At 38.6% G+C, this 112500-nt stretch overlaps 4 protein-coding genes and 1 long non-coding RNA gene across 8 annotated transcripts in view; 1 reads left to right on the top strand and 4 right to left on the bottom strand.

Annotated features, from left to right (window-relative positions):
• Nucleotides 1-21966, top strand: part of LOC132154526 (NACHT, LRR and PYD domains-containing protein 1 homolog) — a 59158-nt gene extending 37192 nt beyond the window's left edge. The window contains exons 1-26 of one of the 4 annotated variants that reach the window (XM_059563111.1): nucleotides 9032-9114; nucleotides 9456-9599; nucleotides 9741-9761; nucleotides 10144-11836; nucleotides 12068-12151; nucleotides 12426-12593; nucleotides 13272-13355; nucleotides 13511-13678; nucleotides 13753-13914; nucleotides 14221-14301; nucleotides 14380-14454; nucleotides 14589-14741; nucleotides 14961-15119; nucleotides 15324-15392; nucleotides 17858-18043; nucleotides 18191-18349; nucleotides 18478-18549; nucleotides 18873-18956; nucleotides 19035-19121; nucleotides 19331-19480; nucleotides 19568-19726; nucleotides 19864-19944; nucleotides 20050-20199; nucleotides 20328-20486; nucleotides 20571-20669; nucleotides 20770-21966. In XM_059563111.1, coding sequence (XP_059419094.1) covers nucleotides 9096-9114; nucleotides 9456-9599; nucleotides 9741-9761; nucleotides 10144-11836; nucleotides 12068-12151; nucleotides 12426-12593; nucleotides 13272-13355; nucleotides 13511-13678; nucleotides 13753-13914; nucleotides 14221-14301; nucleotides 14380-14454; nucleotides 14589-14741; nucleotides 14961-15119; nucleotides 15324-15392; nucleotides 17858-18043; nucleotides 18191-18349; nucleotides 18478-18549; nucleotides 18873-18956; nucleotides 19035-19121; nucleotides 19331-19480; nucleotides 19568-19726; nucleotides 19864-19944; nucleotides 20050-20199; nucleotides 20328-20486; nucleotides 20571-20669; nucleotides 20770-20968 — 4665 coding nt within the window. In that variant the 5' untranslated portion in view covers nucleotides 9032-9095 and the 3' untranslated portion in view covers nucleotides 20969-21966. Of the gene's footprint in view, nucleotides 1-9031; nucleotides 9115-9455; nucleotides 9600-9740; nucleotides 9762-10143; nucleotides 11837-12067; nucleotides 12152-12425; nucleotides 12594-13271; nucleotides 13356-13510; nucleotides 13679-13752; nucleotides 13915-14220; nucleotides 14302-14379; nucleotides 14455-14588; nucleotides 14742-14960; nucleotides 15120-15323; nucleotides 15393-17857; nucleotides 18044-18190; nucleotides 18350-18477; nucleotides 18550-18872; nucleotides 18957-19034; nucleotides 19122-19330; nucleotides 19481-19567; nucleotides 19727-19863; nucleotides 19945-20049; nucleotides 20200-20327; nucleotides 20487-20570; nucleotides 20670-20769 lie in introns of those variants that run through there. The other 3 variants (XM_059563110.1, XR_009437167.1, XM_059563112.1) reach the window with 3 other exon arrangements.
• Nucleotides 21967-25204: 3238 nt separating this feature from the next.
• LOC132154550 (CD48 antigen-like) lies at nucleotides 25205-31023 on the bottom strand. Its single transcript, XM_059563162.1, has 7 exons — nucleotides 30947-31023; nucleotides 30075-30383; nucleotides 28016-28276; nucleotides 27689-27796; nucleotides 27036-27076; nucleotides 25727-25864; nucleotides 25205-25462 (listed from the first exon to the last, which is right to left on the bottom strand). The coding sequence occupies exons 1-7, from the start codon at nucleotides 30990-30992 to the stop codon at nucleotides 25313-25315; spliced, it is 1053 nt and encodes a 350-aa protein (XP_059419145.1). The 5' UTR covers nucleotides 30993-31023; the 3' UTR covers nucleotides 25205-25312.
• A 6412-nt stretch (nucleotides 31024-37435) lies between these two features.
• Nucleotides 37436-73454, bottom strand: LOC132154558 (CD48 antigen-like). The gene is made up of 5 exons (XM_059563172.1): nucleotides 73313-73454; nucleotides 70563-70871; nucleotides 44729-44992; nucleotides 44464-44586; nucleotides 37436-37564 (listed from the first exon to the last, which is right to left on the bottom strand). The coding sequence occupies exons 1-4, from the start codon at nucleotides 73365-73367 to the stop codon at nucleotides 44492-44494; spliced, it is 723 nt and encodes a 240-aa protein (XP_059419155.1). The 5' UTR covers nucleotides 73368-73454; the 3' UTR covers nucleotides 37436-37564; nucleotides 44464-44491.
• An 18956-nt stretch (nucleotides 73455-92410) lies between these two features.
• Nucleotides 92411-96841, bottom strand: LOC132155372 (uncharacterized). Its single transcript, XM_059564243.1, has 7 exons — nucleotides 96450-96841; nucleotides 94263-94562; nucleotides 93534-93800; nucleotides 93272-93397; nucleotides 93147-93187; nucleotides 92810-92932; nucleotides 92411-92431 (listed from the first exon to the last, which is right to left on the bottom strand). Exons 1-7 carry the CDS (start codon nucleotides 96544-96546, stop codon nucleotides 92411-92413), a joined length of 975 nt encoding a protein of 324 aa, XP_059420226.1. The 5' UTR covers nucleotides 96547-96841.
• A 3397-nt stretch (nucleotides 96842-100238) lies between these two features.
• LOC132154569 (uncharacterized) lies at nucleotides 100239-109550 on the bottom strand. The gene is made up of 3 exons (XR_009437169.1): nucleotides 109441-109550; nucleotides 104790-105089; nucleotides 100239-101884 (listed from the first exon to the last, which is right to left on the bottom strand). It is a non-coding gene; the product is annotated as an uncharacterized LOC132154569 (long non-coding RNA).
• Between the last annotated feature and the right edge of the window lie 2950 nt (nucleotides 109551-112500).

The raw sequence follows: 112500 nt of genomic DNA on the forward strand, positions 1-112500 counted from the left end.
AAGTCATATATTGCATTTTTGGGGCTTAATATTCACAGACACTAGTCGATGTCATGTTTTGATTCAAGTGTACTGACCTACTTTTGATTTAGTCATCCAAAATGTGGCATATTCGTCCGCGTTAGGCATTTCGTTTTTATGACTGGATTCTACGAACCAGACCGTATTTCCGCATCCCGGAAATGATTAGGGCGGTATGTCTCAGAATAGTCAGTGCAATTGGGAAAGAAATGAGTTAAATCTGTATGTGGATGTGTGTAAATATTCAAATGTAATCCCCTTTGTAATCGTTAAAAATTTCATAAGTAACTGTAATTTAATTACTCATTTTTTCTTAGTAACTGTAACTAATTACAGTTACAATAATTTTGTAATTAAATTACGTAACGCCGTTACATGTAACTAGTTACTCCCCAACACTGCTCAGACTGGCGTCTACGTCTAAAATAAACGGTCGGGAGAAATCTGCGTAGGCAAGCACCGGGGCCTTAACAAACATTGCCTTGAGCTCAAAGCTATTTTGACACTGAGCTGTCCAAGCGTCAGCAAAACTCTGCTCTGCTCGCTTCTTGGGCCTAGCACTTCCACACTCCGCCACCACCCTATGCAGAGGGGCCGCCAACTTGGCAAACCCCTCCACAAAGCGACGGTAATAACTAGCGAATCCCAAGAAGGAGCGGAGCTCGGAAACACTGTTTGGCCTCGGCCACCGAGCCACCGCCTCAACCTTTCTTGGGTCAGTTGAAACGCCGTCCGCTGATATTACGTGACCAAGATAGACTACCTCTGGACGAAAGAATGAACACTTCTCTAACCTTGCTTTAAGGCCCTCACGCTTCAGCCTACTCAGGACGACCTCCAGGCGCTCCAGGTGCTGTGCCACAGAAGATGAAAATATTACGATGTCATCTAGGTACAATAATAGTGACTGGCACTGTTGGTCACCGAACAACCGTTGCATGAGGCGTTGGAATGTACCGGGGGCATTGCACAGCCCAAACGGCATCCGGTTCCACTCAAACAGCCCGAATGGTGTACAAAACGCAGTCTTAGATTTATCCCTTTCACTAACAGGAACCTGATTGTACCCGCTGGCTAAATCCATAGTGGAAAACCAGCGGGCACCTGTTAGAGCATCCAAGGACTCCTCGATTCTCGGAAGGGGGAAAGCATCCTTCCTAGTCTTGGAGTTCAGTTGGCGGTAGTCCACACACATGCGCAGACTACCGTCCTTTTTAACCAAGACTATCGGGGAAGCATACGGACTGCAACTTTCCCTTATAACCCGTGACTCCAACAGTGTATCAATGTGGGCCTTCACTACCTCATACTCTGAGGGTGGTATCCGGCGATAACGCTGCCGAACAGGGATGTCATCCAGCAAAGGGATGTCGTGTGACAGTAAACTGGTACACCCCAAATCTCCCTCATGAGCAGAGAACACACCCTGATACTCCAGTAATAAGGCCCTAACCTGGTCCTGATCTTGCAATGACAAAACAGATAGGTCAATAGACCTAATCTGTTCCTCCATAGTGGAAGCAACCTGAGCACTATGGGAGCCAACAGCAGCAATGACAGAGCTAACCTCAGTAACCCCCTTGGGCAAACTCACCACATAAACCCTTGTGAGAGAGCCCAAGAGGGTTCGAGGATATAACACTACGTCCGTAGTCCCCACATTTACAACTGGTACGGAGACAGTTCCGCGACTCACCCGCACCAACGATGTTGATGCTAACAATCCAGCTGGTAGGCCCGACTCTGCAGGCTCAAATAACACAGTCTCCTTCGTGAATTTCTCAGAACAAGTTGCCAGTACTAGTTTTAACGTACCACCTGGAATACGCCATGCTCGACGGCCTTGCATTCTGACCTGACCTACCCGATCGACATCCAAACGGGCACCCACCTCATGACAGTGTTGAAATGCCTGTGTTACAAAATTGGGGGCCTGCAGTAAGGATGGTAATTCAAATAGAGCAGGACCATGTTGCCCAAAAAGCTCCTGGTAACAACGACTGAGAATATTCATTCCCACAATACCTGGTACTTTAGAACACAAGCCGCCAGGGGGATCCCTGACCACAAGCACCCCACAATTTGACACTAACCTGCCACAGAGTTCTACATCCAATTCTACGTACCCAATATAAGGGATGTCCAAACCGTTGGCCGCCCGCAACTGCAACCATTGGCACGAACGAAGGCGATCTTGACCCCATGGCTCGAAATGTTGTACGAAGCAACTCTCAGTAATGGTGGACACCATAGAGCCAGTGTCTAACAGACAAGGCACCTGAACCCCCCCAATAAGAACAACCAAATGCGGGCATGACGACATCAAATGAGGCACCGGACTGTTATTCTGACAAACGTCTAAGCCATTCTTTTCCCCAACCGAGCTGAGGCTCTGCAGCCCGGTGGGAATTAGTTTTCCGACGGCCGCTGAAGATGAGGCTGCCCACTCCCCCCTGCACGAGGAGCCGTAAAGGGAGACTTAGAACGAGAAGGGATACGTTCCCCATCACACTCCCTAGCAAAATGACCCGGCTGCTGACATCTTCTACAGATTACCGGATTAGTATTAGAAAATTTATTCCGTGGATACGAGGAATAACCCACCGGGTGAGGAGATTGACTCCGAGCAGCAGGGGCAGGGCCCTGTAATAATGCCAAACCCTTAGTGAGCTGATCCAGCTGTACCTGTTGGGATTTTAACATTTCCCTCAACTCACTTAATTCAGAGTTTGGCATCAAACTGGTAGTAGTCGACGATGATCCCCCTTGTACCCCATATTGAATCAAAGGGACTAGTGGAACGGACTGACTTCGCCCACGTGCACCACCCGGCATCCCCTCCCGCTCCCATCTTATTGCTTCTCTACGAACCTCCAGCAAACTAGAAGTAGGTTGGCGGCGTACTAGCTGTTTAAGTTCACGACGCAGAGAACTATCCACTACATGTTCCACAAATTGGTCGCGTAACAGATTCTCAGAATTTGACATTACGTATGGGGACTGTTGCTTAACGCCCTCAAGGAGGCTCATTAGAGCGAGGGAAAACTCCAACAAAGTCTCCCCTTCCCGCTGCTTTCGTGAGAAAAAGGCCTCCTGTAATGCCACATATGATTGAGAGCAACCAAATACCTCTCGCAATGCGGAGAGAATTTTGTCTGGGTCCCCTTTTTCAACCGCGGAACGGTGCCGGATCTCCTCCCGTGCCTCCCCCTCCAAATGGTCAAACAAAAAAAATGCCCTATCAGTCACAGAGAGGTGACGCAACTGCATGCACGCTTGTACTTCCTCAATCCACTCCTCAATGCTGATGCCCGTATGGCCATTAAACTTTGGGCACCTTCGATCTCGAGGCACAAAAACAAATCTTTCCGGCTGGGTGGCACCCGTACCCAAGGGTACGGGTGCCCCCACAGGCATTACTGGAGCACTAAATGCTGCACTGGGACCCGGAAATTCAACAGTACGTTCTTGATGGAGCTTTTCATTATCAGTTTTTAGCTGCGCCACCAACTCTCTTAACTGTTGCAACTCTTCCTCCATAATAATGCACTCACCAATCGTAGAGGGAAGCCAACTGACAGGGGAGGTCCAGTTCACACCAACTACGCCGCTGTTTTGCCTCAAAAACAAACAAACAAAAAAAAAAAAAACACAAGATACAAACACACAAGTATGCAAAAGTATATATATTTCTTTTTTTTTTTTTTTAAATATACATAGTCACGTCCTCACCCAACACACCCAAAAAAAAAAAGTAACCCTGCCGACTACGCCAATTTGTAACGTGGCGGTACAAAAGCAAAGGAGGTCGTAAGGGTGTTTTCCCACACTCTTAACACAAAATATGCATATGTATGACAATGTATGGTCGACTACGCCACCCCAGACCACTGGGGAAATAACAGCCCTAAGGGCACACAGGTTCGTCTTGAATGAGTGGGTGAGGAGACATGAATAATATAGAAAAGTTTATTATGTTTGTCAATATTGACCAATAAATAGCTAAAAACTTCCAAGTGAAAACTCTACATTGGCCATATAATAAACAGGAAGGCACACCATCAATCTGCATCTACACACACACACACAATAAATCAATTCCCATTAAAGAAAACCAAATGGCCAACAGGAGCGGTAGCTGGGGGTCCGGGTCGGCTGCCAAATTGTAGAACGAACCCCCCCCCCACAATAGTCCACTACAAATACCCAAATGCACACGTGAAAGTTAGATGGCAGCAGGCACACAGCACTATAACGTGAACACACCACACAAATGGCAGCCTCGCCTTCACCCCCCAGAGACCCAGCTCCTATAACAGAAAAAAAAAAAGAAGAAAACACAAACTGATAACTACAATCTGACAGAAACTCAAAGAAATAAATAAAACTAAAATAACAAACGTTTATAAAGTACAATACCCCCAAATAAGTAAAACAAAAAAAACAATGTCACAAAATAAATCAAATAATTCAAGAAATTAAACCACTTAGCACAAACAAAATAGCACAATGTAACAAAAACAGGTTAACAGTTTGAAATAAACCAAGTTCACTCCGGTTTACAGTGCTCAGAGATGAGGCACGGACTGAACGTAAACCAAGGAAAACCAAATAATCAAACAACCACACGGTAGACACGAGATGCTGATTCCAAGTTAGACCAAGGGAATTCCATATGCGGCGGCCCGGGGAGACGTTCAGCCTGCCCTCGAAACCATGCACTACACCCCGATAGCAACGTGAATCAACCGCTGGGTTGCTATCGTGATAAAGGTCGAGGCAAAACAGCGACGCAGTCGCGATCACGGTTCAGTGTTGATGCTCACTTCCCACTAATTAGCCCAAAAAGACTCAGTTATGCAGGAGAGCCCTGCAGAGCATAAGGAAACTATATTAGAACAGGAAAAGAAAACATTACAAATACGCAAACTATAATCCTACATACCACGGGATGATCCTGCACGCAAACCGCTTCGTAGTTGCACACCATATTCAATATAACGGCTCAGTCAGACCATATGAGTGACGTGCTATCAATGCCACTGAGGACAAAACCAATCATAAATAGCCGAGTCGCAGTCAATTACTTGTTATAAACAAAACTATACATACCGGTGAAGAGTGGGCAGCCAGCACAAAGCAGCGGGAAGGAAAAAAAAAGAGCAGCTTACAATCCAAGCCTGACAACAAGAAAAATTCTCATCAACCACCTGCACAGAACGAGACGCACGAGTTCACCCCAAACAACTCACATACCTGTGGCGACCATGGATGACGTCACGAGGGAAATACAAGGACGCATGCCAAGTGGCCATAACATGTCCTTTATATATCTCAAACCAAATAAGGAGGAGGGGTTACTAAACTAAGCACAGGTGGATGACATTCCCTACAGTGGATTCAACCACCCTGCTACAATTACAACAGATAATAATGATGTCTTTTATATAGTATTTTGAGTGATGACTGATGAGCAACGTGCTGCTGCTTGATTAAATGAATAAATAAAAAACAAAGACAAAAAAAGCATCTTTACAGATGAAACTGACCTGAAACCGTGAACAGTAGTTCAGCTTCTCGGCTCCAGCTGTACGCTTCCACAGTGCACTCTTTTCTCTCTCTCGCATTGATTACTCTGAGTCTGATCCAAACCGTTTGGCGGAAGCGCGGAGAGCGCGCGAGTCACGAGATTTAATTATCAAATGGCGGATTCGCAAATGATCGCTTTATTACATTCGGCAGGCAATTATACAATAATGATATTAAAATAGCGGGCCAAATCGGCTGCCAGGCCACTGGGAATCGTCCCGGTTCTCCCGGTGTCCAGTCCGCGCCTGATTTCCACAGACACACAGAACGTGCAGGAGTCATATGTTGCATTTTTGGGGCTTAATATTCACAGACACTAGTCCATGTCATGTTTTGATTAAAGTGTACTGACCTACTTTTAATTTAGTCATCCAAAATGTGGTATATTCCGTCCGCGTTAGGCATTCCGTTTTTATGACTGGGTTTATGACTGTGTTTCCGCATCCCGGAAATTATTAGGGCGGTATGTCTCAGAATAGTCAGTGCAATTTGGGAAATAAATCAGTTAAATCTGTATGTGGATGTGTGTAAATATTCAAATGTAATCCCCTTTGTAATCGTTAAAAATTTCATAAGTAACTGTAATTTAATTACTAATTTTTTCTTAGTAACTGTAACTAATTACAGTTACATTAATTTTGTAATTAGATTACGTAACGCCGTTACATGTAACTAGTTACTCCCCAACACTGCGCCTTTCCGATGGACAGATTGCACACGATATTCAGAGTCGGTCTCGTCAGGGACATTCCCCAAAGCGCTTCGACGCAACGTCTCGTTCCTTCAAGGAACTAGGGTTACATACGTAACCTTGAGGCGTTTGTTTGTATTTCGAACAGCATGGAATAGTGGGCGAGAGAAAGAAAATATATTAATTTAAATGTACAGTATAGTGCCTTGGTTTTGTGTACAGTTTCTATACCAAACACACTGGTCTGCATTTCAGAGACTTTCTTTGTGATAAACAAAATAGTGAATAAAGAAAGCATATTAAAAGTCTATCTTTTTTTGTCTAATTTTATGTTTAACTTTTTACTGATTCTTGGGACAAAAGAAGCTGCAGAAACTGAAAATATATTGGTCAACAAAGATATTTAAAACAATACTGTCATGTCAGATATTCATTATACTGGAAATTAGAAATATATTCTATTAAGAAAGAATTGAGAGCATATGATTGTTTCAAACTGATTGAGAGACAAAAATATATATTCTATTTAATCATACACAGTAGCTATTTTGTATTTCTTGCATTATGTCTTCAGCTGGCTCCTGGTGTCTTTACACAGACTGTTTAACTTGGTTCAGAGGTGATAGAAATGCATTTACACACCAATTACTAGTATACTTTGATACTAGGGTCTGAGCTGGGTCAGAGCAGGCATAAGTTAGGTTTTTATGCAGGATTGCGAGTTTACTATGAATTTTGAGAAGACCGTCTTAAAGACCACTTTGCTGTTTGTGAAAAATGCTGTTTGTTTGTTTGTGTGTCTGAGTGAACGCTTTCAGTTTCGGTATAGACTACAGTTCGTGACAGAAGCCCAGAATGATGATGTCAAGGCGGGTCACACTTTAAATGAAAAGTAAAAGTATTTTCCTCCTGGGCATCATCATTTAAGGACAAATGCTCAGGGACTACACAGCGAAGCTACATCTGTTAAGGTAAGACTTTCTTGACTTTACAACTATTAATAATACAAATAATTTCCCAGTAGCCTAATATATATTTTATTAAACATGTCCATCGACAAAGAGACGCGAAAAAGTTCTTCATAACGTTTAACAGTGCACAAAAAACGAATTATAACATTTAGCCTTTATTTTACAATTTGCTCAACACAGATAAAAAGCGAAACTAAACTAAAAAGCACCAAGATAAAAAAAAAAAAAAAACATTCAACCAGCTCGTATTTTCAATTCATGTTTCAAGTAACGTTTGTTGTCAACATAACTATAAAATCATTTTACATAATCCAGCGTTCTTGTACTGTATGTATTCCTTGATTTGACTAGTTCTTCACTCGTAAATATAACCTACTATTGTAAAATCATAACAGGATCGCAGTCAGTCTTTCAGACTCTATGTGCCATTGTTTACTGTATAACAATGCTAGCTGCTGCTATATTTAGTACGCTTTTACGTGACAGCTCTGGTAACTATGGTTACCATTCTATTTTTTTTGTCAAGGAGGTAAGTATGAACAAATGATTGTGATTGTTTCCGAACTCATTGCTATAAAAAGAACTCATTTGGTAGTAAATGGCATTTCCAAGCTAATTTATGCTACCCAGGGGCGTAGATTACGCGGGGGACGTGTCCCCCTCCCACTTTTAATATCACGGAAATTCGTCCCCCGCACCTTTTCGGTCAAGTGTGTTCGCAAAGAGGTTTTCAAGAGCTGGTGTGAATAAATATAGATGCAAACTCAAAGAGACAGGATAGTCTGCGCATGACATGATATTTTATTCGAACCCAGAAGGCGAAATGAACATCATGGAGCGCTAAACTCTCCTGCAGTGTGTGTGTGTGTGTGTGTGCGCGCGCGCGTGTGTTTCATTCATACTCGAAGCCGGAGGGCGCTATCTCGCGCAGAAATTCATACCAGGAAACTCCTATGGACAAAAGCGTCCAGCTATCACTTCACTTTATGAAAACAGTTGTTTTCACAGAAAAACAGACACTTTTGGAAACATTAAACATACGATTGCGACAATATGTTTTTTCAAGTCATCTCCAGCAGGTGATAAATAAAGTATATGAACAATGAAGTGCTATTACAGTATAGAAACTATTCTGCCTTATTATGTGATTAAAAAAGTGTTTGTAGTATATAAACAAATCATTAATATTTTTCATTGTCCAGCAGTTATAGATTTCTAAGCCAATTCAAAGCTTGAAATTATAAAAATATTAATTAATAAATTATAAATTGCCTATACACTAGGCCACCAGTCAGAAGTCTTTGAACAGTAAGCTTGTTAATGTTTTTTAAAGAAGTCTCTTCTGTTCACCAAGACTGCATTTATTTGATCCAAAGTACAGCAAAACAATACAATTTTGAAATATTTTTACTAGCCTATTTAAAATAACTGATTTCTATTTGATTATATTTCAAAATGTAATTTATTGAGATTTCAAAAAAAAAAAATTATGATATTGTTGAAAAAGGTGGAGTAGATTTTTTTCAGGTTTCTTTGATGAATAGAAAGTTCAGAAGAACAGCATTTATATGAAATATAAATCTTTTGTAAAATGACGTCTTTTGATCGATTTAAAGAATCCTTGGTAAATAAAAGTATTAATTCCCATAAAAGATGGCTACGCCCCTGATGCTACCGATAAATACTGCTAAATTATAGAACGCAAAACATAAAATAATTCTTGCCTTTCCCATAATTGACACTTACATGACATCTTGCCAATTTTCTTCAGGTTGAGCTGGTCATTTCAGATTGCAGGAGTGCACAGATACTGAAGACCGCAGATGGATGTCTCTAATAATGGTAACTTACAGTAACACATGAAACAGGCCAGTCAGATGTGTTGGTTTTAATAAAGACTCTTGAGCAGTGAACAAAAAAGTGCGTTACTGCGAGCCCTTTAGTAAAAGAACCAGAATACAAAAACATGTGCTTAGGGCTCCACCTAGTGGTAGTCTTAAAGAACTTAAAAGAAGACTTCACATGAGAGCTTAACTTAACTTAAACATCTTAAGCTAAAACATAATTATTCTGTTAATAGTGCATTATTATTATTATTTTTTTAAGAAGATAAGGGCTGATTTGCAGGTAAAATATGGCTAAAAATTACCTTAGCCATCTGTCTTTTCTTTCCTTTTCCACAGAAGACAAAAGAGGAACTGTGGAGCCTCATGATGCTGTTTCTAAAATCAGTATCACTGCCCAGAATGGAAGCATTATTTCGGCACCTGTGATACAGAACTCAACAGTCACTGGAAATATTAACATTGCTCATAATTACTTCACAGGTGTGTGTGTGTGTGTGTGTGTAAGCATCTCTCTCTGTTGGGGGACGTAGCACAGCAAAACACAACTCTAATACAACTCATATATTTTTATACTTTTTAAAATATTTAGTTTTAACTTAAAGTTTATTGTTTCTGTTTTAGGACCTGAATCTGAAGTCACAGGTTTGTAAAAATCTACTTGAATTTACACTAGCATATGAAATTATTTGAGATTATGTGAAGTAGATAAAATTCACATTAGTACATCTGATAATGGTTTTGCAATGTTACTCCCATCGTTGTTAATTCCACATAAATCTGAAACAGAAACATTGAATTTGCAATAAAAAGAAAGTACAAAATGTTACTAGAAATAAACATGAAAAGAAATGGAACGTTACACTTTTTGTGATTTAGATTATTTTAGAACTCAAGTGTTGTTTTTCATACTGTAGGGCCTGGAAATCAAATCATAAATGTGTATATATATTTGTTTATACTGCTGGGTGAAATAACTGTGATCTAAAATTTGTAATAAGACAGCTGTGTAAAATTTTTTTAACAGATACAAGCACATTGATTACAGAATACAAGAAGTCTGTGCTGTCCGACTATGTCTACATTACAGAATACACCTCCCATGCCAGTGAACATGTGCTGCTTAATGACCGCTACACTGACCCGCTGATTATTCAGAAACACAGAGGAAAGAAAGAGCGAGAGAATGAGATGTGCTCCAGAGGGGAAAGATTCTTCAGCACCAGAGAAACAAACCAAAGAAACCAAAACATCAGACTTGATCAGCTTTTCAGCCCAGTGAATGGCTCCAAAATAGTGACTAGAAAAGCTGTAATTCTCCAAGGTGATTCTGGAAGTGGGAAATCAATCACTGCACAAAAGATCATTCTGGATTGGGCCTCTGGAGAGCTCTACGCTGGACTCTTTGATGTAGTGTTTCATCTGAGATGCAAAGAGCTCAACGGGCTCTCTGGTGAGGTGAGCCTGCTGGATCTTCTGGACTGTAGTTTAGCTCCAAAAGAGATTGCTCAAATCTTAAAAGACATACCACAGAGGATCTTGTTCATCATTGATGGTTTTGATGAACTCATGCTTTCAGGAAACAAAGAGTTACTGCCTCCAAAACCAGATATCAAATCCCATTCACAGGCCATTGTTTGCTCTCTTCTGAAAGGACGTATGATGAGAGAGTCCTTCCTGTTGGTTACTACGAGATCCACCTCTGTAGACAAACTGGAGATTGTTCTGAAAAAGCCACAGTGCTTTGTGGAAATCATGGGATTTTCAGAAAAAGGAGTGAGTGAATACTTCCGAAAGTTCTTTGAGGATGAAGAGTTTTCAAGTCAAGTGTATGAGCAGGTGAAGATACACGAGATGCTCTACACCGCTTGCTTCGTCCCTGTCATCTGCTGGATCGTCTGCACAATATTCAAGAGAAAAGGGAAGGATGGTGTTGCAACTAGCGAGTTGACGACAACCACGTCCATATTTGTTGATTTTGTGCTTACACTCTTGAAACATCACAGCAGTTTGAATCCGCATGACGAGCTCAACCTCCTCAAGAACCTGGGTCAGCTTGCAGAGAGTGGAACGCCAAAACGCCAAGTCCTTTTTTCCAGAAACAATCTTCCAAAGGCAATCTCAGATTTACCAAACATTCCCTTCCTGTGCAAATTTCACCAGCAAGAGAGAATTTATATAAAGGAGATGTTTGGGTTCTTGCACCTCAGCTTTCAGGAGTTCTTCACCGCTCTCTTCTACATGTTAACAGACAAGGCAGAGGTGAAAATAAAAGTCAGGGAGCTACTGGAATTAGCAGGCAATGGGAGGCACAATAAGCAACTCTTACCTGTAATCCGGTTCCTTTTTGGTCTCTCGAACAAGAAAGTGAGCCGTTTAATCCCAGGAGAACATACAAAGTCGACATCTACCGTTATTCGCACAGAGCTGGAGATATGGATCAGCAAAGTTATAGAGAAGAACATCATGGATACATATTACATGAGTGATTTCATTCTTCATTGTCTGTATGAGCTGCATGATAGGAACATACTGAAGAACGTCATGAAGCTGTGGGAACGCTCAGGCATTAACATCCACTGGTCTTTGAAGGGGGTCGACTCTCATGTCGTGATGTACTGTCTCCAGTATTCTTCACGCATTATAACTATGGAAGTCAAAAGCAATGCGAAAGATCTAAAGATGCTTCACCCTGTGCTTTGTAGGTGTACAAATTTATGGTAAGTGTGCTTCAATTACATGCTCTTACAAGCAGGGCTCTGGTGATACCATTCAAATCCAATGGGATTTATTTAGTGTTTCAAAGAGCGCTATCACAGTAGTGTCAAAAAAATGTTGTTACCATTATATCATCTTATATGCCATGTATACTCATTATTGTTCTCTTTATTATAGTATAAGAGGTTTTGTTTGCAACATGAAAACTGATTTTGTCATTTATTTATTTGTAGGTTGGATTTTGATTCAATATCTGACGCTGATGTTAACCTCCTGACATCAGCCCTGGGGAGAAGAAAGAACGTGGGCTATTTGACGTAATGTTCTCTTGATTTCTATGCATTTTCTATGCTTTATATACAGTATGTAAATGCAACAATGCCAAAGTTCTCTAAAAATTAGTTTAGACACTAAATGACCTTATCAAACCATAATCTGGTAACTAATTTAACTGCTGCAGTGTTGTTATAGATATTATGTTCTTTATATTTATGCATCCACCATAAATCCATGTTTTGACAATATGGTGAATCGACCTATGTTCTTGTGCTACATCATGATTAGTGAAGCAGTGTTGTGAATGCATTGCAGTATGGAGGATGGAGCCCTGTCAGATGAAAGTGTGCAGAAGATCCTGAAAACCCTCAGTGGACAAACATCAGTGGGTAACATTCAGCTGGTGATGAGGAACATCAGCAACACCAGTGTCGATTTAACCATGGACTTTCTTGTAAAAGAGATGACGGAAAGAAAGTTCAGGTAAACCAGACACAATGACAAACACAAACAGGCACCTGACAACACATGAACATTCAACATTTAAATGCATGTTAATATAGGCAAATTTGTACATGAATATTGGGAACATACTGTATGCGTATGTTTACATAAAGGAAAGCTTTATTTATGTAGCACCTTTTAAAAAAGAGTTTACAGAGTGCTTTACAGAAGAGATATGAATGTTGCATTCACAGAAAAAAAAACATACACATTATATTAAAGAGATAAAACAAAATCCAACAACGTAAATCATTGTCAGAAGGGGGGAGAATGTCACGCACATGCTATGCTATTAAACATGATTCGAAGTTCTTGAACTGATCACTGGTTTTTAGTGATAGAGAGTCGAGATCTGGAGCAATAGATGTTCTCTGGGTGTCATTACTGATGACAAATACCTTTATCTCACTTTGAAAATGTATTTTAAATGCTGTAATTGATCACATTAAACAACCTTTGGCATGTTTTTGTATAAATATTCCATATAGCCTCTCAATTAATGTGAGGTGATTAAACTACATGCGTTGTAATTATTAAAGTGTATATTAATGCTTTAACAGTCTTAGATGGACAGGCATGCATACATACATACATACATACAATCTTTTTCTGTATGTAGGTTTTTTAGATTAAACTTGGTTTCGTTTGATTTCTCAGTGTATGTATTGCCAGTCAAGCAGAAAACATGGACAAGAGTCTTTGCTCAGAGTTCACTATTGCAAGAAAAAACGATTCCTTCAAGTAAGTGAACTCTTATTTCATATTCATTCATGAGTTCATTCTCAGTTAATACTTCTTGAATTTATTCACAAAAAAATGCAACATTGTGTAACTTAAGCTCTTGAAGATACATTTGTTCATATAAAATAATTAATAACTGCTTTTCCTCATTTCAGGTTCACTGTTGGGCACTCAAACGGGCATCAGGGTGAAATCTCAGGAGAACCTGGTCTTTGTTTTTATCAGGGTTTTTCAAAAATATCCTTTGGTCTTTGTCCTTTCTCTGCAATACCCATGACTGACTTACTCAAGACATCTCAAAACCTCAGGAGCTTCTCAGACATGTAGGTCAATTCTGCTAATTTCCCCATATTGTTTTATTATTATTATTTGCTAACATTTGTGCATTTGTTCCCAGGAAAAACACTGAGTTTGATGTGAATGTGGATGCACTGCTGTCTTTCCTAAGTCATGTTCCTGGTTTAACTGAGGTGGACATACAAGCTGAATACCTTACAGATATTTGGACTTCTAAGATTCTGTCCTACCTTCAAGTCAATCCAAAGATTTCTCACGTAAAGTAAGAGAAAACAATGTTTGCATATTAAGATTTAATCTCTCAATAAATTACACTTATGCATTTGGCAGATGCTTTTATCCAAAGAGACTTAGAGTGCATTCAGCTATACATTTGTGTGTATGTGTGTTCCCTGGGAACTGAACCCACAACATTTTGCGCTGCTTAAGCAATGCTCTACCACTGAGCCACAGGAACTTAAATGTACAGCTGATTTACATTTTAATTTCTTTGGCTGTAAATTTACTATTTAAATTAAGTTCACTAATTCAGACTAATTTGTTTTGTAACACATTTTTGACCTTTTAGGTTTCATTTGAGCAATCTCATGATTAGTGATGAGGAAAGGGTTTGTTCAACATTTTCGGTCTCTAGAAAGCCATTTGAAGAGTAAGTCATTGTGTCTTTTTTCTTTGACTTAATTTGACGGTGGTTGTGTTAACTTACTGTTGGTAAAATCTATTGCAGGTTCAAGATGCACGACAGTGAAGAGAAAAATCCATCATTGATTCTTGCAATGGACAGATGGGCTTATGATATAGCGTTAGAACTCATGCATAAAATATCCTATGTTCTTTTACTTATTTATTTTAAATTCAAGACAAAGAAATGTAAATTCATAACCATTTTAAATCCTAATGTGTGTAGATTTACTGTATGAATATGAATGTTTCCAGATCTGGTAGCAGTGGAGAGTTGGTACATCCACATCGACTGGACAAACCGGCACTGGTGAAGCTCATTCTCAGTTTCCCTCCTCTTAAAGGATCGAGTGCCAGTTGGGAGGTTCTTTTCAAAAGGCTTTACCAACTCATTCAGTTGACAGAACAGTGAGTTTGATGAATTAAACTGACTTCAGTTATAGTATTGTTTCAAAGTTAAAACTTGAAAATTCTGAATTTCCTTTATAACATTAAGTCATAATTTCCAATATGAGCATCGATATTAGTTTACTTCAAACAGGGTGATGAATACAAGAATGCATGATTTGGTCCAGTGGCCAGGGGAGAATCGAATAATTCTTCTAATACAAGGATTCTTTTCGCTAGATGCCCAGAGTTGGATGAGCATATGGATTCTCTGCTGCTATTCCTTCACTCTGTTCCTGGTCTGAAGGAAGTAAAAGTTTGGCTAAACAACCTGATTGAGAGCTGGGCGGCTGGTCTGTTCACCCTCTTCCTGTCTTGTTCTAGCTTACTTCACTTGCAGTAAGAATAACCTGATGTGTACAAAATGTTCAAAGATGTACAATGATGCAAATACAATTTTATATTAATATGGTGGACATTCAGTACCATGGTATATATCATGGTATCATGTTACCATCTGATGCCATGGTACTGCCGCAATGCATTTGTATGGAAATTGATGTATATGCTTTCTGTACTAAAAACTAAATTCTCTTTTGGTAGATTGAATACCAGTATGTCTATTGTTAGTGATGTGGAGAGTCTGGGTATAATGAGAGATGATGGAGTGAGGTAAGATAGTACCGCCGGTCCCCATACACAGTTTGCATAGGGCACATAAACGTATATAATAAAAAAAAAGCATTTTATGATGAACACAGTTTGCACCATCGCGGGGATGCGCCCGCTCCCGATCTCGCTATCACCTCCTGTTTGCGGCTTAATACAAATTATCAGCATAATTAATAGACAACTAGGCTATATCTGGGAAAAGACATCAGCGCTGTCCGGTGTTCTGTCGATTTGTACTACCCTGTCAGATTTTGCTATTTCACAGGTAAAGCACTGCGGTCACGCTATCTGCGCTTCAAGGTTATTGCGCGTCTACTCGGCGGTGCGTGGTAGATTACGGTGCGAGCTGTACAAGACGCTACAGTCTTCTTATTTAGTAAATCCTCATTCGGTTGTCATTTATTTATATTCGTTTTCATATTTATATTCACGGCCTTCTATTTATGTTTTCACCATTTATTTTACTATAATTATGCTTTTTTATTTACGTATTTTTGGGTTCAAATTATACTTTTTCCTTTTTTATGAGGAGTGCTGCTAAATTAATGCATAATTTTGATAATGTTTTGTACAACTGTCTTTCTACTTACAGTTAACATTATTCTATATAAATTGGATCCATGGATTTTTTATTTTTTTAAATCACATTTTAAGTGTTATAAGTACATTTTATCATTCAGTCTGTACCTGCTACTGTACGGTGTATCCTGTTTATGCAGAGAAAATCAACATAAAGTGAGGGGGAAAAAATATTAAAAACGATTAAAACAAACAGTTTTCATGTCATTTCACTGTTATATTATTAAATAATTGCATGCCAAAATAAAGAAAATCTTACAAAATTATTGTCTGAAATCTCCACTAATTTCTTGTTCTACATGTCCATACTTACCACTGTAGTGATTTTCATATTATTTTTCTATCATTCTTTAATAATTGCATGCCGAAATCATGAAAAATAGTACAATTTTCACTCTATAGTCAAATTTTGAAAATTAATAAAAAATTGTTTTCTGTAAACTCCACCAAACTCTTGTTCTACATCTCCCAAGGCACCGCTGTGGTGATTGTCATCTTAATTTAGTGTAAAATAGTTTAATAATTGCTTACCAAATAATTACCAATGCTGTCTTCTTCCTTACTGTAAATACATTAAAAATTCCATAAAAAGTTCAAATCAAATTGTTTTCTGCAACTCCACCAGACTCTTGTTCTACATCTCCCCAGGTATCACTGTGGTGATTGTCATCTTACTTTACTGAATAATTTTTTAATAATTGCGTACCAACATCCTGACCGATGCTATTGACCTCACTATATCCCCATAGAGACAAACCTGTAGACTTTTATTTACTTTTGGCTGGCTTTGGGATAACCATGAGGTGTGGATATTGACTGTGTATTTGACATTACGTTTGGCTTAGTGAATGTTTTGGTAATTCTCATCCTGCCTTGTGTGTGCGGTTTCTCTGTCTTTGACCCACAACATGAACATTTCATGACTTACAGGTGAATTTTTACTAATATTAATATGTTAATTTGAATAAACATTTATTTAGCCTATTCTGATTTAATATTTTATCTGGTCTTCCAGATACAACTTTCAGTGTTGTACTATAAAAATGTCCATATAACTGTACATTTACATTATCACTAATCTTATGTTATTGTCATTATCCTCATCACGGTCACAAAGGTAGTACTGTTAGTATAGTGGTTGTAGTAGTAATTTGTATATTGTGGCACATATCTTCAGTATTCCATCCAAAATGTTCTATGGCATCATTCTCATTTTCATGATGATGAATAAGTACAGTTACATGGACATTTTATAGTACAACACTGAAAGTTGTATCTGGAAGACCAGATAAAATATTAAACTGGAATAGGCTATAAATGTTTATTCAAATTAACATATAAATATTAGTAAACATTCACACACTCACACATTCATATACGATGCAGGAAGAGAGAAAGTAAGAAAAGAATTAGTATAAGAGAATGAAAATGTGAAATCCCAAGTTTATAGGAATATGTGAAACTGCATAAACATGATCAACCATCAATCACTTAATTAACCCTTGCATTGAGTTCCTCAATGAGGTTAAAAGTATATTAAATGCACCAGTTCAGCTAGAATCTGGAGGTACTTGCATTGCCTGTTTTTTAGGGGTTCCCTTCATTCCCTTCATAATGTTGAAGGCTGTCCTGTTAAAGAGTTGGTTACTTGCTTCAGACTGGCTGGTGCTAGAAACTGATTTACGAACGTCCCGCTGTCTTTGGGCCTTTCTGTGGAATTCAGCTTTTCGTGTTTCAATCATGGCCTTGATCGAATGTTTGATTCGCTGATACCCTACTATCACTAGCTTTCTGACAAGTCTGGAAATTTTGAGAAAATACAATTTCTTAAACTCTTCTTGTACTTTTAATATTTTTAGTAGCGGTTGTACTCTGTTGTTTTGCAGGCTCTCTGTTGGCTGTAATCATCTGAAATATATAGATGACTTCTCTGATATCAACTTGTTTAAACCTCCAGTCCACAAAGTGCTTCCCTGCATAAGCATCACTTTGACAGATGAGTCTGAGAATGCAAATGCTGACTGGAGGAGATTCTTTCAGGCCTACAACCAGCTGAAAGACTTGACTGAGTTGTAAGTCAATAATTCGGTTTCACCGAAGAGAGTGTTTTTATATCTGATTGTTAAATGGTGAGAATGACAGATAAATAGGCAATGTTTTAGTTCAAAATTATTTTAAAAATCTGTGTTTCTGTTTTTTTTTTTTTTTTTTTTTTACAGTTCTTTAGAATATGATGAGAGTGTAAGTGAGCTGATTTCTGTCCTGCAGTCGGTCTCTGGTCTGAAGGAATTGGATCTTTTCTTCAGATTCATGACTGTGGATGGAGCATCCAGAGTCCTGGACCTCATTCAGACAAACACCAGTCTGACTACATTAAAGTGAGAATTCACTTTACTTTTTTTTACACAGTACACATAACTGGGTGTTTGCAGCCTCTCAGTGACTTATATGCACAATTAACCCTTTGTGAATTTAATTTCATGACGGCAAAATCTCATATTATTAGTTTTGTGACAGTCAAGCGGCCTGAGATAAGTAAGGCTAACATCAAGAAGGACTTCAGGAATGAATTCTTCAGGTAAGGCAGTAGTGATACCTGTATTCTAGATGAGCTGTATCCACGAAGACTAACTAAAGCTTTATTAAAGAACACATTTAAATTAGAGCATAGAGAGAGAAAGTAAAAGAGAGAGAGAGAGAGCTGAAGAACTAACTCAATCCCATTACTCATCATCCACCTTCCTTTAGTGATGCTATTAAGCAATACAATTATTAGTGTGTAACAAAATACACCATAATATAACTTTTAATTAATAACAGGTCATTAACAAACATGTCTAATGGATTTTTAGTTTTCGAGTATGAACATACACACATTTACAAAAAAAAATGTAAACACAGGGCTCAGTCTACAGGAGAGATATCAGATGACAGTGATGAAGATTGCATGTCCCCTCCTCTCAGTGACTGCAGCGATGAAATCAAGTGAGAATCATCAACTGTTCAAATCATTACTTTCCCTTACAACAATGAGAAACTTATTAGAGGCGATGTGTTTTTCAGCCAGAGTGATTCTTATGAACTGGACGGCGTGGAGCGTGTTGTCTGCTCAGATCTCAGGATGTGGAGGAGATTATCAGGGCAATGCAGGTAACAAAAACTGTTCAGCAGAATGTTATTTTGTGAGATGAGTCTATTTAGAACAAATAAGATCAGTTAGGAGTGGTCCAGAAGGCAGTAAATTGCTAACAGTAATCAAAAAACAGTTGTGTAGCAAATAGGAACATTTTATTTAACTGTTTTATGAATTTTTGTGTACTGTATTTGTTAGGCCAGCTCAATTTCTGTTTGTATTTCAGGATGTCTTTGAAATGCACCAGCTCCAGTCCCAGGACAAAGTCGCTGTTCTCAGAGATAGAGCTCATCCTGTCTGAAAACTCAGAAAAAACTAGCAGTGACTGGAAAAACTTTTTAAAAGCATATATCCAATGCAAAGGGATCTCTATAATGTAAAATAATCATTCGATATTTTGGTATTTACCATGAAACTGAATGTTAAATAATAATTTTGTTAATCATTTTCCATGCAATAACAGAAGTCCTACATTTGAGGAGAGTGTGGATGCTCTACTGTTGTCCCTGCACTCGGTGTCTGCTCTGAACGAGGTGCGACTGACCACCGACAGACTGACCGAGAACTTGGCTGTGAAGATCTTCTCCATGTGTCACACAGCTCCCAGTCTCCATAACATCTGGTATATATTCATTATATTTTAACATAACATCATCCTCATCATTTTATTCACTTATACTGGAAGATCAACTTAAAGCAGGTAATCATCATATAGCAAAGTACATTTAAGTGTACATGTTTTAAATATCAGCCTGTCAGTTTGCAGGTGGAGTACAGTAATACACACAGTGAGCTCAGTGTGTGTTCCTCTCTCAACATCACCAGAAACACAGACTCCACGTAAGTTTATCCCTGACGGTACTCGTTGTAAAGAAATGACAAAGATTTCTAATATAACTATAGAAAAATTAACTTGGGACTTATCTCGTTGTCTTTTATTTCAAGCTTGACAGTTGACATTCAGTTGGCCAGTGATAGCATGATTGAAACATCTCCATCATTCATTTCATTCATATCACCGTGTTCAGAGATTTCTAAACTGGACGGACAGGAACTCTTTGAAACTCTTGACATCCTTAAAGGTTTAGAAGATGGGTAAGGATTCTGTCAATTCATTATTTACATGAAAATTAATTGTTTGATTCTAGTTAAACACTTTTTCTTTATTTGAAAATATGCACTGTATATATTCATCAAGTTTAATTAATATTCCCATAATCTAGCTGTGAAGAGCATGAAGAGCTTGTGGGCGATTTGATGTCTACTTTGCTCTCCGTTTCTGGTCTGCAGAAGGTCAGACTCAAGATCAGCAGTCTAACGGAGAACTGGATGAAGAAGTGTCTGTTCTTAACTGAAGTCTGTCCCAGTCTTCAGGAGATCAGGTTTGTCCTTGAATGCACTTTTTTTTTGTTATTTAGAATTTCATTAAAAATGGAAAAAATGGTATTGAAATGTTCATGTTTCAGATTTGACTGCATAGAAAGTGGTGGCTTGTTGTTGGAGGAGGTAGAGAGGATTCTGCAGAGCTCTCAGATGGATACAGATTGCAGGATAATTATCACAGGGTCTGTCCTATAATACTACTTAACCATTTATTATTTCGAGTTTTATTATCCCCTATTGCTCCGTTAATGGTTTAATAATTGATGTTCAATCTCTTTGAAGGATGAAGCGCAGTAAAGCCATGAATGGGTGCACAGCAGTCATGATGGACACATCCAGATCATCATCAGCTTGTGATCAGAAAGTGAAAGTCAGCTTTTTCAAGGACTCTCTCACAAGACGGTTCACAATAGACAAGATTGAGACAGAAGACACTAATGACGACGACCCTGAGGATGAAGACATTATCTTTTATTATTGATGAATGGCAGAAAATGAATCCAATATTAAGATTGTTTAGTAAAAATACATAGTTCCATATATTTCTATTCATCTTAATATTTTGAGTGACATTTTTATTGTCAAAAAATCTTTAGCTTTACTAAATGTTATAAGATGAAATTAATGAGGGATGTCATGATATAAATGCTGAATACAGTGTGATCACAGGAGCAGCTACATGTGCCCTTGGCTCTTTAACGGTTCCTTTGACAACTTGTTGATTTTGAAACAATAAGATTTATGTTAAAGTAATGACATTTATTAGCCTACTTATTAGGCATTTATTAGGCTATAAAATAAGAAATTAAACTTAGAGGCATATTCAGCTGTAAATTAAACAAATATTATACCAAGAATAACACATTTGAAAGGTTAACCTTAGTGCTATAAATCTATTAAAAAAATAACTAATCAATCACACATTTTTATACAATTGTGATTAATTTCATATTAATATATTTATGTTATCATAATTTCACATTGAACCTCCAAATTAATGAGCAAATAACAAAGAAGATATATTTTAAATTCAGTTTAATGTTATGTTTTTTCCAAGTAGCCTAATGTTAATGAAGGCAAGTATCAGAATACCAGTAATGTTACTGATGTCTCTTACATTCATTTTCTCTCAATTTTAGCCAATAATTATAGCCTTTCAACATTACAGTATAACTGAAAGCCATTATTTTTTAACACTTAATAGGCTCTGAAAAATGACAACTCTAACTTTAAGTGAACTTAAAACAGTCTTCACATAGACTATTTTTTTATGTATAAACTATAAAATGAATATAAATTCATCTTTATTCAAACTACAAAAGTTAATTAGCGACTAGAGCAGTGGACTGATTTCTCTTTTTTTGTTGTTCTTTGATTTACATCAATGACAGACTTTATCAGGTTTCACTTTAAAACCAGCGCTATCTCTTTAAAACCTGATGCACAATCATTTTGGACTCGTTTAAGACTGTGTTTAAGAGGTAATACAGGTCAGGTCACATTTTAATAATTGTGTGCGTTTGTGCCTGCTGAAGCAGCTCAGTGTATGTTGAAAATCGAACGTGCAGCCTTTCAAACTCCATTTGACAATAAACTTTGGAAAATTAGATTTTTAATTTTGTGAACTTAAATTAAAATTGTGAAAGCTCACACTTGTCTCACTTGATTGTTTTCGGTTTACAATTCTAATGTTAATGTAGTGTAACTGTGATATATGCATGTAATGTAATTTGAATGTGCATTAAATGAAATGTAGTTGTTTTATTTCTTTTTTCTGTGTTCAACCCCAACATTTTTCTTTATTTTATTTTTTTTCTTGTGTCTCAGGTCAGAACACAGCTCATTCCCTTTGAAATACTGGGAAAAATCTATATAATACAGTACATCTTTAAACACTAATAATTTACCATCATTGAGAAAATTGAATACAACCAGCAAATACAAATCAAAAAGTGGCACACTGGTAGTCTGCTTTTTATTTTGATAGCACTTTATAGCCTATAGATAAACTCACAATAACAAATATAACTGATAAGCCTTTATGGATCCAGTGAAAATTAAAATATTATGCACTGATATAGTGCACAGTGAAAATATAGTAAAAGTTATATGTTATATTAAAAAGTATATTTAGTACAACTTGAAGTAAAATGAATAATATGAAAAGGGAGTACAACTGTACATACGTGATATAATAGATTTATAATAGCACAAATTATAAGTATAATATGAATAATGCCATAATAAATAACTGAACAACAATAGATTAATAATTACAAGAAGAATATGTAATATCAAGGGTGGAGTAATACAGAATAGACAAAAATGAAGAATAAATTAATAGTAAATTATAGAGTAAAATAAATAATTGTGAAATGTGATTTAAAATACTATTTGTGTAATAATTATTCAACAAATTAAAGACACAACTATATATACAAGCTCGAGGAGGCTGAGCCAGTGAATTACACACGTCATAACCAAACGTTAGGTGATTGGCTTACAGGTACACCAATGATTTTAAAGATTCAGACAAACGCCCCGCCACGAGAAAGTAAACGCTTGTCAGTTATGCCCTTCCAGACTCTGTCTACAAAGCAAAGCGAAGAAGCAGAGTTTGGTATTACCAGGCTAGTGTTTGTGCATTAAACACAATGTTATTCACTAAATAGTATTAATAAACTAATCTTAGGCAAGACACAAGGGTTTCATTTGAATGAATTATAAAGTAAAAAAAAAAACTGTATAAAAGTAGGCTAGTTGATTATTTTAACTTGAACATTAGGAAATGCATGCTAAATGATGAGCTTTAATAATACTCAACTAACTGGAGCGGGAAACTAACTCATAATCGTAAGATCAAGCTGTGTTGGTTTTAGCTCTTCGTGAATCGTGATACTGAAACAGTCACATGGTTTTCTGGCAATGAGACTTCATGTTTCATAGATCATGTGTCACTGACTAAAGTGGGGAAACACATTGACTCAAGCATTGTGTTAAACATAACGGACTTCTTTTCAAGTGTTGGGTAATATGTACGTGGTATTATAGCATCACATTGTTTGTTGTTTTGTTTGTTGTTTGTGGCTAACTGATTTGTATAAAACAGAGGTGCCCACTTTTTAATATGATGGGCCAAAAGTAAATATTGTGTTATATAAATAAATATATACCACTATATACCACACACAAAAAAGACAAAAAGGAAGGAAAAGCTATTTCTTGTGTTTTCCTTTGTGGATGAAACCTGTCCCATTTGTTCTTTTTGGTTTTCTTTACTGAGAATCAGTTTAAAGGAGAGCTGCACCTCTTACGTTTCATCTTTGGGATGTGTCTCTGTGAAGTAAAATTTATTTATATCTGAAATATAAATTTTATTTTCTTCACTGTACTAAAGAGTGATCATAGACTGTTTCTGAGTGCTTCAGTTTGCTGCAATGTGATTGAGATGAGCTGAGTGATAACAGGAAATCTATTTGTGTATGTGTGCAAGACAGTTGTGATACAAAAATGTTATTTTAGTTTCTTAGATATCCTGGCTACTTAGAAAAAAACTTAGAAACTCATCTGGAGGACATAGTTGAACACCTCAAGTGGACATATATGTTGAATATGCATTCTGAGTGGATGAGATCAAAGCATCTGCATTTGATGAAGGTATAAATGTTAAGTTGGGGTTTTTCCTTTCTGGTCTCACTCTGCAGTCAACTTGGATGACTGTACGACTGTCACCTTTTCTTGCAAGAAAATAAATATTCAAAAGACTTTTGCCTCATACCTTTATTAAAATGGAAAATTGCCAACTCAGTCTTCTAAATGAAGCTGTTCATTCTGATGATACACTGACTTCTAAAAAGGTGTATAGCTTCTGTTTTCTTTCCAGACATATAGCAGAAGCTTCACCACAACTTCTCTTTACATCTCTCCTCCTCTTATAGTAAAAGCCAACATAAGACAGGCTACATTAATGCTAAATTACATCTAGCTGCACAACTGAGTAAATAATAATAATAATACATTTACGCTAAAAAAGAAAATAACTTAAGAAAAAGAAACAAAACAAAAAGAAACAACAGCAATCACAGACCTATTCAATAAATAAATGATTGAATACAAAAAGCTAAGGCATGAGAAACATCACAACATAAGTCATGTCATTAATTTGTTTTTCACATTCTTTGTTTTTTTTCAAATATAAGAGCATTAAAACATCCTACAAGTTTCTTGTCTTTCTCTACAAAAAGTCCTCCTCATAATTAAAGAAAAAGCACACTGAATTAAAATCTGTAAGAATGGAAGTCAATAAAACACAAAGTATTGTGACGAGACAATAATGGCCGACACACCAGACACGAGCGTCACATCAAAAGCAAATAGAACCCACTGGATACAGTACATAGATGCATGCACTTGAGTCAGATTATTTTTTTTACTTTCTTTTGTGCAAAGTGGCTTTGTACAGTACATTTTTGATTACCTTCTCATATCTTTCTGTAAACTAAACTGTTTTTCAGGGATGGGGCGAATGGGCAAATGAACCCCCTGCCACCCTTCAAAATAACTCTTATAGACTAACACATACTTTCCAGGAAGTGGTTTTCAGGTGTTGCCTGCAAAGGCGGTGAAATCTCCAACGGAATCTACATAAAACACATGAGATATTGCCACATATACAACAATTTTACAATAAAAAAATACATTCACTGCTGCTTTAAAAAAAGACAACAGCACATTGCATATCGCAAATATTCATATTCTTAGAATAACACTATCTTCCTGAACGTCCTGTATTGCTAAAGGGTTCAGCTTCATTAAAAGTGCACTTTTATTCTGATTGTGGATGTGCAGATTCATATTTGGCTGATGTTTTATTAACCACACCATAAATAGTATGATCAGTTTTGAGGGGGTTTGGTTGCTGCTGAATAGTACAGTAGATAGTCATTGGCTTGCTCTTGCCTGAGAGTGATCCACTCTGAAATAAAGAAAAACTAGATCAACTGCAGTTCATGTAAAACTTTTTCCCCAACAAATCATTTAAACAACTGGTTGCAATCTGGCAGATTGTTTCCTAAAGATTAAGTCACAAATATAAGAACTTTATCATTTGAATGTTGTTCACTTAAGCTTGTCTTCACCTTCATTCCAAATGAAGACATTTAATCCAAATTAACCATCAGTTAATTTTGAAGGAATTGTAACTGAGTGAGATTAGACTAGAGTGATGTTTAATCTTCACCTGACTCATAGGGTCATCGTTGGGTGTGGTGTGGTTGGTAACATCAGTCTGTCCTGAATCTCCAGCGGTATCATACACTGTCTGAGGATACTCTGATTTCTCCAACATCTCCAGTGACTTTTGTGTCTTGATGTTATCCTGCGGAAACAATCCAATCAAGATGTCAGACTGCTGGTTTGGCTGAAATGAGTGGTGAGTACTCATACTCATACAGTTACCATTAGCGGCATCAAACAACGACACTGAGGCTAAGTAGCAATTGGTCTTCATTTTCATCAAATAAAAGACTGATCATTTTTAGCTTGCTTTCGATTTACTTGATAAGGTATTGAACACATACAGCATTCAAACAAATGCGATAAAGAAAGTTGGCTTCTGCTACTTCTTTCCTTACCAAATAATCTGCCATAGGAAATGATCAAATAGATGGAAGTGGACACCAGGGGACAAGTGACAGTAAATAACCAAGAAGAAATAACAATGAATTAATAAATGAAAGCAGACACTAATAGTTAACACTCTCAGTCTCTACACTTTCAGAAAAAAGGTACATAGCAGTCACTGAGGAGGTACCCTTTCAAAACGTACACCTTTGTACCTTATTTACCCCTAAAGGATGCATATAGAACCACACCGTGCTGGTTTCATCTGGCCAGAGGAGAACTGGCCCCTGACTGAGCCTGTTTTCTCTTAAGGGTTTTCTCTATATCTGTCACCAATGGAGTTTTGGTTCCTTGCCACTGCCATCTTTGGCTAACTTACACTGTAAAAAAAAATCCGTAAAATATACGGTAAAAAACGGCAGCTGTGGTTGCCAGACTTATACCGTAAAAAATACAGTAACCATTTTAGGTTTGACGGTTTTACCTTAAATTTACAGTTTAATACAGTAACCTAACTGATATAATATTAATATACTAGCTTATTGAAGTACTGAAATCTGTTTTGTACCTTTGTAATACACTGGTAACAACCAAAAGCAGGTGGTGATGAGAGAGTTGCATGATGAAACAAAGCCGATCAAAAGCAGCTTTTAAATAATAAGAAACAGAGATGGTGCACAGTGTCATTCACTCAAGAACTAAACACCATTATGGTGAGACTCATTAAACTGAAATATGCAATGAACATTAGTTTAACAACATTATATGTAACATACAACCCTAATAAATATAACAGATAAGAAAAAACTAAGTAGAATAATTATTTCAAAGAAAAAACATCAAATTCAAACAATTGAAGAATTTATGGGAACGTCAGTTTACGTTTTTTTTTCATTGAAAATTAAAAATAGTAGTATAACACTTACGTTAACTTCTGCATAGATTGTTTGTTCATTCGTCTGGGTGCCTATGATGTTTATAACAGAAAGTTTTCAAGACAACAATTTTCAGTTTATAGGCATAGAACAGATATAACCTTTTGGCTCTGTAACGCTTTTAAAAAATGGATCAGCATCTGTAGCAATAATTGGTTAACACCACTGATCTATAATATAGAACATATTTTGTCATATGTAGATCACTGGTTCACACACTTCTATGGAAGCTTTGCAAACAAGTGTGTCATAAGGTTTAAAAAACAGAAGTGTCAAGGTTGTGGGTATTTCAAATGAAATATGAAATGTGTTGTGGTATGTTAGACTTCACTGTTTTAAACAGCATTGTGTTAACTCTTTAATTACTGTGCTTGTAGTTTTTATAATATAATGTTATTTGGGATATTACATGGAATATTTGTATTTCTAAAAATTAATTATGCCATGCCAAACTACAGGACCATTTAACATTAAATAGTGACAGCAAATGTGTAAATTCAATGGTGAAAAACTGAAACAATCAAACAAACAAAAAACATGTTTACAAAAACACCTTGATTACATTTAAAGCACTAGCAATCATTATGAAAGAGTGCTATAAGTGTTACTGAAATAAGATAATCACAGTATTAGATGCTCTGTACCTTTTGTCCTCTTGTAAATACGGAAGCCAATCACTGCCACCACTGCTGATGCCGATGCCAATGCGATTGGACAAATAACAATGACCCAAAGGGGAAACACAGGTGCCGCTTCATGTTGTCCAGTTTATAGACATGAAAGAGAAGAACAAACATCTCCACTTTCCACAGACTGAGGTTTACATTGAGAGGAATTTCAGTCCAGTGTTTGGCATTTAAAAAGAAGAGTTGAACATCATACAGTATAAAGATTAAGTCACATTCTCTCATTGATTTTCTGTTTCTTAATCTATGAGTGTATTTACAGGTCAGAGTGGATACAGTATGTACCTTTTTTAACAGTGCAGATTTCATTAACCGTTTTTGTGTCAGTCTTCCAGCTCACTGGGTTGCTGTAGTTACACGTGATGGAGTCACCAGTGCAGCTCAGTCTTAGGGTGTAGTTACCAGAGGATGTCACTTCCTCTGGAGAACAGCTGCCACCATTATAGATGGAGCTGATGGTAATGTTACTTCCTTTGCATGTAAAGTAACAGTTGTGAGTACTGGATGAGTTTGAGTTTACAGTCAGGACTGGAGCTTCCACTGCATCTAACACACACACACACACACACACACACACACACACACACACACACACACACACACACACACACACACACACACATTAAAACATTTAAGGCCACATTCACAACTTCAGACATTCTAGAATTTGCCAGTAAAAATTCAGTAAACCAGGACCAAACATACTGTACACTGTAAAAAAAAGTTAAAAAAAAAAAACTATGCAGTGGTATGTTTAAATAGTTTGTAGAAGCCTTCAATACTGTTGGAAAAATATATTTTCTTATATTTGGGGAGTGGGGGGTCTAGACATAGTCTCAGAAAAATATTTGCAGGAGTCTCATTTTTCATGATATCTCATTCAGAATTGAAATAGAAACTCATGAGACATGTGGCTTTCAACCCATTACTTTTCTAGATTGCTCCAGGACTCATTTCATGTATTTTTATATCAAATAAAAAATATTTAAGTGTGGAAAAAAAAACTTCAAGGCACTTCAGTGTCTATAACTTTTAATATTTTTTTTAGCATTATCAAATCTGGTTGATAAAAATTAAAGCCCAAAGTGTCTTCTTTCCAAAGACACCAAAATTATGTTTATAACACACTGAAGTAGGAAACTGTTACAATTATAAGTTAGGTAGGGCACTTTCACCTGTGATATTTTTTATTTTATTTTGTTATATATCAAAATATGTGCTGCAGGTTTTGAAGTCATTATAAAAAAATAATTTTACAAAAAGTATGTAACAAATCCTTAGGTAACAACATGTTGTGCTTTTTATATTCAGGGGTGCACATAAGTGGTACACTCTGGAATGCCAAACCTGACAAAATTAAATATACTATGAAATGTAAAATGCTAAATGAAAAAAAAAAAAAAAAAAAAAAAAAAAAAAAAATATATATATATATATATATATATATATATATATATACAAAGAAAAAAAATAAATACAAGTAATTTATTTGTACATTTATTTCCTTATTAATGTAGAATTTTATTTCTTTCACATTTATTTATTTGTTTCTTTTATTTATACTGTATAGCTAATATTATATTTTATTTATAATTTATATATCTGCCTAATCTACATGTATTTGTTTCCACATTTATGCATTTATTTGTATATATATATATATATCTTTATTTTTATGTTTCTTTATTTCTACATTTCTTTGTCCATGGTGTAATGAGGAGGGTGTGTTTAACCTCAGAAATAGTAATTGAGTCAGAGTATGGCAAGTTGTAAGCTTTTTAAATATAACTTTTTCAAGAGTTGCAACTGTCCCAACGCTGACAGCCATGATAAAATTTGGTATATTATCCTGACACAGTACCTTTGACACATGCTAGCTATTAGAAGCTAAAGAAAACACACACACACACACACACACACACAGACAGATTAAAATGTTTTTACTATGCTCCACGCAAAAAAAAAAAAAAAAAAAAAAACCCTTAGTATGACAACAAAATCTGATCATATTACTATTATTATTTTGTGGAAGGAATGGTTACTACATGTGGTTAATTTCTTCCTGGAAGGTTGAGGGGCTAAGTAAGCATGTGCAGTATTAATATTATAACTGTAGCTCTTTCCTGATTAAACAAATAAGCCATGTTGCAACTGTCCCCACTCTCCTCTACCAAACCAAATCTCCAGGTGCTCTCATGAGAACCAGACCTAAAAACTTGTGCACCCATTTGTATTGTTTTCAAATAAAGTTTTTCAGACATAAGATACAGATTTCAAATATAAACTGAATATAATTGACATTATAAGCAGTTACATCACATACTAAGCAGTACACATCACTCACCTATAACAGATACTCTGTATGTAACAATATTGTTGTCTGATTCTCCACTTGTTTTTGCTGTGTATAGTCCACTGTCTGTCTTCTGCATGTTCTTCATTGTCAGAGAGAAGGTTTTAGCATTGAAATCCACTCTGTCCTTGTAGGAGGAGTGAAGTCTAACTTCTTTAGTTTTATTAAAATATTTAACTATATTAATGCTTTTTTCATTTTTCCATGATAAATCATCAAACTCTGGTAGTTCTTGTGTCTGCATTTCCAGTTGAACAGAATCTCCCGTATGAACAAACATAGAGATCTCAGCACTGAACCCTGATGACAGAGAAAGTAAGCCTTTTATTAAAATACAACACAAACAGTAATTATACAGTTTTCATAAGCTAAATAGTTTCACTTAATTTTTATTTAGTTAATGGATTTTGTAGCATAAAAACAAGATTTTGTATCTCCAAGTAAAGAACACAACCAACATCAAGACCAAAAAAGTCAAAATTCTCAATCAATGGTAACACTAACCACAATAATAATGGTGACTTCAGATTACACAAATACAAGGGTTAATGTGATTTCCATCATTGTAGAATTAAACAATTCAGTGAGATCTGGTGATTGTATTTATGAACGTGTACGCATGGTAACAAATCAGTTAAATCTCGTAAAATCCTGGCAACATTTCAGTTTTTGAAGTGAAGCAAAAACAATTCCAAAAAAGGCTTGATTATTATGACATAAAAAGACTTGTAACGCAACATTAGGAATAAAAACTTAAATTTCAGAGAGAATTTTAAAACTCCCCTTCAGTTTCGTGATTTGTCACCAGAGGACATCATTAATCAAAGACTTATTTAGAATAGTTAAATGATTGGATTTTGTACCTGACATAAGAAGAACACAGGACAGGAGCAGCCTAAACGCCATCATAGTGAACAAAAATGTTCGCTTCTCTGTGGGTTTTTCAGTGAAGGAAGTTTAACATGTGAGAAGTAGTGACTTAGCACAGCTAGTTAGACAGGAATTTCCGCTTCACCAGGCCAGTGACTAATCATGAGCATAAGAGGCTGTAGGACAGGCATAAATATACCTGAATTTTGGCTAAAACTTTTCTTTTGAGCTCATGTGAAAGCCTAAAGAATCACAGAGTCAAACCAAATCTATAGCTTTTACTTGTCTTATTTTAAAATTGATTATCTAATTATTATTATATTTATTCTTGTTTTTCTTTAGTCTTTTTTTGGTTAAGCACCAATTTACCAAGACAAATTCCTCGTACATGTATACATACAGTACTTATAAACTAATAAATGTGATTCTGATTCTGATGAAATTACTGTAACACTGTACTAGATAAATGAACATGTTTTTTTGTTCCACAGGGTCTATACGTAGTGTTCCACTTCACTGTTCACCCCGTCTCACTTCTTTAACACCTGCCCACATCCTGCTTGTCACAGTCGATCATGTCTCAAAACACCCTCCACTGGTTAAGGACCCCAAATGCTCACAGAGTGTACACAGCTTCAAAATCATTCAATTATATATATTTTTTTCAAGTTTATTTGTTTAGTGCTTTTTACAATACAAATCATTGCAAAGCAACTTTATAGAAAATTAAGTTTCTACAATATTTAGCAGTAGATTATCAGTGGTCTATTGAAATCTAAAATCAGAAATCTATTGAAGACATAGTCAAACATACGATGAACATTATTAACAGCAATTATTATATGATGCAATCACACTTATAGCAAACGTTGGTAGTTCTGTATGTTGTTTCAGGGTTAGCATCATCTGGGGTCCTCTGAGGGTCAGCATCATCTCTTCTCAGGTTTTCTGGATACATACTGGAGCTTGTGTAAATCCTACTTACCAAGGGATTGAAACAGACAAACAAATAGAGACATAATTAGCATAGCTGCTGTTCCAACCAAGTAAAATTAATTAGTTTAACCCAAGCTAAAGAAAAATAAAGCACAGTTGATCTGATATTTCTGCAGCCCAAAATTTTGAGATGCATTATTTGAATGCTTGGGGAAACAGATGTGTTGTTAATCTAGATTTAAACAGAGAGATTGTCTCTGAACCCTGAATTTTATCAGGAAGGCTATTCCAGAGTTTAGGAACCAAATGCGAAAAAGCTCTATCTCCTTTAGTGAACTTTGCTATCTTAGGTCCAGCGTTTTGTGACCTTGTGATGGATTGTAGTGTGGTGGAAGACTAGTTAGGTATGCAGGAGCTAAACCATTTAGGGCCTTAGGTAAGTAATAATATTTTGTAACGGATACGGACATTAATAGGTAGCCAGTGCAGAGACAAAAAAGACAAGTTGCTGTCTAATATAACACCCAGATTTTTGACTGAAGAGGAAGTAACAGTACATCCATCTAATTGTAAATTGTAATCCAAGAGATTCTGTGTACTGTTTCTTGGTCCAGTATGTAATATCTCTGTTTTATCCGAATTTAATAGGAGAAAATTATTGGTCATCCAATCTTTTACATTTTTAACACACACCGTTATTTTAGATAATTTTGAGGTTTTATCTGGTATGGTTGAAATATACAGTTGAGTATCATCATCATAAGAGTGGAAACTAATCCCGTATTTTCCAATAATATTACCAAGGGGCAACATGTATACTGAAAATAACAGAGGACCTAGGACAGATCCTTGTGGCACTCCATATTTTACTGGTGATAAATGAGATGACTCTCCATTTAAATAGACAAAGTTGTAGCGCTCGGACAAGTAGGATCTAAACCAGCTTAAAGCCTGTCCTGTCCATGAATACACGTATTGTTTTGTAATCGATATAAAACTAGCAATGAGATGCAGCCTTGATCTGACCCAAGAAGCACGTCATTTGAAATTTTAACAAGTGCATTTTCTGTGCTATGGTGGGGCCTGAAATTCTCCATACAGATTTTTATTTATTTTATTTTATTTATTTATTTTGCAGGAAGGAGCACAATTGAGCAGACACAACTTTTTCTAAAATTGTAAACATAATTGGAAGATTTGAAATGGGCAATAATTTTGTGTAAAGTTGTGGTTTCTTAATAAGAGGCTTAAATCATAACCTATTCAGCAGAGTTTATGAATATGCTTATAATGAAACACTAGATTACAGTGAGCAGCTTCAGTGTTCATTCACAATGATATCAGACCTAAATATTTTCACATTATTCATAAGCTGCAGTTAATTTTTATAGCTATAGATTCTCTGACTCATGACTGGTTCAAGATTTGTCTTCTATGAAGTTAAACCTTGTTTGAGCATTAAGTCATGGTTTCCAGTGGCAAAAATCACATGTAAAATGAATCTGAGAAGATTTTAATTTAATTGAACAGTTTTATTAATAAAGACAGCAGATGAAACCCACATATGACACAGAAAAAGCCAAAAACATATATACAAACACACATTTAAAATAAATAAAAATGAAAATGAAAAAAAAAATGTTACTTTAAGTTAAGTATACCAGAAAGTACAACTACTCCTTTTCACGACATGAACAGTTCATTTCGAAGAACCAAGAAAACATTTTCAGCTTTTCAGTCCATTATTAATGTGCGAGGCTTCCGGTGTCATTGGCTGCCAGTTATATATACCTATATTTAAACTCTACAGCTCATGAAGCTGTTTGATATTGCAAACTGGTATTTTGTCCTCATGTTATTGTAATATACTATAACAAACACATTGGATTGTATTGCTAAAAGTTAACAGTTTACTACACTTGAGCCGGAAGTCTTGCACATTCAAAGAAAGTTAAATTGCACAATAAGGTGGATTACATAGGCTACTTCAAAGCATTCACCAAAGCCATATTTAAGCAAATATGTAAAAAACAACAACAACAAAAAAAATTATGAATAACTGAAATATTATATAAACCTTTCACGATAAAATTATATTAAAAAATCAACTATATTTAGTTTATGTTTATAACTGTCAAAGAATCAAGTTCCAGAGCATATATATATATATATATATATATATATATATATATATTTCTGCTATTTGGCTATTAAAGTGACTCATCAATCAAACTCTTGCTCCACTATCATTTCATCAGCTATAACTTGAAAATGTTTCAAGGAGACCATGTGCTGTGGACTCGATAATATCTTGACCCTGTTGAAAAACAACAACAACAACAAAAACCCAGCATATTCTGGTTATGTATGTTTTGAAGCATGGCTGCTGGTTTAAGCTGGTTTAAGATGGTCATTTCCTGGTCCTGAGCAGGAGCTAGTTGCTTTGGACCAGCTCATAACTAGCTAAAGACCAGCTTAAACCAGCTCAAACCAGCAGCCATGCTTTAAAACATATCTAACCAGCATATGCAAAAAAAATTTTCAACAGGGTCGAACCATTATTGAGTCAACAGCACATGGTCTCTTTGAAACATTTCCAATTTAAAGCTGATGAAATGATAGTGAAGAGTTTGATTGATGAGTACCAGTTAAAAAATATTCATGAGTTTGGGATGGGAGTTTACTGTACTTGAAATATGGATGTGCAGTCTAATACTGTTGTTTTGTCTCAGTGTTTTAAACTTTTGTGTAATTTGTTCATTACTTGTTAACATATTTAATTTCCACTGTTGTTAAAGCTTAGCAGGTCTTGAAAAAACAGGTTCATTCAGTGCCCGTGAGCTTCACTATAGGGCACTCCCATCCAGACTCTTGGCAATTCACCCTGGACTCCATTTCCATTTCTTGAACAATAACTGAAAATAGTTTAGGTTACCTACTGCAAATTACTGTACATTAAAAAACATTAATTAAAGCCATATTTACATGGGCGTCAGTTTGGTTTGAAATGTGGTGGGGACAGAGACGCATTCAGAAGTGCATTTTCAGAAGTGCTGGGTACAATGATGCATTTTCTTTTTCTCTTTCGCGCAGGTCATGTTTTGAAAGACGTCCTGTATCTTATTAATGTAAATAAATAAAAATGTATACAAAAATGTGATGTCCGACTCGTTTTATGAAGAAGAAGCCGTACAAAGCATTAGACATATGATATATGACCCACTAATCTGCTTCATATCATCATATAAGTACCATGTTGACAATATGACATGGCCATGACGTGGTTTAATGTACCTAAACAATGATTACCAAATTTCTCTTTCATGTTGCTTTGTTATAACCACTGAAAACGGGGAAAAAAATCTAACCCAAAATCGGGCCTCGCTCTACATTATCCCGCTTATTACATGGCTACCCACCAATAAATCAATAATTTGACACAAAATATTGATTTAAAACAATAGTTTATTGATTTAAACACGATTGTATTGCTTCCGCTAAAGAAAATAGTTCCGTCTCTACGATTAGAATCCTGCCGCGTCCAAAGCAACGCTCTGTTTTTCATGGCAACGGTGTTATTATCAAGAAATAACAGACTTCATTCTACAGTGGAATTCAACCAAGCCATGTAATAATTTGATTTAATTCCCAGTACAATTTACCATATCTACACACAACACAACTTAAGCACTACAAATTTTATCAAGATTGAAAAAGCAAAAATACGTGTAGCACAGATGAACACTATTGACTATCACACCATGATCTGACTGCTCTCAATTCACAACAACATGCATCCATCCAATCTACATAAGGCATTTTGACTAAAACTTGATCCATTGCTCATCATCATCATCATCATCATCACAACTATTCCAGAATTCAGCAATAGATTCAAGCAATAATTAAACAAGATACTGACTACTCAACAATCATCTCCCCCAATACTTGCTGTATGAACGCAAACCGTAACTAGCTAATTAAGTTGGTGGCTAAGAAAGTCTAACGTAACATTAATTGCAAGAGAAGAATTAAAACAGCCAATCCCTTGTGTGCAAATGCACAAGACCTAGCCATAATACCAGCAAATCTTAATAAACATAAGTTATCGCGTCTTACCTTTGTGTCAATGGTCTGCAGACCCATGCTGTGTGTACAAAAACGTCCATTTGTTCTACATGTTATCACTTTGATATGTTATAGTCCATGGCACTAGGATGCAACCTTGTGATATTGTATGAAGGCTAAATGACTTGCTCGTCTATGATACATTCGCCAGAAATTCTGGCCAATCCCAGCAAAGACTAGGTAGCCTCGTTCCCGCTCGTTCACTGTCCATTCCAAACTGTCAACTCATTTGAAAAACATTCTTTAAAAAAAAGAAGCGCGATAGTCATATAGAGAAAATAATAACAGCATTATGTCAAAAAGAAGTGGACAGGACATCAGAGCTTTTTTTAAAGCCAAGCAGACATGCACAGTAAGTGCCGGTATCTTATCGGCTAAATGAATAACCCATTCTGTCACTCTTTTTGACAAACAATGTTATTAGCTAGCTAGCTAGCTAGCAGTTACGCACGTCAGCTGAGCTGCACCTGCCTCAGTGACACGATGACTCCCCCTCCCCCAACCTAGAACGTATCCCAATGTTACAGTTGTTGCAGTTTTAATGAACAGAAAAGCGTGTAGCCAGCGCAGCAGCAGAACGGCTAAATTGAACTCGAGGTTTTCAAAAAAAAAAAAAAAAGTGGTGGGTACAAAATGACTCATGACGAAATCTGGGGGGGACCCGTCATCGACGCCTATGCATATTTAAGCAGATAGACTACTGCTGTTTATTTAAAAATTCTGTTAATAACAACCAAGTTTTATGTTGATAAGGTGTCAAACAAACAAATCATAAATTCACTTGCCTATCACAAGTGAATTTATTTCACAATATTTCTTCTATTCAGCTATTAAAATGACTTATCAACCAAACTTTTGCTTCAGTCCTAATACTATCATTTCACACTCATCGATTATTGCTGCAATTAGGGAATAATCTAAATATAATAATCCTTCCGAATAGTTAATTCCAATAATATAAAAGCTCCCACACAGTCATGTTCATCAGGAAAATAACAATTTGGGTCCCTTCTCAATAACCTTCACCGCAGAATGCTGAGCATATTAAGCCAGAGTTTGTTTAAAAGGTTGTCTCAGGAAATATCTCTAAGAATCAACAAAAGTACAGTTTAAGATATAAAGTAATAAATAAAAAGATACATATGGTAAGAAATAAGATACAATGTCTATCAAAATGCACGAAAAACAGTTTTAACTGTAGGTTAAGTAATAAGTAGTTTTTGCATTTGTGCTTCATTAGATGTTCTGGCTTCCTACTAGTTGAATTGAAATAATAAATATAACATGAGATCATGGGAAGTGAGGTAAATATATCCACCAGCTATTGATAGTAAGAGTGGGATGTCATTTTGAGATCAAGCCTTGTGACAGCTTCCTCATGACAATTAGCGACAGTTTCATTTTAAGTCATCAGTGGGTGGTTTGCACACCTCTGAATAAATTGTACAGTCTATTTCAGAGGTGATTTTGTTATTTGGTTGTTTTCCTGTGCTGTTGGTTGTGTTGAGTAGATTATCTCCAGTTTCCTTTTGTGTCTGGGCTTGAACCTAATGAATATACAAATAGTATATTGAAAATGCATTCTTGAACAATTAAACTAAACAAGTACTAAACTAAACAATTTAATCAAACATTCATGTTTTTACGACAGTATATACAACAAGCATTTTATAAAATCATAGCATGTTCATTTTTTTTATTAATTAATAATAATTATTATTATTTTTTATTGTCGCCCAGTCTGGAAAATCATATATACAATATGGCCATCACTATTGAGGTTCTGCATTTCTTGAGTCTGAAATTTTAAAAAACAGTATAGTGTTTTATCAAGGAGTAATATTTAGTGTGTACATACACTTTTTAAAAACAAAGGCCTCATGAACAAGCTGTGCATGGTGCATTATTAAACATCTGCTGAATTAATCTACAATGAATTTTTCCTAAAGTAAATTTTATTAACTACTGTGTTTTTATAATTTGAAATACTACATTGTGCTACTTTTTGTAAAAAAAAAATAATAATAATATATATCATATATTGTCACATTAGTGCAAAACAGTAATTTGAAGCTTACCTCAGATAATTCTACCTCGACCTTGTCATCCATTGTATAAAGTACCAGCAAAGAACAAATATGCTTCTGTCCTCTCTGTAGTTGTGTGCAAAACATTGACATTTAAACCTGAACCAGTTGTGTTGTGTTGAGGTGAATATGGAAACAAAAAATTAAGCTCTATACTGGAAAAACTAGAATGTTTTGTAGTTAAAGATGTATAGTTGTTAGTTGTTGAATGATGAATAGTTGCTGTATGTCTTACTTTGTCTTATTCTAAAAGCAAAAAAATAAATAAATAAATAAAAAATAAGTTGTTCTTTAAGATCTTTACTAGTTGGTTACGAGATGTTTAACTGATCTGATCAGAGGATATTCGACAAGATCTCTGGTGGGAGAACACCATATTCTTTTAAAGTGTTAATTGGGGCTGAATGACTAATTGAAATCTAATTAAAATCGCGATTTGACTTGATACAATTATTTAATAGCAAAGGCTGTGAATTAAAAAAATATTTGCACAGCATCAGTAGTAAATTCTGCTCGATCTCTGCAAGCGCTGTGAGTTTGAGTCGCTTATATTGTGCATCTGAAAAAGCAATACACTTGCATAACATCTTCTCAAACTTAATGAGAAACATTTATAAAATAATTTAGTCCAACAAAAGAGAACATTTATTAACATGATTTTATTCCACAACATCAGTAGTAGAGTGTTTCCAATAACTTAATTTTCGATCAGTTGCGGCTTTTATCACAGAATGGGGCAGAAAATAAATTACATATTGTAATAAAGACTATGTTGTTTAGCAATGGATTATACATTTACTTTATTCTAATGAAAATAATCAAGGCATTTCGAAGAACACAGATAAACCATGTATTGTGACAGTAGTGTTTTTCTTCATGTTCAATCAGTTGAAGCGTTTTTATGGCTGTGATTGAAATGGCACACTAGCTAAGGATTCATTGAGGTGGAGCCCAAACTACATTCAAGTGATGGCCAAGTGATGTGAAAGACAAAATTGAAAACAATTAATTGTGACTGTAAAGTTTTCAATTTGGGAAAGACATTTAGTTCCCAATTTAAGTGAACGTTAGTTCCCAGGACATCTACAAGTTGGATTAAAATGCTGATAAAAACAAGAAAAGATGTGACATAAAAACACATGATAGTATGACTGAAATGTTAGTACTAAAAAACATGAATTTTTTTTGTGTACCTCCTGATAAAAAATTACTGAAGAGAAAGAAATTACTGTCAATGATTTTTATCATAATACCATATGATGTACGGTTGTAGGTTGCCTGCATATTAACAATTAACCCTAAAGTATTTTGTAAAACAATAGTTCCTTTTCAGGAACTCGAGCTGCGTCGAAACGCTTTTGGGGAACGTCCCTGACGAGACCGACTCTGAATATCGTGTGCAATCAGTCCATCGGAAAGGCGTGACGTCACGGGCGGGGTGACGTAGCGACCAGGAAGCTATAAAAGCACGTGCCGTGCAGCTGGCTTCAGCTTCGAATCTGTCAGCAAGCGCTCTGTGTGTGCATGTCAAAAGTCTGTCCTGTTGGTCCTATTTATTGTTGTCTGTCCCTTAGCCATTAAAAGATCGCTAAAACAGCTCAATTGCCAAAGCAAAAGACCTAACATATGAAGGGCGATTCCAAGCCACGTTATAGATTGTGTGTTCCTCCCTGCCCTCGCTACATTACGAGTGGGGATACACAGTTTGTGCGTGGCTTGCCTGGGATCGAAGCACGCTGAGTCGGCTCTCGAGGGGGCCGACTGCCCGCATTGTGAACGAATGCCAATGCGGACGCTTCTATCCCGCAGGGCTCTCTTCGAGAAGTGAGCCTTCGCAAGCGTTCCTCGCGATGCCGGTTCCGCTTTCGCCGAGGCGAAGCCGCGCCGGCATTCATTGGGTTCGCAGATCGATCTGCTGGAAGGTATGGAGACGGGCACATCCTTATCTCCTACCGTACCCACCAGATCTGCCTGATTCCGAGGTTTGGAAGCCCGAGCTTCGGCTCTTCCCCCCGAGCGTCGGGCTTGACGCTCTGCCTTTCTTTCTCCGAGGAGATTGATACGGAGGGCGTCGGCGAGCTTGTAGTTGCACAAACAAAGTTGCATAAGCACAGTATAAAACAAACAGTGTCATTATACGGGCAGCGTTAGTGAGCAGCTATTTAATCTCTGAGGGGATTAATATTGTTTGTGTGACTAAGCTATTCGCGCGCTGTCGAGGCAACGCGTGTATTACATCATTTTCAGTTTTGATGTGAATTTTTCCATACCCGACCGCGTGTCTGGTTATTTTAACTCCATTTAATAAGCAGGAGTTGGTTCTATCACTTCAATGTGTACTTTATCACAATCTAGACCGTGTTTACTTGTCTGATTGTTTGATTATTTTTAAATTCTGAGGAATATGACTCTGAGAAGTCAATATATCACTATATGTGTACTTTATCACAATCTAGACCGTGTTTACTTGTCTGATTGTTTGATTTCACTAAATTCTGAGGAATTTGGATTGCATTAGATTCTGAGGAATCTAATGACTGTTATCTAACTTCGAGAAGTTCAATATATCACTTCAATGTGTACTGTATCACAATCCAGACCATATTTACTTGTCTGATTGTTTGATTTCATTAAATTCTGAGGAATATAATGACAGTTATTTGACTCATGAAGTTAGATGTACTGGAGGGACTGCTGGGCGGGAGCAGCCCCCTCCGCGTACAAACAGTCACGACTACAGAGGGCAGCCCCTACTGGGGTAGAGCGGTGTCCACCTCATTACACGGTGCCCGTCTCACCTCAGTGCCCTCGGGAGGTGGGTCTGCCAACCCTGCCGGAGTTTCAGGGTGTGGCGGCCTCCAGCGAGCACTACTCAGTTATTTCCGCCCGTGAGCGTAGCGGAGCTGGGATGCTCGCCTCCCCTTCGGGGGCCTCTTACTCCAGAGATCAGTCTCGAGAGACTGATTCCCTTAGTACATTAGCTAGCAGCGTGGAAACTACTGCCAATGTATCTCAATGGGTCCTGCGCACAGTGGAAAGACAATAGTCGGCCTCCTGCAGGCTCTGGTTATGGAACAAAAAGTGAATACCCTTTTTAGGAAGGAGGCCATCGAGGTGGTCCCTCCTCTAGTCAGGTAGTCCGGGTTTTATAGCCGGTATTTCATAGTTCCAAAGAAGGATGGGGAGTTGCGTTCGATCTTAGACTTATGTCATCTAAACCTCTCAGTAATGTCACTGAAGTTCAAAATGCTCACTGTCAAACAGATTGTAGCTCAAATCAGATCTGAGGACTGGTTTGTCACAATAGATCTCAAAGACGCATACTTCCATATCCATCCTTCCACAACACAGGAAGTTTCTGAGGTTCGCTTTCGGGGGCAAAGCTTATCAATATCGAGTACTTCCCTTTGGCCTCGCACTCTCACCCCGCACGTTCACGAAATGTATGGATGCGGCTCTGGTATCCCTCCGTATGCAGGGCATCCGCATTTTAAATTATATCGACGATTGGTTGATCCTAGCTCAATCAGAGCAGATGGCGGCTCGACATCGAGATGTCGTTCTCGCACACATGGGGGAGCTGGGTTTGAGACTAAACGCCAAGAAGAGTGTACTTTCTCCAGTTCAGAGAACCACCTATCTAGGCGTAGTGTGGAATTCGACCACAATGCAGGCACGCTTGTCTCCTGCTCGGATCGAGTCGATCCTCACATCAGTCGAGAGAGTCAAAGAAGGCCAGTCACTCACTGTCAAACAATTCCAGAGATTGTTAGGGCTGATGGCAGCTGCGTCCAACGTGATACCTTTTGGCCTGCTGTACATGAGACCCCTACAGTGGTGGCTCAAGTCCAAGGGCTTTTCCCCGAGGGGAAATCCACTTCGAGTTATCAAGGTCACGCAGCGGTGCCTTCGTGCCTTGGACATGTGGAAGAAACCTTGGTTCTTGAATCAGGGCCCGGTGCTGGGAGTTCCTTGTCGCCGTGTAACGCTAGCGACAGATGCGTCCCTCACCGGTTGGGGTGCAGTCATGAGTGGCCACCCTGCCCGTGGTCTGTGGAGTGGTCGGCATCTGACATGGCACATCAATTGCCTAGAGATACTAGCAGTCTATCGAGCATTGAAATATTTCCTCCCAGACCTGAGAGGTCACCATGTGTTGGTGCGCACCGACAACACATCAGTGGTCTCTTATATCAATCACCAGGGGGGTCTGCGTTCGCGCCCCTTGTACAAGCTGGCACACCAGATCCTTCTGTGGTCCCAGGGCAAACTCCTCTCAATCAGAGCAGTGTTTATTCTTGGGAGATTGAATGTGGTAGCAGACATACTGTCGAGACAGGGGCCGAGGCCCGGGGAATGGATGCTTCACCCCGAGGTGGTGAAGCAGATATGGAGAGTATTTGGCACAGCCCAGGTGGACCTCTTTGCGACTCAGGAGACATCGCAATGTCCCCTCTGGTTCTCTCTAGTTCATCCAGCTCCTCTGGGACTGGCACTATGGTACAGACCTGGCCGAGGCTTCGTCTGTACGCTTTTTCCCCTATCGCTCTGCTCCCGGGAGTTCTGGCGAGAGTACTCCGGGACGGGGCCCGTCTACTACTAGTAGCCCCGTTCTGGCCGGGCCGAGTATGGTTCTCAGATCTAGTCTCGCTCCTCGACGGCTCTCCGTGGGAGATACCAATCAGGACAGACCTACTCTCACAGGCGCAGGGCACGATAATTCACCCTCGCCCGGAGTTGTGGAAGCTGTGGGTGTGGCCCCTGAGGGGGCACAGCTGTTAGCAGCTGGTCTCTCAACCGAGGTTGTTGAGACCCTACTCCAATCCAGAGCTCCCTCTACGAGGAAACTGTACGCCCTGAAGTGGAAGCTCTTCACTTCATGGTGCAGAGACCGCCAGCTTGACCCAGCAGACTACCCAGTTGGTACAGTTCTGGAGTTTTTACAAGCCAGGCTCTCTGCGGGGTTATCCCACTCCACCTTAAAGGTTTACGTGGCGGCCATAGCTGCTTTCCATGTCCCTTTCAATGATCAGTCAGTGGGTAGACACCCGCTAGTTACACGTTTCCTCCGCGGTGCGCTGAGGCTGAGACCTCCAGTATGATCCCGTGTTCCCCACTGGGATTTGGTTGTGGTTTTAGAGGCTCTTTGTAAAGCTCCATTCGAGCCAATACAAGATATCTCAGATAGACATCTGACACTTAAAACTGCCCTGTTACTGGCAATCACCTCACTAAAGAGAGTTGGAGATCTTCAGGCCCTTTCGGTGGCCCCTACTTATTTAGACTTTGCCCCTGGTATGGCCAAAGCATTCTTATACCCTCGAGCGGGTTATGTTCCGAAGGTTCCCTCTGTTACACCACAACCTATCGTACTGCAGGCCTTCTGTCCTCCTCCCTTTCGGGAGCCAGACCAAGAGAAGCTAAACTGTATGTGTCCAGTGCGAGCACTGGACGCATACGTCCACAGAGCTGCCCTGTGGAGAAAATCAGACCAATTGCTTGTTTGCTACGGTCCTTCTAACAAGGGTTCTCCTGCCACCAAGCACACCCTTAGTCGTTGGATAGTCGAGGCTATCAACGTCTCCTATGAGTCCTCTGGTCTTCCCCCTCCTTTGGGGGCCAAGGCTCACTCTACTCGGGGTATGGCGGCCTCCAAGGCCTTCTCAGCAGGTGTGTCCCTCTTGGACATCTGCAACGCTGCGGGGTGGTCCACGCCCTCCACATTTGTCCGATTTTACGATCTTGACATGCGAACCACGCCGGGCTCTTCTGTTCTCTCGTCTTAGCTGTGCTCTTTGACTACACACTAGGCAGGGATTTGGAAGTCTGGCAGCGTGGGCACATCGTTCCCCAAAAGCGTTTCAACGCAGCTCGAGTTCCTGAAAGGAACGTCCCAAGGTTACGTATGTAACCCTAGTTCCTTGAAGAAACGAGACGCTGCGTCGCAGAGCCATACTCCCGGCACCCCCTGCCGGCGCTTGCTTCCCTACTCGAAGCTGAAGCCAGCTGCACGGCACGTGCTTTTATAGCTTCCTGGTCGCTACGTCACCCGCCTGTGACGTCACGCCTTTCCGATGGACTGATTGCACACAATATTCAGAATCGGTCTCGTCAGGGACGTTCCCCAAAAGCGTTTCGACGCAGCGTCTCGTTCCTTCAAGGAACTAGGGTTACATACGTAACCTTGGGACGTTTTCTGTAAAATAAAATTAGTATTGTTATTATCGTCATTAACTTTCTATCAAAGTTTCTTATTTTTTTGTTAATGTATTTTAACAGTAAAGTACTTGATTGATCAAATTGATAAACACAGAGATAATTTTTTCATAGAGAGTGTTTGTGAGGCAACAAAGGCATACCTTTTTTACACTTGCAGTACAGAAAGACTTAAAGACCTATCAAAATGATCATTGACACTGCCACTGAAGCAACTACTAGCCCCAGGAGAGATGAAGAAGTCTGGACATTCTTTGAGTTGTTCTCTGGAAAATGAGACATATATCATTAAGAATTACAGTTGACAGCTCAGGTTTTCTGAGTTCACTAGACTAGATTTGGTAAAGCAAAATGAGATACTTGATCTGAGTGTTAATGTGCATTGTTTGTGTGTGTTTTGTCACATACTTATATTATAGGCACAGAACTGTGTGATGTTTATTCTGTCTTCTTTCCAGCTGACAGGGTTGCTGTGGTTACAGATGATGGATTCCTCCCTGCAGTCCAGAATGAGAGTGTTGATCTGTGATGTCACTTCCTGTGGAGAGCATCTGTTGTTCTGATAGCTAGAGTCAATCTTGAGCTCATGAGTTCTGCATGTGAAGTTCACAGCACAGGAATCACTGCTGGACCGGTTTGAGATCACAGTCAGGACAGGAGCCTCCACAGCATCTGAAACACACATTTGAAAAAAAAAAAAAAAACAGGAATCACAAAATTACATCAGTTGATCAACTGTAAAATATGAAACACTGTGTTTGAAATGGGTCAATAATACATCTTGAAACTGTCATAAGATGACATTTTAATGGGTGTTTACAGAATGTGCATTATAACTGTACATGCATGTCTTACAGTGCACTCAAACTTTATGGTAGACAGTGCTGGGCGGTTTGACCAAAAATCTGTATCATGTTTTTTTATTTATTTATTTATTTTTTATTTACGTTTTATTGTTCCTTGACTGTGCCTTTATATGATTAAAAATGCATGAAACAGTTTCATAACCACTGCTTTTAATCACGACCCAAACAAACATGCTACATATAGTATGAGTAGTTTCTGATGTAAATTAGATCATTTAAAAATTTAAAGCAAAAACAAAATAGTCTGACCATCAATGTAAGAAATTTTGCTACACAAAACATATCTGCATGAATCAGAAACAGGCTGAATGAGAATGCAAATTCACTCTCTGACAGTAGGTGGTGCAAGGAATTTGTCTTGCCAACAGGAGCTTCCAGTGTGTCACGGCCCTTGGCCTGTCTTTGCTTGTTCTCTTGCCCCTCCTCTATTTCAGACTTGATTGCTGTCACCTGAGTATGGTGTTTAAATAGGAGATTTCACTGTTGGATTCGGGGCTCTATTCCTGCTCGGTTCCAGTGGCTAAAAGCTTGAACGCTGCTCGGTTGACCTGTTCAGATCCATGCCTCGCTCGGGACGCCAGCATTCTTCACTGATGCACATTTGAGTTTAAGTTTTTGTCTTTTGTTACACTCAACACTTGCACTCATACAAATCATACATCCATGCATTTGCCTTACACTACTGATATTGACATTCTCACACCCCATATTTGGATTTTGTTGTTTAAACTGTGTTGGATATACAATAAATTTATGTTTTGTACCATTTGTTTGTGGCATGGTCTCCTATCACTTGTTATGGCTCTGAGTTAGTCGTAACACAGTGCAAGGACAAACATTGTGCAGACATAGGAATTGCTACGTAGAGATGAAATATAACACTAAGTGTTATAATAAGAAATACTGAAAATTAAATAATGCAATATAATACAGAGACCAGTTTCCTTGTTTACCGCAAGCTGCGCTGCACTGAGCTTTAAAATACTACATTAATATGCATGTTATGTACACAAGATGAAAAGGAAATACAATTTAAAGCTTTCTAAAGGGAATGAGTTCCCCTCATAGAAACATTCATATAAACCCCCAATTCAGTATAAAGGATTTTCTTCCAATATTTCATGCATCGAGAACAGTGACCTTTCTGCCTGCTACAGAATTTTCTCCTCTTTATATTCATCTTCTGCGTCTCTGGCTTCTGTTAACAGCCATTTACAGTTGGTTTAATTAGGGATTTCCTCAATTCTCAAGGCCGTTGCTATACACCAAAACCTTACTAAACAGATTCACCAACATTTCTTATTCATCTTTTTACATAAAACATGAATTGACAAAATTTTAAATAAAATAATGAGTTGAATGAATGAACAAATACAAAATAAGGTTACAGTCCTCCCTGCTTAAAGAAACGTCCTTGTTTCTCAAAATAATGCTGATTACCTTCAACTCATTCACGTAGCAACAAAAACTAATGTGACAGAACATTGCAAAAGTGCACTTAGGGCAGTATTGCATCAAAATTTGTGCATAATAGTGATATACCAAATTACTCCATGCAACCCTAGAACACATTACACATACTGTATGACACATGCTGTATCACACTCCTACAACACAACAATACTATGGACCTCACAGCAGCATCTTTGAAAGCATAGGACAAACGCATGGTCACACCATGAGCATAGTCTGCAGGGTTGCCTGGTGTAAAGGAAGTAAAAGTAGGACTACAGTTCAGAAGGATATCGGCAGGTAGTTGTGGTTCTCTGCCATGTGCAAGAAAGAAAGAAGAGAACCAAGTGCTAGAATGAACACGGGAGTTATATGTCAGTTCCACTTGAGGCAGATATTTATCCTATTCACCCCCACTTTCATAAATGTACTTGGCGAGTTGGTCTTTCAATGTTCAATTCAGTCTTTTAACCATACCATCACACTGGGCATGGTAGGGTGAGGTATGGGTTTTCTCAATGCCTAATTGACCACACAGATGTTTAATCAAATCTGACTCAAACTGTCTACCTTGATCCGTATGGATTATCTCAGGAACACCATGCTGCTTAATGTAATCCTCAAAAATGCACTGTGTGTCTTTCAGAGGGTACAGATTGACAAAACGGGTAAAATAGTCCATCACAACTAAAACATACAGGTGCATCTCAATAAATTAGAATGTTGTGGAAAAGTTTATTTATTTCAGTTATTCAACTCAAATTGTGAAACACATATATTATTCAAATTTTCCTGGGTCTTAACAAAGTACGCTCAGCAATAAAATGACCACTAAACTCCCCATGAAAACAATCAAGAGCTGTCAGAATGAGTAACTCAGGCAAGACTACTTGGTAAACATGAGGGCTATGAGTAAAACAGGTTAAATAACTTTTTTTCTTATAACAAAAATAACTGAAAACTTAACTTAAACATTAACATTCACAATGAGCAAAAGCTACATTTTCTACAGAAGTTATTAATCTTTGTTAAAAAAACACAAGTCTCAGTTCATGTTAGCTCATAAAAATAATACATTTGCAACTTTAGAGTTTAACCATGTGTCATTAAATATTGGAATACCTAAGATTAATGAATGTTCAAATTAATTTTTCATTGGCAGTTTGTTAACTAATGAAATAACTAATGTTAACTAGGGCAGTGGTTCCCAACCATGTTCCTGGAGGCCCCCCAACACTGCATGTTTTTCATGTCACCTTAATCAAACACACCTGATTCAGATCATCAGTTCATTAGTAGAAAATCCAAGACCTGAATTGGTAGTGTCAGACAAAGGAGAGATGCAAAATGTGCAGTGGTGGGGGGCCTCCAGGAAGGTGGTTGGGAACCACTGAACTAGGGTGACCATATGAGCCATTTTCCCAGGACGCGGCCTTGCCAGGATTTTTATGTTGCCTAAAATATCCAGATTTTGGCTGTTTGTGCTGTGCAGATCGATCATTGTACGATATTCATAAGAGCTATAGAGAGCAGAGCAGACGGCTCTTGTACTTTGGTGTCATACAATGATCGGTGCGCAAGGACGCTTGAAGTTGAATGAACAAACATACACCTGTACATGTATTTGCATTGCTTTGATCGTTCTCTGTAGATCTCACCTTCTCACACGCCACGATTGGTTGATTATGTAACATAACTGCATGTTATTGGTCAAACTACTTTGTATGTTTTAGGCAATATAGAAATCCTGACAAGGACGCGTCCTGGGAAAATGGCTCATATGGTCACCCTATGTTGACTAATTTTAAAGACAGTAGACTAAGTTGTGTTTTGTGTTAATACTGTCAAAACACACAAGGTTTATGTATAGCCTCAGTTGGCTATGTCTAAAATGAAAGTAAACAACTGAAATTAACTGATGCATGTCTGTATATTAGACACATGCAGGTCTTAAAGGGACAGTAGACTACATGCTGTAGAGTGTAATTAAAGGGATAGTTCACCCTAAAATATCATTTCTGCCATTGTTTATTCACTCACATGTTGTCCCAAACCTACAGTATATAATTTTTTTTTCTTGTGCTGCACACACACACACAAAAGATTTTGAAGAAGCTGATAACCAAACAGTTGATGGTCCACATTAACTTTGATAGTAGAGGGGAAAATACTCTGGAAGTCACTGTGAACCAGCAACAGTTTGGTTTTCCACCTTCATCAAAATAGTGTTTATGTTTAGCAGAAGATGAAAACTCATTCAGGTATATATATATATATATAAAAAAAAAAACAATAACCTATTTTAATTTTTGGGTGAATTATTCTTTTAATTTTAATGAAAAAAAAAACACAAAGACAAAAATCACTCAATACTCTTGACTGAAAAACTTTAAAACTGTTTCTTTAATAGGATCAATGAATATTGTGTTTTATCTTTATTTGTTCATTAAATTTTTTAATGCTCCTGCTAAATACTAAATACTATTGTACCTGAAAATAAAACTGTTTATTCTTATTTGTGTATTTTGTGTATTTGTAATGTGTATCTTTATTCTTTTTATTATTATTATTATTATTATTTTAAATAACAAAGATAAAATAATGACAAAGATATTTATCTACTCCCACTTTGGCCTAAATATCTGCCATACTCTTTCATATTTAGTTACCTTAATGTAGCAAGCTTTGTCTTTTTTATAGGGTATTAGTATTAACATCAATGACTCGTGACTTTACTTGGACTTGCGCCTTTTGACTCGAGAAGACTTGCTACTTCCCATGAAAACCTGGGGGGGGGGGGGGGATGTTCACACGACCGCGCTGCTCTCAGTGTATCTGCATCTGTGAAAAAAATGTGCACCGCCTGTATGCATGCAGAGAGCACGCGCGCTCAGTGTTGGGAGTAACGGCGTTTAAGTATAACGCCGTTACTAACGGAGTTTAATTTTCAGTAACGGAGTAATCTAATTAATTACTTTTCCCATCGTTGCAACGCCGTCATCTCTACTGAGAATGTAAAGTGTCGCGTTACTACAATTTGATTGAATAAAGCTCGAAGTGTCATGCTTTGGCTAGTGGCTACACATCAGCTGCCTGACACCGTTGCATATCCGATGATGATTGGCTGGGTGGGCGGTGCCCTGCTCACGCTGTCTCACTGCACGCTCTGACAACCACTAAACATAAGAGCATCAGCGATAATCACGTTCTCGAACTGGAAGTACCAGAAATTAAAGGCGACAATGTTTCTGTAACATGCACGGTATGCCCAGGAAAAAAGACTTTATTCGCATGTGAAACTAACTTCACAACAGACGCGAATTCGCCTCATGGGGGCTTCTGCCAGTTGAGTTCACGCAGCATTTTCAACCACCATTTTTATTCAGATAATTTTCTAAATATTACTGTTATCTTGTCATGAAATGTAATTTTAAAAGTATTTCATGCGAGAACGTAGTTGTTTTAAACTCAAATATCTGATTTTTTGAGGTTGTTGTCTTTGCGTATTTGCATTGACATAACATTGAAATCACTCGCGCCAGACGCTCTATTCGTGTCTGGTGTGAACGCACCATAAGAGTTGGATGGTGTTCTGTTTATTGTGCAGTAACTTTAGGCCTAATATACAGTTACAGAGATTTGCACTAATGGCCAGGTTTCCCTGTTTCTTTTTACCCAAGTTTAAATTTGTTTGTCTTAATTTTGTACTTGAATTTTATTTTCAAAATTTATTTTTTATTTGTTTTTATTTCTATGCATATCATATGGCAGGCTGCAATCTATTGAGTTCAAATAAATACAACATTTTCTAAAATACTTATAGTGTTTTTATTCTTCAATCAGTTAATATAAACATCTTATATATTAAAGATGTTATAGGACGTAATACTGACACCCTGATGAAGGCATATAGCCGCAACGCGTAGATGTAACGTTACCTCTCACCAAGAGTTTTAACGTTTAATGCCAGTGATGCAATAAAGGCTTTTTAACTTTTCACTATACAATTCGAGTGCCTTGGAGTTCTAGTTCTTGATACAAAAGATAATTTCATTTGGCTATAAAAATTACGAGGTAGTTGACAAAAAACGAGTTGCAATTTGCAAAACATGCAGGTCGAAGATTACAGACGGAGCTGCCACAACGTCAAACTTTGTTCAACACCTGAAGTTGCACAAGGAAAGGTAAGTTTTGAACGAATGCTAAGCACCTTATCGGATGTACCATACTGTATCAACGAGACAGTAAATGCATATCTCCCTTGCTGGTTCATGCTAACGAAAAAAAGGGATTTTTGAGGTACATGAGTGTAGCACACTCAGATGGAAAACCTCGCCAACATCATGTCAACGTCGGTTTTAAAGTACCATTTCCACCTTGCTGCTAGACGGATAAACACAAATGTATATCTCAGTCTCTCCAACACATGAGACAAAAACAGGTCATTGTTCTAGTGCAATATGCTGTTGAAATACAAGCATTTTTTGTGAAAATTTAAATTTTCAGTTTTTTACTGTATTTGATTAATGTCACTGGATAAAAAGAGGTTTAAATGAATACAAATCTTACAGACATACATGATTTGTATAAATTTTATTTCTGTGGTAAGAGGACTTGAAATGACTCGAAACTAAAATGGTAGGACTTTGGACTCGACTTGAGAATTGTTGGCTTTGACTTTTGACTCGACTCGGGACTTGCCTCATCTTTGACTCGACTTGACTCGGGACTCGAGGGCAAAGACTTGAGACTTACTTGTGACTTGCATAACAATGACTTTGTCCCACCTCTGCAAACAATCATGATAAAATCATGATATTTCTATAAAAAATATTGCCATATCTCCCACACAATAAAAAAATACACCCTAACCACCCCCCAACCATAAACCAACCAAAGCCCCCCAGACCCATAGCCCACCCCCCAGTTCGCAATTGTGCCCTCGTAACGCCATTTCGCCCCTGCCCCTCCAGAGGTCTGTGCACGCCACTGGGTGGAGCAAGAGAGAGACTTTTTTTTTCTTGTCATAGCATAACTATATGGCTTTAAACCGCGCATGTGCAAGAGAGAGAGCCTGTGGAATCACCAATAATCAAAGAATATATACTTTTCTTTCGAACTGGAAGTACCAGAAATTAAAGGCGACAATGTTTCTGTAACATGCACGGTATGCCCAGGAAAAAAGACTTTATTCGCATGTGAAACTAACTTCACAACAGACGCGAATTCGCTTCATGGGGGCTTCTGCCAGTTGAGTTCACGCAGCATTTTCAACCACCATTTTTATTCAGATAATTTTCTAAATATTACTGTTATCTTGTCATGAAATGTAATTTTAAAAGTATTTCATGCGAGAAGGTAGTTGTTTTAAACTCAAATATCTGATTTTTTTGAGGTTGTTGTCTTTGCGTATTTGCATTGACATAACATTGAAATCACTCGCGCCAGACGCTCTTTCCGTGTCTGGTGTGAACGCACCATAAGAGTTGGATGGTGTTCTGTTTATTGTGCAGTAACTTTAGGCCTAATATACAGTTACAGAGATTTGCACTAATGGCCAGGTTTCCCTGTTTCTTTTTACCCAAGTTTAAATTTGTTTGTCTTAATTCTGTACTTGAATTTTATTTTCAAAATTTATTTTTTATATGTTTTTATTTCTATGCATATCATATGGCAGGCTGCAATCTATTGAGTTCAAATAAATACAACATTTTCTAAAATACTTATAGTGTTTTTATTCTTCAATCAGTTAATATAAACATCTTATATATTAAAGATGTTATACGACGTAATACTGACACCCTGATGAAGGCATATAGCCGCAACGCGTAGATGTAACGTTACCTCTCACCAAAAGAGTTTTAACGTTTAAAGCCAGTGATGCAATAAAGGCTTTTTAACTTTTCACTATACAATTCGAGTGCCTTGGAGTTCTAGTTCTTGATACCAAAGATAGTTTCATTTGGCTATAAAAATTACGAGGTAGTTGACAAAAAACGAGTTGCAATTTGCAAAACATGCAGGTCGAAGATTACAGACGGAGCTGCCACAACGTCAAACTTTGTTCAACACCTGAAGTTGCACAAGGAAAGGTAAGTTTTGAACGAATGCTAAGCACCTTATCGGATGTACCATACTGTATCAACGAGACCGTAAATGCATATCTCCCTTGCTGGTTCATGCTAACGAAAAATAGGGATTTTTGAGGTACATGAGTGTAGCACACTCAGATGGAAAACCTCGCCAACATCATGTCAACGTCGGTTTTAAAGTACCATTTCCACCTTGCTGCTAGACGGATAAACACAAATGTATATCTCAGTCTCTCCAACACATGAGACAAAAACAGGCCATTGTTCTAGTGCAATATGCTGTTGAAATACAAGCATTTTTTGTGAAAATTTAAATTTTCAGTTTTTTACTGTATTTCATTAATGTCATTGGATAAAAAGAGGTTTAAATGAATACAAATCTTACAGACATACATGATTTGTATAAATTTTATTTCTGTGGTAAGAGGACTTGAAATGACTCGAAACTAAAATGGTAGGACTTTGGACTCGACTTGAGAATTGTTGGCTTTGACTTTTGACTCGACTCGGGACTTACCTCATCTTTGACTCGACTTGACTCGGGACTCGAGGGCAAAGACTTGAGACTTACTTGTGACTTGCATAACAATGACTTTGTCCCACCTCTGCAAACAATCATGATAAAATCATGATATTTCTATAAAAAAATATTGCCATATCTCCCACACAATAAAAAAATACACCCTAACCACCCCCCAACCATAAACCAACCAAAGCCCCCCAGACCCATAGCCCACCCCCCAGTTCGCAATTGTGCCCTCGTAACGCCATTTCGCCCCTGCCCCTCCAGAGGTCTGTGCACGCCACTGGGTGGAGCAAGAGAGAGACTTTTTTTTCTTGTCATAGCATAACTATATGGCTTTAAACCGCGCATGTGCATGAGAGAGAGCCTGTGGAATCACCAATAATCAAAGAATATATACTTTCAAACATACTGATAAACTAAAATTAAATATAAAAAAACTGTATTTAAAACAGTTAGTTCATATATGGTCAGACGCAACTGTCATATCCAAGGGGGGGGGGGTCTGAGGGCAGGTTATTATCGTTCATGTCATTTTTCATATCGTTTTATATTGACAACGGCTAAGTAGCCAGCAAGAGTGGTTTTGGCAGATATTGACTTATCTTGGTGTGTATTGGAGTGTTTGATTTAACTGCTGCACTTATGGATTTTTGTACCTTTCTGGTGTTTGCTGTGTAACAAAATTATGTATAATTGATAGCACATGTAACTAATCTTAAGGTGTTGAAACCCTCTGCTGAATGCCTTTCTGTTTGTTGATGGCTTACTAATCTTAGGTAATTTGTGATTGGTCAAATGCACTATTAATCATATGTGACACCCATCCTTAACCTGCTGCTTTGCCCTCTTGAGGTTTTAATGTGAATTGTTTATTATACAAGAATAAAAGCCATATCTGTATTAATCGAGGTTGTGTGCTTGAGTCTCCTTTGCTACTGAGGCCCAAACTAATTTTGTCCAGTCAGGAACCTGTTGGTCTCTTTTCCTACTCCTATTTAGAAAAGTTACATGACACTCTGATTGGTGTATTGATCTATTTCGACCTCACTCAGACCGTCACTACGGTCTTACCTTGAATGACGCCATTCTGCTAGCTCTCCTCGAGACCTAATGTAAACAATGTCAGATGACTGACCCCTAGTGGTTGGTTCCCTATAAAACATCCGGATGAACCGACCACTTCCTCTTTGCCTTTCTCGCCTCTCTAGAGGCCGGAGGAAATCTGCGTGTATACGCTGTTATTTGGAAATCTTTACCCATTCAATCCATCACTATAGTGCAGGCGCCTGGTGCCCCTGAGGATTGCGGTATTTTTTTCCTTTTTCTTCTATATTTCAGGTGAGTGGTTGGTATTATTTACATTACAAATTAACGAATTTGATTCATGTTAAAATTTGTTTGTAGGGATTGTATTCCGACGCTTAAGAAGCGTACGGATGTGGTGAGTAACTTTTTGATCTAAAACCTGAATTCCGGAAAAGTTGGGACGTTTTTTAAATTTTAATAAAATGAAAACTAAAGGAATTTCAAATCACATGAGCCAATATTTTATTCACAATAGAACATAGATAACGTAGCAAATGTTTAAACTGAGAAATTTTACACTTTTATCCACTTAATTAGCTCATTTAAAATTTAATGCCTGCTACAGGTCTCAAAAAAGTTGGCACGGGGGTAACAAATGGCTAAAAAAGCAAGCAGTATTGAAAAGATTCAGCTGGGAGAACATCTAGTGATTAATTAAGTTAATTGATATCAGGTCTGTAACATGGTTAGCTATAAAAGCTTTGTCTTAGAGAAGCAGAGTCTCTCAGAAGTAAAGATGGGCAGAGGCTCTCCAATCTGTGAAAGACTGCGTAAAAAATTGTGGAAAACTTTAAAAACAATGTTCCTCAACGTCAAATTGCAAAGGCTTTGCAAATCTCATCATCTACAGTGCATAACATCATCAAAAGATTCAGAGAAACTGGAGAAATCTCTGTGCGTAAGGGACAAGGCCGGAGACCTTTATTGGATGCCCGTGGTCTTCGGGCTCCCAGACGACACTGCATCACTCATCGGCATGATTGTGTCAATGACATTACTAAATGGGCCCAGGAATACTTTCAGAAACCACTGTCGGTAAACACAATCCGCCGTGCCATCAGCAGATGCCAACTAAAGCTCTATCATGCAAAAAGGAAGCCATATGTGAACATGGTCCAGAAGCGCCGTCGTGTCCTGTGGGCCAAGGCTCATTTAAAATGGACTATTTCAAAGTGGAATAGTGTTTTATGGTCAGACGAGTCCAAATTTGACATTCTTGTTGGAAATCACGGACGCCGTGTCCTCCGGGCTAAAGAGGAGGGAGACCTTCCAGCATGTTATCAGCGTTCAGTTCAAAAGCCAGCATCTCTGATGGTATGGGGGTGCATAAGTGCATACGGTATGGGCAGCTTGCATGTTTTGGAAGGCTCTGTGAATGCTGAAAGGTATATAAAGGTTTTAGAGCAACATATGCTTCCCTCCAAACAACGTCTATTTCAGGGAAGGCCTTGTTTATTTCAGCAGGACAATGCAACACTACATACTGCAGCTATAACAACAGCATGGCTTCGTCGTAGAAGAGTCCGGGTGCTAACCTGGCCTGCCTGCAGTCCATATCTTTCAACTATAGAGAACATTTGGCGCATCATTAAACGAAAAATACGTCAAAGACGACCACGAACTCTTCAGCAGCTGGAAATCTATATAAGGCAAGAATGGGACCAAATTCCAACAGCAAAACTCCAGCAACTCATAGCCTCAATGCCCAGACGTCTTCAAACTGTTTTGAAAAGAAAAGGAGATGCTACACCATGGTAAACATGCCCCGTCCCAACTATTTTGAGACCTGTAGCAGAAATCAAAATTGAAATGAGCTCATTTTGTGCATAAAATTGTAAACTTTCTCAGTTTAAACATTTGCTATGTTATCTATGTTCTATTGTGAATAAAATATTGGCTAATGTGATTTGAAAGTCTTTTAGTTTTCATTTTATTAAAATTTAAAAAACGTCCCAACTTTTCCGGAATTCGGGTTGTATATTCACATCAGTTGAAAGGAGGTTTATTTGTTTACCTATTGATCTGCTGTTCGCAGCGGAGGGGACTCGGTCACCTGTCTTGATCTTTGCGTTCGCGCATACATAGGTGTTGCAAAAAAAAAAAAAAAAGTATTCATATTCCTATGTGTTATCTGAGCTACAACTGTACGCAGCTGTCTAACAATCATGAGTCAACCTCTGTGCCATTATTGTCGTGCTACTATGCTTCCTCGGGATGGACATCGCGAGTGTCCATCATGTCTGGGTATGGCCCATTTACTGGAGGACATTGGAAAACCATGCCCGGCCGCAGCTGAGTTCTCCCTACAAGAGAGGGTGCAGAGAGCTAGCCTTTTTGAATGGCCAGCTCATGATAGAGGTGCGTCAGGATCAGTGGTTGATGCACGCTCTCTTAAACGGAGAAGGGAACATTCTCCTGTTGAAGTCCATGATGGACCTAGCTGCTCTGATGGAAGAAGGTCTTGGGTCTAGACCGGGTGACTGATGACCCATGCTTTCCCCACGGAAAGAGTGTGAGAAGACCGATAACCTAGTGTGTCGAACCTACAACTCAGCCACACATGCAGCCCGATCTGGTAATGCCTTAGCCATAATTCTGGCTTCATTACGGAAACTTATAAATCCGGAGGATCGGGACATTATGGGTTTGGTCGATGCAGCCCTGGTTACGCACGCCCAGCTCACTAGAGACATTGGGGCTTCTATGTCATCTGCAATCCTTTCTCGTAGGCAGATTTGGTTAGCACAGACTTCCCTACCTGATACTATCAGGAAGGAACTGACCTACATGCCCGTCACACCAGGCCGTGTGTTTCACCCAGACTCTCAGACAACACTTGATAAAGCTGAGCAAGCGCGGAAGAGAAGAGAATCAGTGCAATGCACGTTTGGTCCCGCTAAGGCAGCTAGACAGTCATATCGAGGCGTTCAGCCCCCTCATCATCCCCATTTTAGTCGGCCAGGACCATGGGAGTTCAACAGAAGACAAAATACCCATTCTCAGAGGTTTGATAGCAGACAAAGTGCCAGACAAGCACCACTGCATTCACAAATGGCTCGGTCTCGTACATCAGTTAGAGATGCACCACAAAAGAAGTGAAACCCCAGGGGCTCAGGCCCCTATGGGGGAACTGCATAGCAATCCTGGAAGAGCTGCCGGAATCTGCTCCCAGCTATGCCTGGACAGCTGGGAGAGGAAAATCTCAGATCGTTGGGTACTCGCTACGATAAAAAGCGGATACAGAATCCAGTTCCGGCAACGACCTCATTCGTTTTCAGGGATTCACTTAACTGTGGTCAAAGACGCAGTCCAGGCAGAAATTTTATCCAAAGAAATAACAACCCTTCTTGGGAAGAAGGCAATTACTCAGCTACAACCCTATGAACAGCACACTGGGTTTTATTCGAACTATTTCCTTGTGCCCAAAAAAGATGGTGGTCTCCAAACCATCTTAGACCTAAGACGTCTGAATGCATACATAAAAGTGTTGCCATTCAAGATGCTGACCACCGCACAAATCTTGGAGGTTATAGAGCCAAACGAGTGGTTTACAACACTAGACCTCAAAGATGCATACTTTCATGTGCCCATTCATCCAGATCACAGGAAGTTCCTTTGCTTTGCTTTTCAAGGCCAAGCATATCAATTCGAGGTCCTTCCCTTTGGCCTTTCCCTCTCTCCCCGTGTATTTACCAGAGTGGTGTCAGCCGCTCTTTACCCTCTTCAGGCAGTGGGTATAAAGATCCTCCCATACCTGGACGACTGGCTGATCTGTGCACCAAGTCGTCACAAGGTTTTAAGAGATACAGAGGCTGTTATCAACCATATAGAAGAGCCTGGGTTCCGCATGAATCACGAAAAAAGCAATGTCGAACCACGGCAAGAAACCGTATTTGTAGGGTTAGTTTTGAACACCTTAACAATGACAGCATCTCTGTCCCCACAGAGGGTAGCAAGGTTATCTGCCCTGGCACAATCTTTCCGCTTAGGCAAGCGGATGAAGTTGGCACAGTTCCAAAGATTACTGGGGATGATATCGGCAGCAATAAAGGTAGTGCCTCTGGGACTGCTCAAAGCACGACTATTGCAATGGTGGATCAACAAATTTCAACTCTACCCAAAATTACACAGGCGAGTGAAGTTGAAGGTCACACAGAAATGTGTTCAGGCTCTGCTTCCATGGATAAGAAGCAGCAGGTTGGGTCAAGGTGTTCCTCTGGGGAATATACCAGCGAGGAGAATGGTGGTGACAACCGATGCTTCTCTGAAAGGTTGGGGGGCTGTCTGGCAATGAAGATCAGTCAGAGGCTCATGGATGTTCCCATGGACTATGGAACACATCAATGTGCTGGAGCTGAGAGCAATCTATCTGTCTTTGAGACACTTGATTCCGTTCCTACAGGACAGGCAAGTCCTTGTAAGAAGTCGGCAGTTTATTATATCAATCACCAAGGAGGCCCCAGGTCATTGCGCTGCCTCCAGGAAACCAGGAGACTACTGTTTTGGGCTCACCCGAGACTTGCCTCTCTCAGGGCAATCTACATACCCGGAGAAGTGAACTGGGCAGCCGATCTCCTCTCCCGTACTGGACCTCTCCCGGGGGAATGGCGATTGCACCCGGAGGTGGTGCATCTGATTTGGACCCGGTTTGGAAGAGCCCACACCGACCTGTTTGCATCAGCCGAGACAACCCATTGCAAGATGTGGTTCTCTCTGAGCGGCCAAGGAGGGCCTTTGGGACTGGATGCACTGTCTCACGAGTGGCCGGGAGGTTTATTATACGCTTTTCCTCCCCTACCATTGATTCCTCATGTGCTCAAAAGGGTGGATCTGGGACGTTGCAAGATCTTACTGATCGCCCCGAAATGGCCAAAGAGACATTGGTTCCCACTTTTCCTACATCTGGTACAGGGCCATCCATGGCCACTACCAATCAGAACAGACCTTCTCTCTCAAGTGGAGGGACAGATCTGGCACCCGAACCCAACAACATTACAACTCTGGGTTTGGCCCCTACTGAGCCCCTCTCTTGTCAGCTAGAGGAGGCAGTAAGAAAAACCATAAACAATGCTAAAGCGCCTTCCACTTTGGATAACTACTCGAGCAAGTGGTGTGTGTTCTCTAACTGGTGTCAGGACAAAAACTTAGACTCCATGAATTGTGGTCTCGATTATATTTTATACTTTCTTCAGTCGCTTTTAGACTCAGGAAAAAAAGTCAACACAGTACGAGTTTATGTGGCGGCTATTTCTCAATTCCACAGTATTGTGGAAGGTTTATCAGTTGGTAAACATATGTTGGTTACTCAATTTCTCAAAGGTGCACGTCGCCTCTATCCAGAAAAAAGGCTGAGATCACCATCCTGGGATCTTCCCATGGTTCTACAGTCATTGACTAGAGCCCCATTTGAACCATTGGCCCAAGCGGATCTTAAATCACTAACGTGGAAAACAGTTTTTCTTCTTGCTATCAGTTCAGCAAAGAGAGTGGGTGAGTTACATTCTTTGGCAGTAAGTGAAGACTGTCTGAGATGGAAGGCAAACTATTCAGGGGTCTCTCTTTGGCTGAACCCGGCTTTCCTGCCTAAAGTTCTTAATACTTGCACGATCAATCAAGTAATCGAACTTGCAGCGTTTCAACCTGATCCTGATCTCTCTTGTACAGAACTTGATCTTGCTAACTTATGTCCAGTTCGAGCACTTTGCACATACATTGAGCGGACACAGTCGTTACGACATTTACACACTCAGTTGTTTTTGTGTTTCGATAAGAAAAGTATCGGAAAACCAGCCTCGAAACAGCGGCTATCACATTGGATAGTAGACACTATTGCACACACATACTCCAGTCAGAGCTTACCAGTCCCAGGGAACCTGGTAGCTCATTCTACCAGGAGTCTGGCCACATCCTGGGCAGCACTGAAGGGGGTGGCACTAACGGACATATGTGCAGTGGCATCATGGAGCTCACCTTGTACCTTTGCCTGGTATTACAGGGTCAATGTGGCGGACCCAGTTACACTTGGGTCCACAATTCTGCTCTCGGCCGCTAAGCAGGGATGTGAAGAAGGAGAGGCTTACATTCCCTCGTGACCTTGATGGCACTAGTCATCCAAGGTAAGACCGTGGTGATGGTCTGAGTGAGGTCGAAATAGATCGTAAGCAGTGTTGGGGAGTAACTAGTTACATGTAACGGCGTTACGTAATTTAATTACAAAATTATTGTAACTGTAATTAGTTACAGTTACTAAGAAAAAATGAGTAATTAAATTACAGTTACTTATGAAATTTTTTACGATTACAAAGGGGATTACATTTGAATATTTACACACATCCACATACAGATTTAACTGATTTCTTTCCCAAATTGCACTGACTATTCTGAGACATACCGCCCTAATCATTTCCGGGATGCGGAAATACAGTCTGGTTCGTAGAATCCAGTCATAAAAACGAAACGCCTAACGCGGACGGAATATGCCACATTTTGGATGACTAAATCAAAAGTAGGTCAGTACACTTGAATCAAAACATGACATCGACTAGTGTCTGTGAATATAAAGCCCCAAAAATGCAATATATGACTCCTGCACGTTCTGCGTGTCTGTGGAAATCAGGCGCGGACTGGACACCGGGAGAACCGGGACACTTCCCGGTGGCCTGGCAGCCGATTTTGCCCCACTATTTAATATCATTATTGTATAATTGCCTGCCGAATGTACTAAAGCGATCATTTGCGAATCCGCCATTTGATAAATAAATCTCTAATAAATCATGAATTGTTAGTCATGACTCGCGCGCTCTCCGCGCCTCCGCCAAACGGTTTGGATCAGACTCAGAGTAATCAATGAGAGAGAGAGAGAGAGAGAGAGAGAGAGAGAGAGAGAGAGAGAGAGAGAGAGAGAGAGAGAGAGAGAGAGAGAGAGAGAGGATTGCTGGAGCAGAGAAGCATAACTACTGTTCAGGGTTTCAGGTCAGTTTCATCTGTAAAGATGCCTTTTTTTATTTATTTAATCAAGCAGCAGCACGTTGCTCATCAGTCATCACTCAAAATACTATATAAAGGACATCATTATTATCTGTTGTGATGTTACAGTAGTAATTTAGCTAAAAAAAAATCAGATTTTTTTTATAGGTTTAGGGGGAGCTACGACAGACAACAACACAACCATTACGAAAATGAACATTTTAATATTTAACTATAAATCCAGAGAAAATGTTTACTATTGTTTAACTGTGATAACCAAAAATGTAAAATTATTTTACAAATGTATTTATTTATCCATTTGCAAAAAAAACAAAAAATAAAACAAGGTTATTTTACTTTTATATAGGCTAATAAAAGCATGGTAATTTTTTGTAAGGGAAAAACATGACTCGTGTACAGTATTAGGATTTTTCTATAAAGATATTGTAGTATTGTAGAGTATTGTATTGTAAAGTATAGTTTTGTTCAATCTTGAGTATTAAAGTCACGAGAGAGATGGATAACAGGGCAAAATAAAGAGACTGAAGAGAAAAATGGAAGTGAAGGTGCAGTTCAGGAGAGAACTTTTAATTATTTTGCATGTCCCCAAATTAAAGATTTAAACCTTTTTTTATGTCAGGTCCATACAAAAAATAGTTTCGTCCATGAATTTGTTTGTATGAGTTTGAATTTTCCAGTCTGAATTTTTTTCCCAGTCTGCCCCTCCTGTAAATTAATGGCAAAGACATGGTTTCATTTACTACACATAGGCCTACTGAAGCTCGCAGTGTTTTCAACCTCTGCTGCCTCAATTTAGGAGTACACGAGCACATAAACACAATTTCTAGAACTGCTCTGTGTCACTTCATGTGCATTTTACTTATTTTGAGAAAACTATCATCATATACAGAGACAGCAGTTTCAAAAAAACACCAATGTTTCAGGAGTTTATTACACAGAATACGTCACATGCTTATTAGATAACTGTATTTAAGTTGATGTATATGCTTTTATTTATTATTCTTTAATTTTCACAAATTTAGAAAAGTAATCAAAAAGTACTCAAAAGTAATTAGTTACATTACTTTAATAAAGTAATTGAAAAAGTTACACTACTATTACATTTTAAACAGGGTAACTTGTAATCTGTAACCTATTACATTTCCAAAGTAACCTTCCCAACACTGATCGTAAGTTATGACTATAACTATGGATCTATGAGACCGAATGATGACCGTCACCATTTCTTGTCACTCGGGATGACCTGAGGCGTTCCAGGCAAGAGGAAGTGTTCGGTTCATCCGGATGTTTTATAGGGAACCAACCACTAGGGGTCAGTCATCTGACATTGTTTACATTAGGTCTCGAGGAGAGCTAGCAGAATGGTGTCATTCAAGGTAAGACCGTGGTGACGGTCATCATTCGGTCTCATAGATCCATAGTTATAGTCATAACTTACGAACGTTACGCTCATTACTTATTAAGAGAATAGGAACAATCCATTCCATGCGCCCCGGCGCACGGACCGTTTTTCCGTTGTCACAAATGAGCGCAAATGCATTTGCTAATTAAACGAATATTCGCTGGATGGGAAAATGCGAACGGCAACGGACTGAAAGTAGCAAACACACTTGCGCTGCGCCTTGCGTCACATTGCGCCGGGTGTATGAAAGGGCCCAAAGTATTCAAAACAGGTAAGTTCATATATTTGGAGTAAAGTTGACTTGAACTGCTGCATCAGTCATACAGTGCTCCGGTCCGCGAGCCTTATGACGAGCTCGACGCACCGCCACAGAAACAAGAAAGAAACAAGAATGAGATGCAATCTAACATAACTGTGGCATTAAACTCAATTAGTGAGGGCTCGTTCAGATTACTTGTTAAAGTGCAATGAAATCCCTTATATCTGCAGACGATGTACGTCTATTTGTGGATGGACACTTTGTAATGGCCAAAACGATGCATTTTGCATGCATCACATTATAGTGTGGTGCAGGGGCGCTGCCAGGAATTTTTGGGCCCCCTCTGCGCGGCTGTTGTCATCTCTAGGACCTAACTGTCCCATCAAAAGCTTTACATAACTCTAATCAAAGGCTTTCAACTGTCTTGCTACTTGTAGTTCAATACTAGCACAATATTTATTGCTGGTGATTTGTAAATGCAAGTCTGCATACGGTATGCAGTTCACTGTTTGATGCAAGATTAAAAGCCACTTAAAGCAACACTATATAACATTTTTGACCTTAATAATAATTTTTCCAAAATCGTTTCATTGGTTCATCAAGTTGTAACAGGGTGAAAGGCACTTATGCCTCCCTGGAGTCCCTGGAATGATGCTAAGTCATTAACACAGTGGTAGCTAATTTATATGTAGTTTTCAAATTAAAATAATCATTAATTCTTCTCTCTTTAGACCAAATCAATTTAGCTTATGAGAAATTTGAATCAAGGAATACCTTTGGAAAATCTTGAATATATTATGACAATTTTGATTTTTGGGTGAACTATCCATTTAATAGAAGTTAAAAGAGAGCAACTTATAATATATATATATATATATATGTATGTATGTATGTATGTATGTATATGTGTGTGTGTATTTTAAAGAAGCACAATAAGACAAATACAATAGAGATACAAATTAAACTCATTTTTCACATACTGTAGGTTTTACTTAACATGTATACATTTATTTAACGTCTTTTGTTGGTTAAAATTAATGACATAGCCTATATAATTTGGAATGCTGTCCTTTTAAGATGGAAGGCATGCATTAAATACTGACACAGGTTCAGTTTTCACACACCTTTTCACGTTCACTTAATCCATAACCTACTGTATATACGTAAGATACTCTACACGATAAACATATTAACTGTTGTGTGTGTATTTGAGCGCTGAGAACCGATCGAGCACTGTAGATGAGAACTGAGGGAGTGGAGCGCGTGTGCGCGCGCGAGAGAGAGAACACTTCTATCAACGTGTTTTCGCCTATCCTGCCTTCACCAACTTTAAGTTAATCGACAACGATTTGTGACTCCCTGGAAATTGGGACATCTGGTCACCTCATCCCTGCCCCTTCGGGTGTTGAAGCCATTGTTTCAGATCGCTAATTCACATTTTGGAAGTCTATCCATCCACTGGAGCTGTTATCCAAACGGCCCTTATCCAATCGCAATCCAATGACAGGGACGCACATTTTAGTGAAGTGACATTCAGCCAAGTATGGTGACCCATACTCAGAATTCGTGCTCTGCATTTAACCCATCCGAAGTGCACACACACAGAGCAGTGAACACAGACAATAGCCTATATGATGCATTTTGAATGTCCAATAGTCCTCAAATAACATTATAGTCCAATATCGTCTAATTAACGAAAACGCAGCATAAATTTCGTCATAATTTTGTCATCAGATATTATTTTTTAACTCATCATTAACTGACTGTCTGCAACTAACAAAAAACCATCACCGATGAGTGTGCTAAGAATCTGGGTATCTTCCGTCTATTCCAAATCCATTTTCAATTAAAAAACAGAAAACGAAAAGACTCAAGAGGATTCAAGTGAGAGAACATGAATTCAATAACGAGAAATTGAAAAATGGCTCGTTTATTCGTTATTCCATTAAGTTTAACAAACGGAAAACGAGTTTTTGGTTTGATTTCTCATTTTGTCGTTTGGGGTTTACAAATAGGTTTATGGCTTCAATATTTCATTCGCACTTGTGGGCGGCGCTGAAACGCTCCTTTCATCTGATTGGTCGAATCGCTCCGCCTTCAGCTCGGTCTCTTCATTCTTTCAGGCAGAATAAGAGTCTTATAGGAGTAATGTCTGAAACCACCGCTCACTGTTAATTAGCATACTATTTGAATCAGATGTTGCTGCGCACATAATTCGTGCTGCTGTGACTTGCAAGTCACCCCTTTAAATTATTTCTAGGTTACAGTATTGTATGAATATTGTCCCAATGATAAATACAGTGCAAATAGTTCTGTCTCCTTGGATAAAAGTGAAGTGGAAATAAAAATCAACAATAGACTGAACAGTTCCATGATAATATGTCTGTAACATTTATTACTTTCGTCTTTTAAGTCAAAAGGCACTAGGTAGGTGTGTGTGACATTAATAATTAATTGGGAAAATTAATATAGTTAAATTTATGAAATAAAATAGTAATATTAGTTTTATTACATACTAAATTGAATTCTGTTTTTCTTTTAGTCTTCTTTGTTGGCCTTGAGAAAGACAACATATATTTGAACATTATTATCATTTATTATGAGAGTAATTGACAACGACTAAAATTTTAATGTTTCACCAAATTCAGCTCAGATCTTCAGACTCGTCTGTGTTGGAACTGAACAGGTTCAGGACTGGGTTTTAAATCTATACATGAATTTGTGCAGTTGGGTGTTTGCATGCAGAGGTGTACTTCAGTAAGTACAATAGAAAATGTAATCTATAAAGACAAAATCTTCAGATCAGTATTTCGGGCACTGCCTTGAGGTCTCCATCCATTGGTCAAAACAGACCTCGCCACCCCACCACACTACTGCTAGCTGTCAACATTAACTGCGGATGGTGCCAAATAAAAATTATTATGTATCCCTTGTGCATTGTTCAAATTCACTACCCTTTCGTTATGCTCGGGATGAAAACATCCACTCAATTAAACTGCTATAAGCATTAGATTAAATTTTTTTCCCCCTAATTTATTGTTGGTGGCTGTTTTTGCCCCGTTGACTTCCATTATAATGACATTTTTGATTGCAAAGCCATGACACATAATCATGAATTCTTGATTGTTTGTGGTTTTCCCTTTTGGGAAGAGGTAAAATTTGTTAATTTTTACAGTGGGAACACTAGGTGGGAACATCAACCCTTTAGATAGGCCTGTGCAGAGATGTATAGTAACGAAGTAGAACTACTTCACAACTGTACTTAAGTACTAAAAGGCGGTATCTGTACTTTACTAGAGTATTATTTTTTTCTCCTACTTCCACTTTTACTTGTTGAGCGGTTGAGAAGACTGCGCGTGCTGACTGAACTGCTGTGAAGAGAGAGATGAACAACGAGCCGAGCCAGATAATGACTCGTTCACGAGTCAAGAACCGGTTGCATCGGTTTTTCGAATCACCAGTAGTTCTTTCTGACAGTTCGATTCAATAAACCAGTTGAAGAAAACAGTTCACCGGTCCTTTTGCGCTCGACGTAATGGCGTCATTGGCGTTGACTGCAAGCCTTCGGTTTACCTGGGCTCATAACATAGCACAGAATCAGTTCAGAATCAATCACCAAAAGAATCAGTTCGGTTCACGCTCTGTGTGTCGGTTTGCTTTCACGCTGAATCACACATGCGCAGTATCATCAGCTCATCGGTTCTCGAATCGGACGCGTCTGACAGAAACGGTTCTTGACCACTGATCTATAATATAAGTTATATATATAGATCAGTGTTCTTGACTCGTGAACGAGTCAGTCTGTTGTTCGTTATCTGCTTCGGCTCGGTGTTCATCTTCAGTTCTCTCTTCACATCAGTTCAGTCAGTGTACTGTTTGAGTAAATGAATTACTCCGGGATATTGGTTTGTTTTAACTCAGAGGGAGTGTCAGCCACATTAAAAAAGTTAACAGCTTAAGTCATTTGTGGATTAATGCGTATTGGAGACGCGAACCGTTTAAAACGATTCAGTTCGATTTGGTGAACTGGTTCAAAAAGATCTGGTTACATCGAATGATTCGTTCGCGAACCGGATATCACAAACTGCTTTGTTTTGAACTCTTACAACAGACACGGAAGAGAAGACAATGCTGAATAAAGTCGTAGTTTTTGCTATTTTTGGACCAAAATGTATTTTCGATGCTTTAAAAAATTCTAACTGACCCTATGATGTCACATGGACTACTTTGATGATGTTTTTCTTACCTTTCTGGACATGGACAGTATACCGTACACACAGCTTCAATGGAGGGACTGAGAGCTCTCGGACTAAATCTAAAATATCTTAAACTCTGTTCCAAAAATAAACGGAGGTCTTACGGGTTTGAAACAACATGAGGGTAAGTTATTAATGACATAATTTTGCAAATTGGGCGAACTAACCCTTTAATCTGTTTTTTTGTTTACAAAAAGTTACAAAGGAATTGTGATTGTCCTTTAGGTTAATCATTTGAAATAGTAAAAACAATATGTTCAAACTTTTGACTACTTTCTTTAATTTCTTCATCTACAGCGATATCGTTGACTTGATTGCAAATAAATGCACAGACACTATTTAACTGAACAGAGATGACATAACTGAATCCAATGATGAACTGCCTTTAACTATCATTTTTGCATTATTGACACTGTTTTCCTAATGAATATTGTTCAGTTGCTTTGACGCAATGTATTTTGTTTAAAGCGCTATATAAATAAAGGTGACATTGACATTGACATTTAATAACTACATAACACAATACTTGTACTTTTACTTTCAGTACTTGAGTAGTAAATTTTCTAATAGACTACTTGCAATACTTAAGTACAAAAAATGTTGAATACTTTAGTACTTCTACTTAAGTGTGGTGCTTAAAGAGCACTTCAACTTCTACTCAAGTCATTTTTTTGATAGAGCACTTGTACTTTTACTCAAGTATGGGTCTCTAGTACTTTATACATCTCTGGGCCTGTGCAAAAAAAGCTTAGTTTCTGACTTGTATATGAAGCTATATGGAGTATAACAGCATATTATATTGTGTGTATGAGTGTAAGAGAGAGAGAGTGAGGGAGACATTTGCACATTTACCTTGATGTATTTGAGAAAATCTAAATGTACACCTCAGCTCTCAGAACTACATGGAGTAAACAAAAGTGTATTTATGCACCTACTGCCTTTTAATGGTGGTGATAAGTATAGACTAAACAAAAGCAAAGTACATGGATTTAAACACTTGCATGCCATCCTGCTGGTCAATTGATGGTGAGAAGAGCAGCAAGCAACACGAGAAAGGGTTTGACCTGAACCAAAGTTTTAGAAATTATTATGCAGCTTGACCCCTCCAGCGAGCTGCAGCTTATTTGAAGTTGGTATTGCAGTTTGGTCCATAATAAATTATGTTCAAAGTAGTATTTTTTTACAGGATTTAAAGGTTTTAAACTGGCTTTACCATCAAGGAAAGACAAGCATTTCACACATAGGCCATCCATACTTTTCACCATCAAAAGGCAGCAGGTGCATAAACACACTTCTATTTTATTGTTTACTCCATGTAGTTCTGAGAGCATGAACTAGAAGACTAAAAGAGAAACATCATTCAATTTTGTATGTAATAAAACTAATAATTCTAATTTATTTAATAAATGTAACTATATTAATTTCCACAATTAATTATTAATGTCACACACACCTAACTAGTGCCTTTAGACTTAAAAGACGAGAGTGGTAAATGTTACAGACATATTATCATGGAACTGTTCAGTCTATTATTGATTTTTATTTCCACTTCACTTTTATCCAAGGAGACAGAAATATTTGCACTGTATTTATCAGTGTGACAATATTCATACAATACTATAACCTAGAAATAATTTAAAGGGGTGACTTGCAAGTCGCAGCAACACGAATTATGTGTCCAGCTACATCTGATTCAAATATTATGTTAATTAACAGTGAGCGGTGGTTTCAGGCATTACTCCTATAAGACTCTCATTCTGCCTGAAAGAATGAAGAGACCGAGCTGAAGGCGGAGCGATTTGACCAATCAGATTAAAGGAGCGTTTCAGCTCCGCCCACAAGTGCGATTTAAATATTGAAGCCATAAACCATTTTTTAAACCCCAAACGACAAAATGAGAAATCAAGTCAAAAACTCATTTTCCGTTTGTTAACCTAGATGGAATAACGAATAAACAAGCCATTTTTCCATTTCTCGTTATTGAATTCATGTTCTCTCACTTGAATCCTCTTGAGTCTTTTCGTTTTCTGTTTTTTAATTGAAAACAGATTTGGAATGGACGGAAGATACCCTGATTGCCAAGGCAGGGCCAAACCATTTCATGCAGGTGGTCGGTCAATATGGATGTTTTATTTTTTGGTCAATGGTGATATTTAACTTTTATTGCCAAAATAAGTAAAATCATCAGACATCATTAATTTTATTATTATTTGAACTATACTCAATGATGATGTTTTATATAGTGTATAATATAATAAAAATTTTACAATTAGTTTTTACCTATTTGTTGGGCCCCCTGTCAGTCAGGGGTCCTTGGAATTGTCCTATCTTTTCCCCCCTATACGGCGCCCATGTGTGGTGTGCATGAAAATAATATGGCTGCAGAGCGAACTTATCATCCATGGTTCTCACGTAGTCCTTCTACGTCATCACCAAATAAGTGTGTGTTATAAGTTAAGTGATCGGTCTTTAAATTGTTTATTTTCCTTTTCGTTATGTAGCTTTCAAATTAGGTAAAAGTTCGTTTTTGTTCATTTCGTTTAAAAGATGTATTTATATTTTGTCCAATTCTTTCTTATTACTGAATTTGTTTTCTTTGGTCAAGGTCTCATTGTACTTTAATCATAATCATAGGCCTATATATATATATATATATATATATATATATATATATATATATATATATATATTAGGCCTATGATTATGATTAATAATGATATATATAAAATTTCAGTGTTTGTGTGTGTTCACATGGGTGATTTTTCTTGGGATTCCTCCATGCCTTCGTGACTCTCTTCTCCTCCACTGGTAAGCCTCAGCAGCACTTACAATTTCTCCCTCTGTTCCCCTTCCTAAAGTATGCATGTGTTCTAAATTGTTTTAAAATTACTGAAATAAAGTTTGTTGTTCCTTTTAAAATGAACCTAGTCTCTGGCTGAACTGTACACGTACATGTGTGTCCAGTAATATTGCAATTAGGAAATAAATAAAATCATTCTCTGGGTGAAAGTCCCTGGGTGGCATAGTCTGTGTTTTTGGGGCAGGTTCATCCTAGACTATAACCTCCTCTGTTTTGTCTGCTCTCTGCATCGCAACATTAGGTTACACTATACTGTATGTATGCCTTATTATTTTTTATTCATACTATGTGCATAATTGGGACCTGCTTACCTTTTGAACCGGTATATCACCCAGCACTAGTGTCAGATAAACTGAATATAATTTCATTCACATGTAAAAAAAAAAATATGATAAAAGCATTTCATTTAACTACATAACATTGCACAAAGTGTGTGCATATATGAGTCTTTCTCACCTATAACAGACACTCTGTATGTAATAATAGTGTTTTCTGATTCTCCACTTGTTTTTGCTGTGTAGAGTCCACTGTCTGTCTTCTGCATGTTCTTCATTGTCAGAGAGAAGGTTTTATCATTGAAATCCACTCTGTCCCTGTAGGAAGAGTGAGGTCTAACTTCTTTAGTTTTATTAAAATATTTAACTATATTAATGTTTTTTTCATTTTTCCATGATAAATCATCAAACTCTGGTAGTTCTTGTGTCTGTATTTCCAGTTGAACAGAATCCCCCATCTGAACAAACACAGAGATCTCAGCACTGAACCCTGAGGAGAAAGAAAGATACTTATTCACTAGACCTGTTGTACATTTCTTTTCTGAAATGAGAATGATCAAATATATTAATGTTTGAGATTTTGATATTAATATTAATGCAGTTATTGTATGTGTGTGTGTGTGTGTGTGTGTGTGTATATATATATATATATATATATATATATATATACACACACACACACGAGATAAAAATCATTGTATAGTATGAACAACACAATATTAGATAGATTAAACATAATTTTTTTCTGTAGGCCAGGCCTATGTTACAATGAAATGATGTGATGCATGAGTTAATATGAATAACATTTTAATTAAACAACTACAATCATAGTAGTACTGTATATTGACTGATTTGTTGAACTTCCAACCTTGTAAGCATGTAATAATAATTACAGTATAAAGCACTGACAAATAAGCCTGGTGTAAACATTAATATAGAAATCACTCAAACTAAAGATTGCAGAAATATAAAAACAAATCTGTTGCTTTATGGCACTACTTTAGGTAATTCAAAGTCACTGTAATAAACATATGTAAACGTGGACTGTCTGTTAACTTTAGACCAGTGGTTCTCAAACTTTTTTGATTGTTCCAAATAATTTCACTAAATATTATGAACAATTAATTGTTTTTTTAATATAAAAAAACCTACAGGGAAAAACACTTGCATCACTTGAAACATTGAAAATAGCACAGAGAGAATAGCTGTTCTTATTATTATTCTCTCTTATTTATTTATTTATTTATTTATTGCGGGTTTCATGCTGTCCACTAAGGCATAGGACACACAAAGGCTTTCCTCCTCACCAACGACATTAAACAACATGTCTACACCAGACGTGAGCAGCAAAACATAGTAAGCCTAGAACACATTATAATCAGTGACGCTGTCTGCGAGCCACGCCAAAATACAATAAAAATCAATCAATGACGCTGTCCACACTGGATGCGGCATGACAAAACCTGACATTTATGACGTACTGACACAAAGTCAAGGTCGCGTTGTTGCGTCCAGTAGAGCGGTTGTGGTACAGAACTGTAGCGTCCGGTATAGACGTAATGAGTGAATGCAATGGTAAGATATGCATTGTCAAATCTCTCCGCTCGCACATGGATTTTCTTTGCTCTCGCACAAAACCGGACAAACAGTGCACGCAATTAAAACCATAGACAGTAAAAATAAAAAAATAGGTCTTAAAACAGGTCCCTCCTCTCGCTCAAACTGTGTCATGTGCACGTTCAAATCTCTCTTTGCGCATGCGGAATAGATATTAATTCTTTTCACACCTGAATTAAACATTGTTGAAAGTAATCAAACATATTTCAAATATGGATCTTCTTTACAATTTAATTGTATTAGAAATAAATCAGGTGTTTGGATGATTTTTTAAATAACCTAGTTTAACAATGACATCCAACTTTCATTTTGGTTTCTTCATTTTAATGGCCCTTGATGGTTTATTCCCAGGAGATCTTAATGCTGCTTCATAAATAAACAACATTTTATTTTACACATTTTCAATAGTCTAAAATCTAATTTGAGGCATTTTGACAACTAATATTAATATATATATTAATTTTTTTTACAGAAATATCTAAGGAACAAATCATGTTGAATCTAGATATTGATCTCATGATTTTCTTTCAACACAGTTGTTTAGAACATACCTGAGTATAGGAGTTCCATAAATATTATTTTTCCAGAATTGTAGTGCCTGTAGTATTCAAGAGATTGTAATATCCTTCTAGATTTTAATTCTTGATAAACTTTCCTTTTGAAATCTTATTTTTCAAGGCCCCATATAGTTAATTCCTAGATATTGGTATTTCAGAGATATTGAAACCTCCATGAGTAAATTGGTAAATTGTTCAAAAATCAAACGTGGGTCTCTTTGCATACAGCTGATACTTTTTTTTTTCATTTAAATTTAAAATAAAAATGTATTGTCTTCCTACAGAAAAAGTATTAACAAAATTAAATTAATAAAATTTGGTTGATTAGTCACAGAAAGGCCCTGTTGTCTTATCATTACTGATATATGACTCTTTCCACGTTTCCCATTTACATGATACACTGAGATACATCTATGTAATCAGCTATGTTGTAAATACATGCTTTAATATGATAATGATGAAGTTTTTGATCAGAACTCCCAAAAAGTTTAAGACCATCACACACTTACACAAAACTTACCACAGTTATGATTTATAATTATTTTCTTGCCAAAGAGCTCAAAATAAAAAAAAGTGTTATAAAATCCGGTCTCGTTAGAAAATAGACTAGAATAGACTAAATAGTTGTATACAGAATATTCAGTAAATGCTGAACGCCAAAGCCGTGGTGATATCTGAACCAAAGCTTTGGCGCTCCTCACAATCAGAATAACCATTAACAATCCTTCAGTTGTATAATAAACAAATTTAAATTTACCTGTTTTGAAGGTCAGAAGAAAAATAAGTAATAAGAGTAGGTGGTTTAATAACATGATCCTAAATTAAAAAGCTTAAAATCTTTAAAAGAAACCAATCTCAAAATGACTGCTGCTGCATTGACTCTCTATAGAAACGGAAGTTCACTGATGAGAAAAAAAAAAAGAAACTTCCTGCTGAGCCTCAGAGTTTTAATCAGATATAATACAAAAGAGCAATAGACATAAAAAGACAAAATAATGGAAACTTAAGTGTAGAAACACATTTCAGCAAGCATCTCTCCATCTCGTTATTAATGTATGGGTGTTTGCATGTACGATATCTTTTACTCAAAAGATTTGTAACCAATTTTAACAACTTAATAAAAGACAGTTTTGCAAACAACACACATTTCACACTTGCACCACATCCTTCCTTTCTCATGAAATATAGTTTCTGACACTTTACACTCTGCACATTTTGACACAGACATCAAGATTCATAGAACCATAAGTTACATAAGACAACAGAGGAAACTCTGCTATATTGATTGGAAACAGTGAGATGTCAAAAGAATCAGTTTTTTCTCAGCTCATACTATGGCGGAAACATGAGCATTACAATAAGAACCATACTTTCCAGTGTTCAATCACTTGTTAGACTTCCTACTTCTACCCAGCAGTTTACTACTTCACTAAATGAAATGACGGCTGAACAGAATGAATGATGAGAAATAGGAATATCCTCAAACTTTTTTGGAAACTACTCTGGAAACTTAACACGTGGTATGTTATCACCATATACAGTATGTAAAGATCTGCATACTTCAACCACACAAAATAACACAATGTCAAACCAGATGGCACCTACAAACTTCACTTTTTTTTTTCTTTTGCGATGACTTTTAATAAGTTGTTGTTTTCACGGATGGATGTAAGTCAGTTAACCATGACCACGTCTCACAACATTTTAGTTTTGATTTTGAACAGTATATTTATATCAATGCATTTGGCAGATGCTGTTATCCAAAACAGCTTACTTTGCATTAAAGGTAATATATACATTTTATTTTATCAGTTCATTCATTCCCTTGAAATATAAAAATTTTGTTAGTGCTATATTTGTTCCTCTTCAGGAACTCGAGCTGCGTCGAAACGCTTTGGGGAACGCGCCCAGCGTGAGCGACTCTGAATATGATATCAAATCTGTCTTATAGAAGAGCGTGACGTCACAGGCGGGGTGACGTAAGCGACCAGGAAGCTATAAAGGCACGAGCTGCGCAGCTGGCTCCAGCTTCGCGTATTTTCAGCAAGCGCTCTGTGTGCACATGTCATTCTGTCTTGTCAGTCTTATTTATTGTTGTTTGTCACTATTAGCTCCTCGAAGAGTAAGCAATAGTCAAAGAGAAAAGTTAAGACGAGACATCTGAAAGGCGAATCCAGATCGCGTTTCAGATTGTGTGTTCATCACGAGTGGGAATACACGGCCTATGCGCGGTCTGCCTGGGATTGAGGCACGCTGTTTCGGCTCTTGAGGGCGCCGACTGCCCGCACTGGTACAAGCCAGTGTGGACGCTTCGATCCCGGAGGACTGTCTCGAGGGGGAGTCTTTGCCAGTGTTTCTCGCGGTGTCGGTCTCGCTTTCGCCGAGGCGGAGCAGCGCCTGCACTCGCTGGGTTCGCAGATAAGATCTGCTGGAGGGTATGGAGACTGGCGCGTCCCTATCTCCTACCTCACCCGCCAGATCTGCCCGATCTCCGGGTGCGGAAGCCTGAGCGCTGCGGTCCTTCCCCCCCCGAGTGACGGCCATGACACACCGCCTTTTTTTCTCCGAGGAGATTGAAACGGAGGGCGTCGATGAGCTCGCAGTTGCACAAACACAAGCTGCATAAACTTCAGTTGCACAGACAAACAGTTACACAAGCATCAGTTTCACAAACATATTATGCCTAACTGTATAACGAGCAGCATTAATGAGGAGTGCAGCTCACGCAGTCAGCTCTCGAGAGAAAAAATAAAAAAGCGGGCAGACTGTGCTTCTCGCATATCTAAGGACGGGGCGAAGACGGTTCTGCCTATCTCCACCCGTATTCCCTAGATATAGAGTTCATTCTCGAGGTTCGGAAGCACGCGAAGCGGTTCCTTCCCCCTCTGTCAACTCGCAGCTGCAGCTACTTATCTCCGAGGAGATTAATATTGTTTGTGTGACTAAGCGGCTGGCGTGTTGCCGAGGCAAAGCGTGTACTACATCATTTTCAGGTTTGATGTAAATCTTACCAAAACCAGACCGTCTTTACTCGTCTGTTTGGTTAACTGCATTAATTCTGAGGAATTAAATTCAGTATCTATCTGAGTGTGAGAAGTTAGATATGAATTATACCAACAAGGCAGACCGTGTGTACTCGTCTGATTGTTTGTTTGCATTAAATTCTGAGGAATATAATGACACTTATCTCACTCTCAGAAATTATATATACTGGAGGGGCTGCTGGGCGGGAGCAGCCCTCTCAGTCTATAGTCAGAGCGTTGCCGCCCGCGCTCCCCCTGCGTCGGGACCGGAGGCTGGAGCAACGCTCTGAACCAGGGTTTTCCCAGTCTAAGGCGGATCTGAGGGCCGTACTTCAGGCTGTGAGGCCCTCGGTTAAGAAGTCCTGACACGTTTCGGTCACGACTGCAGAGGGCGGCCCCTACTGGGGTGGAGCGGTGTACACCGCATTACACGGTGCCCGTCTCGCCTCAGCGCCCTCTCGGGGGCCGGTCTGCCAACCCTGCCAGTGTTCCAGGGCGCAGCGGTCCCCAGCGAGCATCTTTCTCAGTATTTCCGCCCGTGCGCGTAGCGGAGCTGAGACGCTCGCTGCCCCTGCCGGGGCCTCTTACACCAGAGGTCAGTCTCGAGAGACTGATTCCCTTAGTAGATTATTTAGCAGCGTGGAAACTACTGCCAAATGTATCTCAGGGGTCCTGCACACAGTAGAAAAAGCTACTGATTCAGTTCGGCTCTGCACCGCCGATATTCAACGGGGTTATGCCGACGATAGTCGGCTCCGGGCATGGTCTGTTTATGGAACCGGAAGTGAAAACCCTATTAGAGAAGGAGGCCATCGAGGTGGTCCCTCCTCAGGACAGGGAGTCCGGATTTTACAGCCGGTATTTCATAGTTCCAAAGAAGGATGGGGGGCTGCGTCCGATTATAGACCTGAGGGTCTTAAATCGTTCAGTTATGAGACTGAAGTTCAGAATGCTCACAATCAAGCATGTTGTAGCTCAGATCAGGTCCGAGGACTGGTTTGTCACAATAGATCTCAAAGACGCATATTTTCACATCTCCATCCTTCCACAACACAGGAAGTTTCTGAGGTTCGTTTTCGGGGGCGAAGCCTACCAATATCGAAACCTTCCCTTTGGCCTTGCACTCTCACCCCGCACGTTCACAAAATGTGTAGATGCGGCTCTGGTTCCCCTGCGCATGCAGGGCATCCGCATTCTCAACTATATCGATGATTGGTTGTTTTTAGCTCAGTCAGAGCAGGTTGCGACTCGGCATCGAGATGTCGTGCTCGCACATATGGGGGAGCTGGGTTTGAGACTGAACGGCAAGAAGAGTGTACTTTCTCCGGTTCAGAGAACCACCTATCTAGGCGTAGTATGGGATTCGACCGCGATGCAGGCACGATTGTCCCCTGCTCATATCGAGTCGATCCTCAGCTCAGTCGAGAGAGTCAGAGAAGGCCAGTCACTCACTGTCAAACAATTTCAGAGATTGTTGGGTCTGATGGCAGCTGCGTCCAACGTGGTACCTCTTGGCCTGCTGTACATGAGACCCCTACAGTGGTGGCTCAAGACCAAGGGATTTTCCCCGAGGGGCAATCCACCTCGCACTATCAAGGTCACGCGGCGCTGCCTCCGTGCCTTAGACATGTGGAAGAAACCTTGGTTCTTGAATCAGGGCTTGGTGCTGGGAGCTCCTTGTCGCCGTGTGACACTAGCAACGGACGCATCCCTCACCGGCTGGGGTGCAGTCATGAGTGGCCACCCTGCCCGTGGTCTGTGGAGCGACCGCCATCTAACATGGCACATCAATTGTCTAGAAATGCTAGCAGCTTATTGTGCACTGAAGCACTTCCTCCCAGACCTGAGGGGTCACCATGTGTTGGTGCGCACCGACAACACATCGGTGGTCTCTTACATCAACCACCAGGGAGGTCTGCGTTCGCGCCCTTTGTACAAGCTGGCGCACCAGATCCTGGTGTAGTCCCAGAGCAAACTCCTCTCATTAAGAGCAGTATATATTCCTGGGAAGCTAAATATGGGGGCAGACATACTGTCGAGGCAGGGGCCGAGGCCCGGGGAATGGATGCTTCACCCAGAGGTGGTGGAGCAGATATGGAGAGTATTTGGCAGGGCTCAAGTATACCTTTTTTTTGCGACTCAAGAGACATCACAATGTCCCCTTTGGTTCTCTCTAGTTCATCCAGCTCCTCTGCGACTGGACGCTATGGTACAGACCTGGCCGAGGCTTCGTCTGTACACCTTTCCCCTATTGCTCTGCTCCCGGGAGTTCTGGCGAGTGTACGCCGGGACTGGGTCCCTCTGTTATTAGTAGCCCCGCTCTGGCCGGGCCGAGTATGGTTCGCAGATCTGGTCTCGCTCCTCGATGGCTCTCCATGGGAGATACCGATCAGGACAGACCTACTCTCACAGGCGCAGGGTACGATAATTCACCCTCGCCCGGAGTTGTGGAAGCTGTGGGTGTGGCCCCTGAGGGGGCACAACTGTTAGCAGCTGGTCTCTCAACTGAGGTTGTTGAGACCCTCCTCCAATCCAGAGCTCCCTCAACGAGGAAACTGTACGCCCTGAGGTGGAAACTCTTCACCTCATGGTGCAGAGACCGCCAGCTAGACCCAGCAAACTGCCCAGTTGGTACAGTTCTGGAGTTTCTACAGGCCAGGCTCTCTGCAGGGTTGACCCACTCCACGCTGAAGGTTTACGTGGCGGCCATTGCGGCCTACCATGCCCTTCTCGATGGCCAGTCTTTGGGAAGACACCCCTTAGTTACATGTTTCCTCCACGGTGCGCTGAGGCTGAGATAGGAGGAGATTGATTGCCCCTACCTATCTTGATTTTGCACGTGGCATGACCAAAGTGTTCTTATACCCTCGAGCGGGATATGTTACTAAGGTGCCCTCTATCACACCACAACCTGTAGTGCTGAAGGCCTTCTGTCCTCCTCCCTTTCGGGAGCCCGACCAAGAGAAGCTAAATTGTGTGTGTCCAGCTCGAGCGCTGGATGCATGCGCCCACAGAGCTGCCCTGTGGAGAAAAATGGACCAATTGCTTGCATGCTGCGGTCCCCCCCCCCCCCCCCAAGAGGGGTTTTCCTGCTTCTAAGCAGAATATTAGTCGTTGGATAGTTGAGACTATCAACACCACTTTGAGTCCTCTGGTCGTCCCCCGCTGTCGGGAGCCAAGGCTCACGCTACATGGGGTATGGCGGCCTCTAAGGCCTTTCTAGCAGATGCGTCCATGCTGGACATCTGCAATGCTGCGGGGTGGTCCACGCCTTCTACTTTTGCAAGATTCTATGGCTTAGACATGCCAGTCACTCCAGGCACTTCAGTCCCCTCGTCCTAAGCTGTGCTCCTCGAGGAACTAGGGTTACATACGTAACCTAGAGACGTTTTATATAAATGGCACTTAGATTTTCTGTTATCTAATGCAATTAAGACAACAAGGGCTATGCAGTTTCTTTTGTGTCTTTTTTATTCAAACAAACATATTGTGTTTGTGAGTAAAGGGCCAGATTGACTAAACAGGGCAAAATAGTCGAAATTAGGGTAGTGGAAATTTCTGTGGGTCCTGACCATAAATTTAGGTGAGGCAGATGTCTAGAGTCTCTGTGTGATTCAGCCTGAAGGTGAGGCTCTAATGTTGAAAAATTCAGAAGAGGAAAACATTGCCACTTCGATTCTCAGAATCAACTTCTTTCATGTAGAGATTCTAGCTTGCAGTATTTATAGACATGAAAGATAAGACCAAAATGTTATTCTTTGCTACTTTTGTGAGACAAATACCGAAGTACATTGTTTTAAAGTTGCATTCAAGATACAATCCCATTATTGCATTCATCTCTCTATTCAAATCCTACCAATTATGAATAAAATTACAATCCCAAAAATGTGAAAATGGTCAGCTATTAAATTTCTGCATTTTCTCATGCATTCACCAACCTTTTGATTCCCATTTTGCAAATATTTAACTTTGGGGGTTATGATAAACCTTATACTTTCCCAAGCAGACTGCCTCGTACCTTCCACATGTTTTATATTCTTATTTGAGTAATGTCTAACTTGAAGATATCGGAAAAAGTCTTTGTTATATAAGTTGTATCTGTTTTAAGCTTTCTAGTCCACTCATCTTCCAAAAGTTCAAGGTCAGGCACCAGCACAACATTGCTACACCGAAAGCTGGGGTCTGAGTTCTCATGAAGCTGTGGTAAACAAGAAAGAGAGTGAGATCACTAAAGTGCTAGAGAGAGAGAGAGAGAGAGAGAGAGAGAAGGTTCTCTTTGTCAACACAAAAAGAACTGAGGTCACTTTCAGCTGGTTCCCTTTCTGGTTCACTGGGTTTGGTTCTTATAAAATGTATATGTGAAACTATATGTGAAAACACCCTTAATGTCTTAAAAATGTTTTGGTGTCAGAAAAATGTACAGTATGTTTTCCAAGTAAAACTATAAATGTCTTAAATACAATTACATCTTATCTCTGTGTTCACAGATTCTACATCTTGAAAGTGTGACCCAAATAAGAGTTTTCACAGGAGAATATCATCTGAACAAGTAACATCTGACACTGTTCTGATCAACAGAGGAAAAAAGAATTATAACAAATTGCGCTATCAATGGTGTTTAAATCTAATTTTCGTTAGCTCATACCTCATCAAACTGTGCCAATTATTATTGTACTTTGTTTTCAAATTCAATCTGCCATTTATTCCAGCTGCTGTGAGAGAAGGCTATGAAGACTCGTCACCTACAACATCCTTATGTGCGATATAGCATACTAGCCAGGACAACAACTTTGTTTACAGTCGTGACATAATGACGCAGTGCCATGCTTGAATTTAGATAGTTTTGAACACTGACTGTTTTACTTGCTCAATTTTATTTTGTATATATATATATATATATATATATATATATATATATATATATATATATATATATATATATATATATATATATATATATATTTAAATTATGGACTGCAGCTTTCCTAAGCAGTACACACGTACACATCACACTCACCTATAACAGGTAGTTATTGTGTCTGTATATCCAGTTGAATGCGCCTAAATGCCATAACAGCAAAAAAACAAACAAACAAACAAAAAATATGCAAACAAACAATGATTCTGTGGTACCAATGGAGGAAGTTGAATATGTGTGAGATGTAGTGTGACTTAAGCCTCAAACACAGAAGAATCATTGTATCACTTCCACTTAGCTTTAGTGCCAGTTCAAATGAAAAAAATCATTAAGAGGCTACAATGTTCATTCAAACCTAAATATTTCCATATTACAGGAGTCACTGGGAGTTGATGAAGAGGTCTCCATTAGTTGGCAGTCTAACAGCTGCTGTGAAAAGGCAGACACATCACTGCAGATGTGGGTGTGTCCAAAAGCCTAGGAGACTTGCTGCCTTATAAGGCGATGGCTTTGCAGGCAGTGTTTTAGCACGAAAGCACCTCGTGAAAGTGATTTCAGACAGACTTCTGAGGCAGCATAATGGTTAAATGATCTACAACAAAATAGAAAGAGTTTTGGTGATAACTAAACAAATATTTAATTACTGTAATACTGATTTCTCTCTAGAAATAACATCAAAAGTGAAAAAGTTAGTCAGAAATATACATTTACACACAAACTGACCACCAAACGCATCTTTCAGATGCTTTATTTATTTTTTAGCACAATAGTCATAGAATGGAATGCACAGGATTGTGGGATATCAAAGGCAGAAAAGGATAAATATATGCTGCCTTCAAAATTTGATCAGAAGAAGGTACCTCCAGAGACAGGAAGTAAAGTAGAATTTGGATTCAGACGTGCTTTGACACCTTCCTGCCTCCGAAGGCAGCATTTTAGAGTTCTCTAACGAGAGCTCTCTTGTACTGCGTCTTAGCTAAGACGCTACGGGAAAAGTCTCTTTTCACGAAATACTGAAGCAAAAAATTATCCTTAATTTTGTATTTTTGTAAAGCGCATTTGCAGCAGTACACAGCCATAGGCGAGACGGCTCGTTCGCTCATTGGCTTGTTCTGCGGCAACTGCACAGCCTATCGAGCGCAGGCTGATGCAACATCAGACCAATAAGGGCGCTTCGCGCCCTTCTTGCCACTTCCCGCCGAAACGGGTGTGGCTCAACCTATAAAAGGAGCTCGAAAAGGCTGACTCACCTGATTTTTCATCTCTTCAGCGAAGCTCACGCAGCGCTGGATCACGAGGAAGCAAGCGCCGTCTGAAAGAGCATATCAGCAGGACGAGCCATCCTGAAGCCGCTAGCACCACCGCCTTCCACTGCCATTCCTGCTGCGCTATCCGGCGCCCATATCCTTTACAATCCTTGTTCTGTAATATTCTGTGTGTGTGTTCGCCCTGCGACGCACATTCACAAAAGAGCTGCATCTTTTTAAAGATGCCTTCGTGCGGCTCGTGCAGAACCCCGCTCAGCGAAGGAGATCGTCACGTCATCTGCGTCTCCTGTCTGGGTGAAGACCATGCAGCGCTCGCGCTCGCTGATGGCGGATGCCCTCATTGCGAGTTGATGCCTATGGTGACTCTGAGGACTCGCCTGGCATCCTTCTCGAAGCCTGCATCATCCGCTGCGCCGCAGCGCCGTAAGAAGCGCCGCTCGCAGCGCCTACCAGAACCGCCTCCAGCTCGGCCGAGCTCGCCGGTTCCCTCCGCTTCGCCGGTCTCCCCTTCATCGCTTCCCGATGCTCAGCGTCCGCTGCTTGCCGACGCGTCATCGGAGGAAGTGGATCTCAGGCCCGCGTCGGAGGAAGAAGACACGTGCTCTCTGCTTGCTACGGGCAGTGAGGGTTGGGCGAGCTCCGTGGATCTCGCGACCGCTGCTCAGAGGCCCAGCAGACGGGGGGATATCGATAAGGAGCTGATGCGTGTACTCTCGTTGGCCGCGGCGAGCCTCGGCCTCGAGTGGTCTGCACCAGCGCCCCCTTCACGTTCCCGGCTGGATGGTAGCTATCTTCCGGATGAGCGCTCTTCCTCAAGCTCAAAACACGCCCCTTTTCTTCCTGAGCTTCACGAAGAAGTGGCGAAGGCTTGGGACACTCCATTCTCGGCGAGAATCCGCTCATCTGTTTCGTCAGCATTCTCCACACTGGAGGGTGCTAAGAACAGAGGCTACCTGTCACTTCCGCCGGTGGAACAGGCTATAGCAGCGCACCTTTGCCCGCCCTCTGCTGGACGGCGGACTAAGGCGGCGTTGCCATCCAAAGCCTGCCGCATGACGTCATCGCTGCTCGCACGGATATTCTCTGCTGCTGGGCAGGCTGCGTCTGCGTTACACACCATGGCGATGCTACAGATTTTCCAGGGCGATCTTCTCCGCAAGCTGGATGAGATGGGACCTGAAGCGATCTGTCTCGTGGATCTGAGGAGTGCTTCGGATCTCTCCCTCCGCGCTACTACATGGGACGGGTTATGGCTTCCGCTACGGTGGCTGAGAGGCATTTGTGGCTGACGCTTTCTGACATCAAGGAGTCTGAGCGCGCTGCGTTTCTTGACGCTCCGCTAACTCCTGCCGGCCTCTTTGGATCTTCCGTCAACGAGTTTGTGGAGAGATTCGCCGAGGACCAGAAAGCTTCACAGGCGTTCAAGCACTTCTTGCCGAAGCGCTCCAGTTTTGCAGCTAGCCGCTCTAGACCGGCCCCACAGAGCTCTCAGTCACGCCCACCGCCTCCTGCTGCGCCATCACGACAGCGTCAGCAACGCAGCTCGGGACCCCGTTCTCGCTCTTCGAGCCGTCGCCCCGCGCCGCGGGAGCCGCGGCAGAGGATTGCGGTGAAGCCAGAAGCCCCGAAAGCATCCTAGCACTGCTGGGAAAGCGCCGGTGTTCGAGTTCCGCTGCGGCCGAGCTCTCACCCAAGCGCGCCGCTGTTGCAGTTCCAAGAGTTGTGACTGCCTCAGTGTCTTCTGCAATGCGCAAGCCTGCACGAGTGCCCGCTTGCCTGCACACAAAAGCCGTTATCACGGCTACCCAGATGTTTCACAAAAAGAGTGTTTTTTTCTGGTGTTCCGGCCACGGCCGATGGTGCTATAAATGTTGTGACGATGGCCACTCCTCAGTGCCCATCTCCACATGTAAGCACAGCCCTACACACAGGGCCTGCGCCCATAATGTCGACTCAAGTCGGTCGCGCACACTACATAGTAAACGTGCCCACCCCTCAGTGCCCACAATTACTATGTCACACGCGTCATGTGGTTTCTGTAAAAACAAAACCCGTGCACGCTCGTCCGGCCACGGACGAAACTACGGTCAAAACAGAAGTAGCACACATACTTCGGGCCGAAATATCAAAACTGTTGAGCAAAGGGGCTGTAGAGCCTGTGTCTCAAGCTCAAAGCGAGGGGGGGCTGTACAGCAGATACTTTCTGGTGCCCAAGAGAGTCGGGGGTCTCAGGCCCATACTGGATCTAAGACAGCTGAACAAGGCATTGATGAAACGCAGTTTTCAAAATGCTCACGACCAGGAAGCTCCTCGCGCAGATTCGCAGAGGGGACTGGTTCATGTCAATAGATCTGAAGGACGCGTATTTTCAAATACAGATAGCGTCAAACCACAGCTGTTTTTGAGATTCACCTTCGAGGGCCAGGCATACCAGTTTGCAGTCCTGCCATTCGGCTTGTCCGTAGCTCCTCGTACGTTTACGAGGTGCATGGATGCAGCGCTCGCTCCTCTCAGACTCAGAGGCATACGAGTGCTGAATTATTTGGACGACTGGCTGGTTCTGGCCCGATCACGAGCGGAGCTCGTGGACCACAGGGCCGTTTTACTCGGCCTCAGTGTCAATTGGGCGAAGAGTTCGCTGAACCCCAGTCAGACGATCCTGTTTCTGGGTATAGTTCTGAACTCGTGTTCCATGATGGCGCGACTGTCACCACAGCGCACGATGGGCATTCAGCGAGCAGCGAGTTCTTTCCGCTGCGGCGCGACTGTGTCGCTCAAACACTGTCAAAAGATGCTGGGTCTCATGGCCTCAGCATCTCCGGTTCTGCGGCTGGGCCTGCTCCGCATGCGCCCCCTGCAGTTCTGGCTGAAGGCTCGGGTGCCGCGCAGAGCGTGGGCGTCTGGCCGGCTGCATTTCAAGGTCGATCAGAGCTGTGTTCCGGCTCTAGCACCTTGGACAGCGAACGGCTGGTACCGATCAGGTGTAAGCCTGGGGACTTCCCCGAGTGTGAAAATGGTGTCGACGGACGCCTCCACTTCGGGATGGGGAGCGCTGCTCGAAGGCAGACCGTCCTTTGGCCTATGGTCAGAACGGGAAAAGCTCCATCATATCAACTGCCTGGAAATGCTGGCAGTGGAGAACGCGCTGACGCGCTTTTGTCCCCATATCAAGGATCACCACGTCGTAGTCCGTTCGGACAACATGTCCGTGGTGTCCTACATAAATCGCCAGGGCGGTCTCGGGTCCCGACACCTGTGCAGGCTGACGGAACGCCTCCTGATTTGGGCTCAACGCAACGTGCGCTCGCTGAGAGCAGTGCATGTGCCTGGACTGCAGAATCTGGGTCGAGACAGGCTGTCCAGAGGCAATGTCCCTACGGGCGAATGGTCTCTACACCCGCAAACAGTCCGGCTGTTGTGGGAGAGATTTGGCATGGCGGAGGTGGACCTCTTTGCGTCACACGATAACGCTCACTGGTCCGCGTTCTTTTCCAAGAACGAAAGCGCGCTGTCATGGAAATGGCCGTGCTGCCCGCTTTATGCGTTCCCTCCCGTCTCCCTCCTTCCACAGGTGATAGAACGGGTGAGAGAAACGAGATGTTCAATACTGCTTGTGGCACCTCTTTGGAAGAACCAACCATGGTTCCCAGATTTGATGCAATTAGCAGATGTCGCCCCATGGCCGGTACCGTTGAGGAGAGATCTCCTCTCGCAGGCCAAGGGCTCGATTTGGCACCCTCAACCGGAGTTGTGGTCCCTCCATGTATGGGCACTCAACGGTTACCCGCTGATCTCGCAGTGGGAGTGCTAAATACCATCACTCAGGCTAGAGCTCCGTCGACACGACGTCTGTATGCCTCGAAGTGGTCGGTGTTCTCCAGCTGGTGCACAGCTCGAGGTTATTCACCCCTTAGTTGTGAGGTGACGGAGGTCCTCTCCTTCCTACAGGAGCTGTTGGATAAGGGCAGAGCCCCATCCACGCTCAAAGTTTATGTGGCGGCCATCGCGGCGTTTTCTGAAACGGCGTCCGGTCAGTCAATAGGAAGGAACGATTTAGTCATCCGGTTCCTCAGAGGAGCTAGGAGGCTGAATCCTCCCAGACCTCCGTCAGTCCCTATGTGGGACCTCGCGGCGGTTTTGGAGGCCTTGAAGGGTCCCCCTTTTGAGCCTATCCAATCGGTTAGCCTTCAGCATCTGTCGTTCAAGACAGTATTCTTGTTGGCTCTCGCTTCTGTGAAGCGTGTGGGTGATTTGCACGCGCTCTCGGTGAGCCAGTCGTGCTTGGAGTTTGGGCCCAATGACTCAAGGGTCATACTCAAACCTAGGCACGGTTATGTGCCGAAATCCCTCAACACACCGTTTCGGGCTCAGGTTATTGCCCTGTCTGCCCTGCCGGTGTCAGGGGAGGATGGAGACTCGAGTCTTCTTTGCCCTGTCAGGGTTTTAAGAGCTTATGTGTCTCGCTCTGCTGCCTTTCGGCAGACGGAGCAGCTATTTGTCTCGTTCGGTGGACGTTCCAAGGGAATGGCTGTTTCGAGACAGACTCTATCCAGATGGATAGTTGACGCCATAGCGTTAGCTTACGCTTCCAGGGGCCTTCAGTGCCCGTTGGGCGTCAGAGCACACTCCACAAGAGGCGTCGCCTCGTCGTGGGCGTGGTCTACTGGGATCTCCTTGCAGGATATATGTATGGCGGCGGGTTGGGCCTCGCCGTCTACATTTATCAGGTTCTATAACCTGGAGGTTCCCGCCTTGCAAGCAAGGCTGCTGTCGGTATAGAAGAATCGGGGCCCTGAGGGGAATTCTGAGTTCATGAGCGCTATGCGCTGCCGACTGTTATATGGGCAGTATTGCGTAAGACCCGCATTGCCACATTGGTCAGGCCTTGCCTCGGCTGTGTGATGTCATATTGCCGCATCTACGGATGCTGCTAGATATGGGACGGAGGGCTTTCCCCCTTTTCTGTCCCGGACTCTCTGTGAGTCCCTCAGGTGACTGTGCACTGTAAATCCTGGGCGTTGCTTCAGGTTTATTGGTGTGTGATCCCTGCGCGCACGGCGTTTTACATCGGGTTCCCGTAGCATCTTAGCTAAGACGCAGTACGAGAGAGCTCTCGTAAGAGAACGTACTCGGTTACTAAACGTAACCTCGGTTCTCTCTAGAAGAGCGAACGAGTACTGCGTTCTCTGCCGTGCGTACGATTCACTCTGGTTCGCTTCGGCGATGAAATAAATCAGGTGAGTCAGCCTTTTCGAGCTCCTTTTATAGGTTGAGCCACACCCGTTTCGGCGGGAAGTGGCAAGAAGGGCGCGAAGCGTCAGCCTGCGCTCGATAGGCTGTGCAGTTGCCGCAGAACAAGCCAATGAGCGAACGAGCCGTCTCGCCTATGGCTGTGTACTGCTGCAAATGCGCTTTACAAAAATACAAAATTAAGGATAATTTTTTGCTTCAGTATTTCGTGAAAAGAGACTTTTCCCGTAGCGTCTTAGCTAAGACGCAGTACTCGTTCGCTCTTCTAGAGAGAACCGAGGTTACGTTTAGTAACCGAGTACGTTTTCGGATGCAGCATGTGTGATGCTTTTTTAACAATATATCTGACTTCCTGATTTCAGTCCCCGACTTGAACTAGTCCCACAATGTTTTTTGTTGTTGTTGTTGTTGTTAAACCCCTTTTAATTTTGTACAATAAATCATGATTTATGATTGGTTATATTACACTTATTTGTTCCCCTTTTTTTTATTAAATCAACACAAAGGAAAAAGGAAATCAATTAGTGTGTACATAATCTTAATTTGTGACCAAGATTTAACTAAAATAAGAGAAGAAGTCTGAAAAAAAGGAACAAATTCTTAATTTGTGGATAAGTATATCCTATATGCCTATTCGTAAGCTTCATCAGCGCTTTCTCTGGTAAAGATATCCAAGACTAAGCCAAGAATCAACAAAAGCATAGTTTAACTAAGATTTGAATAAATTAATGTATTTATTTATTTATTTACTGGATGAGAAACAAATGGCCGGAAATAAGATTTAATGCCATCTAGTGGTTTTTAATAAAAATGCAATGAAAATACTTGTGATTTGGCAACTGTATGTACTGTACAAGAATGACAAAAGTAATGTTTGTACTGTATTTGCATACTGCATTAGCTTGTCTGACTTCATACCTCTTTCAATTGAAATGCATACTTGTTAAATATATCATGAGAGGTGAGGTCAATTTTACACCCATCTGTTGATTTTCATGTCTGTTAGACAGTAGTCACACTATTTTTCACTTCAGCTGATATTGCTCACTTTGGGGTTATTTTTTAGAAGCTATGCGTTCTATATAACAAAATCAAGTTAAGAATTCACACAATGTAAAGACAGTTTGGATGTGGATGTTTGAAATCAATATATTTAACTAATGCTAGAGAAAAGCTAAACTACTTTGGCTGAATATCAGAACAGCATATAAACCATTTAACATAAAGATATCACAGAGAATAGCAATTTTCTGTAACATGATGGAGACTGCTATAAAGGGACTACTGTACAAACATGGCACAAGAAACAGGAACAGAACAGGGCAAAATGCAAAGTAAGTCCATCTAAAGCACACCAGTAAAGTAAAGCACAAGGAATACAAAACATGGGATGTGTGACAAAGGATGCCATTTTATAATCAGGTCTTGTGACAGCTTCACAGTGCATGACAAGTTAGGTTCTCCCTTGTTAATCAGCTATCATTTCCCACTGATTTTAGGAATAAATTATGGGTAGGGTTAGGTTTAGGGGTAGGGATTGGGTTTGGGTTAAGTCAAGTGTATATTTTTGAACAATAATGTTGATCCATGTCTTACTTGGCAAAATCATGACGACCCAAACCAAACCAAATACTGGCCACAAGAGAGATGAAGCAGTCTGGATATTCTTAAAGTCATTCTCTGAAAAATGAGACGTATATCATTAAGAACTACAGTTGACAGCTCAGTGCAGCAGTTAGACTAAATTAAGTAAACCAAAATGAATGATTAAGAGATGACATTATGTCTATTGTAATATGAGAAGGCTATTAATGTTATCACCAAAACATGAAAGATATAATATTTTATGAGTGTTACAAAAAAAATAAATCTAATCCCTATTTCAGCAGGCAATCACTGCTTGATAATAAAAACATTTTATGGATATGATATTTGTTCAAATTGCTTATTCACAGCTGAAGTTGTTTTATGGTCTTTTTATGTTTGTTGGCATTTTACAAGACAGAAACACATTTTCAATCAATCAAAAGGAAAAATGAGTTAAGAGAGAAATATGCTATTTTTCTAACTAAAATATCAGCTGCAGTTATAGGAAATGTTATGCACAATAAATACAAACAATAAATAAAAACATGTAGAGGTCAAAATCTGTAAAAACATTATACTGTACATTTATTTTGTCCTCACATTCTTTCTTGTAACTCTTTCCTCTGAGTCACACACCTGACTGAAAGGCTCATTATGCAGCTCATTATGCGAGTCTTTGTCTTCTTAGGTGTAAATCACACTAACTTTCATGGTCAATCAATCTATTGTTTTCTGTGAGCACGTAAACAAGATGATTTTCACATTATTATTTTTTATTATGTTTATTGCTTATTTTGGAGCAAAAATTCTAGGCTACAAGATGCAAGTTTGACAGTCTTGTGAACAAATGTTCTGTATGTGTTTTATGACCTTATTTCAATGACTTCAAAATAATAGTTTTTCACTAACAATGCATAAACATTGTTTTTTCTCAAAAACCATGTACATACATACTATTTACTATTTGTAGCCCAGTTTGTACTGAATACAATGTTTTCAGACTTTGTGTATGTTTATAAGCAACGGAAAAAAATCACAAAAGCCAGGGCATGTCAAAACTTCTCAGGTCCAGGTTTTGAATACTGTATACAAACAACATACATCTTTCCAGGTATAGTTATGGAAATTAAACGTCACTTGAATTAGCCTACAGCTACGCAGCTATATTAGCTATGCAGATATCACAGATAATATTATTGCACTTTGTTTCGTTTATTTAGTTTTATAATAAAATAATAAACTAAATAATAAAGTGTGATAATACTGTTAAATTTTAAAATAAAAATGCAATTATTTTATAGTAAACCTGAATATAAAAATATAATATTTACTAAAAACAATTCCCTACAATTTCATTGTTTTCAACCTTAAAACCAGCAGGCTTTTATTTTGGCGGGTTACCGGCAAGTAAATATGTATAAGCGCTTACGGGTTAAGCGCTGCCGACTGAAGAGCATCAGTGAATGAAATGGCACAGTTATGCATTATGCTTAGAAAATTACAGTGGGTAGCCTAGATTTATCCTTTCATTTAGAACAGAAATCTGTACAGTACAGTTTTTCGATATAAAATGTCAATTGTGCAACAGTAACAGCTGTCATCCATTTCAATACGCAAATACACTGTCAGAATTTTATTTAACCACCTTTTTCCTCAACGTGAAAGTTAAGCCTATGGGTGATACTTGCCTTAGACTGTATAAAAAGCTAGACCCATAGAATTTACAAATGGCAATGCCCATTTTACCTAAGGAAAAAGGTGGATATACAGCACATTTTAGTTTGTTCCTAAGGTCACTTCTACTCTGTTTCGCTTATGTTTTGGAGGTTTTCTCCCCTGCTAATGTGGGGTTCATTCCGTACCTTCGATGGTGCTTTCTTCGCCATGTTGAAATCTGATTAAATAGCGCATAGCACACATATATGAACATGCAAGATGTGTGCAGGGTGTAGTGCTAAGTCTTTTTGGCCAAAGAATTGGCTTCAAATATTCATCACACCAAAGGTGTTCCATCTTCGCAGCATCTCATTCCCTATTCAGGGAACCAAGATTACCTATGTAACCAAGATGTTTTTTTTTTATTGGTGGAAGCTTTGCATTTGTTAAGCTAATAGAATAATGAAATTTGAATCAAAATAGTGTACAATTATTTAGTTATGTCATACTGGTATCGCAGACTCACTCTCTTGCTTCATACAAATGCAGCTGCTGCCATTTTGATACAATTGTTTTGTACACTGTAATGGATTATAAGATAACTAACAAATTGGAAAGGTTTTGAAACATTTTTTAAAAATCTTAAATCTTTTATTACCAGAATTATTACGAAGTGAAATGTTGTGTAATAAGTGGAATGACTGCAACTGCTGTGTTCATGGAAACTTTGTGTTCAAATATTTCAACTTAAATCAATATTTCATGTCTAATTATTTACTTGTATTGCAAGTAGCAGTGTAATAAGTGGGATAATGTACATCCTGCCTTCACTTCGCGTCGGGGTCCTGATCACCCTGTCGGGGGTTATTCTGGTGTTACCCAAAATCTTATCTTAAATGTAGGTGAAAACGGAGTCATATATTCTTACATATATTAAAATATAATGGAATATCTTTAACTGGTAGACGACTAAAAGTCATGCATGTGCTTTGTGTGAAAAACAGATCACAATATGACTAAAAATCGTAAAATTTGAGTCAGAAAATAGTAAAAATGCCAAATGTTAAAAGTGCTAAACTTATATTACCCCGTAACATTCCCTTGATTTTTGCAAAAAAACGTTGCTCATGGCTATAAGAGAGAGGCATGACACCTCACCTTTATTTATTTATACTCCAATGATTATATAAATCCAATTCATATTATGAGCTGTTTCCAGGCAAAAAAAAAATACAAAATAAAAAAAGTAGATTATGTCAGACCAGAGTTAATTAAACAATCAAATAGTTTAATGGCAAAAAGGCAACTTCAACAAAACAATTATCACCCATATTATCACTCTTTACTAATGAATGATCAATAAATTTTAATCTTGGCATGATAGGTTAAAATAATTTTAAGATATCTATTGATAACGCACATTTTTCATATATCTAACCTTTGCTATTTATGCACAGTTGTCTTCCATGACATTTGACTAATACATCATTGAATATATTGTATGATCTGTTTCAGAGGCAAATTATGGTTTTTGGTGTTTTCCGATTGTACTGTAGATGGTGCTGGAGTGATTCTCTGTTTGTGCCTGTTATCGTTGTAATGAGGGAGGTGTGACAACATAGTTGAGGATCCAAATCCAGCTTTTATTCACAAGAGTGGTCAAAACAGACAAGGTCAAACATCAGCTAACAGTTACAATCCAGGGCAAGACAAAAGAGTAATCTGATAAACAGTCCAAGGTCAAAAAACAAGAAGGCAAGGCAAGGATACACAGAGACTAGGAACAGGGTAAAGGCTAAACAATAATCAGCAAAGTGTGTGTGTGGATGAGTGCAAACTTTATAGCGTCACTGATTGGAACCAATCAATTATATATAATTTTTTTTTATTATTTTCAATGGGAAAAAATGTATCATAATTATGGCATAAATATTAATTAGTACCATGAAATTCTCCCAAAATACAATTTATATATGTGTGTGTGTGCGTGCGTGCGTGCGCGTGTGTATGTATATATATATATATATATATATATATATATATATATATATATATATATATATATATATATATATATATATATGTATACATATTATGTTATCGAACAAAAATACATCACATTGATTTCACTGAAAAAAAGAAAGAAAAGAAATTCATGTCAGGCGTCCAGTCACCTTTGATCGTGAACAACACAAGTGTGACTCCCTTTTACAAAACCAGAGGGTTAACCCCTGCTATTTATGCACAGGCCGTCTGCTGTGCGTGGATTTACACACTACTGAATAAATTGTATGGTCTGGTCCAGTTGCTAATGATGTGTTTTGGTTTTGGTTTTTTCCTATTGTGCTGTAGGTGGTGCTGGGGTGATTTTCTGTTTGCACCTGTTCCTGTATCTGTGAATAAAGGTGTATATAGTAAATATATAAAATGTACATAAGTATATAAAAAAGTACAAAGTAAAAAACATATTTAACTGGCATCTATCACATAGTTGTGAGGTTTTGCATAATAACATCTGCATAAAGAAGAAAAAGTGTTCTTGTCTTTCTTACCTGAGGACTAGGAATCTGACTGGTATTGCGAGTTTGTTTGTGTTCTCCTGTAAATCCATACACAGTTTGAGGATCCGCTGATTTCTCCAGCATCTCCAGAGGTCTCTGCACTTCATTCCTTGGCTGCAGAACAATCCAGTCAAACAGTCATATAAATCCTTGTGTACATGCACATTTGCATTTAGAAATTAAGGCTGATATTATGTGGACACCATCTTCCTACATAATTCTAAAACATAAATCAGCATTTTTGAGAATTATGTGTTTGGATTCATTCTTGAATTAAGAGCGTTCATTTTCTATGATGGCTATACAAAACTAAATATTTGAAGCTTACCCGAACTTGTGCATAGACTGTTTGATCATTCTGTTGGTCACCTAAGAGATGTAGAATAGTATCATTTTAAAGCTACTTGCTGAAGCTACAATTAATTATATTTTATTAAGGCAGACATACAGTACCACTTTTATGCTTCTTGTGAGAGCAGCATATCACAGAAACTACTGTGAAAACCAACAGTGGAACACCAGCGATCACCGAGAGCCAATAGAGAGGAAAGGAAGTATTGTTTTCTTTGGGTTTAATTGCTGAAATGAAAGCTTTCATATTAACTCTCTGAGCAGTCATATCCTAGTAAAAAATATTTTTTTTGTATTTTATTTGAGAAAAAAACCTGCTAGGAATTCAGATATGTATGAGGTGAATGAAAGAGTTCTTATTTACATTCATGAGAGTTGCAAAGTTGGGTAATCTCGTTTGTGTCATTCTTCCAGCTGACTGGGTTGCTATAGTTACAAACAACTACGTTTTCTATACAATACAGGGTTAGAGTCCAGATTCCAAATGATGTCACTTCCTCCTGAGTGCAGTTGTTGCTGTGGTAGATTTCTGTGATTGAACGATCATGCCCACTGCATGAGACATTAACCATGCAGGACTTGACACTGATCATGGTGGCATTCCAGTTCAGAACAGGAGGATCCACTGGATCTGAAACATATGTTTAAGAAATCTTTGCATGAAGAGTTTATAGGTAAAGACTTTTTAAAGAGCATTTTACAGCTAAAGCCTGCTGTGAACATGCAATGCAAAGAAATATAGTAAAATAATATAACTATTCTATATTCCACTTCCTTAGATGCTCTTTATAGATCACTACAGTTAAATTCAGCAACCACCAAATCGCATGACAATATGTTAGCAAGTTAGCCTCACAATTTAATGTAAAAATGTATTTGCTCCCATTTCCATTTAACAATAATAACCTTTGCCATTGCAGACATGACTAAGATTTAAAAAAATAATAATGGAAAATACGTTATAAACTGATGCACAACAATATCCTCAATATGCTACTGTTTCTGTTATATCATAATGTATATTCTCTTGATATTCTTATCGGAAAGGTCTAAACACCCATAGTATAAAAAAAATTGTCCAATGTGCAATCACCTATAACTGATACATTGTGTTCACCAATGAATTCTTCTTTTTCTCCTACTGTTTTTGCTCTGTAGAGTCCACTGTCTGTCTTCTGCATATTCCGCAGTGTTAAAGAGAAGGTTGTATTATTGAGATCAACTCTGTCCTTGTAATGTGTTATTTTTCCAGATTGATCAGCTAATCTGACTATGTTTTCTGATTGATCTTTCATCCAGACTAATCTACTGAAGTGTGGCAGTGCTTTTATTTTTATGTCCAGTGTAACAGAGTCCCCTGTCTGTACAAATACATGGTCTTCAAATTTGGATCCTGTGAGAAACAAGGAGAAGAAAGGGTGTTATTTTTAAAGAATGTATCATGCCTTTGTTTATCAAATTCACATTTTGTATAGGGACCAATTCTCACTATTAACTAGTTGCTTATTAGTATGTCTATTATTAAGATTTTGGCTGTTTATTAGTACTTATAATGCACTTATTCTGCATGACCATGTTCCACATTTCTAAATCTACCCAATAAACGCCCACAAGGCGGAGCTGTTATCTTAGTTTAACAAATGACATACTTTAATATGGATTTTACTATAAGGATCTTCTTTTTAACCCCTTTTAAACACATTTATTTAGAAAGGAATTTCTGGCCTGAGAAATGGGACTAACCATAAAAGACAATAAAACAACTTTAGAGTTGTGAATATGACATTAAATAAAAAAAATCTAATCAATCCATGACTTTTTTTTATTGCTGAGTAGCAACGGGCAGCCTATATACAGGTGCATCTCAATAGAATGTCATGGAAAAGTTAATTTATATCAGTCATTCAACTCAAATTGTGAAACTTGTGTATTACATAAATTCAATGCACACAGACTGAAGAAGTTTAAATCTTGGGTTCTTTTAATTGTGATGATTTTGGATCCAATTAAAAAAAAGAAAAAAAAAACACCAACTCACGATCTCATCATTTGGAAAGTATGTTCATTTACTGTACATGTACCCAACTTGGTAGGTGCTCCTTTTTCTTTAATTACTGCCTCAATTTGGCGTGGCATATCCTTGGAAAATGAAATCATCATCTTCAAATAGCTGATCAGCAGAAGGAAGTATGAAGTGCTCCAAAATTTCTTGGTAAACTGGTGCAGTTACTTTGGTTTTCAAAAAACACAATGAACCAACACCAACAGATGACACTGGACCCCAAATCATCACAGACTGTGGAAATTTAACACTGGACTTCTCTTGATGCCTTGACCCCAGCCTCAGTCCATCCTTGTGAAGTTCACTCAAATTCTTGAATCGATCCTGCTTGACAATCCTCATAAGGCTGCAGTTCTCTTGGTTGGTTGTGCATCTTTTTCTTCCACCCTTTTTCCATCCACTCAACCTTCTGTTAACATGCTTGGATACAGCACTCTGTGAACAGCCAGCTTCTCTGGCAATGGATGTTGTAGCTTACCCTCCTTGTGAAGGAGTTTCAATGATTGTCTTCTGGACAACTGTCAGATCAGCAGTCTTCCCCATGATTGTGTAGCCTAGTGAACCAAACTGAGAGACCATTTTGAAGGCTCATGAAAACTTTGCAGGTGTTTTGAGTTGATTAGCTGATTGACACGTCGCCACATTCAATTTGTTGAGATAGTGAATTGGTAGGTTTTTGTTAAATGTGAGCCAAAATCATCACAATTAAAAGAACCAAAGACTTAAACTACTTGAGTCTGTGTGCATTGAATTTATTTAAAACACAAGTTTCACAATTTAAGTTGAATGACTGAAATAAATTAACTTTTTCATGACATTCTAATTTATTGAGATGCACCTGTATATAGGGTATATATATCAAATAGAGATGCAAATCCCCCATTCAATAAATACGAACATCTGTCTTTTGACATGCCTGTTAATAAAGATGTATTGTTACTGAGATGTATTCAGATGCCTGCTTGTATATGTTCAGATTTGTATCTATATATTCAGATTTACATTTATAGCCTATATTCAGAATTACTTCTGTATATTCAGATTTACTTCCATGTATTCAGATCTGTAAATTAGATTAACAGAAGTAAAGTTTTTGAAAATTGTATACAATTTACATAGATTAGCGTAACATGATTAACCATTATTTGCTGTAAAAAAAATAAATAAATAAATAATAATAATAAATTAAAAAGAGATAAAATGAATGGGTTTTGGTACCTGTGCTGGAGATCAGAACGGTCATGAAGAATACAAGGATGTGACCAAATTCCATTGCAGTCTGCAGTCTACAATATGTCCTGCTGTGGTGATTCATTACCTGCTGTCAATGAGGATTTGTGTGAAACACTTTCAAATCCTTTGAACCTTCTTTCAACTGTCTAACCAAGAAATTAAATAATTAAAACATATTTCAAATACTACATGTAAATATGCAATATGTCTGTTCTGTTCTTGACCGTGAAAGCCTGAAGCCAAAACTGCCGAAGTGATGTCAGCATGACTCGACCCCCACTGAGAAAAGCGATTTCAGAGCAAAGGAAGATGCTATATGGTTAACCACTTTTTTACTTAGCACTAGCCCTAAACAGCGAGCATGTGCAGACCCTAGAGGGTTTTGCACTTGTCAACCTATCTGCATTCAAATCTCAACTCATAATCTCGTTTGTCTGATTTACATTTCAAGTTCAATCTTTAACAATATGTTAGCACAAAGTCAACTGGGAAATACCATTCTACATACAATATTAATAATAATAGTAATAATAATTTATTAGATATACATTAAGTAAAGGGAGCAGTCCAGTATAGGCTGCCATATAAACAGCATGTTTTAGTATATTAGATCAGCTAATTCACCATATCACCACATCTGTTTCACATGCATTAAAAAGTAAGATAAACTGTAGGTTACCATTTAAGGAATTTTAATTTAGTAGAGAGTATCTATTTGCTACACAAGCAAAAATTGTCTCGTAAAGCAGACTGAGAAGAGTGAGTTTTTTTCCGTTAGTTTTTGTGTCTTCATCTTTGCCTTATATGTTGGCTGGTTTAGTTTACCGACAGAGAGAAAGATGTGGGTGTCAGATCAGATAACTGATTGCTGAAGCCCACATAGGCCTGTCTTCCTACATCAATGAGGACATCTAAGCAGAAGCACTTACTGTCAGAAGCTGTTGCTGTCGAGAGGGGCGCTTGAAAATTTATTTGTAAAAGAAGGCTGTTCTCAGAAATGGTCAGTGGAGAGCACATTCTGTAGTTTTATTTGGCTACGTTAGTCTGGGTATTTTTTAGGCTCTCTAGTAGGTGTTGTGCTCCTACATGTCATATTTTGAGAAAATAGTCATCTTGAGATGTGAGCTTTTGTGAGCCTCTTCTTATTTGGACATTCTCCATCTTACTTCCTCCCTTTGATCTGACTGACGTTTAAGCTCTCACCACTCTACCTATGAAAAATAAATATATCCTAATCTGCATGCAAACATCCATTTTGTTTTAACCATGAACAGACATGATGCATTCCACTTTTATGTGGAAATAACTAAGTAGCCTAAAATTAGAGTAAAGCATAAAGCAACAGTTGTTTTTGAGTTTAACTGTCCACTTAAATAAAGTAATTTAATATATGATGTATTTATTAATAATGTAATTTAATATAACAAATATGTTAATATGTAATTTCATATGCTTACATTAGAGTTATTTATCGCTGGGATTTTGTTTCTCTTCTGGAGAGAGCAGTTCTAAACGAATTGATGCATTCGTTGGTCAAATACATGTTTGTATACATTTTATTTTATCTATAAAATCGTTACTGGGCTTTATATCGTAAAATTTTATGCAGAGCAAAATAAATGCGCAGTATGAATCACCTTTAACGAGTGTCGCAGTCTTTTGGTGTGATGGAAAAGCCGTAGCCTTTGCTTTGCATAAAATAAACTATTTTATTCATAAAGATACAGAATTCAAATACTTTGGTTGTTAAAATATTTCATCAGAGCAGTTTACTAGTTTAGGTTATAAAGGCTTTAGCAGTATATATCGGCTATGAGTGAAACGCCTCGGGCGTCATCAGTTCCCCGCCGACCACGACTCCAGCTCGGGCACAAGAACCACCGCGGCGCAACGCAGTTACGGAATAACAGAGAGAGACTGGTTAATAACACGCAAATTACTTCTGTTTAATGTTTAATTTTTACTTTTAATGTTTGTTAAAATAGTTTCAATATGGACAATATTTATAGCCTATTAAAAACAATATAAACAATGCTGAAAATGATATATAAAGGAAAATAAAGGTTATCATGCAAACCAGTGGTTGTGTGGAGTATTTTAGAAATGTTTAGAGGATAAATGTTAATCTGTAAACATTATTTAATGTATGAAGTAAAAAATAAGATAGTAATATAGTGAAAATTAATAAACCATAGCTGGGTTAAATCAACCACTTATATGCTGGGTTAAATAAACAACCCAATTTGCTGTGTAAAATTAACCCAAGATGGGTTCTGTCCTATATTTACCCAGCCCCAAACCAAACTGAGTTATTTTTAACCCAAAGTTTTTTTTATTTTCTTTAAAGTCTATGGACTTGTTTCTGTTTCACCCCAGTTTCTGTTCCTGTTTGTCCTTATTTGGTCATGTTCCTGTCCTCAATTAGTTTGACTATGTTATGTTTCACTGATGTCACCTTTGTTCCCCTTTTTTGCCCTTTGTTTATGAGTCATAGTCTGTTCAGTTTGAGTTTGTCAGGTCTACTCTTTCTCTATGTTTGTGGGCTCAAGTGCCTGTTGTGGATTATCTCTTAAATTTCCTTGATTAAAGACAGTACTTGTTTACTCTTGCCAACTACTCGTTCACTACTCTGTGTGTGTGCACTTTGGATGGGTTAAATGCAGAGCATGAATTCTGAGTATGGATCACCATACTTGGCTGAATGTCATGTCACTTTCACTTTCATATTCCAGTGGTTCTCAATTCCACTCTTTGTGACCCACTGCTCTGCACATTTTGTATGTTTTTCTTATCAATTCAGACTTTTGTTCTGTTCGACCTTAAGTGCCTTGCGAAGTGTACTTCACAGGATATTCCACAATGATTCCAGATGACACTCAGATGGAGTGTATTACATTCAAAGGGCATTTAAGTGTGTGAGACGTGAATTTAATTTGTATTTATTTACAGAGGTATATTATCTCACACTTCACACAGTGGGTTTTATCAGTGATTCTAATCTATTTATGAAGCCTTATGAAGTCTCAGGGGTAATAATTTGGCCACCAATAGTGTTCAAGCTTGTAAATTATAGGTGGGCTCCCCAACACAATCAGGTGCGCTTAACATCATTGCCTCAGAATCTTTGGACTGAAAAAGAGTGCAGCTGACATGGAGTCTGAGCTATGTAACACAGCAGCGTATGCAATGTCTCGTTCCCTCTTCTCAGGGAACCAAGGTTACGTTAGGCAACCAAAGACATTCCTTTTCGAGTCAGTCTCTTGACAAAACATCATTGAATACGTCATCGGATGCTATAAGTTGCATTGAGTAAATAAACCTGGATAAAACAAAAACTGTGTCCGTCTTCATTTCAGGCTGCATAGCAACAAAATGTGATTATTTTAAAGGGTTTATTCTTTTCTATACCCACTGTAAATAAATAAATAAACTTGATGTTTTCTTTGGTCTTGCTGATTTACTGAATAGTGAATATGTTGGTGTTGTACATATCACCTGTTGCTGCAACACAACAGCAAGATTGTTTGTGTTATTTATAGCTTAATGTAAATCATCTGCTAATTATGAAAAAGTGGCATTCCAAGGTGGCAGTACACTGTGCAGTGAATGCATAATAATAATTATTATTGAGTATATTATTATTGAATATATATATATATACACATATGAGTTAAACAGAGTTATACAATATAATTTTTATTATTTAAAGTAGCTTTCACAGTGTAGCACAATAATACAAAAAGTGTTTTCATAATGCAATTATTTATAAAACCATAATGTTTACTTTTTTGTTAATCTGTAGCTACAGTACAATAGTTGATTCAAATCATAATTGCACCAAAAAGAAAAAGGAATATAATCCAAGAGAAAGAGACAGATTCTGTACGTGATCCATGATTGCTTTTACCTAGTGAGAAATGAAAGAATGTGTCAGTTCATAATAATGAAGGAAATTTATTTGTGTTTTAACTAAAAAGATTAGTCTGATGCACAAATTTGAACTAATAGCTTTGACTTTAAAGGTTTAGTTAATGTAAAAATGAAAATGTACTTACCCTTAGGGCAGATATGAAAGAACTTGTTTCTTTATCAGACAGATTTTGAAAAATGTAGCATTGAATTACTTGCTCACCAATGGATTCTCTGCAGTGATGTTCAAACAGTTGATAAAAACATCAGAATAATCCACACCACTCCAGTCCATAAATGAACATCTTGCCAAGTTAATAGCTGTTTGTAGTCATTAAAAAGTTTTTAACTCAAAACTGTTGCTTCTGGCTAAAATACCTCTTTTCATTATATTTCTTTCTCCAGTTGAAAGTTAGTCTTATCTGAATCAGGCGAGAAATATGCACAGATCCAGAACCATTTCCATGTGAAAACAGTACAAACGGGGTGGACTTTTTCACTGGAGGAAGCGTTATTATGGATTATGCCTTAATAATGGATTTGTTTTTTAGAAACACAGCTTTTCACTTCAAGAGGTTAACTGATGGACTGGAGTGGTGTGGATTACTTGTGGATCATTGTGATGTTTTTCATCAGCTGTTTGGACTCTCATTCTGCCGGCACCCATTCACTGCAGAGGATCCACTGGTGAGTAAGTTATGTAATGGTAAATTTGTCTGTTAAAGAAACAAACTCGTCTACATCTTGGGCCGCTTAAAGGACTAGTTCACTTCTAAATCAAAATTTCCTCATAATTTATTCAACCCCATGCCATCCAAGATGTTCATGTCTTTCTTTCTTCCTTAAGTCGAATAAAGTATGGTTTTTGAGGAATACATTCCAGAGTTTTCTCTATACAGTGGACTTTGGAGTTGAAGGTCCAAATTGCAGCTTCATAGTGTTCTACACGATCCCAGCCAAGGAAGAAGGATCTTATCTAGTGAAACAATTGGTCATTAAATTAATTATTAAAATTATACACTTTTTCATCTCAAACACTCATTTTGAGTAGCTCTGCAATGTGCATGCGTACTCTGTGCAGTTAGGGTATTAGGGTCGAAAGTCTCCCATCTCAATTTCTCCTCTAACTTCAAAATCGTCCTACATCTCTGGAAAAGTACCGACCCAGTCTTTACAAAGTGAACATGCAAAGAAGGTCAAACGCCTTTTACAAAGAATGATAAAACAGCGATGTAGACTATTTAGAACAATTTTGAAGTTGGAGGAGAAAATGAGATGTCAACTGTCATGAACCGGAATGCACAGAGCTAGACAAGACAGGCGTTTGAGTTTAAAAAGTATATATATTTTTATTTTTTTTTAGAAAATCACCAATTTGTTTGCTAGATAAGACCCTTCTTCCTCATCTGGGATTTTGTAGAGCATTTTGAAGCTGCACTGAAGTTGCCATTTGTTCCTTCTATCCAGTGAACCCCACTGAAGTCCACTGTAAAAAACCCTGGGATGTTTTTCTGAAAAACCTTAATTTCTTTTCAACTGAAGAAAGAAAGACATGAACATCTTGGATGAAATAGGAGTGAGAAAACTATGAAGAAATTTTAATTCAGAAGTAAACTAATCCTTTAAAAGACCAGAGAGAAAAAGATTTAGGGAAAAATATAGATTTTCCCATGTCTTTATATTTTTTAGAGCATTAAAAATAATTTTCATATTTCATTCATAAGTTATGTTATGTCCTCGGTAGAGGACATCAGGACTCAATTTCTTTAAAAAAAAATGAAAATACACGAATGAACATGCAGGCAAAAACAATAGATTTTTTAAATCACCAATAAATTTTTAGTTTTTAAGATTTTTTTTTATTTTTTTTTTTTTACCAAACTTTGTATAAAGATGATTTTCAACTATGTTATAACAGAATGATTCGATAACATTTTTCTTTCTGAAAATGAGTGTAAAATGAACATAAACGGGTATTCTCATTATATACAATGTTTCTATAAACTAAATCTAATTTTCATATTAATGTATTTTTTGGGGCAACATGTAACGAAAAAAGAAGTGTAATAATGGGAGTAATATTTGACAAGATTTCCATAATATATAATATTTCATAGAATAGTGAAATATAATTTCTTTCCCTATTCATTTGTTATGTCTCAAAAAATGCGTAATAAACATGCTTTTAGTCATATGAGGACATGTATGAAATCTACGTCCTGTTTCGCAACAGAAAGTCATATTTTGATTTAAAACCGCCAGAGGTGGAAAGAGTACAAAAATATTCTACTCAAGTAAAAGTACCTTTACATTAATGAAATTTTACTTAAGTACAAGTAAAAGTACCAGTCTAAAAATCTACTCAAGTAAAAGTAAAAAGTAGCTCATTAAAAATTTACTCAGAGTAAAAATTACTTAGTTACATTTTAACAGTGGGAGGGAGTCAAAATGGGACAGGCCAAGGGTGTCAAACTCAGTTCCTGGAGGGCCACAGTCCTGCACAGTTTAGATTTAACCCTAATTAAACACACCTGATCCAGCTAATCTAATCATTTAGGTTTATTTGAAAACTACATGATATGTGTGCTGGAGCAAGGTTAGAACTAAACTCTGCAGGGCTATGGCCCTCCAGGAACTGAGTTTGACACCCCTGGGATAGGTCTATTAATCTCAAACTAGTTGTTTTTAATTAAAGGAATCAGTTATTTAGAATAATAAGACATTTGGGCTGTTACCAGGCAAATCAGTATCAACAAACTCATCTTTTAATGCAGAAGAAATGCAGAAGATTAATTGGAAGTGGCATTTAGATGTATTACACTGTTTAGTGCAGGACAAGAATGCATTTAACCTGCAGTTACAAATGCATGAATAATGTTTTGATATACAAGACATAAAATGTTGAATACTCATTTGAAATGATAAGAAATTAATTATTTAAAAAAATCAAAAGATACTTTAAATGTGAAATTAAAATGGCCAGTATGTGTCAGCAAGTCTCTGTTAATAAGTGAGTCATTGCGATTGAACCGAATCATTTAAACGGTTGATTAATTCAGGAACGAAACACTGTCACGTTGCTCAGAGACGCAAAACTGTGCTTTGGTGGCTGTGTTTGGAATTATTTCTGTTGTAGAAATAGAGCTAAAAAAGGCAATATGGTGTCTAAAACGCAAGTCTCTTAATTAACTTGTTTACTGAACTGTTATTTATATGTATGTATATATTCATGATGATTTTTGGAGGAAAAGATGGCATTCTTTGTGTGATTTTGATTTAATATATGAAATTATATAAATATGTGAATTTTCTGCCCCTATATCTTCAATTTTGTGATCATTCTAAATGCATTTTAGGAGACTGAATCACACAGTGAAAAGAACGCACTATAAATGCGCGCGCACATCATTAAAACAAAAATAGCACACTCCTCACCACTGTCTTTTTGGCTAATTTGTGCAAAACCTCTTGCTAAAATGTCAAAGCTTCATTTTAACCACCAATGCAACGATGCAATTATTTAGCTTACCTCTATTCTTGCGAAGGGTTGACACTGCATAATAGAGCATACATATGGCCACTTCATTTCCTTCGAGTTCAACTTCAGAATATGACGGGGTTTAGTTTTCAGCGGTGTCTGCACCACTGACGCCTGTTTTGTCCGTCTGCATCTTTCTCGTGATTGTAGCGCCAGTTTGCTCTCCTGCCCATTATTTACTGCCGTAGTTTCCAGGGTGCGATTTTTTTTTTTTTTTTTTTACTCAGTAATTAATGTGTTTTAAAATGTACCGAAGTACAATACTTCAAACAAAATATAATTAAGTAAAAGTAAAATTACAGATTTAAAAAATTACTTTAAAAAGTATTAGTACACAAAAGAGCTACTCAATTACAGTAACGCGAGTAAATGTAATTCGTTACTTTCCACCTCTGAAAACCGCATAACATTTTCCTTAGATGTTGATTTATGACACACAATTAAAAAATTAGATTTAACTGATATTTACAAAATATTATCATATTTCCATAAGAGTGTCACTAAATTTATTTCAGACCAAGTAGTGGGAGTGGTCATGGTGAAACTGAATAGCCCAAAAGGAGTTCTGTACAGGACATCCAGACTTAAAACTATGGCATGTACGGTCTCAGAGAAATTCACAAAAATATAATGTCCTCATATGAGGCCGCAGGGTTTTAAGAGGTTATGGGTGAGTAAATTGTCAGCAAATTGACGTTTTGGGGTGAATTACAGTATTCCTTTAATGAACAAAATGTGCTAATCTGAAAGCAATAAAATTGTAATCATCTATGAGTTGAGTACAGTATGTGCTACAGTTAAAACTTACATGTTTATAGCTGAGTGAATTGTGGGGTCCTTAATTATAAATGTGACAACAGAACTCTGAAATAACTTACCAACAGTTACTCTGTAATGACCAATGATGATATCTGTTTTTCCACTTGCTTTAGCAGTGTAGACTCCACTGTCTTTCTCCTGTGTCTTCTTTATTGTTATAGAGAGTGTTCGATTATTGAAATCCACTCTGTTCATGTATGAAGGGTAAATTCTTACTTTTTTAGAATCATAGAAGATTACAATATCTGAATCATCTTTTGTCCAATAAAAATCATCAAATGGTGCTTCTTCTTGTGTTTCCAGTGTAAGAGGATTGCCTTCCAGGACAGATTTTGGTATTGGTGGGATGTCACTAGACACTATAGGGACAGAAAAATAAAATTAAAAAAAACATTTTGTTTATTGTAGTTTTGTAGTAATGGAGTTCAAAATGTGTGAGGGCAGAAAACATTTGTTTTGAAAATCAGATTCACTGATGCCACTGCAAAAGACAACTTTACAACTTTATTAGCTAGATGTCTAATTATTTTAAAGTAGAAACAAGAGGTGTTTACTTGTATAAAGCTGAGAAAATATGTTATCAATAAGGCATGACCTACGTCATGTGCATCCGGTTCGATGGCGCCTGTGTTTGGCTTTGCCTCCGCGGCTGGATGTTTGTCCCGAGTTATTTTGTTTGTCTTTTGTGCTATACTACTACTAAGTTTGTCAACAAAAGTTGTGTCTACTGCATGGGTGTATGATCGCCAAACACTGCTGCTAATCCGATCTTCCTTGGTGGAGCGCAGCAACGGATATAATGGATATAACGTTATCTGGAATGGTATTGACGCAGCCCCATTCGCGCGTCCGACTGGATCTGACTGCACGCGACATGGAGAGGGCCTAATACGATCTACAATTAAACGGAGGAGAAAGCGAGGAAAAAGGGCAGGGAGACAGACTCATTTGAAAAAACTTTTCAAATTGAGGATTTTCAACTATGACTCCAGACCTTCATGCCTTCTTTCGGTTTTCCCTGGTGTCCCTGTGGTTCTGGTTCCAGGGTGCCGGAGAAGTTTCGACGTCGCATCTGGACGCGGTGTGTGCTTGGAGCATCTGAGGTCGCTGACGCGAGCCTGTTGTACTGCTTCGGTTGTTCCTGCACCGCTCAGGATGGGCCTTATAAATGCGCGTTCAATTGCAAACAAATCTCTCCTACTCAGCGATTTATTTACGTCCAAAGCCATGGACTTCTTGTTGCTTACGGAGACTTGGCAACGGGATATGGAATATTATCACCTGAATGAGCTTTGCCCGATGGACTGTGAATTTATTAGCTCGCCAAGACTCACTGGTCGGGGTGGAGGCCTTGCTGTGGTTTTTAAAAAGCGTTTTATCTGCCAGTCAATGAGAGCTGACGCGTACTCTTCGTTTGAACTACAGATGACTAAGGTTGGTCGCTCTAATTCAGTTTACTGCATCGTGGTTTACCGGCCACCTGGACCAGTGTCTACTTTTCTTACTGAGTTTTCTGACTTCCTATCATCTGTTATTAAGCTTGACAGAGTGATTATTGCTGGCGATTTTAATATACATGTAGATGATCCTTTGTGTAAAACTGCGTCTGAATTTGTAAATATTACTGAATCGTTTAATTTCATTCAGCATGTCTCTGGCCCTACGCACAGCAAAGGGCATACGCTCGATCTTGTCTTTTCTCATGGCGTTAATATTAATAACATCAGTATTGAAGATGTATTTGTTAGTGACCACAAATGCATTTTATTTGAACTTGTTTGTGATGAGGATCCTCTCCCTGTTAAACGAGAGACCTGCTCACGATTGATCACTCAGCGTACTATTGAGAAATTTTCTGCCGCTTTTGATTCAAGCTCTGTTCTTATTTCAACCGATGTAGACACCTGTGCACAGGCTTTTAATGATCACTGTACCCTGCTGTTGGACAAAGTGGCACCTTTTAAAACTAGAGAAATAGCAGCCGTTAATACATCACCGTGGATGAATGAAGCCATTCGTAGTTTAAGACGTGTTTGCCGGAAAACCGAGCGCTTATGGAAAGCGACTCAGCTACAAGTCCATCGCGTGTATCTTAAAGATCTTTTTATTAACTTGCATGAAATGATTAAAGAGGCTAGAGCCTCTTATTTTACTAATTTGATATCTGCATGTAAGAAAAAACCTAAGGCTCTTTTTGAAACTATTAATAATATTGTTTCTCCTGGCTCATGTATTGTTCCTGTGTTTTCAAATGGTGACTGCAACCACTTTTTGTCTCACTTTGTGGATAAGGTTAGAGCTGTCAGAGCAAGCTTGGTTCCATCAGCAAACCATCATATAGGTCTAACTGATTATCAAAGACCTTCAATACTGGACTCTTTCTGCCCCATTACGCTGAAAGAAATAATTAAATTAGTGGGCACGATGAGACCTTCACAAAGCCCGGTAGATATCTTACCCGCATCTCTGTTTTTAAAATCCATGAATCATCTTGGCCCATGTTTGGTCTCAATTTTAAATTTGTCTCTTCAATTGGGCAAGGTACCTAATTGTTTTAAACATGCTGTTGTTCAGCCTATCTTGAAAAAGAACAATCTTGATGCAGCTACTTTTAAAAATTATAGGCCTATTTCCAAATTGCCATTTATTTCTAAAATTTTAGAAAAGGTTGTGGCGAACCAGCTGAATAATGTTTTAAATGCGCACAATATCTTTGACAAATTTCAGTCTGGGTTTCGAAAAAAACACTCAACTGAAACAGCCCTTCTTAGGGTCTCAAATGATATTTTGATGGCTGCTGATGGGGGTAAATGCTCTGTGCTGGTTCTCTTAGACCTCAGTGCAGCGTTTGACACTGTCGATCACTGCACTCTGATAGATAGACTGAAAAAAACTGTGGGAATTACTGGGTCAGCTCTGGACTGGTTTTCCTCCTATCTCTCCGACAGGAGTTTTTCGGTGTCCGTAGGGAAATATATGTCAGATTCTGCTCCTTTGTCCTGTGGTGTGCCCCAAGGGTCTGTGCTTGGCCCTCTGTTGTTCAGCCTGTATATGCTTCCTCTTGGGAAGATTATTAGTAGTTTTGGAGAAATATCATATCACTGCTATGCAGATGATATTCAATTATATTTTTCTTTTAACTCTGATAGACTAGACAAACTGTCCTTGTTGCATAACTGCCTAGCCTCCATCAACAATTGGATGGCAGACAATTTTTTGCAGCTAAACCAAGATAAAACTGAGGTGTTGATTTTTGCTCCTGACAACATTTTTCCCAAGATTAAACTGGCCATTGGGGCTCTATCACCCTCAGAATGTAATGCTGTGCGAAACCTAGGTGTCATTTTTGATAGATCTATGTGTTTTAACAGTCATGTTAAATCTGTGGTTCGTTCCTGTTTTTTCCATCTCAGGAATATCGCTAAAATCAGATCTGTAGTTTCTAATAATGAGATGGAGATGCTTGTTCATGCTTTTATTTCATCTCGTCTTGACTACTGCAATGTATTGTACACTTGTTTAAACAATTCCTCCATGGACAAATTGCAAGTAGTTCAGAATGCTGCTGCTAGACTTTTAACAAAGACCAAAAGAAGATCTCACATTAAACCTATACTCAAGGCTCTTCACTGGCTTCCAGTTAGTTTTAGAGTGCAATTTAAAATTTTAACCATTACTTTTAGAGCCTTGCATAATCAAGCTCCGGCGTATATCCAGGATATACTTCATGCCTACACTTCAGGCCGTTCTTTGAGGTCTTCGGGTCAAGATCTTTTAACTGTTCCTAGAACACGTTTAAAAACGAGAGGTGACCGCGCTTTTTGCGTGGTGGCTCCAAGGCTCTGGAACGCTCTTCCATTAGACTTGAGAGCTTTGGACTCTGTAGAAATTTTTAAAAAGCACCTAAAGACACATCTTTTTAGACAAGCTTTTAACTAGTTTTATGTTTTCTTTTTTATTGTGGCACATATACTGTATATGTGTAATTTTGTATTGTATGTGCATTTATGTTATGTGTATATTTTTAACTCTGTGAAGCACTTTGTGACTCCATTGTCTGTGAAAAGTGCTATAGAAATAAAGCTTACATGGTGTCGCTTTTTGCATAAAACACTGACTTACTGTATAGAAAGTGAGTACCCATTTTTAATCCCCTTTTTTATATTAATTGTTAATTGTTTTAAAAGGTATTTGTGTTATTGTGTTTGTTCCAATTTTATTCCACTGTGAAGTAATTTATTGTTCTACTATTAAGATAATAATATTCCAAAATTTTACTTGTGATGAAAGGGTATGTAATCTGTGTTTGTTTTTCTTTATAGAAAATACAATAAAGAAATCAAGAGTATCCAGCCAGCCATTCGGAGCCAGCATAGAAATATCAAGCAAAGCACATAAGTTGATATTGTATGATTTACAAATAGCCTTTTTTTCTTCTTTTGTTTGTTTAGAAATAACTGATTCACCCACTTTTATTGATGTTATTGTTTAGTGATTTAGGAATCTGTTAAAGTGTTAATAATTTTTTGATGATTTTCACAAAAATAAAAATAGTGAATCAGTAAAATACATCAATGTTTCTTAAAAGATTAAAGAATCTGAAAATGACCCTATCTTCATAAAAATTCCTGCTGTAATTGTATAATTACGCATTAATCAATAACTAGATTTAGTACTTTTCAGTTTGAGTAGATTATAATGGCTAGGTACCTGTGCTGGAGCTCAGAGGATTGATAACTGCCACAGTGAAGGTCAGGAGTAGATGAGTTAACGCCATTTTGAAGAAACCCATCACGTAGTTTCATGATGGCTTATGTGCATACTCTGAAGAGGAAGTGTATGACTTACACAGGAAGGGAAGTCATGCGATTAACTTTTTCATTTCTCTTTGGAGTGTTACAAGCTCCTGGTGCATAAAGAAGATTTGTAAATTTGCAAAGACTAAAGTCTCAAATCCAAAGAGATACTCTTTATAAAAGCTAAAAATACCTAACACAGCTCATTCTAACGCACCCCCACATATCTACGTCACAATGTGGGAACATTTGCATAGCGCTGCCCAAATGTTCACGCAAAGAAAGAAGACGTAACTTTTATTCTCATTGTTGCCACCCCCGCCATGTCATGGAGACACTGTGCGTTTCATTGTGAAAGGGAAACTACTTTGTTTGGCCATCCAAAAAACTAGAAACTAGAAAGCTAGGAATCAGTGGTTAAGTTTTATTTACAACACTGTTGTATTCAACCCAAATATTCAGATTTCAGCATTTTACGGAGGACTGTTTCTGGCAGAATAGCCTACAATACGGTCTCTGTTTCTATAAAGTGGGGCAATTTCAACTTTGTAAGGACAGTCTGGCACTTCTGACTCACAGTCTGTAAGTACGTTTTTATATTTAAATAATTTGCCACTGGCGATTAAAACTTGGAATCACAGTATGGTTGGGAGAGTAACATTTCCAACATATGCATGAGGAATTCAGCCAATCACAATGCACTGGATAGCTGGCCAATCAAAGTACACCTCGCTTGTCAGAACGATGAGCTTTGTAAAAATCAACACTATTCAGAAGGCAGGGCGTAGAGAGGCCACAATAATGTACATTATGTGGAAAATAATGTTTTTTTTTTTACCTTAAATCGCATAAACACATTGCATTACACCAAATTCACAAATTAATGTTTTTTTTAGCAACTTCTAAATATGCAAATAAAAAATATGATCCCTTTAACTTAGTTAAAATCAGTCTCAATGAAGGCAAACACAGGTTTCAGTATAACCAGTTACATAGTAACTGGTCTGCTGTTTCTTAAAGGAACACTCCATTTTTTTTGGAAATAGGCTCATTCTCCAACTCCCCCAGAGTTAATAAATTGAGTTTTACCATTTTCGAATCCATTCAGCCGATCTCCGAGTCTGGGTATAGCACTTTTAGCATAGCTTAGCATACATCATTGATTCCTATTAGACCAGTAGCATTGCATTAAAAAATGACCAAAGAGTTTTTATATTTTTCCTATTTAAAACTTGACTCTTCTGTAGTTATATCGTGTACTAAGACCAGCGGAAAATGAAAAGTTGCGATTTTCTAGGCCGATATAATTAGGAACTATACTTCAATACCGGAGTACTAATTTTCAGGGAACTATTTCTAGGGATTGCGTAATATCACTGTGTCTGCTGTGGCCATGTTACGACAGCACAGTTCCTTGATAATTAAAATTACTTTGCTTGGGTAAAAAAAAAATTTATATATTTGAATAACATAAAGTATTGTGAAATACTATATATTAAGACTTTTTATATATAGGCTTCATGGACAGATAGGTTTTGAGTGACTTTTGAAGGACCAGCACCACCTCCTCTTGTACGACTGTTTGAAAAATATATATCTTCCCAAATCTGGCATTAAGTTTTAGGAGCTCATTAATATTCCATCTCCTATCCTGAAAAGTCTGTTTCGCAGAATTGACTTAAAATTAATCCTCACATTAATTCTTAATTCTTTTGCAATTCTTTTTGTCTTTTCTTCTCCAGCTGTTTTTTTTTTCTGACCCCGCTGACAGCATTTTTTTTGTCCAATGGTCATGTCTCAACTTTGCAATTTCTGTATTGCATTAGTTTTTTATATTTCTCATGGGGATTTAATACTTTTTGACTTTTCAGTCTGAGTTAGAACTCTTTTTTGGCTCATTTCATCTGTTAAAGAAAAAATGCCTAATAATTCTGCACACCTGAATATAAGGGTTTTTTCTCTTCCAGCTTTCATGGACAATTATATATCACTCATAAAATAAAAATCACAGATTTAATGAAAAAAATAATGGTAGTTATTAAGATTGATATGAGTTGGAATTAGTAAAATCTGCTTGGAAAAAAAAAATCACATTAAAACAATGTTTTTATATTTAACTTTGGAATATTATCTGATATTAATGAATGTTATGTAATTATTGTTTGTGTGAACATAGTTAATGTTAATAAATGAAACCTTATTGTAAACTGTTACAAAATTTATATATATATATATATATATAATTTTTTTTTCACAATTGCAGGAAAAAAAGTTAGAATTGTGAGGGGGGACATCATTCTGTGTGTGTGATTTAAAAGTCTTGATGGTTCGGAATAACCCTTTAATTGGCGTATCCCTTAAAACCTGACTGCCAGAGGGTTACTGTAAAGGCATGCAACTGTGACTGTTGGCCACAGTTTTCCTGATGCCAAAGGGGTGGCATTTGCTCTTATGGCTTGAGCCTGCCATCGCCATATATATAAAATATTATTATAACAAAAAAAATTAGCAAAGAGCAGCCAAAACAGTAGTTTATATGTTATTATTATTTTCAAATATGTGGAAATAATGAATATATTTTCAGATAAGCTTTGAATATTTGATTGTAATTTGCTTCAGACTTTTAGCCTTTGAGAAGAGAACTTGGGCAGTCCTGAGGTTTTGCTTTCTCAATGTGCTGTGTATTGTATTTTAATGTACATGTAGCACCCTTTGTTTTTCAGTGTGGTTCTCATTTTCTGTATGTTCAAATTTGCCATTGCTTAATCATACACATCAAAGTCATAGCACATTTTCTTCTCCTTTTTAATTCTCAAAAATAATGTAATATTTGTATATAGTGTTAATGATTTCAAATAGTATGTTGTCAAGGTGTCTTTTTGTAATAAAATCTTTTGGCATATTAAAAAAAAACAACTGCACTTGAGAGCTCTGTGTTATATCTGCAAGTATGATGAATGACTTCCTGTTTTGT

This window comes from Carassius carassius, chromosome 12, assembly GCF_963082965.1.
Source record: "Carassius carassius chromosome 12, fCarCar2.1, whole genome shotgun sequence".
NCBI lineage: Eukaryota > Metazoa > Chordata > Actinopteri > Cypriniformes > Cyprinidae > Carassius > Carassius carassius.

Bases quoted from the DNA above. Each gene is read 5' to 3' on its own strand.
- LOC132154558 (XM_059563172.1), bottom strand. From the start codon at position 73,367: ATGTTATTAAACCACCTACTCTTATTACTTATTTTTCTTCTGACCTTC. The intron at 70,872-73,312 runs GTAAATTTAAAT...CTTTCTCCTCAG, and splicing joins TCTTCTGACCTTCAAAACAG to GGTTCAGTGCTGAGATCTCT. The intron at 44,993-70,562 runs GTGAGAAAGACT...TGTGTGTTTCAG, and splicing joins ATACAGAGTGTCTGTTATAG to ATGCTGTGGAGGCTCCTGTC.
- LOC132155372 (XM_059564243.1), bottom strand. From the start codon at position 96,546: ATGAATCACCACAGCAGGACATATTGTAGACTGCAGACTGCAATGGAA. The intron at 93,801-94,262 runs GTGATTGCACAT...CATATGTTTCAG, and splicing joins ACACAATGTATCAGTTATAG to ATCCAGTGGATCCTCCTGTT. The intron at 92,933-93,146 runs GTAAGCTTCAAA...ATTGTTCTGCAG, and splicing joins CAGTCTATGCACAAGTTCGG to CCAAGGAATGAAGTGCAGAG.
- LOC132154550 (XM_059563162.1), bottom strand. From the start codon at position 30,992: ATGATGGCGTTTAGGCTGCTCCTGTCCTGTGTTCTTCTTATGTCAG. The intron at 30,384-30,946 runs GTACAAAATCCA...CTCTGTCATCAG, and splicing joins CTGTGTTCTTCTTATGTCAG to GGTTCAGTGCTGAGATCTCT. The intron at 25,865-27,035 runs GTAAGTGTTATA...TTGTTTCCGCAG, and splicing joins CAATCTATGCAGAAGTTAAC to GATAACATCAAGACACAAAA.